Below are 126,408 nucleotides of genomic sequence, written 5' to 3'. Positions count from 1 at the left end.
TTGCATTTCCATCTCCATGTAAATTGTCTCCCCCTCTGAAATCCCAAATCACTACCCGCAACATCCTCCTTGTCTGTAGCTGAAGATATTTTAAACAGGCAGCCTCAGCCAGATGGCTCAGTTGCTCAGTTTTTCCTGAGTTTCTCCCATGTATACATGTTATTAAACTTTGTTTGATTTTCTCCTGTGTTGACGAAAATAATCCATAACCAATCTATAAATGAAAATTTGGGTGAGTTTATTCTGAGGCAAAATGTGATGACCATGACCTGGGGACCCGAAGGAAGGAAGGGCACCCAAGAAGCGGGGTGCACAGAGTGGTTATATACCTTCAAAGAGGATGTTTCACATAGGATTGAAATGTCCTTTTTACAGTAGCCACAAGACTGCTCTGTCAGCACAGCGATTGGTGGACACAGCAGATACGTCTGCTGTCTCGGTGCACACAGCAGGGTGGCAGGTCTGCTGTCTCAAGCTGGGTGGTCACAGGTGGGCACAGAAATCAGTTCCTAGCCTAGGGAGAGATGCTTATCATTAAGGAAATGCCAATGTGGGGGTGTTGATGAAAATAATCCATAACCAATCTATAAATGAAAATTTGGGAGAGTTTATTCTGAGCTAAAATCTGAGGACCATGGCCTGGGGCCTTTCCTCCCGAAGGAAGAAAGGGCACCAAAGAAGTGGAGTGCACAGAGTGGTTATATCCCCCCAAACAGGATGTTTCACATAGGATTGAAATGTCCCTTTTACAATAGTCACAAGATTGCCCTGTCGGCACAGCGCTTGATGGACACAGCAGGTAGTGGGTCTGCTGTCTCGGAGGGCGCAGCAGGAGGCAAGTCTGTTGTCTCAAGCTGGGCGGTCACAGGTGAGCGCAGCAGTCAGTTCCTAGCCTAAGGAAAGGTGCTTAATCCTTAAAGAAATGCCAACGTTGGGAGGGGGAGGGAAGTTGCACCTTTATCTTAAGGGCCATTTGTTCTTACCATAGGAAATGTTTCAAAGCAGATATGCAATGCATGCTCAACGGCCACAGTCAGGCCTTTTGGAAAACACAAAGTCAGGCCAAATTAGGTTTACACCAAATGTCTTCCTCATATACTCCATTGTATCCTATTGCTTGCCATTTCTATTTGTCAAGGTGAACAATCTGGTGTGTTTTGGATTCCTTCAGCATGCCTTCAGCATCTGAGCCCACTTGATCCTTGAGGAGAAAGTATTCACCTTAATGTACCCTGGATGTGAAGCAGGCTCAGCGAGCCTAGGAGTTGAAAGAAAGATTTCTTTGACTCTCAAGGTCTGTTGGTTGTGCTCTTTTATTCAGAGAATAGCATGGAGTAGCATGGGGACGGGACCCATGGGCAGTGAAGAGCTGCAATGGGCTGAGGGCAGGGCTAAATTTACAAGGCATAGGTATGTGAACTATTTTTACTAAACAAGGAAAGATCATGTAAAAAAAAAGTTGTTAAAGTGATATCAGTGCAGGTGGGGTCTGGTTATGGGGTGGTCCTATAACTTTGGAGACGAATCAGGTCAGATCATGTCAGGATGCCCTATGCTTCCTGGAGGATGATAGAGATTGGTATGTAGGCCAGGACGCCTTAGGCTTCTCTCCCTGGGGCAGCCTTGATCCTCATCAGATTGTTGATGCAAATAACCCATAACCAACCTATAAATCAAAACTGGAATGAGTTTATTATGAGCCAAGTTGAGGATTATAACCCGGGAAGGCCTCAGAAGGTGTTCCAGAGAAGTGGGGGTTTCACTATAGTCTTATATCTTTTTAGAACAAAGAAGATACCCTATGGGAGACTGGAATTGGCCACCCCAAGATATGTCTCTTTGGCATGAGGCTGGTTACTTTTGAAAACTGCAGACAGGAAAGGGACTCTGAAAAGCAGAGTTTACTTACACTTTGTTAAGAGACATTTACATTTGTAAAGGAAATCTCCATCCGTAAAGGTGTCTCCCTCTCTGTACCAGGAAGAAGGGAGGATGACCTTATCTCTAGAAACTCTTAATGTGGAAGGCAAGGACTTAAATCTGCATAATAATCTTATTCCTGTTTACTGTGCTTGTCTGGTAACCTCCTGTAACTGACTCCCCCACCCCCAACATCCTCCTTTGTCTTTAGCTGAAGATGATATTTAAGGTGGTGGCTTTGGCCATTTTGGCTACTTGCTCAGCTTGCCTGAGCCTCTCCCATGTATACATGTTCTAAAGTTTTGTTTAATTTTCTCCTGTTATTCTGTCTCATGTGAATTTAATTCGTTCTTTGGCCAGAAGAACCCACAGCAGGTAGAGGAAATGTCTTCCTCCCCTACAACACTCAGGACACATTTTCAAAGAGGTATTCAGCTGCAAATTAGCAGGTCAACAGTGACCATGATGCCAGGAAAGGGACTAATCCAGGCATCACCAATAGGGTGTTGCCACCATTAGGGTGCAGGAGGGGAAGTATGCATTCTTTATCTCGAGAGATTCCTTTAATGGATAAGCAGATGTACAATGTATGTTTGATAGGCCATAAGTCAGGCTTTCTGATTCAAGCTGAATCAGTTTTTTAAGTTGTTGTTGCTTTGTTTTGGTTTGGTTTTTTTGAGGAAGATTAGCCCTGAGCTAACATCTGTGCCCATCTTCCTCCACTTTATGTGTGGGACGCCGACCACAGCGTGGCTTGACAAGCGGTGCCAAGTCCGCACCCGGGATCTGAACTGGGGAAGCCCAGGCCACCGAAGCAGAACGTGCAAACTTAACCACTGCACCACCAGGCCGCCCCAATGAAAATATATTTTTCACTGATGCTTCTTGTCACACCAATCAGAGCTGACTCCCCACACTGTTCAGCACCTCGCTCCCTCCACGTAAGAGCAGATCTTGAGGTCTACCCCTCGCTTCCATCGGCTCTCGCTCCCTCCCAGCTACTGTGGATTTACGCCGCTCTAAGTGCCCACATCTTTTGTCTTCAGTGCCTTGCTGTAACACACATGCGTGTAAGGACATATGTGTCCTTACACATATGAACAGAAGCTGTCTGAAGAAAAGTTTCAGCAAAGAGACTGTTAGATGTTTGGATACATGCATCGAGTTCAAGTCTGTGCGTCTTCCTGCGGTGCCCAAAAAGGGCTGGAAGCCTGTTCTCCAGGCCAGGAGGTCACGTTTGGGAGAGTCTGACTGAAAATAGCGGTCTTGGTTGGCTGGGGCTACTGTAAAAATTCCCCAGACTAGGGGTTTAAACAACAGACACTTATCTCTCAGAGTTCTCACACACATTTTGTAATTGTTGCAAGTAAATAGCTGAAGAATTTGCCTATATTCCCTGAAAGAACTTCTCCAGATGTCAAAAACTATGAGGAGGTGGGCAGGGCCCGGCCTCAGAAGCAGAGAAGTTGGCCCTGTGTGACCCTTTGGAAATGAGCAGCCTGCCCAGTGGCCAGGGAGGGCATCTGACCAGCGCCTGCCACGCCAGGTGGTCAAAGATATGCCCAGCTGCATTTGTGTAGACCCTCCTGCCCGGCTGGGAGCACGACCAGTGGAACTTCCCGGAGGAGTGAGTGTCGGCCCAACAGGTGGGCTTTCTGGAGTGTGCAGAAGGCGATGCCCATCACCAGTCGTGTCCCCACCCATCCGGTGGCATGTGCTTCTTTAAGGGGGTGTCATGCAGCGTTGTAAGGGAAGCCTGGTTCTCTGGTTCTGCACCACAGCACAGGTCCACAGCTGTCCCACGATTTAAGGAGAATGCAGAGTAATCACTGTTCCATAAATGTGATGCCGGGGCGAGCTAACTGGTGAGAGCCCGCAGGCACAAAGAGAATGCTCAGGGGGCATCAAGGAACATCCCCCTGGCAGCCTGTGCAGAGACACTAGGGAACATTCCAGACGCTGCTCTGTTTAGAGAGCCCCAGCATGGCCGATGTGATCTTTAACACATTTGTATCCAGCCAGCCACATTCCGGAGCTGTCTGCGGCAGGAGACCCCGTCTAGGCTCCTGGACACGGAACTCGCTCCCCTGCCTGACCCAGCCCAGGATCTCAGCTCCTGGCCAGCTCCAGACTCCTGCAGGACAGCCTCGATTCCAGGGTGCTGTTTGCCTCTTCTGTGCCATCCACGCTTTCTCAGTACACGGTGGGGTGTCCAACTGCTGCAAAATGCATCTGTTGGAGTGGTTGAAAGTCCTGGGCCCCCTGCTCTCTCTGTCTGGCCTGACATCCCCTTGGGTGACCTCCAGTCCAGAGCTTTCCATGCCACACCCGGCTACCCTGACATCTGCATCTGCAGCCAGATCTCTCTCCTTCTCCACGGAAAGTTTAGTGGAAATCTCAAAGGAATTCTTGGCTCCCATCGCAATCTGTCCCCACTGCCCAGCGGGATGTTCCCTTTCAGTAAATAGGGCACCATCACCGCGCAGCTGCCCAAGCCCCAAACCCAGCTGTCATCTTCCCCAGCCTCCCCTGCCTGTCACCAGGCTGGTGGAGCCAGTCAATTCTTTGGTGCTTTCTTGCACTCAATCTTTGGTCGCCCGAGGGCGCTCGCGAACCAGCAGGGCGCACCCTTCCCCTGGGGTCCGAGGGTGGAGCTGCGGGCGCCCCGAGCACAGAGATGCGCGCTGTGCGGGGAATCCCAGCACGGAGTGGCTTCCCCCAGAGTTCCAGGCCCTTCCGCCTCCGCAGGGCGCGGACCACGCAGGAGCCGCGTCCCCCGAAGCCCTCCGCGCCAGGGTCTGGGGTCCCAGGCAGTCGCGAAGGATGGCGGCCGGGACGCGCCATCCCTGCCGCACCGCGGTACAACAGCCCCGCTCGTAACTGTCCACCTGGTCACTGGGGGCCGCGAAGGGCTTCCTAGTGAAGGACCAGGCTCCGCTCTCGGGGCTCCCAGTCCCACCAGGCTGCGCGTTAGGGCCCAAGGCCACCTGCGAACAGCGGGGCTGCTGGGGCTCCACCGCTCCTCCCAGTGTCCCCGCCTCCCTGCAGCGTGGACGCCGCCTGAGGCCAATGGTACTCCTGGACGCAGGGCTGCGGGGCGGCTGCGTCCCGGCCCTGCCTGGCCCTGGGCCAATGCTCTAATCCCGCAGGTCTGCGTGCGCCCAGTGTCAGGATGTCCCTCCTGGGGGGTCATGGGGGTCATGGAGCCACCAGCCTCGACCCCCCCAGGTACAGCGCCCAGCCCGGTGAATCCGGCTCCAGATGAGCCTTCCTCAGTCTCCTCACCCCTAGGAACGCGTCTTATCAGCCCCTGTGGGGGCACGCTCTTGTCTCCACAGTCCTGTCTGGCCTGAATCCGGATCTTCGGTTCCCCCAGGCCTCTCCCCCCGAGGGGAGGCCCCTTCACGCCCCCCAGGGAGGCGGCTGAGCTTGGTGGTGACTAGGGAAAGGTGGGAACATCTGAGCCTCAGTTTTCCCATCTCTACAGTGAGGTTGCCCTGAGGGTTCTCTGAGGACCAAGGGGTAAGGCTCCAGGAAGCTCCTGCAGGGAGCACACCCTCGGTACGTTCCAGTGGCCCTGGAGTCCGTAGGGAGCAAACGCGATGGAGTCTGCACCGCAGGGTTGAGATGTCACGGTGGGCACCGGGCAGTGCGTCCTGCAAATGCCAGAGCCGGGGAGGGGCAGAGTCCTGAGTCTGACCCCAGCCTTCTGGAGTCCCCCTGCCCCGGGGGGCAATGGGGAGGGGAGGCGGCTTCCCGGCTCCCTGCTTCTTCGGGACCCTCCCAAGATCTCAAAGGAGGAAATTCTGGAAGGAGGCGCCCTGCTCCAGGGCCAGCGGCTGAGACCTGCCCCAGCCTGCGCGAGCAGTGGGCTCCCTCCGTCTACCGCCTACAGATCGGGAGACTGAGGCAGGTGCACAGTCCTGCCGTCGGCACCAGGTCTGGTTCCGCAGGGGTGCCCAGGCCAGGCCCGGGCAGCTTCTCCGAGACCAAGTGAGTGAGCAGGTGAGTGGCCCGCTGGGGGAAGGGGGTCGCTGGCGCCGCGTGGACAAGGTGGCTCCTGGGCGCATCTGCCTCTCAGTCGCACTGCCCAATGGAGGCGACTCCGTCCTGGTGACACCGGGCCCTGGTGGTCGGGGGCCTGGCATGCTGGGCCCAGAGGAGACAGCTGGGTTCGTGGTGGTCTCCAACCCCATGGCCTCGGCTTTGGTTCAAGGAAGTCTGGGGTTGAAGACAGTCGGTTTGGGTCTCTGCTGGGAGGTTTGCAGTCTGAGCACATCCATAAGGACGAATTTCCAGGACCTGGGCTCGCAGACCTCCCTCTTGGCTCCTAGGGCAGCTTGGCCAGTGCCGGACCTGTGCACCTCTGCGCACAGCGACTGCAGGGTCAGACATACTGTCCACACCCAGGAATGCCCAGAAGTTCAGAGGCAAACAGTTTAGGCTGGGAAGTGCTCGCCTTTGAGAACTTGTGTGGGTAAAAATAATGCGTCCCCAGGTGACCCCGTGGCCTAGAGGTTAAGTTCTGTGCTCCACTGAGGCCCGTTTGCTGTTTGGGATCCTGGGCACCGGCCTGCTCCACGCAGCAGCAATGCTGTGGTGGCATCCGACATATGCAACAGAGGAAGATTGGCACAGATGTTAGCTCAGGGACAATCTTCCTCACTGACACAAAGATATATATATATGGTGTTGACTCCAGCTGTGATGGCTGGGGGGCGATTCGGAGGAAGTGGTGAGGGAGGCAGGAGGAAGAGGCCCGGGATGAGGTTGCCCAAGTCGAGATTTCCACAGGGGTGCTCTGCCCTGGGGTAATGGATGGTGATGCCGACTCTGATAGCAGTTTCCTCACATTAAACCCAGCATATATAGGGTCAAAACCAAAACACTCTTTCCCTGCTTACTCCCTGGCTTCCTGGCTCCAGAATCCACTGTCCTCTGTGGAGACAGATACTGCCAAGGACAAGCACCTGGATTCATTATCTCCGCCCCACTAAGAGATGCAGGCTGGTGGGAAAGTTCAGACCAGCAAGGCCATATGCTCCCCCCTCCCCTACCTAAAATCCCAAATAAAAACCCTTCCTTTCAGCTTTTCGGGGAGTTTGGGATTTCAGCGTTGCTGCCCTCTCTCCTTGCTCAGTGCTGTGCAATAATAAAATTCCTACTTTCTTCCACTGCACCCGGTGTCAGAGATTGGCTTGCTTCACAACGGGTGAGCGAACTCACTTCAGGTTCCATATCAATGGGCCAGCCCTCCACGGAGCCCCTGTGCGTGCCTGACCGCATGCCCTTCAAGGGGCGGCCCACAGCCGACGCCCCTCCTTCCTGTTTGGTTACTATACTCGTTTATAGTAATGTCTTTTTCTGATTATAAAATTAGTATGTGGCTATGGTAGACAACTTGGGAAATACAGAAAACTCTTTTTGTGTGTGAGGAAGATTGTCACTGAGCTAATATCTGTGCCAAGCTTCCTCTATTTTGTATGTGGGATGCCCCTCAGCATGGCTTGATGAGCGGTATGCAGGTCTCTGCCCAGGATCCCAACCAAACCCGGAAGCACTCCATCCGCCCAGGTGGAAGCAGAGCCTGAGAACTTAGCCACTTCCCCTGAGGCCGCCCCCAGGAAACTGTTTTGAAAGTTCACGTCTCTTGGATCCGGTCACCCAGAGATGCCCACAGTGCACAGTGGCCAGTCCTTTCCAGCATCTTTCTTCTCTCCTGGGTGTGGTGCAGCCCCTTTAGCTGGGAATTTTCATTGTTGCCAAAGTGTGGAAAGGGTTAAGTGTTTCTGGGCCCACCCAGCCCACAGCCCAGGGCCTCAGTTCCCTCAGCCCAGCCCAGCCTCCCACGCATGTGTGACCTTCCGTGCCTCATGCCCTGCGTGGATGGGGTCACAGTCAGAGTAGGGCAAATGCTCCCTGCCCCGCTCAACCTCAGCCTCACCCCAGCTCAGCCAGCCTCCCGGGTCCTAGTGGTCAGGGTGGAACCCTCCCCCAGTGTCCTCGCCTCTGCTGGCCTTGTTCACCAGCCCTGCTGGGCTGGGCCCTATACACTTGGCCCCGACCCTGCTCCGTGTTTCCGGGCTCTGCTGAGAACTCATGCATTTCATCTCAGGTCCCGAGAGGCAGACCCCTCACCCGCATTTTCAGGACTGGCCCCAGGCCATGCAGACGCCGGCCCAGCGGGTGTCCGAGACTGCAGTCCAGGCTTCCGGAGCCCAGCCACGTGGGCCCCCACTGCCACCTGCCAGCTCTTCTGTGTGCCAGAAGCAAGACTGACCCACAGGGCCACACTGGAGGTGCCACTATTTCCTTGAGAGAGAAAACACAAGAGAGAGAGGGAAGACAGACACTGCCCCCCTACGCCCCCCAGTCCACAGGGGCTTCTGGGGAAGGAGGGGAGATCTTTCTGGATTGGTCCTTCTGGGCTGACAGGCCAGCTCTGCTCTGGGACCCAGAACCAGTGTCTGGGAGAGGGAGAGAGGGGAGGGGAAGTGGGTGTGCAGAGTGGAGCAGCCACAGGAGGGGCAGAGGGAGGGAGACAGCCAGGATGCCTGCAGGGGTGCCAGGGGGACCCAGTGGGGCAGGCACTGGCACACCCACCGTTAGGGTTTGGTGGGAACTGGGGAGCAAGGTGAGGTCCTTCAGTCCCCTCTACGGATGAGGAGGAGCCTTGAAACTGGCAGGAGAGGTAGGAAGAGAAGGTTTCAGAGAGAGACAGAGAAGACCCTCGGGGGCGGCTTCAGCGTGAGGTGCCCCCTGGTTCTGTTCTGGCCTCTGCCGTCCCCCTCTCCTTCCTCCCCAGCGCCGTGTGCCTTCCAGGTCAGGCCCGGGGGGCCCGGGGCTCAGGGTGTGGTCTGTGGCTTTGTGGCCCAGCTGACGGTCAGACCTTCCCCCCACCGTCCAGAGTGTGTTAGACAGACACCTGGGCCAGATGTGGGTCTAGTGAGTTGGGCATGGACCAGCAAATCTGAAATTCTGGAGGAGCCGTGAGCAGGGGTTTCCAGGATCAGGTGTGTGGCTCCCCTCCCCCCACTGTCCTCACTCCCCGAGAATCACTGGCCCACGGTGGTGAGAATTTTTAGGCCGCTTAATTTTAAAACGGTTTATGACGAGGATTTTTAGGCTGGTTACTTTTAAAACTACAGATAAGAAGGAGGCTCCGAGGAGTGAAATTTGCTTGCCCTTTGATCAGAGACAGTTGCATTTGTGAAGGAAACCTCCATGCCTCCCTCTCTGCGCCAGGAGGAAGGGGGGATGGCCTTATCTCTGGAAACTCTTAATGGGGAAGGCAAGGACTTAAGTTGTTTACAGTCTGGCAACCTCATGTAACTGACACCCCCCCCCCCCAATCCTCCTTTGTCTTTAGCTGAGGATAATATTTAAGCGGTGACTTCTGCCATTTACTCAATCCAGTTTGATTCTTATCTAAAAGTTGGGGGACCACCCAATGGCTGGACCCTACCGGCACTGCTACCATTTTAACTTTTTTTTTGTCTTGTAAAGAGATAATTCACATACCTACGCCTTAAATTTAGCCTTACTCTCCACTCAACTTTGCAGCAGAAGTGGCAGCAACAAGAGCAACATGCCAGCAGCAGCTCTGCCTGCCCGTGGGTCCTGTCCCCAGGCCAGCGGCGGCATCAGCAGCTCCCCATGCCAGCAGCATCTCTGACTGTCCGTGGGCGCTGTCCCCACGCAGCAGAAGCTCTGACTGCCCATGGGTCCTGTCCCCATGCTATTCTATACTATTCTCTAAATAAAAGAGCACTACTGCCAGATCTTAAGAGTGTAAGAAATCTTTCTTTTGACTCCTCAGCTCACCGACCCCGCATCACACGGCAGGGCCTGTGCACCTCTTGTCTTACTTATACCTCCACCCACTCTCCCCCCAGCACACCCCGCCCCTGATTATTTGGAGGCAGATCTGACACATCATGTCATCTCTGAATATTTCAACATATGACTCTAAAGTACGAAGACTCTTTAACATAATCACAAAACCTTTATGAAACCTAAAAAAATTAACAGTAATTTCTTAATATCATATGGTGCATGCACTGAGGTTGGTTGCTATGTCTCTCAGTGTTGGGTTGCCCAGGCCATGTCTCCTTTCTCTCTCTCTCTCTCTCTCAGAACTTGCATATCTTCTTGCCATCTTTTAAGTTCTGTGATAGCATCACAAGGTAGCTAGTGTGGGGACCTTTCCTCTTCCTCCCTCGGGCATGCGGTGGCCTCTTAATCTGGGTCCTTCTCTCGGATCTGGAGCTTTTCTTCTGTTGTTTGAGTGGCTCCTCCTCTCGCTTCACTCTTCTCTCCTCCTGGAAGTCCTGTGGTTGATGGATGTTGGCATCCAGGCATCTGGATGTGTCTTCCTCATTCCCACCTCTCTGTGCCCTGAGCTGATCCTCGTCGTCTCTCTGATTTGCTCTTGGCTTTTATCATTCTGCTCTTTAGTCCGGGTAATTCTTTTTTATTTCCGCCATCAGAGTCTGCATCCCTAATGCCTGGTGCGTCTCCTTTGGGGGTGCACTCTCCTCTCCTGGGTGCCAGTCTGCAGGCTGGTCCCCTCTCCTGGGGTGTGAGTCACCCCTCTGGGCACTGCCCTCCGTGGTTCTCTGTGCCCTGTGGGGCCAGCCCCCACGTGGCCTGTGAGTGAGCCCCTCGGGGCTGCCACAGGCCTCTGCTCCCATTAGTTATTCCTCTCTTCACACGGTTGTGCTTCTCCCTGTGAAGGTGGGTGATGAATAGTGTGTCCCCTTCTCAGGTGTGTGGTTGCTCCTCTGATGTCCCTCCCTCGGGAGCCATGGCGGGGGGCAGAGGGGCTGGGGCTCATGGACCACATTTGGTGCAATCAGCCACACGTAACTGCTTCCTCCGAATTGCTGGCTTACAACAGGAAGTAGTGTGCCTTCAGCATCGGCGTCTCTGGCTGGCTGGTGTCTTCCCAGACCTGCCGCAGCAGCCTGGTAAAGAGCAGAGCCGAAGCCCATCCCAGCCCAGCCGGGACGCCCCTGCCGAGGTCTCCGGGGCATCAAGCGGGGTGAGTGGACAGAGGCTCCTCTGTGTCCGGGCTCGTTGTTCTCAAGGGGAAGAGTTCAGCCCTGCAGCTCTTCCCCCAGGGAGTGGCTGCTGCCTCTCCCAAGGGAAGCAGCTCCAAGTGGCCCGGCCATGAAGGGGGCCCTGGTGGCCCTGGTCCATGTCACCTGCCCTCGGATTGTCCACTCCAGGCCTCCTTTTACCGAGGTCTAGCGAGGGGAAGTGCTGTGCTTACCGTGGGCAGAACCACGCAGAGCCCTGGGTGCCTTTGTAACAGAAGGGGATGGGACCCATCATGGTGGGAGGACATGGCACAGACCCCAGACCTTGGCTCCTGGGTCTGGGGTATGCTGACAAGCCACAGACAGTTGCTGAGCTGGTGATGTGGGGGCTTCGAGGGCCCACAGAGCCAGGAGGAGGCTGCAGGTGCCAGAAGGGACCCCCTGGCTGGTGGGTGCAGGGCCGGGAGTGGCCAGGGCTGTGCAGGATGGCTCCTGGGGCCTCCCCAGCTGCACCTTCCTCTTCCTTTCTGGGTCAGTCCCTTCCTGTCTTCATGCCCCCAAGGTCAGCTGTGCTGGTCTGTCCTCCAGCAGAGTTTGTGTGTATGTGTGTGTATGAGAGCATTCAGGTGCATTTGTGTGTGGGGGGTGTGTGTGTGTGTGTGGGAGGGTGCACGGTGTATGTGAGTACGTGTTGCGTGAACGTGGACGTGGTGCATTTTCCTGATGGTGGTCTGTTGCCTCTCTTGGATTCTGGAAGGTACACCAGTTGAGTTTTAGGTGGACAGGCATTAGGTGTGTGACCTAAACCTCCCATAACCAGGCTCCCAGGGGCCTGTCTCAAGGTATTCTGGGAGTGAGGAGACTGGAGCCACAACCCTGGACCCTGGGGTCCACCTGGATCCCACTGGACACTGCTACACCCACCTCCATTCCCTGTCTCCACCTCACCCTGGCACCCAACCCCTGCCTTCTTCCATTGACCAGGGGCTGGGATCCCACACTGCTGAGCCTGGCCAGAGTCCCTGAACCCACTTGACGAGGCTGTCCCCAGAGATCCCCTTCTCTGAGGCACCTGGGACCCCAGGGTGGGAGGAGGAGGGGCAGCTGTGATGGGGGAGGGAGAGCGAGCCCTCCCTTCACCGAGGGCACAGCATCTGTGGGAATCGGCAGAGAAGAGCTGCTGAGAAACCTCTGGGAGCTCATCAGTGCCCCAGTCGGTCTATACTGAAGGGACCCCCGCTTCTACCAGCGTCTGCAGTCTGCCACTGCTGAGTCTCGAGGACCTGTCAGCGGGCACCCCACCCACACCCCTGCACACCCTGCATTCCTGTAAGAACACTGGAGTCCCTCTCCTGCATGAGGTCCCGAGACAAGGGCCGACCATGACAGTGGCCAAGCCCACAGCTCGGTACCGCATCCTGAGCAGGGCCACAGGGCCTTAGTCTGTGGATGCCTGACCTCCAGGTGACCTGGGGCGGGTGACCGAGGGCTGGGCCAGCTCAGTGGAGCCCATTTCGGGTTTCTGTGAGGTTACAGTTTCAAGTTAAAAAGCAAATTGACCTGCTGTTTGAGCCACAAAATGACTTATTCAGGACTAGCCAGAGGAAGCAGGACCTGGGATAGCATGCTCTGGGGACCACAGGCCAATGTGGAGAACAAAGTGGGGGAGCTGCTTTCATAGGGAGTGGAGGAGTTGGGAGGGGCGGCAACAAACAAAGGGTCCATTGGGGGAAACTGGGAGTCCAAGGTGTAGAGGCTTCTCATTGGCGGGATTTTACAGCCTCCCATTGGCTGGACCATTGCCAGGTGAGGAGAGAACTCTTCCCTCCTCCTGCTGGGCAGGTCGGTGGTGGACACCATCGTGGGAGATGCCAGCCCCGGTCTCTTCCTGTTTGGTGTAACTGACAATGTGACAGTGTGAGAGCGCCCGAGTCCAGTTTAATTGAGATTTCTCATCAATTTTCAGTTTTTCCCTTTCGATCAAGGCTTTTCTCCAAAAGCATCACTGACCAACAGTCAAGCTCTCTGCGCCTAGCGGTTTCTCCCTCGGTGCCTGGAAGGACCTTTCCTCCTTGGCGTGTCCCACGTTGGAGGGAAAGTGCACAGTGGTTGGAAACCATTTAGGCCACAGGAGTAACAGGGAACGTTAAGAGGAGAACACCCAGGCACTTCCCATCTCAAGTCTACGTTTCGTCAAGTTTGTAAGTGTTGAAAGCATCCCCGAGCACTGAGCTAGCATCGCCTTCTTGGCACGTCGTTTTACAGAGTAGGATTAGGAGCAATACTATAGGGGCAGTTTGCAGGACGGTTCCAAACCAGGAGCCCAGACCCGAAGGTAACCAGCTGGACAAATCAAACACGGTGGGTTGTTAGGTGACATTTGTTGCAGCCAATGTGCCTGCTCTCTCATGTTATGCAATTGTGTCTCCACTTCCCCAGAGGCGTTTATCCATGTGCAACAGGAGGTGTTTGCTATTGCACAGATGGCTCCTTGCACAGCAAGTACATAATCGAGGGCTATACAATTATCCAAAACCGCCTTGGCCAATGAGTTAGGTGAACATTGCTGAGCTGAAACCGTTTGTCTGTGGAGTCGGCCAACTCTTCCAGAGTCCGGGAGAGAATCCTGACCATTTGTTCACGGGACTCACTCTGACCCGTGGAAAAAAGCTCTTCCCATGGGGCAAAGCCAGAGTCACACAGGCCTCCTGGGAGTTCTCATTTCAGGTGCTTATAGAGGTTTCATGGGACAGACCAGTGAGAGGCCTCTGTTTGGTTATGTAGAGAATATAGGACAGTGAATACAGCAAAGCCACACTGTCTATGTATTCTCCCGTTGTCAAGGCATAAAGCATAATGGCCATTTCCAAAACTTCCACACATGCAGGTGTACCCAGGGGGTGGACGTAAGTCTCCCGCTAAGTGATAGTATCTACACACCCATTTGTTGGTATAGAGGCGTTAGCTTATGTCACCAAGGCTCAGACATTATGTGGTGACACACTGAGAGTCTGCCTGAATATATGGGTATATCAAGAAATTTACAAATGGCTGGGGTTACATAGGCAGTCCCACCGAATGTTTTACACAAATATTCAAAGATTCTTCTTTTCCCCTCCCAAGCCTGGGTTAAGTTAAAGCGACGAACAAGTTTAGGTGGGTTTAGGACCCTGTTTCTCTAAAATGGGCCTGTGGAACATTTTAAACAGACAATGGCATTTGGAATCCCAGTGAACTGCTCACAGGGTGAACTAAGGGGTCGTTATTGTCTTGGGCAGACCGAGGTTTCTGGTGGCCAATCCAGCAGCCAAGCAGGTTTCCCCCTTTCGCAAGGAATTGGGAAATGCAGGCAAGAGCCTTGTCCTTCCAGGAAAGAGAAGGAGAAAATAAAGTCAGAAACACAGTGGGAAGAGTGTGTGCAGGCCTGGTCCCGTCATCCTGGGAACGCTGTCTGCCCGGATGTCGGCTGCTCGTCTTCCTGGTCCATTTGACTTGGAGGTCTCCAGTGTTTGTACAGGACTAGGTGTCAGGTGGAGCCTCCCTTAGCTGTGAGATGTGCACCCAAGGCTCGAGTCCCTGAGGTTTGGCTGCCATCTGGGTAGTGAGGAGCGCCTAGTATAGTCCCTTCCAAGGAGCTTTCAAGGGCAGGAAAATTGGAAACATCAGTTTGGAGGATCACAGCCAGACATGTAAGGAAACCGGCAGAATTTAGGATCCAGTCCAGCTTACAGGTATACAACTAAACCTTAAAGACAATTAATGGGACTACAATTTAATATCTACAAAGGCCCAAACATAATTTCTCTGGCCACAATTACTCCCATTTTTATTATCATAGTAAAATTAATTTTTTATATTAAACATGGCCTCATTATTTATATAAATGCACTAAGAATAGTGCCTGACCCTATAATCTGTTTTTTTTTTTTTTAAGATTGCTTTGCTGGAACCTTGTAAGCAAGCTACTAGGCTGATTTTTTCAACAGTTCCCCATCTCTGGATCTGTGTACGTCTCTCTTGCACATGATAATCTAGTCAAAGACCTGGAAATATTAGCCAGCATTTCCTGTTGTGTCCTGTCTTGAGGAGAAACAATTCTCACTGAATTTATGCCAATACTTATATTGTCATGAAAAGAATATCTAAGAGTTTCTGAATTCTGGAGGGGTCAGGCAGGGAGGAAAAGATAAATGTTTCAGCCTTTGTTGTGAAGACACACTGTACCCAATTGCTGTAAGTTATAGCTAGCTTAGAGGAGAGGAGGAAAAGGGGTCCTTTACATCTGGGAAACAAAATGTTAAAGCAACCAGTATGCCATTAGAGTTTTAGAAATTCTTGCCCAGTTCACTGTTAGGATCTTGAAACTATCAAAAGTCTGTATTCCAGAGTACTTGTCAAAGTCGTTTTCCTGAATCTCTTTGGAGATGAAATATATTTGAAAAGGCATCAGGATAGAAAAAAAGCTGTCTATAACTGACAAAAGACTTCAGAAAAAAGGCAATGAGTAAGCATCAGATGAGGGTTCGTTATAATGCAATTGACCAGGAAATTTGGGTATTTTTGTGACATACATTTGTAGATAGTAGCTAGAATTACAAGTGATAACATTCTATCTATTGACCATAGAAAAGATTTCAAAGGCAAATTACAAAGGTTACATAGTTATAAGCAAAACCAAACCCCTTTAATATGAAGGCTTAGCTTTCCTAAGTAATTAAAGACCTGATAACAAAAACAGAGGGAATTATTTTGATAAAAACCAAAATCTCTGTTTTCTAGGCGTGTTACTTAAAAGGTAAAGAAGCTTTCACAATCTGTTATCAAAAACAAATAGCCCAAGAAAACTTTGTCTTTTTGACAGAGAAGAAAGCCAAATTGTAATTTTGCATCAACTTATTTTTGATATGAAAACTCATTCATTCCGATCTTAGCCAGTACTGACCATGCGTAAAACTCTTCTCCCAAGATTCCTTCCCATAAAGCTTCTACAACTTTCTTCCTACATTCAGATTTTGTCCTTTGTTTTCCTCTTTCCCAGCCTGAAATAACTGGCTGCTCTTTATGACGACATTATTTTCTTTTCCCTCAACGAAATGTATTTCCATTCCTCACACCTTCTTTTACCAAAGCACAGATCTGACTTTGCTTGCTTATGGAGATGTTCGGTTTATCATTATATATCTTGGGTAGAATTCTTGGCCCTTAGAAACTTTCACTAAGAAGTAAGCATTCATAAACGGCCTGTTATTCCAGCATTCTTTAGATTGGAAAATTTAGAATGGATTTCTTAATTCCTAGAAATATATTTTCTCATAGTACAATCTTTTAATGTGGCATAAGACATCTTTACTAATAGGCCTAGTTTTATCTTTAGTTTTCCTTCAATAGGAAGCCAAAAGTAGATAAACCTATGTTCGGTAATTAATGTTGTAGTATTTTATTTTGTTTGGAACACGACCCAGATATTCAATGCAGTTCCATCATTTAATTTAACTTAGCAAAACTCTAAAGTTTCAAGTTACCAAAAAGATTTTGGGAGCTATACTTTCAAGCGTACATACCATAAAACATACTTATTGCACCAAAATACTCTTACTCGTGTTCGTCTGTCTAAGTCACTTGTTCCCAACAATTATGTTTAGATTACTCACAAAAACTTCACGTGACTTTGAAGCATTCAGCTATCATCTTATCTTATCTTTTTTCTCACTGACAAAGTTTGTAACAGAGATACATGAACTTAATAAACCCAGGTAGAATGAAAGTTGCACCTCTGCATTATATTCAGCACTGATAACTCTGAAGACGTGTGTTTCAATAAACCTACAACCTTAAGCTAGCTTTTATTTAGTAAGGATTAAGCCCAGATCATGTAAATCTGAAATGCATGTGGATTAGTTTCTATTATATTTCAGTCTTATAAGCACTTTTGTACTATCGAGCCTATTAAATAGAGGTCTTTGACAAACCACTTTTAGCAATACCATCCAGAGGTGGAGAAATAGCACCTCTCTATAACGTGCATACGTAGACACACGTAACCTACAGGCAGGCGCAGAGCGGGATCTCATAGCCTTCACTTAAAACAGTTTTAGCCACGTACAAAGCTCAAAGGAATAGTTGGATCCAAATTGTTCTTCTGACAGATGGACTAAGTTAAGGTTACTTGTTCGGATGGCCAAAGACATCTGCTAATGACTTTTATTTGCATGCTGTAAGGATCCTTTCAGGGCTGTTTCTGGGGTCACTTTGTCTTTTAGAAACTCCTGCGTACCAATCAAAGAAGGCATTCCATTGTCTCCCTAGAGGTTCAGAATCCTCTCCTTCAAGGGTGCTGCCTAAGATGGACTTAGATCAAATGACATTTCCCCAGGAAAACCATTACAATGCCCGGGCACACTGAGAACCCTCAACTCTAGGCGCTCTCCCCAGGGTGCTGGGCAATCTCTTGGTGATGTCAGGGGACGCCCACCAGGTGGGCCAAAACCAGGATGTTGACTATCATCACTGTCCATTTTTCTTTCCACGAACTGGATTTCAGACAGGAGTGTTGATTTTCTCATCATCTCACCCCAGACCCTGCCTGACTGGGGAGCTGAGGCCCCGATCACGGGCCTCTGCTGACCCCCCATGGAATGGAAGCAAGCAGCTGGGCAGGAGCAGGGAGCCTGAGTCTCAGGGGGCCCTGTGATCTTGAGACCCTGCTGGTCCCAGCAATGCTGGCTGCCCCTCACCTGCCCTGGGCGCTAGGACCAGGCCTCGACTTCCCACATGGTCTTCACACAAAGTCAGCCTTGCGGGAGCTGGTGTTCAGCCACAGCCAGAGCCCCACCAGGCTGGGCCAGGGGCCAGAAGACGAGGGCCGGGCTGCTCTGTGTGCCTCAGGCCAGGAAAGAGCCCCTGCAGCCCCCCTTTCTCCAGGGCCTTCTCCTAGCAGGGCAGCCTGTCGGTGGAGTGGGAGTCCTTGGCAGGACTGGTGGTTTCCAGTCACTTCCGCCATTGGGGAGTGGGCATCGTGGTGACATGGCAGGCACAGTTGTGGTGAGGCAGCCAAGTCCTGGAGCTGCCCATCCTGTGACCGGGCAGGCCTCCCTGTTGGCCCAGAGTTACCTCCTCTGAAGCCTGAGGGTGTCCAGGCCGCCCACCCTCCCAGCAGTCAAGTAGCAGGGCCTGGGGAGTCAAGGAGCCAGCAGGCCCTGGCTTCTGCATGAGCCTTCGCGTGGGTCCCCTGCTCAGCACAGATGTCCACACGTGCCTCAGCTCTGAGAGGGACGACATGTGGGCTCGGGAGGGAGTGTGAGGCCCCCACCACAAGGCTCTGATGCGGGGAGTTGAGAAACTGGTACAGAAGTTCCCTCGATGCCCCCGGAATATGTGGATCAGGAAACCAGGGCTCTGCCCACACACCTGGGCTCCAAGGTGTTAAAAACCCCTCTCAGGGCTGGCCTGGTGGCCGAGTGATTAAGTTCAGGTGCTCTGCTTCAGCAGCCCAGGTTCGCAGGTTTGGATCCCAGGCACGGACGTACACACCACTCACCAAGCCACGCTGTGGCGGCATTGCACATACAGTAGAGGAAGATTGGCATGGATTTTAGCTCAGCAACAATCTTCCTCAAGCAAAAAGAGGAAGATCGGCAACAGATGTTAGCTCAGGGACAATCTTCCTCAGCAGAAAACAAGAACAAAAACAAAAAAACATCTCTAGCAGCTTTCCCTGGACCTGGGGCACCTATCTTAGGATCTTTACTAGTCAGGCTTCTCCAGAGAAACAGAACCAATAAGACGTGTGTGTGTGTGTGCGTGTGTGTGCACGAGTTTGTGATGTGTGTGGGAGTGTGGTGCGTGTGTATGTGTCTGGTGTATGCATGTTTGTGGGATCTGTGTGTGCAGTGTGCATGTATGAGCACACACGTGTGTCACTGGCAGGAGGCCCACTCCCTGCTCCTCCCTGGAGGCCTGTGGGCTCGGCAGGCATGAGTTGTGCGCCCACGCTGCCCCGCAGCCCTGGTGCAGGGCTGTCAGAGACACTGACCCGTGCCGGCCTCACCCGGTGCTGAACGCCCCCTGGCAGCAGGGACAGCGCCCTCCCGGCTCTGCGTCTCCAGGCTGCCGTGGAGGAGTTCAGCACCATGGACGATCCGTCCAAAAAGCCTGGGGTCCGAGGCCCTGTCACCAAGACCCCTTCCCTCCACAGGACATGCTGCGCCAGCGCTCCCTGCTGCTCACCCTGCTGGGTCTGCTCTCCCTCGGGTCCGGTGAGTTCTGAAGAACATTCGGGTCTGAAGAAAGGGGCCTGCCCTCCCATTCTCCTGAGGATCCTTTCTGATCCTGGGGGCAGATTAGGAAACACTGTGCCTCGGGCGCCGGTCCCAGATGCAGGCCTGTCTCCCCACACTCTGCCCCTCTGTGTGGGGCTGACGTGGAGGCCTCCACAGGGAGCAGCCTGGAGGGGACATGCTCCCTGGCTTCCTCCCATCCTTCCTTGTCCTGATGCTGACTCTCCTTCTCCACCCACCCTGCATGCGGGCCTCAATGTCCATTCACCCCCCATCCATGTCTCAGGCCCCCCAGTGCCTGCAGGCTCTCTGCGTGGGGAGGGCCAGTGCTGTAGGCCACGGCTCACAGGGCCCGTCTTGTCTCACTCCCAGCCCTCTCCCAGGAATGCATCGGATACAAGGTCAGCACCTGCCGGGACTGCATCAAGTCAGGGCCTGGCTGCACCTGGTGTCAGAAGCTGGTAAGAGCCAGGGTGGATGGCATCAGCTAGCCCAGGGTCCTCACACTTGGCCTGCCCTTCCCACCTTCCCACCTCCTGGACTGGACCCCTGTTCTCTGCCTCTGGAACGAGGTTTTTCCTTACCCCCATCAATCTCTCTCTCTCTCCAGCATGGACGCACGGATTTCTATTTTATTTGCTAGTGTATAATCTGTCACTAGCATCTTGTCACTTTCATGCTCAAATTGTTCCAGACTTGGCCACAGGGAGGCCTCCAGACTGGTGCTGGGGCCTGTTGGCACACCCCATCATAATTTGGCGGGCACTCTCTTACTCTCTGCAATAGTGGGATGCACCAGGCCCGTCAGCACATTCCTGTCCCCAGCCATGGAATCAGACATTTCCCTGAGGGCTCCTGGTTCTCCTTGCTGAGAAGCCTGGCTCCCAACATCCGCATACATTTCCTCATGTTCAAACCCACACCCACAAAGTGGTTTCAGAGTCCAGAGCCGCTGGATGCCAGGAGTGGGTGCGGTCTGTGTCCTCTCTCCTTTGATGGGGGTTCATCAAGCCCGGGGTGGAAATGTCGGGTTGGAGTCCTCACTCCCCTGCGTGAGCTCATCACATTCATCTGAAACACGGTGGCTCGTTTGTTTCTCTGTGACTACAGTGTAGGGTCGTCCTTCTCCATTCCGCTGACTTAGTTTTGTTTCTTGAGCACGTACAGCACTCACAGGGTTCCAAAGTGAAGACAAGCAGAGGCAGCTCAGGAAGTGCGCCCCCTCTCCCGGCGCCTCGCGGGCCCCACTTCCCCGGCACCGGCACCGGCACCGAGCTAGCCTCGCGTGTCTGCGCTGCTCTTCCTGAGTCCCCGTCTGTGAAAGGAAGCAGAGATGTAGCTGTGCCTTTCAGCCACCATAGTGTTAGCTCGCCCTCCCTGGGACACAGCAGCCTTTGGCCAGGAGGGGGCCCCTTCTCTGTCCCTGCCACGTCAGAATCCGGGGGCCTCCATGGGGGCAGAGGGGTCACAAGGAAAGCGCCCCGGACCCAGGACCCCCATGCTCCTCTCTGGGCCAGCTCCCTCTGAACTGCCAGGAGCTTGGCCCAGAGCCCTGGCCTGTGATCCAGGATTCCTGGGGGCCCCAGGGTACCTCGGGGCTACCACGCAGGCTGAGAGGGGACGCACAGGTTCCCTTGGGGGAGAGAACTGCTCCCTCCAACAAAGGTTCTGCTGATGAAGGGCTTGAAAAGTGCAGGCCAGATGCCAGGTGATGCCCAGGCTGATCCAGGCTCGGGGGCCAGCTGAGGGTTCCATCCCCTCTGGCGGTCAGCCTGGGGCTGCAGATGTTGCTTCTTGAGTCGTTCCTGCTGCTGGAGGCTGTGGGGAGGAACCTGCCCTCTCCCAAGGCTCTGCTGTGATCTGGGAGCCCTCATGGGGGCAGGTCCCCCTCCTGGGAGGCAGGGTTCATCCTGGCTGGCTGTCCAGCGTCCAGGCCCGTCTCCCACAGGGAGCTCTGTCTTGAGTCCTGGGTGCAAATGAGGAGGCTCAGCCTCACTCAGCACCCACAGTGGGCCCCTGGTATTTTCTCTGTGCTCCTCCTGACCCCTGACTCCCTCTGGCCCCAGAACTTCACCCGTCAAGGGGAGCCCGACTCCCATCGCTGTGACACACGGGAGCAGTTGCTACAGAAGGGCTGTGTAGCTGACGACATCATGGACCCCAGGAGCATTGCCGAGACCCAGCAGGACCAGAAGGGAGGCCAGAAGCAGCTGTCCCCACAGAAAGTGACCGTCTACCTGAGACCAGGTAGGCTTGGCCTCGGCTGGGGGTGAGCCGGCACCTGTGTGTCCGTTGTTCCGGGTGGGGGTCCAGCCAGGAGCACAGCCCTGCTCTGGGGCGCCAGGGATAACCGATGGGCATGTGTCCATGTGTCCAGGTCAGACAGCAAGGTAGGCCAGGTGAGGCCCAGGACTGCTGGGAACCTCGAGACCAAAGTCTGAGCTCCCCCACGGCCCTCTCCTCTCCGACCCAGGAGGATGCCGCCATACCCGCTGTCCTGGCTGGGTGCCTGGTCTCTCTTTTTCCTTATGTTCTCTGTGTCCTTCTTTAAAAGGGAGAACAAACCATGTGGAAAACACTATTCCACCCCCTCTCAGAAGGCCAGGTACTCTTGGCAGAGTAAAGGCTCTGAGAAGTCCTCCAGCCAAGCAAGCTGCGTAATTGTTTAAATCCGCATTGCCCCAACTGGCTTGACCACAGAAGCCTGCTTCAGGACACAGCTCCCTGTGAGGGCTCCCAGAAACACCCTTCAGGAAGGCACGTGTGGGAAGCAAGCAGCACAATGTGGTTGCCTGGCTTGATCAGCACTGGGCTGGGCCTCCCACAGCCGGGCCTGCCCTGCAACACCGTCCCGTGAAGGGCAGCCCAGGGGGAACTGAAGGCTGGAGGGTGGGCCCAGCAGGAGGGCCTGGATTCGCCCCTCCCTCCCTGGCTCGTCCATCTTCTTGTCACCTGTCTACTGACCACCTACTCTGTGCCAGGCCCCGTCCTGGGGCTGGGACATGGGCCATTTGTACTGACACAGGAACAGGTAACCACATGACTGCAGGTTGTGATTCAAATGATAACAACCAGAAAGCGAGGGGAGGCGGGGAGAACGGGGGCCCTTTGGCGCCAAGGCCAGGGGAGGCCTCTCTGGGACAGGTCGATTTGCTTGGTGGCTGCTGAGGGAGACGGGCTTGCGGGTAGATCCAGGTAGACGTGAATGTCAACCATGCCTCATAAGCCAGGAATACACCTTGATGGAAGTACGTCCCCACCTTCTTCTACTTGGGAAAGGGTTCTCGATCAGATGTTCAGATCTAACTGGGCGCCCTGTGTCTTACCCGCAGGCCTCGGAGAATGCGGGAGCCATGAGGACTTCGGGACCTGTGGAGGGGTGTCCGTGCCCCCAGACACCCTCACTCTCTGCCCTCTCTGCCGGCAGGTCAGGCAGCAGCATTCAACGTGAACTTCCAGCGGGCCGAGGGCTACCCCATCGACCTGTACTACCTCACGGACCAGTCCAACCCCCTGCTCAATGACCTCATCCACGTCAAGAAGCTGGCAGGCAACCTAGTGCAGGCCCTTAAGGGAATCACCGAGTCAGGCCACATCGGTGAGGCCAAGCTCCTCAGTCCCGCCCACAATCCCTGCCACCCTGCTACCCACACCTCCACCCCCTCACGTCCCAGGGGCGGGCGCTGGGAACTCCAGACACATTGTCCCTGGGGACATCCTCACTGGGGCCACACCTGCTCACACACACCCCACAAGCCATCCTGCTTTCTCCCATGGCTGGCTCAAGGTAGGGAAACCGAGGTTCTGCCCTTGGTGGCCCCCACAAGGCTCATGGGCACCCCCCACCAGAAGCCTCTCCCACTCATCCTGCCCCCGCCTCAGGCTTAGGGTCCCTCGTCAACACGCACCCTGAGAAGATGCAGAACCCGTGCCCCGACCAGGAGAAGGCGTGCCAGCCCCCACTCGCCTTCAGGCACGTGGTGAAGCTCACCGACTCCAACCAGTTCCAGACAGAGGTCGGGAAGCAGCTGATTTCTGGACACCGGGATGCCCCCCAGGACGGGCTACACGCCCTGATGCAAGTGGCTGCATGCCCGGTATGGCCCCGGCCGCCTTGGTCCCCATGCTGAGCTCAATCCCCATGCCAAGCTGCACCTCTTCTCATCTGCTCCTTGTGGGGGCCCCATGGGGGAAACGGAGGAAGGTAACCCCGCTGTCTTCTGCTCAGGAGGAAATCGGCTGGCGCAATGTCACGCGGCTGCTGGTGTTCGCCACGGACAATGGCCTCCCTTTTGCGGGCTCCGGGAAGCTAGGCACCATCCTGACCCCCAATGGCAGTCGCTGCCACCTGGAGGACACCACGTACAAACGCAGCAACGAATTCGTGAGTGCCACATCCCTGGTGTCCTGGGAGGGAGTGGACACAGCACAGGGGGAAACGGGCCATGGGGGGAATCCCGGGGCTGTCTGTGGCTCTGCCCCGGGGAGCCGGGAGGCCAGGGTCCTTACAGCCACCTTGCTATAATCCGGGGCTCCCTCCTTCGATCTAAACAGCAGATCTGTGTGGGAACCGGCGGAGCCCCCAGCGGGGCAGTGTTAGGTCTCTCAAGCCCCACGTGGGCTGGCCGCCCGCTGAGCCGCCCACCCTCCTCAGACTGGACACAGGCCCTGTGGACGCTGGCTGGAGCCGCTCCCCTGCTCTGGGCCTGTGAAGTAGCCGCTGCCCCCAGGCTGCAGCCCGGGCCTCCCCTGCCCTCCCCAAACTCACCATGGGCTTGGGGTCCCCACCCCTGGGGCATCACCCTGCCCTCTCAACCCCGTCTCATCTCCGAGATTCCCCAGGCACAGGGGCCGGGATGGAGGCACCCCCGGGTCCTCCACCTCCCCCAGCTCCCTCCTATGTGGTGCCTCCCAGCCGGCAGAGGGAGCACAGTTGGGAGTCCAGGGGTGAGGGGAGGTGCCAAGGGCTGGGGGCGAGGACAGGCTTGTTGTGCTGGGGTCTCCTCCCCTGGGCAGAGGCGCTGTATTAATGGCACCGGGCAGGCACACACCACCTGTCACGGGAGTTTGCCCTCCCCCCTGTGAAATGATGTCTGCATCCTGGAATTGTAAACTGTGGGGGCCGCAAAGGACTTTAGAGATAGGACCCCTCAGGGGTTCTCACCCGGAGCCCACAGACTCTTGGGGTGTGGGTGGATAACAGGAGGGATCTATGACCTGGACAGGAAATGTGACACCTGAGGTTCTGGTGAACCTCTGCCTGCAGTCGAGCGTGTGCTTCCAATAGGAAAATAGAGTGGGTGCTGGGGCCGTATCTGAGGTCTGCCCCCAGTAGGAGGAGGGGTATCTGCCCAGCACCCCTCAAGTGGGGACACCTCACAGTCTGTTTACTGTCCTCTCCACCTGGACGTCTGGGAGCGGTTCCTGGCCGCTCGATCTCCCTTTCAGTGCAGCGATCAAGAAGCACAACACTACCTCTAATACTTTCCTGTTTATTTGTTTATTTCTTGCTGTGGAAGATTGGCCCTGAGCTAACATCTGGCCCATCTTCCTCTATTTTGTGTGTGGGAGACCAGCACTGTATGGCTTGATGAGTGGTGTGTGGGTCCCCACCCATGATCCGAACCCGTGAACCCAGGGCGGCTGAAGCAGACCACGTGGACTTAACCACTGTGTAACCAGACAGGCCCCTCTAATACTTTCTTAACTGTACTTCAGTCTCGTCGGTTTCCCTTATAATCTCATTGTTTTATGCACTGGGAACATCATTCGAATGGCCCTATGGGTGGCACTGGGCCTTGGGCAGTTGCTGCTGTCGGGCAGTAGTGGATCAGTAGCCTTGATGGCTTGTCCCCAACCTCCGGGGCCATCTGACCTGTGTCTCCTCTCAGGACCACCCATCGGTGCGCCAGCTGGCCCATAAACTGGCTGAAAACCACATCCGGCTCATCTTTGCTGTGACCGAGAGAATGGTGAAAACCTATGAGGTAAGTGGAGTCGGGGTCTTGAGCAACATGGGGGAGAGGGCATTTCAGCTGAATGAGGATGAAACCCAACGTTGCCACAGGCTGAGCTCTGCTTCCACAGTCTGGGCGCTGGGCAGTGGGTCCACCACCTGGGCCACCACGGGTTTCGGGAGTGAACAATGCAGAGGAGGAGCCCGAGGCCTCTTTGGGCCACGTGACCTTTACGTGGGAATAAAAGAAGGAACGTTTCTGTCCGTGACATTCAGTGTTAGCCAGGATCTTTCTGCTTTTGCCGCAACACAGCACGTCCTTCGGGTCAGCAGAAGCCGCTGTGCGCTTTAGGGCAACTTTCTCCTCTTACATCCTGTGCGTCTGAGTGCGACGCTCCTCATGATGCCCAAGGTCACACAGGAGGGCTCCCAGCCTTAAGCGGATATTGGTGCGCTTCTCGAGCAGCACACCCACATCACAGGAGCCCTGGGCCCTGCAGCAGCTGTCTCCCTGCGGAAACCAACACTTTTACAGCAGACACTTCCTCCTTCTCTGCCTCAGGGGCCCGGCTCTGTCCCGATGTACCGAATCACTGTTCTTACCAAATTCTTCTGTAGTGTGAAACTCGGGAGGGGAACGTTCTGTTCCTAGGGCGGTGTCGCCTCCCTCCTTCCTTCTCTTCAGTAACTCTTGTGTTGGTGTGAGATGTGCTGTGTTTGCGTGTTTTCGCTTGCTGCAGTGTGGCGTGCCGGTCTCCTGTTTGCTCTGATGGGCTGTGAGTCTCCGGGCCCTCACTCTCCCTAAGTCCTGTGCACCTCTCTGCTGCAGGCTGGGGGCTGCTGCTGCCGCTGCCCATGGGGCGGGGGGCGCTTGGTGAGGGCCAATGGTGAGACCAGGGGTTCCCCCTGTTGATTTTCCCACCCTCCAGAGTGGGGACAAGACACTGTGCGGGGACACAGAGGAGGAGGCGGAGGCCGGTGTCTGGGAGAACCCCTTGGGTGGGCAGTGGGAGCTTGCCAGGCCCCGGGGACAGTGGCTCCACTCAGCCCCTGCTGGGTGCAGCAGGCAGAAAGACCACCCGCCCACGTTAGTTTCATGAGCACAAGCAGGTGAGGGCTTCACAGCCACTGTGTCCTCGGCTCTATTACAGGACATGGCGGTCCCCTCCTCCCCGGATCATAGGTCCCAGTAATTTGCTATCAGCAGCAGGATTTGTGTTCCAGAAGACGGTATGGTGCTGGGGTGGAAGCTGCAGACAGGAGACTTGAACCCCAAACCCTGCCCCCGTTAGCGCAGATGGACGGTGTCCTGGGCAGGTCACAGGCTTTTCTGAGCCTTAGTTCCCTGACTTCCACTCACGGGGCTCCTGGGAGATGGGAGTCAAGGAGACCCATAGCCTGTAGGGACAGCAGACAGTAGACCCTCCTTGGAATGGGTATCTGCACCGAGTGGAGAGCAGATGGACAGGACAGGACGTGGAGGAGCCCAGCCTCCCCGAGTCACAGGGCCTGTCCCCAGGCTGGGACCAAGGGGAGTGGGCAGTGAAGGCTGCAGGGGACTGGTGGCCAGGCTGTGACCGTCCCCATGAGCTCTATGGGGGCAACTGGGCCCCCTTCAGGGGAGTCACGGAAGGACTTTGGGGCAGGACAGCACCCGACCATCAGCTCCATAAGACAAAGTAACGCTGCAGTCTTTTGGAAAAGATGGCGTGACCCTTGAGCTCAGCTAAGGCAGGTGTGGGGGAGAATGGGCACAATTGTTCCCGCAGGCTGCCCCAGGCCTGTCTGCATTGCAGGTGCTCCGGCCTGCCCACCCGCGGCATCCCTGGACCACTGGCCCTGGCCTGCCAGAGCCGATTGTCCCGTTGCTGCTTAGCACGGTCGTTACTGAAATTCAGTTATATCAACTGCTTGAAGCGCTCAGAGCTTCTCCGTTCCTGACAGCTTTGGCACATTTTTTGATTACCTATGCCCCAGGGTGGTTTGTGCCTCTCACCTCTCCATGGTGGGGACACTGTTGAACGGTGTCGAGGCACATCTTCCCAGCTCTGCCTTCAGTGAGGTCACTGCTCGAAATACACGAAGGTGGAGTATTTAACCAAGGAAATGAGCAAACCCTGCAACTCAGGGCTTTCTTCCTCCCAAGAACTGGTTGTTAAGCATTACCAGCACACCACTGACCTCGTGCTCACTTAACTAAACACAGTCAGAGGTCTGGTGGGGGCTGTGTGAGCCACGTGCAAGCAGAAGGAAACCCCCCGGGGCGCTACAAACTGAGGGGAAGCTCAGCTTTCTGTGGCCGCGGATCCAGCCATGACCACCTGGTCTTCCCTGGCAGAAGCTCACTGAGATCATCCCCAAGTCTGCAGTCGGGACGCTGTCGGAAGACTCCAGCAACGTTGTCCAGCTCATTAAGGCCGCCTACGAAGTGAGTGCCCCGGGGGACTCGGCAGGGGCCCTGGGCGGACAGCAGAGACGCCCTCCCCGCTGCAGGTCAACAGAAGGGTGGTCTGGAGAGCAGAGCCCCTGCCTCCTGTGCCGCCCTCAGGCTTTCTGGACACACTGACCCTGGCACTTCCCGCAGGCCAGCTGTGCCCTCTCTCTGGTTGATGGCGTGGTATGTGACACCCCAGACCCTCACCTGTGCGTGCCTTCCCCGAACCACGAGCGCCAGGCCCCCTTCTAGGCCAAGGGTCCTGGTAGCCTCACCAGGCACAGCTGGGGGTCCTGGGTAAACGCTGACACCGCTGAATTAAGTTAGAGCCTGTTGAGGAAGCTCCCTGTGCTTCTGCACCCACTCAGAGCCCCCAGCCCCAAAGCAGGCCTCCTGGCCTCCAGCCGCTGCGTGGGGGGTTTCCGTCTCTGCTCGATGGTGCCACCATCATTGGCTCCTTCACCTCTCTGTCTCTCTCTCTATATATCTCTGTCTCTCCATCTTTTGTTTTCTCTATCTCTGTCTCTCCATATCTCTCTCTTCCTCTGTCTCTTTCTGTCTCTGTCTCTGTCTCTCTGTCCCTCTCTCTCAGTCTGTCTCCCCCTCTTTCTCTATCTCTCTGTCTCTCCCTCTCTGTGTCTCTATATCTGTCTGTCTCTTTGTGTCCCTGTCACTACCTGTCTGTCTCACTCTCTCTCATTCACTTATAGTTTTTCCTGCTCCTGCTCTGTGTCAGGCACTGGGGAGCCAGTGGTGAGGGGAGAGTCAAGCCCCTCCTTGGGGTAGGGCCTATGATCTGTCTCCATGTCAGTCTCCTCGGGGGCCTGTCTTGGGGGGTGGCGTTGGTAACCCCACCACTGCATACACCGAGCACAGGACCTGGCACCTACCCAGCTCTCAGTGGGCGTGTGGGTGAAGGGAGGGAGATGACAGGTGTGCAAGCCATCGGCTGGGAAGGGCCAGGGGACAGCGGGAGGTCCTCCCTAATCGTGGCAGCTGCTCTTTGCCCACAGAAACTCTCCTCCAGAGTCTTTCTGGAGCACGGCACCCTCCCTGACACCCTGAGAGTCACCTACGACTCCTTCTGCAGTAACGGGGTGTCGAATGTGAACCAGCCCAGAGGGGACTGCGACAATGTCCGGATCGGCATCCCGGTGAGGTTCCAACCCGACCTTCTGGAAGGTTCTCTCCCAGTGATACCTAGAAGGAAGTGCACCCAGACAGACGGGCTTGCACGGGGACAAGCAAGGGGCAAGAGCCAATGTCCATCGTTGGTCCAGTTTCCTTGCTTTCAAATCCTCTCGGAGGCGGCCATGGTCGCTGAGTGAGCTGTTGTCTTCCTGTCGAGGAAGGAGTAGACAGCGCCCACACTCCTTGGCACAGGGCATCCTAGTCGTCAGCACAGACTCCCCTGGTGCAGAGGGAACCACCTCGGGGACGGCAGTGCGCCCTGGGGGCAGACGCTGGACACAGCCCATCTCGTCAAAGAAGGGCCTGCTTCCACACACTACACACTGGTTTGGGTTGGTTTCCCTGAGTTTTACGGTTTTTTTTAGGATTGGCGCCTAACATCTGTTGCCGATCTTCTTCTTTTTTGTTTTCTCCCCAAAAGCCCCCAGTACATAGTTGTATATTCTAGCTGCAGGTCCTTCTGGTTCTGCCATGTGGGATGCTGCCTCAGCATGGCCTGATGAGCGGTGCTAGGTTCACGCTCAGGATCTGAACCAGCGAAGCCCTGGGCCGCCACAGTGGAGCACGCGAACTTGACCACTCAGCCACGGGTCTGCCCCTCTGTTATGTTTTTGACATTAAACATGGCATTAAAGCATGGGCGCCACAGATGATTACAAATATGCAAAGTTATCTCCATAATAGTTTAAATTCATTATGACCAAAACAATTGATTTTTTCTGTCACTGGCTGTGAACTCATATTCAGCAAAATACTTGCTTTCGGGGCTGGCACTGTGGCCGAGTGGTTAAGATCGCGCTACTGCTGCAGGCGGCCCAGTGTTTCGTTGGTTCGAATCCTAGGCGCGGACATGGCACTGCTCATCAAACCACGCTGAGGCAGCGTCCCACATGCGACAACTAGAAGGACCCACAATGAAGAATATACAGCTATGTACCAGGGAGCTTTGGGGAGAAAAAGGGGAAAAAAATGGTGAAAAAAAAAAACTTGCTTTCATTGCATTTAAAGATTTTATTTTTCCTTCTATTCTCAAAGCTCCCCAGTACATAGTTGTATAGATTTGAGTTGTGGGTCCTTCTAGTTGTGCTCTGTGGGATGCCGCCTCAGCATGGCCTGATGCGCCGGGCGAGGTCCGCGCCCAGGAGCCGAAGTGGCGAAACCCCAGGCTGCCACAGCAGAGTGCGCGAACCCAACCACTCAGACACAGGGCCGGCCCCATCGCTGCATTTCATAATACGACATTGGAATTCCTTCAGAAACGTTACTCACTAAATGTTGCATGTGAACTTCTACCAACATACCCCCCTCATACTGGGTGATGCACACGGGAATCCATTTGATCTTGTGATTGGCTGACTGCCTCTTACACACTTTCCTGACGTCTCTGGTCCTTCGCTCAGCACCTGTGGAGGTTCACCTACAGTGACTCGGGGTCTGCTTTGCTCTTGAGACCACGCTCCCTGAGGCTCTGTGCTGGCAGCTGCTTCCAGTGTGCAGGGGAGGCGGGGACTCTGCTCTGTCGCACTTGATTCCTCTTGGCAGGATCTTGACCCTCTCATTCAGGGTCAGGACACAACTCCAGATCCAGATCCTAGGACTTCCCGTGGCATTCTGGCATCTAACAGCCAGACTTAAGGACGAAGTGTATGTCCTTTACAAAGTCACTGTAAAATCCATTTTAATGAATGTGTGATAAAGGTACTCTAAAGACCGCCCAGCCTGGAGATGGCGGTGTGTGGGCACAAGGGGCTCCACCGGGCCTGCTGCCGCCTGTTCTGACATCGCGGCCTCTGAGTTTCCAGCTCTCTCTCATTCTCTCTTCTGTCATCTCATGTCCCAAGTCCTGGGGAATCCTGGAGTGTCCGTGCTCTTCCCATCCCCACACCTCAATCCACTGCCATCTGGGGCCCCTGCAGAGGCTGGCGCCCTCCATGCCTCGGGGCCAAGGACCCCACCCTCACCACGATACCCCCAGGGCATCCGAGTCCAGACTGCTGGTTGAGGAGATGGGAGCAGGGTGACCCCAGTGTCCCAGCCTCGCCTGAGCCATGCTGTTCTCCGTGACAGATCACCTTCCAGGTGAAGGTCACAGCCACCGAGTGCGTCCAGGTGCAGTCGTTTGTCATCCGGGCCCTGGGCTTCTCGGACACGGTGACCATGCAGGTCCTGCCCCAGTGCGAGTGTCAGTGCCGCGACATGAGCCGGGACCGCAGCCTGTGCCGGGACAAGGGCTCCGTGGAGTGCGGCATCTGCAGGTGAGTCGGGCGCAGGGTGCACCCCACCCCAGGGGCAGTGAGATGTGCAGCAGCAGTTGTTTCCAGCCCAGGGCCGGGGGTCCTATAGGAAGGAGCAGCGTCCGGCACCGTCATGGGGAGGGGCCCTGACCTTGCGTCCCTCCCACCCCAGGTGTGACGCTGGCTACATTGGGAAGAACTGTGAGTGCCAGACGCAGGGCCGGAGCAGCCAGGAGCTGGAAGGAAGCTGCCGCAAGGACAGCAACTCCCTCGTCTGCTCGGGGCTGGGGGACTGCGTGTGCGGGCAGTGCATTTGCCACAAGAGTGACGTGCCCAACAAGGAGATCTTCGGGCAGTTCTGCGAGTGCGACAACGTCAACTGCGAACGCTACGACGGCCAAGTCTGTGGGGGCGAGAGTGAGTGCGAGGGGACAGACAGCAGACGTTGGGGTCAGATGGGCAGAGAGACAGACCCTCGGGGTTCTCCTTCAGCCGCACGAGAGCAGCAGCATGTCTAGGCTGTGGTTCTGGCGGGCGGATGGCCAGGTCACTGGTCTGGGGGGACGAGGGCGAGTCTGCAGCGACCCCCTGTCTTCCAGAGCGGGGAACCTGCAACTGCGGCAAGTGCCAGTGCAAGGAGGGCTTCGAGGGCTCGGCGTGCCAGTGCCCACGGTCCACTGATGGCTGCCTGAACCAGCGCGGGATAGAGTGCAGTGGTCGTGGCCGGTGCCGCTGCAACGTGTGCGAGTGCGACGATGGCTACCAGCCGCCCCTGTGCCAGGACTGCCCGGGCTGCCCGTCACCTTGTGGCAGCTACATGTGAGTGCTCAGCTCACTACAGCGTAGCTGTCACCCCAGGAGGACCAGAGCCTGGGCAAGGGGCCCTCTTCCATTTGCACCCCTGCGGCCTCCTTCAGTGCCAGGTGTCATGGGCCAATCCACCCTTCCTCACTCCCTTGGGTACCTGCCCCCCGTCCCCATCCCTGTCCCCCGGCCCGCCCCGACCACTCCTGTCCCAGCAGCACGGAAGCCCACATGGCTCCCAGTCACCTTGCAACACCAACCCTCTCACATCTCCTCATACTTCCTCCAATACACCCTCACACCTCCCCAACCCCATCACACCCCCTCTCACACCCTGACGCCTCACACCCTCTCACACCCTCTCACACCCCCTCACTTCCTTCTGCTCCCTCACCCCTCACTCCTCTCACAGCACCAGATCCTCTCACACACCTGTTCGCCCCCTCAGGTACTCTCACAGCCTCGCCCCCTCCTGCATGTGTGTGCACACCCTCTTGCACACACGCTCATGTGGTTGCTCCTCCGCAGCTCCTGTGCCGAGTGCCTGAAATTCAAGAAGGGCCCCTACGAGAAGACCTGCAGTGTGGAGTGTAAGAACCTGACGCTGCTGCAGGAAGCCCCTTCGGTGAATCGGCAATGCAAAGAGCGGGACTCGGAGGGTTGCTGGATGACGTACACCCTGCGTCAGCGGGACGGGATGCACAGCTATGACATCCACGTGGAGGATACGCGAGGTGAGACCCCGCGAGGCGGGATATGGCCGCCAGGGCTCCAGTCATGAGGCCGCCAGAGGTGGCAAGGGTCTCTGTCCACTCAGGAGGGCCGGCCGGGCAGGGTCAGGTGAGCGTCCAGGACATGGTCCTCCCACCCCCAGGCCTCTCCCTCATGGCTGTGACCTCACATTGGGGTGCTGAGGGGCAGGGATGGCTTGTCCCCTTGCAGTAGAGCTGCGCCAATCAGGGGACGGACCCAACTGCGTGCCTACGGGTACCATGCTGGTTATCTCCCCATGACGGTTGACTGAGGCTTAAAGCCTGTCAACTTTAAAAGCAAATAAAGAAAATGACTTTATCTAGGAACAGCCCAAGGCACTGCAATTTGACACATGCACACTATGCTGAACCACAGACAAATCCAGGGAAGAATGGAGGGGACTGATTTTATAGAGAGAGAAAGGGGGAGAGGGCAGGGCTGTTCTAAAGGAAAGTCATTGGGGGAAAGTAGCAATTGAGGGCAGCAATGGCTTCTCATAGGCTGAGCTGTGGCATTTCTCATTGGCTGAGCTGTTGCCTGGTTGGGAAAGAAATCTTCCGTAATAAAGTAGCTGTACTTCCTATCCAAGAAGCAAAGTTATGTCTCCTCCCGTTTGGTGTAACTGCCCATGAGTCACAAGGGTGAGAGCTCCCCCTGCAGGATTTCCAGACTCCAATTTAGTTGAGGTTTCTCTTATTCACTTCATAAGCCACAGGTCCCAAGGGCTGGTCCACTAATGGCTGCACCAGGATCACCCGTGGGTGTGAGAATCCTCCTGCTCAGAACTCAGCCCTGGGGAGGGGATCCAGGGACCCGGGAAGCCCAGGCACTGGGGTTTCCCAAACGCTGTTAGCCCGTCCGTCACCTGGATTCCAGGGCTATATGTGGCCCCGTAATGGTCGAGGACACGGAGATGCCAACCCTGTCTTCACAGGGTTCACGTTCCAAGGTGGGGGGCACCCTTCCCCAACATGTCAGAACACCAGTGCCCCAGACGGCAGGAGGATGTGGCTGGGGTCATGAGGTACAAAGATGACTGCAGGTTGGGGTGTTCCCCGAGGTCAGAGGTCAGAAGGTCTCTTGGAGGAGGAGACATTGCAGCTGAGACCAGAGAACAAGGGTGTCCAGACAGACGGGACACAGGGTGTGCAGTCGGAGGCACCCAGTGCTGGTCATTACGGGGGTCAGTGAGTCCTGGGAGGCGTTTGGGTCTCTTTTGAAACATACAAGGAACTGTTAGCAGGGTTTCAGAAGAGCAAGCCGCACAGCTGAACTGTGTTTTCAAAAGCCAGATGCAGAGCCCTGAGGGGCCGGGTGGACGCAGACCTATGAGGGGCTGCTTCGAGGTCCAGGCACTGAAGAGTGGAGATGGGTGGGGGTGGGCTGGGTTGGGGTCGTGGGGGTGGTGTGGGCAGAGCCTGCCCTTGGATGGAACATGGGGAGGGGATCAGGAGGAATGGGGACAGGTGGTGGATCCATAGGTCCCCAACAGGTAGGGAGGGTTGGGTGGGTCGAGGTTCACTGGGTGACAATGACAAAGCATGTGTGGGTCTCTGGGACTTAGTGGAAATAGACCCACGACAAGAGCGGACTAAGGGCTTTAGACAAGTAGTGCCCAGGGGTGTGTGCAGCACACGAACTCTCTGCACCCCCACCCCTTCCCATCACAGAGGCTGAGGGATCGGATCACAGGGCTGGGAGGCCTGGCCACACACCAGGGGTGGGCCAGCAGTCCACCAGGGCCCTTGCAGGACTGAGACCTGCTCCTAGCTCCCCCGCCTGGCGATGGGAACCCCAGGGGGCAGATGGGGCACAGGCCCTCCATGTGGCCTGAGCTCACGGCCTGGTCACAGCCAGTTCTCCTCCAGGCTCTGCCATGGTAGGCTGGCAACCTGGGCCTCATTTTCTCTGTAAACAAGGGACCGAATTTCATTTGAAACCACAAGGTCTGGCCTTGTCCCTAGCTCTGCCCCAATCCTGGCCATTTTGCTCACCTACCTGTCACCATGAGTCCAGCAGTTGGACCCTGAGCACTGCAGCGACCTGGGACGGGGCACACATGGGGCTGAGTGAGCCGGGGAGGGCCTGACGCTTGGTATGCGTGTGCTTCCTCCTTACCCCAGAGTGCGTGGAGAGCCCCAACATCGCTGCCATCGTCGGGGGCACTGTGGGGGGAGTTGTGCTCATTGGCCTCCTCCTGCTGATCATTGGGATATCCCTGATCTACCTGAGCAAGTTGAGGAAGTAGCCGTTTCAAGACGGAGCAGCTCAAGTCCCAGTAGGACAAAGTGAGTGGCCGTCCCCAGGGGCGAAGTAACTGGTCCCATCCAGAGGGGCGCATCTTCCCAGCCATGGGTAACCTCTCCCCCAGGAGGCGGTGGACATCAACTCAAGGCTGCATACCTGTCCCCCTCCCCACCCTGGAGCTCATCCTCAGAGCACATGCTGCTGAGGGCAAGCTCTGCCAATGGGGCCAGACCCGAGGGAAGGTGACCCCGCTCCCAGCTCCTCCTCCCCTGCACTGACAGTCATGTTTGCTTTTCTCACCAGGACGATGCCCTTTTCAAGAGCACCACCATGACAGTCATGAACCCTAAGTTTGCTGAGAGTTAGGATGCTTGGTGAACAAGGCCACCTGAACCACTCAGATGGGACCACCCCACACCACACCCCTCCATCAGGCCGGATGTGACCTGCCTCCTGACGTGGCTTATGACACTTTGACAGTTTCATCCATTAACCAAAAATCCACTATGCTTTTCTCTGCCCTCAAATGACTGATATGGCCAGGTGAATACATGGACTCATAAGAAGGGACAGCCTCCCCTCCTGATACGTACGACCTTTTCAGAGAGACTTCAAAAAGGAATTGCTTGAGTCTTATAAGGTTAAATATGTGTTTTCCTGTGTGAAAATCAGGACGGTGTCTGATTAAAGGTGGTGCAATTTTATTTCTATTTGAACCTATCACGGTGTAAGATTACATCCCATTGTTTATAGTGTTCCTCAATCAAGTGTATAGAAAAAGATCAATAAAACTCTCATGGAAGCTGTCCACGGAGTCTGGGCTCTGCCCCCTCCCCACGCTCTACACACTCGCAGGGTCAACTGCGGATGCTGGTTCGGGCTCTCCTCTCTCCTTCCTCCTCTGTTGGCTGTGCGTCATAGCCCTCTCTGGCCCAGTCCCTGCCCCTGCTCCTTGGCAGTTGTCACAAGATATGGGGCAGCCCCAAGAAGGGGGGCCCACTGTGGAGCGGGAACAGGGCAGAGGCAAGCTGGGAAACGGGCGCCTCTCCCGCCGTCTACACAGCTCTTGGGGGAATGGGGCAGTGGAACACAAGCCAAGCAAGAGTTTTAAAGTGTGCTCCTCATGGGCTGTCTCATCGGGTGACCTGGAAGTCACGGTTGATCCAGGGCCACACGGCCGAGGGAACCAGCCCGTGTCTCGTGTAACGATGGTATGTTACGGTATCCAAGTGTGATAATCCAGACTCACGAGGACCCACCATTGGGACCGTCTCAGCAGGCATGGTGTGCGCCAGGGCCAGGGGTGGTCAGTGAGAGCCCTGCAGGGTGAGGAGGTCCTGAGGAACCCAGGGAAAGGCTGGATTCCAATATTTCAACATCCTCGGCACCCACCACAGCGCTCGCTCTTTCCCTCGTCTCCATATCACACAGACTGAGCGAGGAGGGGAGAGGTAGACGCAGGGCGCAAGTTTGGGCGTCTTGTTCATGTAAGGAAACACACTTCCAGATGATGTTTGCCCTTATTTCTCCCTAAAAGTCTTAAATTCTTTATTAACAGCCCAGCATGACTCTTGATTAGGAAGCATCCGTTCCTTCAGAAAGCACTCATGGAGTGCAGACCTGCTCCCTGCCACTCACTGTGAAGCAGACCCGGACAGAAACAGACCCGTCCCTGCCCTCCGGGAGGGACACAGAGGGACCCCTCGGCCAGTGTGAAATCGTAACTGATACGAGTTGGGAAGGAAAAGCACGTGGCACAGAACTTAGAGCAAAGTTCAAAGAAACAAAACTGAGTACCTTGCCCACGACAATTCCACAGCTCATAAGCCTCACGCTGGATGTCCCTTCTGCCCTCCTCCTTCCAGAGAGAGGAAGCTCTTTCTGTCCCACACGGGGGGGCCGACCTCAGCCTGTGGGGCTCCCGCCTGGCCCAGCTCCCAGATGCTCCACCATCACCACCCTTTCCTCCCTCACTACGTGTCTCAGGGGGCTCAGTGCCTCTCCTCATCCCACCTAAGGCCAAGAGTCATCCTCTTCCCGGGCCTCATGCCTGTCCCTCGCCAAGCCGCAGTGTGGCCAGGGCCCACGTGCACGCTCCCGCCTTGGGCCCATCACGCTGCAGGCACCTAGCATCACTCCTTCCTCACTCCCGGGACTCGCCCGACTCCTAAACAAGCGTATTCGAAACAGCACGGCCAAAGGGCAACCTTTTACCCTATCATGGTGCCACAGCCTCCATGCCTGGGAAGAGAATCAGGCTGTAATTGTCTATCCACAGTGTGGAAACCCGACTGAACAAAATGGAACGGCTCTCAGACAGTGTTGGGTGTGGGCCATCCTCGTTCCTACCCTGTAAATGGTGGTGGCTCTGCATGTTCCTAGTCTCGACCCTTCCCTCTATAACCCCCTGGCAGACGAGCCCATCCTCACACGTGGTCTGCCTGCCATAGGTTCCCACTCCAGTCCCAAGCCCCTGCAGACACCTCCACGTGGTGTCACACGGGCATGTCCGAGGCAAGTCCAGCATCTTCCCCCGAACTGCTCTCCTTCCTTTGGGTCCCCTCAGTGGGTGCCCTCCAGTCCCTTTCCTATGCATCCATGTCTACACAGATACTCAGTGGAATCACAGTTCCCTTTCTTACAGCCGCGGGTGGGATTCTCTCATGATGCTCTGCACGCCCTCCGGCCCTAAACCTCCAGTCTTAGTGCCTCCCTCACTGTTTAACCACTCAGGCCTGTCGACCAAAAACACACCCTCCAGCTTCCTGATTTAAAGACAGGTTGGGAGACTCAAGTAGGACCAAAATCTTACACCATATATCTAAGTAACCCAACGTTGGCCTTTGGAATCTTTCAGTGAACTAACCTTTAGTGGGTTTTGTTTTATCTGTTTTTAATGAAACCTGCATCGTGTACCATCAGTGTGTTTCAGCAGTTTCTCGTCACCAGGTCAGTCACGCGTCCACAAGACCTGTCCGGGAACTGGGACGCTGCTGACCCCACAGATCAGGTGGGACCTAACCCTCCCTCTACCTCCTGCGGGGGCATCTCAGAGCGGGGGAGCGAGGGTTGCTTTCAGGGGTTTGTGTGCTAAACCACACTGAGCTGGGCCACAGCAAGCACAGCCCAGAGCCAGAATTCAGTACCGAGCTCCCGACACAAGCAGGTCACTGACCCAGGGCAGCAGGTGGATAACATCAGGTGGGGAGGGATGGGAGGGCATCAGAATGACCTGGGAGAAGCTTTGCAGCCTGGCCCCAGTGACCAGCTATCCTGGTTTGTCTCGGATGTTGCAGTGTTAACCCTGAAAGTCACTGACGCCGGGAAATGATGCAAGCTGGAGAAAGCCAGACGGCTGGCCACTCCAATGTGTGTGTTTTTTCCACACCACCAAGCAGTTAACTCAGTTCTCCGAGGACACTGACTGGGGGTCCCACAAATTTAACTCAGTTCTGACTCTGCCTACCTGGAGATGCTGTTGGATCCCACGGGTGAAGTGCTCAGTCCTACAAGACTGCCCCTGTCCCCTTCAGATGCCAGTTGCAAGTCCCGGTTGTCCCCGGTGCTTCTGAGGATAGGCTGTAGATCGGAGATGCCACTAATTTCCTAGAGCGGCTCACAGAACTCAGGAAACCCGTTCACTCACTAGGTTACCCGTTCATTACAAAGGACGTACATGAGCAGCCAGATGAAGTGAGGCCCAGGGCAAGGCTCAGGAGGGGCTCGGAGCTTCCACGCTGAGCACACCACCCTCCCAGCACCTCCACGTGCTCACCCACCCGGAAGCTCTGAGCCCCGTCCTCCTGGATTTTCATGGAGGTTCCACGACGTAGGCATGACTGACTAAATCCCTGACCCTTGGTGACCGATTCAACCTCCAGTCCCTCAACCCTCCCTGGAGGTTGGACGGTGGGACCGAAGTGCCAACTCTCCAATCACATAGGGGGTTCCCCTGGCGGCCAGCCCCACCCTTAGGTGTTCTCCCAGTGTCCTCATCCACAGAAACTCAGACGTGGTTGAGACGGGTTTGCTATCAAGATCAAGATACCTCTATCACTCTTACCACTCAGGAAATTCCAAGGGTTTTCTGTGCCAGAGACCAGTGAAGACCAATTACATCTTCTTATTACATCACAGTATCACCCACCCTACAGCCCCCACCCCCACTCCCACCACAAACCTGCCAATGGGCACAGGTGGGAAAGCACCTGGCTTTGGCTCTCCTTTTATTTCAAATTCTAACTGCATCAGGGCCTCTGACTGGATGTCACCTGGGACCCTTCACCCGGGCAGGTGAGGGAAGCAGACTAGCCCGAGGCCCCATCGCTGCCCCCTCAGCAGCTCTTCCCAGCTCAGGGGTCTCAGCCCCCCGAGTCTGGAGCTTTAAACAGCATGGCCCCGAGAGCTCTGACTTCATGGCGGGGTGGGGGTGGGGGGCGGCTGGCATCACTGCTTTTAAAGGTTCCTCAGGTGATGTCTGCACCCTGGTGGGTTGAGACCCGCTGACTGCTGCATGTGGAGTCCTCCGAGATCGCTAGCCGTGGTAACAGCCACAGGCGGCCTCTCAACCTCTGTTTCATGGTTCCCAAGAGCCGGGACCAGGGCCCAGCACCGGGGCCAGTTTTTTCTCAGCTCATCTGAGCCCAGGCTTTGTCAACTTGTGTAGCACAGCCCAGCCCCTTTCCTCTCGGTGACCCTGTTGGACGTTTATCCCAGGGCAGGGCTGGTTGAGTGTCCTCCAGTCCATCTCCAGGTGTGCATATGTGTGTGTCTGGGACGTTCGCGATGCGGCCGTCCTGACGGGGGCTGCTGAAGCGGTCGGGTTGCACCGTATATGGAAACTCTTGGTCCAAACTGAGTTCTAAGCTCAAGTGTGGAATGAAGTTTTTACCAAACAGAATGGATATCTGCTAGGAGTCCATGATTGAAGAGGAAGCTCTTTATTGTCAATGGCTCACAGGCGGGGGTAGTGGGGGCTAAGTTACCAGAGTGGGCGTCTCCTGACACGTCCTGTTTGGCTGCTCTGCCCTCCATGCTGCCCTGGACTTCTGAAGCTGCGACACCCCGTGTGAGAGGAGGGATGTCATGTGACAGTGTGGGAGTTAAACCAGACTGTCACCCCAGCATTCCCCGTGAAAGCAGCTCCTTCTCCAGCCACGTGGCATTCCACTTCTGCCAACCCACCCGGAGGCTGCTCTCATTTGCTTCGGCTGACAGGGACTCCCGTGTCTCCTGGGTACCCCCAAGTCCGCGGTGGCTGGGGGCGGACTATTTTTTCTCTTGTCAGCAATACTTTCAAACAGGAACAATGGTGTCCTGTGGGACGCTGTGTCCACCCTGGGGCCCTGGGGTCTGCGTTCGCCTTTCCTTGGACAGAGGCACTGTTCCAGCACAGACGTGCCCCACCCACACAGTATGCGCTCCGTGTGAGATTTTTACTGCTTGTCATCCTAGAGGAATGTGATTACACTATCTGAAACATTTTGCGGGCCGGCCCGGTGGTGCAGCAGTGTTCACATGCTCTGCTTCGACAGCCCAGGGTTCGCCGGTTCAGATCCCAGGTGTGGACATGGCACCGCTTGTCAAGCCATGCTGTGGCATCCCACATATAAACTAGAGGAAAATGGGCACGGATGTTAGCTCAGGGCCAGTCTTCCTCAACAAAAAGAGGAAGATTGGCTGCAGATGTTAGCTCAGGGCTAATCTTCCTAAAAAAAACAAAAAAACAAAGAAAAAAATCCTTTCGTCTTCCCTGTAAGGATGCTGTATGTATTAGTCAGGGCTCTCCAGAGAAACAGAAGCAATACGATAAGCACAGCTAGAGAGAAAGAGAGTTATTACGAGGGATTGGCTCACGTGACTGTGGAGGCTGAGAAGTCCCATGCTCTCCCGTCTGTAAGCTGGAGACCCGGGAGAGCTGGCGGTGTGGCCCCAGTCCAAATCGGAAGGCTGAGAACCAGGAGCACTGAAGTTCGAGGACAGGGAATATGGCGTCGCAGCTCAAGCAAAAACACTGAATCCGCCCTCCTCTGCTGTTGTCCTATGGGAGCCCCTCAATGGATGCGCTGATGCCCACGCACATTGGTGAGGGCGATCTTCTTTACCCAGCTCCTGGAAACACACCAAGTCAGGAGCCGAGGCATCAAGCCCATCTCTGCAGAAGCAGGGTCGTCCCTCACTCCTCCTCCCTGACCTCACCCCTCTTTGTGCCAGCGGGGGTCACCTGAGCAAAGAGCTCCAGGAGGGAGGTTCAGGTGGAACATCTCCCCACCCATCAGGGTCCCTGAAGAAGGGGCCCTCGGGTGAACCAGGGAGACGGGCATTGCAGCCAGGGGCACGGGAGGGGGCATCGGGCAGAGGTCAGCGCCTTCGATCAAATTCTCTTATTACATGATATGAGTGAGTGAGTAAAACAAGTGAACTCAAAATAGTAATCCATCCTGCGGTCCCAGCCGCCATAAGAAACCTTTCCAGCGGGGAGAAACGTCAGGTTAGAGGACGCAGGACACACGAACACAGGATGTTCCTGTGGCTGCTGGAACACACACACTTGGTGGCTTAAGAGAACGGGAATTTATTGTCTCACACTTCTGAGGCTACAAGTCCAAAAGCATGGTGTCCCCAGGGCCACATCCCTTCCCAGGTTCTAGGGGAAAGCTGTTCCTTGCCTCTTTCAGCTCCTGGCGGCCGCCGGCATTCCTGTGCTCGTGGCTGCCTCACTTCGACCTTCGGGACCAGCATCTCCAGCTCTCTCCCTGCTCTGTGTTCACAAGGCCTCCTCCTCTGCCTGTCAATCAACTCTCTCTGCCTCTCTCTTGTATTTAGGGCCCACCCAGATAATGCAGGGTAATCCCTTCATTTTGAAATCCTTATTTAATCAATCTTTTGTCATAGAAGATAACATTCACACACTTCAGAAATTAGGAAGTGAATTCATCTTTGGGGGCACTTCTCAGCCTAATACACAGGCTTTTATAACATATTTTCTAAATGGATGACTTCTGCAATGTAGACAAGATAGGGATTTTTAAAACTTTTGTAGTAAGACATCTTACGGGTCTTTCCCATTAGTTCTTATGTCTTTTCAGCCAGTTCTCTTGGGCACTTTAAGTAAGCAAGGATACAGCCTGCAGGAGTGATTCACTGGGTGTCTGTTCTTGGCTCTCTGAACCAGCTGGAACCCTGAACAATGCAAAGTAATGAACCGCGGGCCTCCTGGCCTGTGTCTGCCTCGCTGTTGGGTAGGATGTGGGCTGACAGTTCATGGGGGATTTTCAGACTTCCTTGAAGGGGGCCTCCCAATGCCTCATTTTCTAAAATTGTTTTTTAGGCAGAATTAAATGACCAGGGCAGGAAGTCTCTCTGTGTGGGGAAGATCGCCAGAATGAGCCCTTTATTTGCACAAACATGAACTGATACCCACTGAGTTTCTCCTGGAGAGAACTGTTAAATCCCCACTAGCCTGACTACGGACGTTCTACACCAGTGCGGCCCAACTCCTCTGTCACATTTGGGGAACCACAGATCTGGAAGCCAGCCTTCACGTGGGGAGGCTTCTGCAGAGGCAGATCTGGTGGCTCCTGGGGCATGGGGGTCGGCCAGGAGGAGGAACATGCAGCCACAGGGCTGACCAACTGGTGAACGAGCCCACGTGGGGACACTGGAGGGGGCAAGGAGGCAGGGACCAGGCCCAGTGGGCAGTCCAGCCTGCTGGCCACAAGCCACCTTCACCTCACCTTACAGGTGGGCAGTGGTGAGGCTGCATCTAGCTTACAATTCTGCCTTTCCCACAAAGAACTCAAGAGAAGGATGGGCACACATTCCCAGAACCAGGGCCTGTGACATCTGCTGTGGCCATGCTGTGCTCGGCCAGGAGCCCCAGGGCCCGCCTGGTCACACCACTGCCCGCACGACTAGGGCCGAGTGAGCAAGGCAGGCAGAGGTCCCCTGTTCTCGTGGCAGCACTGCAGGAAGCAGTGAGGGCTGCTTGAAAAGAGAGCGGCACAGCCGAGATCTGCCTACGAGCCAGAGCCTGTGAACATCACACAACAACCGGAAACAACCCTGGCCTGGAAAACATTTCACACAGCCGATCCTCTAGCCACCAGCTTTTGGAGAGAAGACAGAGGAAAGTCCAGGCCGTGCTCATCCACAGATCCTCAGACCCAAGAGGGAGATCTCGTCTCATTTTGCTTCAGGTTTGAAAACAGGTGCCTCTGGGTCACCGTCCCTCAGGCAGGAGCCATGCCTCACCGCCTTCCTGATTCCCGATGGCCTCCTGCGTCAGTCACAGTGGGCTGGGCCACATTGCAAAACAAACAGCCCCCAGATCTCACAAGGGCTCCTTTCTCATTCGAGCTCCCTGCCTGCACGGGCTGCCTGGTGAGTCACTGTAGGCCCAGGTGGTCAGAGCAGGACTGCCTGAGACATTCCCAGGCTGCAGGAGCAGAAACCTGGCAGAGAACACAAGGGTCGTATCGCCTCTGCCCAGAAGGGACACACTTCCTTCCCTCATGACCTTCCCCCAAAGCAGGTCCAAGGCCACGCCAGGGCAGACAGGACGCACCTGGAAGGAGGAAGCACTGGGTATCGGTCAACAGCCCTCCTTTCCCCAGGCTGAGACCTCCGGGACTCCTGCTGCCCGGGGGAGAGAGGCAAGTACAGCAGGGTCTGGATCTGTCCACTGGGACCGGAGAGAGTGGCAGGGGCGGGGGGCTCCTGGGATCTGAGCAGCTCATTGAGAGGGCCAGAGCACCACCTGAGAACCGTCCAGAGGGTCAGGGCCACAGTGGACCCAGGAAGGGGGATCAGGCTGGTTGGCAGTGAACGCAAATCCAGGGATGCTGGAGGGCCTCCTGTGTAAGGTGAGAGGAGGTGTGGCTAGGGTGCAGGTTGTGAGGGAGGAGGGCCCCACCCACCTGGGTCTCTGATCTAGGGCACCTGCACTGCAGCAGACACCCAAAAAGAGGACGGCAAGGGGCAGGGGCAGAGAGGGCCCTGGAAGCTACCACATGGTCAGCCCACGTCACTCAAGACGTGACCGGCCCAGACCCTCCCCCTACAGTGGGACATCCGAAGGGTGGGGCCCACATTCCCCAAGCCCCACTTCCACAGGCTCTGAGCCCCACGTCTGCAGAGAGTTCAGCTTAGGGACCGTGTCCATGGGCAGCATGAACCGCCCCAGTTCCACAGGAATCCCACCCTGGAGACCACGTGGGTCCCTCTCTCCCCTAAGACCCTGCATCAGAGGTGAGAAAACAGAACAAAACATAAAACAGCCCCGATTTGCAGCTTTTGCCCCTGCCTTTGGTGTAAATACTCCTGCTCTGGCCAACTTGGAAGCAAGGCTCCCGGAGCACAGAGCCGGGAAGAGATGCCCCTAGCGGCTCCCTCGAGCTGTACACGCGGGTCCAGCACCCTGTGTGTCACGGACTTTCCTGGGGTGAGGAGCGGCTGTGGGAAGGGGGTGCAGAAGCAGCTGTGAAGTCCCGGAGTGTTCTCCGCACCCACAGCCCAGCTTCTCCTTCCCGGTTGCTCCCCCAGGACCCTCCTCCATAACTGCACTGAACCGTCTGGTGAGCTTGTCTAAAGTCGCCCCCTCCAGCCGGGCTTTGAGCCTCCAGCCCCAACCCCACACTCTATCCTTTATTTGGGGGGGTTTTTTAATGTATTAATAAGTATATTTTTAATTTTTCTTGAGTTCATAATAGTTTACACCATTGTGAAATTTCAGTTGTACATTATTTCTTGACTGTCACTGCATAAGTGCTCCCCTTGACCCCCTGTGCCCACCCCCCACTCCCCTTCCCCTGGTAACCACTGAACTGTTTTCTTTGTCCATGTGCTTCTTTATATTCCAAATATGAGTGAAATCATCTGGTGTTTGTCTTTCTCAGTCTGGCTTATTTCGCTGAGCGTAATTCCCTGCAGGTCCATCCATGTTGTTGCAAATGGGATGATCTTCTCTTCTTTATGGCTGAGTAGTATTCCATTGTGTACATACCACATCTTCTTTATCCAGTCACCTGTAGAAGGGCACTTGGACTGTTTCCATATCTTGGCTATTGTGAATAGTGCTGCAATGAACACAGGAGTACACAGATCACTTTGGATTGCATATTTCAAGTTCTTTGGGTAGATACCCAGTAGCGGGATGGCTGGGTCGTACGGTATTTCTCTTTTTAGTTTTTGAGGAATCTCCATACTGTTTTCCATAGTGGCTGTACCAGTGCGCATTCCCACCAGCAGTTTGTGAGATACACTCCGTCCCTTATGAAAGTCCTCGTACAATAGCCTCCTCTGGGTGTCCTATGCAGAGTGTACAGGCAACAAACACCTGCAGCTCTGCCTGTCCCTGCTACACCCACTGGCCCCCGTCAGCTGGAAAGGGTCACCATGCATGAGGACACAAGACTGACAGCATTCCAGAAACGCCCACAGATCAACGGGAAGGAATCTCAGAAGACACTTTAGATGCAGCTCTGCAGAACCACGGACGCTGCTCGCCTCCTGGTTTCCTCTGTTCATTCATCCAACAAGCCCGTCATGGGGCCTCGCTGCCCCACGCAGCGCAGGCCCAGGAGGGGCAAAGGGGTCAGGGAACCGGCACAGGGACCACAGGGTAGGAGAGCGAGCGGCACTGTCTGTCCAGGGGCTCCCACCCCTGGGCCCTGTCCTGGCCTTGCCACAGCCCCGGGAAGCCCTGGCCTCTCCAGCTGCCCACACAGCAGGGCGCCTGGACGGTCTGGTCACCGTGGACCCAGAGTGACAGGGTTGCCCCACTCTTTTTACCTCTCACTGTCTGCAGCTTCAAGGCCAAACAGAGACAAGCCTGGCCTGCCTCCAGCCAGCAAGGACAGTGGCGCCGGTCGGAACTGCTTCCCTCCCAGGTGAGTCAGGACTGAAACGGTCCTGGCTCTCAAGACTCGCTGGGCACAGCCAAGCCTCAGCGCCAACACCGGCCAATGTCCCAGAGACCCTCCCGGTTCACTGGCCTGAAAAGGCCCCCCACGGGGACCCCTACAATCACTCACCAGGTAACCTCGGGGTGTGAGGACGGGAATCTGGAAAGCCAAACACAGTGAAGAGATCGAGGTCCAAGGTCAGCTCTGCACGCAGGCCTGTCCCACCCACTCTCCTGCCCACAGCCAGCAGCCTGCAACCACAGACACGGCCAGCTCTCCCGGGCGGGCAACACACACCACGCCAAAGAAAGAGGTCTCGGCTCCCAAACAGGGTAAGTGTCACTGGCCATGGAAGCCCCACCAGAGCCCCAGGCCAGCTGTCCTCAGGGAGGCAGGAAGGCCAGGAGGAACCGAAACAGCCCCAAGGCCAAAGCCCCCACATGCAGCTGCAGAGAAGGAGGGACCCTGAGCTGGGACTGGCCCCTGGGAGCAGGAACGCCCCCACACACAACTACAGACAAGGAGGGACCCTGAGCTGGGACTGGCCCCTGGGAGCAGGAACGCCCTCTCCAGGTCACTCACACTTCCTCTGTTCCTGTTTTACACGGAGGGGTGGGGTGGAGAAAAGAAGGCTTCTCAGTGGGTTCTGTTCGACCCCCGACCTCACAGCTGCAGAAAAGTGGGGACAGTCTTGAAGGGGGAGCTTCACAAGCAGTCCCTGAAGACAGCCCCTGGAAAGCGCTCGGTTCTGTCCCCGTATCCTCATGTCCCTGTGTCCTGAGGCAGGCCTGAGGGCTGGCCTGGCCTCTGCAAATCCGGGCTCGGCATGAAGAGCATGCAGCTCTGCCGCCCTCTGCTGAGCAGCCCCCACGTCTGCAACGATCCGGATGCCAGACTCAGAGGAGAGCTGGTTCAGAGGAAACCGCGGAGGTCTGCACAGAGGGATGATCCCGCCACAGAGAAACCCCAGTCACAGCTCTGCGGCTGTGCCACGTCGAGGCACAGGGCTCCCTCTGCTGGGGGCAGGGGCTCAGCAGCACAGTCCCCAGAGACAGGGTGGACTACGTGCTCCGGGTGCCCCTGCTCCAGGGTCTCTCTGCCATGGCGTCAGGCACGTATGTCCCCTCACCACCTCCACCTCCCCATGCCCCTGCCCCAGAGCCCCTGCAGACACGCTCCCACCTCCGCCTCAGGGTGGCCTCCGCGCAGTCCGGCTGAGCTCTCTGGCCATGTGATACTCCTCCCCTGCATCCCTCAGCAGGCCTGTCCTCCTCCAGGCCCACCCCACCCACCCACCTCTCTGGACCTGAGTCTGCGGCCTGACACGCAAGGCGCCCATCTGAGAACAGAGGGGACTCGTTTTCTGCAACTTTCCAGCACGAAGGAGGAGAGAAGGAGACACAGAATGGGCAGGGCGGCGCCCTGTGCAGGGGACGGACACAGGAGCCAGAGTGCTCACGCTGGACCGGCCACGCCCTCAAGACCCCACCCAGAGAGTGGACGCAGTGGGGCCCCACCGCCCATGGCCACAGAGCCCACGGGGCCCCCCTGGAAGCCCAGAGCACCTGTCTGGAATCAGAAGGCTGGCCCAAGGGGCAGGACGGAACCCAGGGGCAGACTGGCTCCTAGGCCAGCGGGGCTCCCTAAGGCTCCAAGTAGGAGCTCTGTGTAGAAACACAGCACCCAGAGGGTCCAACAGGCCCCACTGTGTCCAGGGGCTGCAGGAGAGGGGAGAGCACGTCTGCACGAGCGAAGGGGAGCACACAGTATGCACAAAGTGGGATGCAGAACGGACACTCGTCCACCCCGGGTGATGGGCCCACAACCAGGCCAGGGCTCCTCTCTGAGCGGGTTCTGTCTCCTCCGGACACAGCAGCTACATGGCAGGGGCACAGCAGCCAGACCTGCTAGGAGAAGTTCCATCAGTGACTCAGCCCAGAGCAAGGACATGTGGGAAGGACGTGTCCCCAGTAATCCAGGCAGACAGGCACCCTCACCTTCATAGCCCAGCGGGTCACAGGCATCGGCTCAGTCACAGGATGACACTTTCCACACGACCTACACCAAGAAAAGACTGCCCGCCCCAGCTCAAGCCCAGGGAAGCCACAAGGCCCATGGATCCCCTGCGGGCTCCAGGCTCCTGGCTGATCAGGAGTCAAGGCTGATGAACCCAGACAGAAGAAGAGCTGCTGGAAAAGAGGGAGACGGGGCTTGGGAGAGGCCGAGACACACACCTGCCCCGGGACACCTCGGGCCAGCAGAGAAGGGGCCTCCCTCAACCGGACACACGACACGGCCAGTCACTCTGCAGCATCAACTGAGCTCTTTCTAATGCCAAGCCGCCCGTCAAACATCTCTCATCTGCTAACTCATCCTGACCCCAAAGGAAACAAAACTTAGGAGGCAAACACTGTTAATACGTCCCTTCTACAGATGAGCGGCTGAGGCCCAGGGCCACCCAGTGTCCTGCCCCAGAGCCAGCAGCCGAGGAGGCACAGAGCCCCACGTGCTCCCGAGCACTTGCTGTGCATGCTCTTACCACCGTCAGCGCCTCGGCCTCAGGCTGCCTGCCCATTTCCCAGGGTCCCCGGGACCCGGGCCTCTTCTCCAGGCCCTCAGGGCTCTGCCGAGTGCCAGGCCAGAGCTCACCAGGCCGCTGCTCTGAGCTCTGCACCCAGTAGGCCAGGCCCTCTTCTTCTGTAAATATTCCTCAGCTTTCTTTATGACGTTTTGACATCCTAAAAAAACCTTTCCAGTGGGGACAGACTCCCTTCTGGGGGCTAGTCAATTCCCGTCTTCTGCCTCCTCACTGCCCTGGGCCTCCCCTCGTGGTCCTGCCTGCTGGGCCTCCTTCTGCAGGACTTGTGCGTATGGTACACCGTGTTTGTGTCCTGAGCTCCTCGTGTCTCCTCCTGTGGCCACACCTGACTGACCAGTCTTCTACCAACTTCCTTCCTTTCCTCGTGCCCTCCCCACCCCTGCTTTTCAGGCCCAGGCCTCCAGGCTGTCACAGACTTTGAAAGTGTCCCCTCTGCCAGGAAGTGACCTCATGCTCTTTCCGGTTGGCCATGCTCCCTGGGCAGTCAACAACACGCCTGTCTTGGCAGTGGCGGCCTGGAATTTTCTCAAACGCCTCAGACTCGGTATGAAGGCGCAGGAGTAGCTGAGTTCTGCCCGCGGAGCACGGAGCCACCCCCATGAATGTAAGCCCTGGATCTGCTGGTCAGCCCGCCGACAAAGTGGCACTGCCCCCTCGGGGGCCCCCTCTGGAGCCACAGAAGCTGCAGCTTCCCGATCAAGGGATGAGGAAGGACTTGGCCGTGCTCGGCTCAGAACCAAGGACCCGTCCAGGCTCCCGGATCTTCACACACAGAGGAGAGGAGACAGGAGGGGCTCCTGTGCTCCTGCCTGTGAGGCGGGACCATGAGCCTCTGGGCCAGTGTCCTGAACGTGGCAGGATCAGAGACCCCAGACGGTGTGTGAAAACAAGGGTCAGCAGTTGGGCTGGGGCCCCAGCGATGCTCGTGCTGGCCCGGGGCCTCCTCGAGGTGTGTGCACAGCCTCAGCCCCTCTCTCTGCACATGTGCTGGGTGGAGGGGAGCAGAGGACTGTGGGGGTGGGGGAGCTGTGAGGATGGCCCACAGGGAACCATCCCAGTGGTGCCAGAGGGAGGCCCTGACTCCCTTCCATTCCACGTGGAGCCTCACGGCTCTGAGCCCGGCAAAGGGAGGGACCAGCCCCTACACTGTCACCTCACCTCCCCTGCACCTCGTCCTCGTCTGTGAAAGGGGACAGGTGTGCCAGCCCCTCATGACACGGATGCGTCACCTGGCCTCATGGCTGAAGGAGCCCTGGACTCCCAGGCAGGCCCACCTGGCACACCTGCCCAGCAGATGCCAGCTCACCTGGAGGACGAGGAAATAAGAGCTGTGGGGACTGAAACAGATGCTCCGAAACGAAGCAGCCAAGACAGCATCCTGCTCCAAAGAAGGTCCTGTGAGTCCAACTGATGCTCTGTCCCGTCCACTCCCTCAAACTGCTCAGGGACATTGGCTGTAGCACAGATGGCTTCTCCCGCTCTCCCCGGGTCCTCCCCTGGAACTGCCCCTCATGGAGACGCCGCTACAGGCAGGCAAGAGGCAGGTGCAGGGCTGGGGGCCCAGGGTGACCCGGGCTGGCCCCTCCTCGTCAGGGCCCTCCCCTGCAGGGCCCACCCACCTGGGAAAGGGGGAATCCCTGTGTCCTGCACCTCAGTGGACCCAGCTCAGACCCAAGGGACACTTATCACCACCACAGGATCGAATGCCATGCGCCGGACAGCATGACTCCCGTGCCAGGGAACCAAAGGGGGCCACACTGAACGACAAGAGCCCAGCGCTTCCCCAGACGATGGGTTCCGGTCAGGCTTGGCCACTCCAGGCCGAGTGACCCCGGGCCCTCGGAGCTGCATTTCTCCATCTGTTCACCCACAAACGTGACACTCACGGAGAAAGATGTCGTGAGGACACAGAAGAAGGTGCAAGCGCTCCGGAACCCACAGGTGCGTCTCCACCCGGCTGCCCTCCCAGCCCGCGGTGTGCTCAGCCTGCGCGGAGAGGGGACGGACACTCTCCAGGGTGGGCACACGCCGACAGGCAGGGCCCGGCCCCGCGACCCCCAGGGAGGCGGGAGGGAGAGAGAGGCCGCAGGGGCCCACGCGGGACGCTGTCGCAGGAGGGCACGGGCCGGCTCTCACTCGGCAACTCGAAAAGTCCCAGGACAGCTCTGTGCGGACCACTCAGAGCTACACCTACCACACGCAAAGCGCTCCACCGAGTGCCAGGGGCGATCCCCACGGCCCCAGACACACAGACGAACCCCCAGAGAACCCGCCGACACACAGAGGACCCCGACCGCGCTGGTCACCAGGGAGACCCGGGGCCTGCCGCTGGGCTCCGGGGACCCCCGCCCACACCCTGGCGGGACGCGCGGCACCCTTGACCCCCGCCCCACCCGAGGCAGCGCGTCCCTGCGCACGACCCACTCTGCAGGACGCGTCCCAGGAAACAGGCAGCGGGACGACCGTGAGGCACGAGGACGCGCGGCCCCAAACACGCCGCTGGGCTCGCGGACGACGTGAGCCGGACGCAAACGGAACCCACAGACGCAGGAAGACGCCCTCCCAGAATCCCCCGTCCAACCCAAACCAGCACTTCCTCCAAGGAGGGACGGCCACGAACCGCTTCTCCAGGGGAGTCCCACCGCCGTGAGGAGGATGAAGAGCCAGCGCCAAGACGTCCCGCGCACACACACCTGCCCTTCAGTTCCCCCAGGCGCCTCCACGGCCGTGCGCTGGAAGCCTAAAAATCGTTCACTATCAGACGCCTCAGAACAGCCGGAAATAGGTAACAGAAACCGGAAGTAACTGGATGCGGAAGACTTGCAGGGGGAGCTCTCTCTCCATCCCGCGGCCTCTCTTACTCCAAACAGGAAGTGGGGCGCTCTCATCTCCCGCAGGAAGCACAGCCACTCTACTACTCAGGAAGACTTCTCTCCCACCTAGCAACAGCCCAGCCAATGGGAAGCACCACAGCTCAGCCAATGAGAAATGCCATGGCCCAGCCAATGAGAAATGCCATGACCCAGCCATTGAGAAACGCCGCAGCTCAGCCAATGAGACACAGGGCAGCTCAGCCAATGAGAAACACCAGAGCTCAGCCAATGAGAAACTCCCTAGTTCAGCCAATGAGAAGCCCCACAGCTCTGCCAATGAGAAATGCCACAGCTCAGCCTATGACAAACACCAGAGCTCAGCCAAAGAGAAACGCCACTGCTCAGCCAATGAGAAGCCCCACAGCTCTGCCAATGAGAGGCATTTTCCTCCCGAACTGCTGCTTTCCCCCAATGGATTTTCTTTTAGAACAGCCCCGCCCTTCCCCTTTCCCTATAAAAGCAGTTTCTCCGGGGTTCTCGGCCTTTCCCATGGTTCACAGCAGTTCCCAGGTTCCGTGTTGTAATTCTCTAGGCAAATCGTGAATCAACTCCTCGTGAGATAAAATAACGGCAGCGTTTTTTTTTCAAGCTGACACGGTGCCCCCCTCGCCAGGTCTCCGAAGCCCCAGCCCTGCTTGGGGGAGAAGACCGATAGCTGGTGCAGCAGCCACAAAAGCTGGGGGGATGGGGTCAGGGGGACTAGGCAGGGAGAGGGGCGGGGAAGGAGGTCCTGGGCGGAGGCGTCACCGGGGCCCGCTGAGCACAGGCCGGAGCCGCCGACCCGGAGGGAGCGCAGAGCGGCTCCGCCACCCCGGCCCTCCACGGCCGCGCCCCCACCGCCGGGCCGCCCGCTGTGCCCCAACTATACCTTCCCCGACTCCAGCGGCCGAGGCCTGCGGAGGGGCCGCCTCTCGGGCCGGGGGCGCGGGGCCCACCGCCGCCTCCCCGCGGGCCTCACCGCAGCCTGGCGCGCCTGGGCCCGCAGCCCCCGCACTTTCCCCGCGGCCTCGGCGAGGACCCGTGGGCGGCCGGAAGCAGCGGCACATGCGGCAGAGCGGAAGCTGGTCCCGCGTTCCGGGGGCTCGGCGGGGACAGGAATCCCCACCGCTGGCGTCCGCGCTGTCCCGAGCCCAGTGCGCACGCGCGGGGAAGAAGCACGGTGAGGGCGGGGGTCGCGCCTCCTGGCCCCGCCCCCGGGCAGGAGCCGGCTCGTCCCTGGGATCACCGAAGCCCCTCGCGACTTTCGGAACGAGGGGCCACTTCTCCGGACGTCGAGAACTGCGAGGAGGTGGGCGAGCCCGGCCTCAGCAGCGGAGAAGTCCCTGTGCGACCCCCGGAGACGAGCAGGGTCCCTCCGGCAGCTGACGCCGTCCTCGCTGCTCTGGACCGACAGCGCCGCAGTCTCGCCTCGTGCCTCTGCCTGCCAGATGGGAGTGATCGAGATGCTCCAGCACAAAAGCACGCCTGCTTCCTGGAAGCACCCAGTCGAGAGCACCCCCACTTCCTTGAGCCGTCCTCAAAACACCGAACAGCAGCCCAGCTCCGCGAGAGCCCTCCTGCTCCTAAGACGCCCGCCGCGCCCTGGGGTGCGGTCTCCACCGCAGCAAGTCGGTACTTCCCACTTCGGTTGTGCCGGGTCTGTTCAGGGTGGTCTCTGGCCACGCTGTGCAGCAGCCACCTGTCCGGGTTCAGAATGTCCAACAGTGGACGAGACCGTTTGTAGATGACGAAGGCACTTCAGAGACATCAGGCCAGAACATACCGGGACAGTCCACAGCATGGATCCAGGCTGAGGCCAGAGACAAATGCCCCTGGAAGAAACCGCAGGAGTCAGCTCTTGGGTGTGGCTCCCCACTCTGGAAGGACCACCCCACTGTCAGCGCCTGCCCAGTGGCCAGGGTGGGCATCTGAACAGCGCCTGCCACGCTGGTGGTCAAAGATAAACGCCCAGCTGCCATTGTGTAGACCCTCCTGCCCGGCTGGGAGCACGACCAGTGGAACTTCCGGGAGGAGTGAGTGTCGGCCCAACAGGAGACTTCTGGAGTGTGCAGAAGGCCGTGCCCATCCCCAGCCATGTCCCCACCCATCCGGTGGCATGTGCTTCTTTAAGGGGGTGTCATGCAGCGTTGTAAGGGAAGCCTGGTTCTCTGGTTCTGCACCACAGCGCAGGTCCACAGCTGTGCCGCGATTTAAAGAGAATGCAGAGTAATCACTGTTCCATAAATGTGATGCAGGGGCGAGCTAATTGGTGAGAGCCCGCAGGCACAGAGAGAATGCTCAGCTGGCATCAAGGAACATCCCCCTGGCAGCCTGTGCAGAGACACTAGGAAGCATTCCAGACGCTGCTCTGTTTAGAGAGCCCCAGCATGGCCGATGTGATCTTTAATACACTTGTATCCAGCCAGCCACATTCCGGAGCTGTCTACGGCGGGAGACCCCGTCTAGGCTCCTGGACACGGGACTCGCTCCCCTGCCTGACCCAGCCCAGGATCTCAGCTCCTGGCCAGCTCCAGACTCCTGCAGGACAGCCTCGATTCCAGGGTGCTGTTTGCCTCTTCTGTGCCATCCACGCTTTCTCAGTACACGGTGGGGTGTCCAACTACTGCAAAATGCATCTGTCGGAGTGGTTGAAAGTCCTGGGCCCCCTGCTCTCTCCATCTGACCCGACGTGCCCCTGGGTGATCTCCAGTCCAGAGCTTTCCATGCCACACCTGGCTTACCCTGACATCTGCACCTGCAGCCAGATCTCTCTCCTTCTCCACGGAAAATTTAGTGGAAATCTCAAAGGAGCTCTTGGCTCCCATCGCAATCTGCCCCCAGTGCCCAGCGGGATGTTCCCTTTCAGTAAATAGGGCACCATCATCGCGCAGCTGCCCAAGCCCCAAACCCAGCTGTCATCTTCCCCAGCCCCCCCTCCCTGTCACCAGGCTGGCCCGGCCAGTCAATTCTTTGGTGCTTTCTTGCACTGAATCTTTGGTCGCCCGAGGGCGCTCGCGAACCAGCAGGGCGCACCCTTCCTCTGGGTTCCGAGGGTGGAGCTGCGGGCGCCCCGAGCACAGAGATGCGCGCTGTGCGGGGAATCCCAGCACGGAGTGGCTTCCCCCAGAGTTCCAGGCCCTTCCGCCTCCGCAGGGCGCGGACCACGCAGGAGCCGCGTCCCCCGAAGCCCTCCGCGCCAGGGTCTGGGGTCCCAGGCAGTCGCGAAGGATGGCTGCCGGGACGCGCCATCCCTGCCGCACCGCGGTACAACAGCCCCGCTCGTCACTGTCCACCCGGTCACTGGGGGCCCGCGAGGGACTTCCTAGTGAAGGACCAGGCTCCGCTCTCGGAGTTCCCAGTCCCACCAGGCTGCGCGTTAGGGCCCAAGGCCACCTGCAAACAGCGGGGCTGCTGGGGCTCCACCGCTCCTCGCAGTGTCCCCGCCTCCCTGCAGCGTGGACGCCGCCTGAGGCCAATGGTACTCCTGGACGCAGGGCTCCGGGGCGGCTGCGTCCCGGCCCTGCCTGGCCCTGGGCCAATGCTCTAATCTCGCAGGTCTGCGTGCGCCCAGTGTCAGGATGTCCCTCCTGGGTGGTCATGGGGGTCATGGAGCCACCAGCCTCGACCCCGCTGGGTACAGCGCCCAGCCCGGTGAATCCGGCCCCAGATGAGCCTTCCTCAGTCTCCTCACCCCTAGGAACGCGTCTTATCAGCCCCTGTGCGGGCACACTCCTGTCCCCGCAGTCCTGTCTGGCCCGAATCCGGATCTTCGGTGCCCCCGGGCCTCTCCCCAGAGTGGAGGCCCCTTCACGCCCCCAGGGAGGCGGCTGAGCTTGGTGGTGACTAGGGAAAGGTGGGAACATCTGAGCCTCAGTTTTCCCATCTCTACAGTGAGGTTGCCCTGAGGGTTCTCTGAGGACCAAGGGGTAAGGCTCCAGGAAGCTCCTGCAGGGAGCACACCCTCAGTACGTTCCAGTGGCCCTGGAGTCGGTAGGGAGCAAACGCAGTGGAGTCTGCACCGCAGGGTTGAGATGTCATGGTGGGCACTGGGCAGTGCGTCCTATAAATGCCAGAACCGGGGAGGGGCAGAGTCCTGAGTCTGACCCCAGCCTTCTGGAGCCCCCCTGCCCCGGGGGCGATGGGGAGGGGAGGCGGCTTCCCCCCTCCCTGCTTCTTTGGGACCCTCCCAAGATCTCAAAGGAGGAAATTCTGGAAGGAGGCACCCCGCTCCAGGACCCACGGCTGAGACCTGCCCCAGCCTCGGCACGCTGTGGGCTCCGTCCACTGCCTACGGATCGGGAGACTGAGGCCGATGCACAGTCCCACTGTCCCCCGCCAGGTCTGGTTCCTCGAGGGGTGCCCAGGCCGGGCCCAGGCAACTTCTCTGAGACCCACCGGGCAGAGCGGGTGAGCGGCTGCCAGCCGGGGGAAGGGGGTCACAGGCCCCACGCGGTTGCAGTGACTCCTGGGTGCATCTGCCTCTTGGTCCCACTGCCCGACGGAGGCGACTTGCTCCTGGTGACACCGGGCCCCAGTGGGCAGGGGCCTGACACGCTGGGCACAGAGGACACAACTGGGTTCGTGGTGGTCTCCAGTCCCGTGGCCTCGGCTTTGGTTGAGGAAAGTCTGAGGTTGAAGACGGTCAGTTTGGGTCTCTGCGGGGCTGTTTGTGGTCTGAGCATGTCCATAAGGACGAATTTCCGGGACTGGGGCTTGCACGCCTCACTTTTGGCTCCTGGTTCAGCGCAGCCGGTGCCAGACCTGTGCACCTCTGCACGCGCTGCAACCGTGGGGTTGCCCGGACCCGTCCACACCCAGGAAAGCCCAGAAGTTCAGAGACAAATGGTTTGGGCTGGGGAGTGCCTGCCTCTGGAAACTCGTGGGGCAGAAATAACGTGTCCGACTGGAGGTGTGATGGTTGGGGGGATTCGGGAGGAAGTGGAGAGGGAGGCAGGAGGAAGAGGCCCAGAAGAGGTTGCCCAAGGAGGTGGAAGCAGAGCCAGGGAACTTAGCCACTTCCCCTGAGGCCGCCCCCAGGAAACTGTTTTGAAAGTTCACGTCTCTTGGATCCGGTCACCCAGAGATGCCCACAGTGCACAGTGGCCAGTCCTTTCCAGCATCTTTCTTCTCTCCTGGGGTGGTGCAGCCCCTTTAACTGGGAATTTTCATTGCTGCTAAAGTGTGGAAAGGGTTAAGTGTTTCTGGGCCCACCCAGCCCACAGCCCAGGGCCTCAGTTCCCTCAGCCCAGCCCAGCCTCCCACGCATGTGTGACCTTCCGTGCCTCATGCCCTGCGTGGATGGGGTCACAGTCAGAGTAGGGGAAATGCTCCCTGCCCCGCTCAACCTCAGCCTCACCCCAGCTCAGCCAGCCTCCCGGGTCCTGGTGGTCAGGGTGAAACCCTCCCCCAGCATCCTCACCTCTGCTGGCCTTGTTCACCAGCCCTGCTGGGCTGGGCCCCAGGCACTTGGCCCCGACCCCGCTCCGTGTTTCCAGGCTCTGCTGAGAACTCATGCATTTCATCTCAGGTCCCGAGAGTCAGACCCCTCACCCGCATTTTCAGGACCTGCCCCAGGTCATGCGGCCGCCGGCCCAGTGGGTGCTCAGGACTGCAGTCCAGGCTTCTGGAGTCCAGCCACATGGGCCCCCACTGCCACCTGCCTGCTCCTCTGTGTGCCAGAAGCAAGACTGACCCACAGGGCTACACTGGAGGTGCCGCTATTTCCTTGAGAGAGAAAACAGAAGAGAGAGAGGGAAGACAGACACTTCCTCCCTACCCCAGTCCACAGCGGCTTCTGGGGAAGGAGGGGAGATCTTTCTGGATTGGTCCTTCTGGGCTGAGAGGCCAGCTCAGCACTAGGACCCAGAACCAGAGTGTGGGGGAGGGAGAGAGGGGAGGGGAAGCGGATGTGCAGAGTGGAGCAGCCACAGGAGGGGCAGAGGGAGGGAGACAGCCAGGATGCCTGCAGGGGTGCCAGGGGGACCCAGTGGGGCAGGCACTGGCACACCCACCGTTAGGGTTTGGTGGGAACTGGGGAGCTAGGTGAGGTCCTTCAGTCCCCTCTACGGAGGAGGAGGAGCCTTGAAACTGGCAGGAGAGGTAGGAAGAGAAGGTTTCAGAGAGAGACAGAGAAGACCCTCGGGGGCGGCTTCAGCGTGAGGTGACCCCTGGTTCTGTTCTGGCCTCTGCCGTCCCCCTCTCCTTCCTCCCCAGCGCCGTGTGCCTTCCAGGTCAGGCCCGGGGGGCCCGGGGCTCAGGGTGTGGTCTGTGGCTTTGTGGCCCAGCTGATGGTCAGACCTCCCTCCCTGCCCCCACCAGAGTGTGTTAAACAGACACCTGGGCCAGATGTGGGTCCAGTGGGTTGGGTGTAGACCAGCAAATCTGCTTTCTGGAGAAGCCTTGAGCAGGGGATTTCCAGGATCAGGTGTGTGGCTCCCCTCCCCCCACTGTCCTCACTCCCCGAGAATCACTGGTTTGGGGCTGTGTCCTGTGAACCTTGACCCACGAGCTGACCCTCTGCCTGTTTCTGAACACAGCCGAGCTCATTCATTTGCAGATGTCCTGTAGCTGCTCTGGTGCCACAAGGCGGAGTGGAGTAGTGGCAGCAGGGGTCATATGACCATCAAACCCAAAAACGTGTACCCTCTGCCCTTTCCAGAAAAAGTTCACCTGCCCCCTGCAGCGGACCCCGCATGCCTAAGGTCTGTTGAGTGCTTTGTGCAGGGCGCTGTTCTGTGTCTCATAATCTTACACCGGTGACATCAGCACAGAGAAAGTGGTCCTCACTGGGCAGGAGAGGACTCAGGCCTGACGGAGCTGCGTGTCATTGCGGCCACGCGTCTAGGGAGCACTCAGGCCTCCGTGCTTCACCTCTACACAACTGACATGACACATTTCTGTGCAAAGTGCCACCCTGGGGCCAGAGGCAGGAGCGGCTCCTTACCAGTTAGGGCTGCAGCAGAGAGGAGAGGGCCCACAGGCGGTGGCATTTGGGTCAGACCCTTCAGGATGGGAAATGTGAGAGTGGGCGGGACAGCACAGGTGAGTTCAGGAACGAGGCAGGTAATTAGACTTGGCTGCGGCTTGGGGTCCCCGGTCGGTGGGGAGGCTGCACTGGGGACTTTCTGTAGACCTTTCCAGGGGTCCTGGTCGGGGAGTGGTATGAGAAAGAGTTTCTCAGGCATTCCTCCAAAATCTCAACCCGCCATGAAACCCCCTTCTCCTGGGGATGGCCAGGGTCCATGCTGCCGTGCTCGCCCACCCGGGAAGGCCTCGGCTGCCACACTTTTCTCTGCATCCTTTTTTTTTTTTTTTCAAAGATTGGCACCTGAGCTAACATCTGTTGCCAATCTTCTTTTTCTTTCTTTCTTTTTTCTCCTTCTTCCTCCCAAAGCTCCCTGGTACATAGCTGCGTATTCTAGTTGTAGGCCCCTCTGGTTCTGCTATGTGGGGCACCAGCTCAGCTTGCCTGGCGAGCGGTGCCATGTCTGTGCCCAGGCTCTGAACCAGCGAAACCCCGGGCCGCTGAAGCAGAGCGCACAAACCCAACTGCTCGGCTCCGGGCCGGCCCCCCTCTGCGTCCTTCTGACTTCGTCCTCTCAAGGCTCAGGGAAGGGTTTCTATCTGCACTGCCTTTCAGGAGGGGAGGGGGAAAGAATTTGATTTCTATGCATTACATGCAAAGAGACCAAGGCAGAAAACTTAAATTGTCCCCCCAGTTTCCAAAGTTAAAATTTAGAAGAAGAAAATTCCATGAGAAGAAATTTCTCTGTCAATCCAGATTTAGACCCTTCCCTCAAAAAAAAAAAAACTGCCATAATTTCATCAAAAGGTCCACAAGTGCTGGGACCTCATCTCATTAGTCTTTTTACGATTTGCATCTTTACATTTATTGGGCAAGTGTGTGTCAAGCCCTTTGTGGGAACCTTTCACATGTCCTCATTTGTCTTCACAACACGGGAGAGTGAGGGAAACTGAGGCCCACGGGTGAAGAGGGGCTGAGTGTCTTGAGGGCACCACGACTACTGGTGGGCCCAGCAGTGGAACCCAAATGCAAGCTCCATCTCTAGCCTCAGCCTCCACGCTCCCCAGGCAGGCCCCTGGGGCGAGAGGAACTGAGAAAGCACCGTGGAAACTGAGTCTCATCGTCCAGGGTTGGAAGGTGCAAACTTACTTTGGCAAAGGCACGCATCCCCAAAGACGGCCTCGCACGGCTCCTCACTCAGCATTCGCAGAAACCACAAATTGAACAGGAAATGGCAATTTGATAAGGACTGTGAAGGAAAGGAGTGACCTGGAGCCTGGGTTAGGGTTAGGTGGCCCCCCTGGACTGCCGGAGCTCCACAGGTCAGCCTGGCCTTCTTGGGGAAGGAGGAGTTAGATTCGAGGGGTCGGGAGGGCGTTCTGCCCTTCCTGTTCTGGTGCATGAGGGTGTTAGTTCCTCACACCCCACCCATCCCTTCCTCTTTGTAGAGCCGTGTTGTGGTTTTGTTGTCAATCTGGCTCAGTGCTTTCGTTCTCCTACCTGTGTAAATGTGCACCACTGAGCCAAGTAGACATACTATGATTGCATTTTCTTCCTTGTACAACTTTCTGGTTTCCCCCCCGGAGTTGACCATTGCTTACACTTTTGCTGGCTCAATCTCCTTTGAATTTAGAGCCAAGTCTTCCATCCTCCAACAGGTCTGTAAGCCGCTTCTCAGTGCAACCTTCCACAGGGTCAAGCCTATCGCTTGGTTGGGCAGCCCCTGCTCCCGCCTAAGGCCAGCCCCGCCCCAGCCTCCCTGGGGTGCTCTAACGCCCTCCTCTGGGTGAGTCAGAAGCCGGAATCTTCCTGCTCAGCTCTGTCCCACTGAGGGAGGCCAGTAGGAGGAAGGCTAAGAAGAAAAGGCCCTCTGCATGATGTGGGGGTGGTGGCTGGCTGGGGTGTGGGGCTGGGGATGCCCAGGCCAGTTTTCGGGACAGCAGGTGGCTGGAAATGGCCCCTGGCCTCTTGAATCTCTTCCTTCCTTTCTAAGCTCACCTGCTGCCCCCTGCACCTACGTGGCCTGTGTTACAGTAAGGAACTCCATTGCCCTGGCTGGGTGACTTTCTGCCTGTTTGTTTGGGTTTGTTGGGGATCGAGTGAGAAAGAACTATCTGGAGCACCCACCACAGAAGCAGTGTTTCCTGCTCTGAGCCCCCACCTCCCCTGGTGCACCTGCCCCTTCCTCTGCAGCTGCCTCTGCCAGCTCCTCCCACCTCCTGCCTGCTGCCAACGGAGCAAACGCTACATTGCAGAAGGAAGTCACTGGTAGGAAAAAATTAAAAAGGGAAAAAAAGCAAAGATGGGGGAAGGATCAGGAGGGGTTGCAGGCCAGCTGGGAGGGAGGTGGTCAAAGGGATGCAAGATAGTGAAGATGTGAGAGCCAGGAGCTGAGCGCTGAGCAAGGGCTGCCGCAGGCTTGAGGTTCATCTGAACACCAGCAGGCAAGTGGGCGCCTTCTCAAGGGAGGAGACTGCTTCCTGACCTTCGGCTGACGGGTGACGGGTGATGGGTTGTTCTTTCTGCAGGCATCTCCTTTATGGGGCAGACCTCCGGCTCTCCAGCCTCACTCAGTCACACCCACAGGGCAGCAGCATCGTGGGCCACAGTGCCTGACTCTCCACCTTTCCCCAACTTCCACTAAAATACCGCAGCCCCGCCTGGGAATCTCTGTAAAGCGAGCCTGGAACCCCTCGCCTCACATTCTCCATCACTAGACTATTTCTTAATCTTCACACTGTTGCAAAGGAGCCCCCTTCTCGTGCTCTCCGGGCTGTGTGTTGGGGGGACGTGGCTAGGTGGGAAGTAGGACTGGGGGTGCCCAGGCTGGCATTCAGGACAGCAGAGGGATGGAAATGGGCCACCTCTCACACCTCTTCCTCCTTTCTACACTCACGTGGCTGCTCCTGCCCATCCCCCTGCCCACGCCCCCAACACCTGGAACATTTGCAGGATCCCCTCTCATTCTGCCTCATATCACGGTGATATGCTTGTCTCCTGAACTAGCCCCTGGTATTCTGGAGGGCTTGTGCACCCTCTGGGCATCTCATTGTTGGGCTCAGGGACAGGTGTCCTCAATGAATAGCTGATGAAATACGGTCCATTTTATGGAAGATGTGGGTGAAAGTGACTGCAAAATGGAATTTCCTGGCTGACTTAGGGGAAAAGATTATTCCCAGAATCCTGCTCCAAAAATTCACTCAGTCCTGGCTTCAGTTTCCTTCTAAATGCAAAAGCTTGTCTCTCGCAATCACTCCCCACCAAGGCCTGAGGATGGTGTGGTCACCATTTCTCTGTTTCACATTCCTATTCCGGAATCTCCTGGAGAAATCCCTTCAGCAGGCATCCCAACCTCCCTGTCCGCCTCCTTGCTTGCACCGCAGGCTCCACCCCTTCTTTGCAGTTACTCCACCGCATTCCCCAGAACGATGCCCCATTGTTCATCTAGCCTTTTCTCTGTTGCCAGATGTAATTTAGTTACATTTTGTACAAATAATGTCCTGATAAAGACACAAACACTTCAGTAGTCCTGGTGGCAGATGTCAGGAAAGGGAACTGCTGAGCAGAACAGTGTGCACATTAACACTTAAAGACATATGCCAATGGCCCTTTCGGTTTCCTTGCAATCTTTAATTAGGCTTTTAGAATTTGTCCCTATGTTGGTTGGGAAACGGTACCTCGTTGTGGTTTGATGCTTATCTCCCCAGTGTCTACTGAGTTTCTGTTTTTGTTTTTTTAAGATTTTATTTTTTCCTTTTTCTCCCCAAAGCCCCCCGGTACATAGTTGTGTATTCTTCGTTGTGGGTCCTTCTAGTTGTGGCATGTGGGACGCTGCCTCAGCGTGGTCTGACGAGCAGTGCCATGTCCGCGCCCAGGATTCAAACTGACGAAACACTGGGCCGCCTGCAGCGGAGCGCGCGAACTTAACCACTCGGCCACGGGGCCAGCCCTACTGAGTTTCTGTTTTGCTGGCCTTCTGTATTTCCCCATGGCTCTCTTCACTTAGTGTAATGCTTGAGATTTATTCACATTGCTGGGTTTCTGATGTGTTCATTGAATGCCATAAATTTCCCTCTAGGCACTGCTTTAGTTACATCCTACAGTTACGATGTGTTGAATTTTATTTCATTCCATTCAGCATATTTTCTCATTTCCCTTGAGGCTTCCATTGACCCATGGATTAATTAGAAGTGTGTCGTTTCTTTGGAGATTTCCCTGCATCTTTCTGTTGCTTATTTTCTGGTTTAACTCCATTATGGCTAGAGAACATATTGTGCATGTTCAATTCTCTTAAATGTATTCAGGTTTGTTTTATGGCCCAGGATACAGTCTACCACCTTGGTGACTGTGTTGTGTGCACATTCTGCTGCTGCTGGGTGGAATGTCCTTCAGAGTCTGTTGGTTGATGGTGTTTGCTTTTTTTTTTCCCAAAGATTGGCACCTGACCTAACAACTGTTCTTTTTAGAGCTGATCTGCTGGGGACTACTTTTCTTATTTTCCCTTCATCTGAGAATGTCTTTATTTCTTGTTTTTTTTAAGATTGGCACCTGAGCTAAGAACTGTTGCCAATCTTTTTTTTTTTTTTCTGCTTTATCTCCCCAAATCCTCCCAGTACACAATTGTATATCTTAGTTGCAGCTCCTTCTACTTGTGGCATGTGGGACACCGCCTCAATGTGGCCTGACGAGCGGTGCCATGTCCGTGCCCAGGATCCAAACCAGCAAAACCCTGGGCCGCCACAGTGGAGTGCACGAACTTAACCACTTGGCCACAGGGCTGGCCCGCCTGTCTTTATTTCTCCTTCAATTGTGAGGAATAATTTTGAAGAAATAGAATTCAGGGTTGACAGTTCTTTTCTTTGAGCACTTTATTTATTTATTTATTTATTTTTGAGGAAGATTACCCTGAGCTAACATCTGCCTCCAGTCCTCCTCTTTTTGCTGAGGATGACTGGCCCTGAGCTAACATCCATGCTCATCTTCCTCTACTTTGTATGTGGGACGCCTACCACAGCATGGCTTGACAAGTGGTGCCATGTCCTCACCAGCGATCCAAATCAGCGAACCCTGGGCTGCCGAAGCGGAACATGAGAACTTAACAGCTGCACCACCGGGCCAGCCCCTCAGCTGAAAATTTTTACCTTTGCATTTGTTTCAAGAGCATTTTCCTTACTTAAGGGAGCATATTTATAATAGATGATTTAAGTGCTTTATGTGATGATTTCAACATTTGGATCATCGCAGAGTTGGCATTTGTTAATTATTTTTTCTGTTCGAGTTCTTGAGATTTTCTTTGTTGTTGTTATTGTTTGAGTAGTTTTGGCTTGTATTTTGGATATTATTTAATGAGACTGTGGGTCCTATCAAAATCTTCTCTAATGTTCTCTAAGATTGCTCATTTTGATTTTGTTGGAATTGGCCTGGTTAGGGTCAGACCACAAGTCCTGACCTGCCTCCTGTGGGCTGCGATTCCAATGTGAGTTCTGTTTTCAAAGTCTTTGCAGTGGTATTTGGATCCATCTCACACTCGAATCCCCTGGGTCCAGTTTTTGACCTTGGTAGTGGTCTATACCATGATTCAATTCCCAAAGACATTGACATGCTCTTTTGGGTCATTTCCACACACGTCCAGCTCAAGGGTAAGTCTAGAACTTCATACAAAGCTTTATGGGATCTCTTTCTTGATCTCCTTTTTATTGATTTCTCCCATATTGTCTGGCTTCCAGAGGCCTCCTTCCCTGGTCCTCTGGTTATAAAGCAGAAGTTTTAGCCTCCTTGCACTGTCACCTACTTCTTATGACTGGATCTGCCTCTGGGTCAAAGTGACAATTGCAATAGCTTCTGCTGCTACCCCATCCTGGGAGTGGAGCTTTGGGACAGGAATTTGCCTCTGAGGCAAGACAGGAGAAAGAAAATAAAACAGGGCACTCCTCCCACTATCTCTATCTTTCAGAACATCCCCCTTCCCAGCCTACTGACCAGGAAGGAGGGTTCCTCTTGACCGTACCCACTGTGCTGTCCTGGGGTTCAGGCTACCTCGAATCTAAGGCGGGGGGAGGGGGGTGAGGACAGAATACTTGCCACGATATCAGCCTGTCATAAGATTTTGATTTCTCACCCCAATCTGTCTGAAAGCTGCTTTGTTTTATTCTGTGTGGTGTTTTTCTTTGTGATCAGCGGTCGAGGTAGAGTGGAGTGTCTTAGCTGGCAGTGGAAGTTACTGATGTTTTTCTTCTTCTGAATATTCTTAATTCCTTTCATTTGTTACAGTCTTAGCAAGGTAGAATTTACATGTCAATATTTACTCATTTTAAGTGTACAGTTTAATGATTTTTAGCTAAATTTACAGAGTTGTGCAATCATCACCACAGTCCAATTTTAGAACATTTTCATTACCCCAAAAAGATCCTCATACTCATTTAGAGTCACTCTGTTAGTTCCTTTTTTAAAAAATAAAGTATTTCAAGACTACAGAAAAGTATGGGGATCAACGTCACCAACACCCGTGTACCCACTATCCAACTTTATCAAATCTTAACATTTTGCCTTCTTTTGCCCAGGATTCTTCTTCTTTCTTCTTAATAAATAAAACTTACAAATATAAAATTGAAGTCCTTTGAATACCTCTCCCAGGACTGTTGCCTTCTCCACCTTCAGAGGTGACCGCTATCCTGAACCTGAGGTTCGTGAATAGAAGGCTGCTTTCCTGTAGCCGTGCAGGATATGTGTGCTGCCATATGCTGGATCCTTTTGCAACTTGCTTTTAAAAAGAACCTCAATGTTATGGTTTTGAGCTGTGTCACATGGATACATACAGCTTCAGATCAATATTTTAATTGCTACTTATTATCCCATTTTGTGAATGTGCCAAATGTATCTATGCATTCTATGTCGGTTTGTTTCCAGTTTTTTGGGGGGCTGGGTGTTTTTTTCCAATCTATCCTTTGGTCAGCATCTAATTTGATTATATTGTGAGCATGAATTTGGCCTCCTTATGATTCCTATGCTTTAGATATGTTGAGTTTTCCTTTGTGGGTTTGTAAATGATCTGTTCATTATGGTCCTGTGTGTTTTAACTTAACTGCATACAAGTTAGAGAGAAAAGATTATATGTATTCCTCAAATTCTCCGTAGGTCTAATTTTCTACTTGATCTGTTCCTTTCTGAGAGGTGTGTGAAAGACTTTTGCTGTTTGTGGCTCTGTCAGTTTGCTTACGTATTTGTCAGTTTTGTTTTGTAATTCTGTAGTTATTTTGTTCAGTACATAGAGATTTATGACTCTTAAACATTCTTTGTGGATTGTAACTTTCATTACCTCCATCTTTCTTTATCTATTTAATGCTTTTTGCCTTGAATTATATCTTTGATATTATTTCTATATGTTTGTTAGTATTTTTTAGCACATAATATGTACATCTTCCATTCCTTTATTTTCAGCTTTCAGTATCTCTTTTACCAGTTTATCTGATAGACAGCATTTCTTACACTTCTTTTTTTCTTTTTAGTTGTGGTAAAATACACATGACACAAATTGAACCATTTAACTCTCCTTACCATTTTTACGTACGCAGGTCAGCGTTGTTAAGTATATTCACATTATGTGCAACCAACTTCTGAATTTTTTCATCTTGTAAAACTGAAACTCTATCCCCATTAAACAACTTTACACTTCTTTTTAGAGTTAAAAAATTTTTTTACTACAGAATACTTCACACACATACTAAAGTAGAAGGAATAATTTAATGACCCCATATCTCCCCAATATCTGCTTCAGCAGTGATCAACTCATGGCCAATCTTGTTTTATTTATAGCTAGACCCACTCTCCCCCACCCCACCCCACCTCTGATTATTTGGAAGCAAATCTGAAACATCATATAATGTCGTCTGTAAATATTTCAATGTATAGCTCTAAAGGATGGCGGCTCTTTAACATAATCACAAAAGCTTTATCTCATCTAAAAAAAATTAACAGTAATTTCTTAATATCCCACAGTCCATGCATTGTGGTTGGTTGATGTGTCCCTTAAATCTCTTAATCTGTGGGTTCCTGGGCCACGTCTCCTCTCTCCCTCCTTCTCTCTTGTCTTTGTCTTGTGGGGTTCTCTGCAGCCTGGATTCTGTGATTGCATCCCTTCGATGTCATTTAACACATCCACCTCTGCCCTGTTTTTCCTGTAAACTGGTAGTTAGAGCTAAAGTCTTGATCTGATTCAGGTTCAATAGCAATAACTGTTATTTTTATTTTATTTATTTTATTGTCTTGATTTTTATTGCTGTTTCATCCAGACTCCTTCATAAACATGGGTGCGGTGTGTAATGTGTGCTGTGTGTCTGTGGTGTTGTAACCAGTGACATCATTGCTTTATCTCGTGAGTCACCAGTGAGTCTGACATGGTGACAATCTATCCTTCCTTCTTGGTTGTTTTCTGGAATAGTTCTCTTGATAGAGAACATTTAATTGGAACTTTTTCTGTCTCTTTATTTTTAAAACTGAATTCAACTATCTATTTATTTGAAGAGAGAGAATGTAACCCGTTCAGAGGTGCTGTGATTCCTGAGATTCTGGAATATTCTGGAACATTTGAAATTATTCCTATCTTATCTTTTTTATTTACAATCCTTTTGTTTGTTCAATTTCTCTTCCCTTTATAAAAAAAGAGTATTCATATTTCCTTTTTTTCAGATGTATATATTCTATTTATATTCTTCAGGGGACTTTTTAGTTGTTGTCACATATTAAGCTAAATATTTCCTACCAGAATGTCCTTTGATGAGTATCAGAAACAGCAGCATACTGCCCTGACCTCCTGCTCTGATGCTCTAGGATTTTTGTTTCAGATTGTTAATACGTTTACCACTATTTTTAAATCAACAGTTACTTAGGCTCAATAGTTTCTATTTATTCCTTGGCTCACCCGACCCTTGTATTCTTCTTGGATTTTTTGCTCTGTGTTTCTGTTTATTTCTGGGGTGCACCTTTCAAATAGAGTTTAAGGTCGCTGTGTGTTGGGTCCTGGTCCATCTGAGATGTCCGGGTTTCGTTCTTTGTGGAGATAATCAGTCTATGTCTTTGCTGCTGCTGCTTCCTTCATCTTCATCTTCTTCATCTTCTTCCCCATCCTAATCCTCCTCTTCCTCCCACTCCTCCGCTAGTATTTTTTTGCTATCTTTTATGTTCTGTGATAGCATCACAAGGTAGCTAGTGTGGGGACCTTTCGTCTTCCTCCCTAGGGCATGCGGTGGCCTCTTAATCTGGGTCCTTCTCTCGGATCTGGAGCTTTTCTTCTGTTGTTTGAGTGGCTCCTCCTCTCGCTTCACTCTTCTCTCCTCCTGGAAGTCCTGTGGTTGATGGATGTTGGCATCCAGGCATCTGGATGTGTCTTCCTCGTTCCCACCTCTCTGTGCCCTGAGCTGATCCTCGTCCTCTCTCTGATTTGCTCTTGGCTTTTATCATTCTGCTCTTTAGTCCGGGTAATTCTTTTTTATTTCCACCATCAGAGTCTGCATCCCTAATGCCTGGTGCGTCTCCTTTGGGGGTGCACTCTCCTCTCCTGGGTGCCAGTCTGCAGGCTGGTCCCCTCTCCTGGGGTGTGAGTCACCCCTCTGGGCACTGCCCTCCGTGGTTCTCTGTGCCCTGTGGGACCAGCCCCCACTTGGCGTGTGAGTGAGCCCCTCGGGGCTGCCACAGGCCTCTGCTCCCATTAGTTATTCCTCTCTTCACACGGTTGTGCTTCTCCCTGTGAAGGTGGGTGATGAATAGTGTGTCCCCTTCTCAGGTGTGTGGTTGCTCCTCTGATGTCCCTCCCTTGGGAGCCATGGCGGGGGGAAGAGGGGCTGGGGTTCATGGACCATATTTGTCAATCAGACACACGTAACTACTTCCTCCGAATTGCTGGCTTAGAACAGGAAGTAGTGTGCCTTCAGCATCGGCGTCTCTGGCTGGCCGGTGTCTCCCCAGACCTGCCGCAGCAGCCTGGTAAAGAGCAGAGCCAAAGCCCATCCCAGCCCAGCCGGGACGCCCCTGCCGAGGTCTCCGGGGCATCAAACGGGGTGAGTGGACAGAGGCTCCTCTGTGTCCGGGCTCGTTGTTCTCAAGGGGAAGAGTTCAGCCCTGCAGCTCTTCCCCCAGGGAGTGGCTGCTGCCTCTCCCAAGGGAAGCAGCTCCAAGTGGCCCGGCCATGAAGGGGGCCCTGGTGGCCCTGGTCCATGTCACCTGCCCTCGGATTGTCCACTCCAGGCCTCCTTTTACTGAGGTCTAGCGAGGGGAAGTGCTGTGCTTACCGTGGGCAGAACCACGCAGAGCCCTGGGTGCCTCTGTAACTGAGGGGGATGGGACCCATCATGGTGAGAGGACATGGCACAGACCCCAGACCTTGGCTCCTGGGTCTAGGGTATGCTGACAAGCCACAGACAGTTGCTGAGCTGGTGATGTTGGGGCTTCGAGGCCCACAGAGCCAGGAGGAGGCTGGGGGTGCCAGGAAGGACCCCCTGGCAGGTGGGTGTGGGGCCGGGAGCAGCCAGGGCTATACAGAATGGCTTGTGGGGCCTCCCCAGCTGCACCTTCCTCTTCCTGCCTGGGTCAGTCCCCTCCTGTCTTCATGCCCCCAGCGTCGGCTGTGCTGGTCTGTCCTCCAGCAGAGTTTGTGCGTGTGCATGTGTGTGTGTGTGTGTGAGTGTGCACGGTGTGTGTGAGTGTGCACGGTGTGTGTGAGTACGTGTTGTGTGAATGTGGATGTGGTACATTTTCCTGATAATGGGTCTGTCACTTCCCTCAGCTTCTAGAAGGTGCACCAGTTCTGGTCTAATGATGTGAAAGTGCTGGGTTACAGTTGAGTTTTAGGGGGACAGGCATTAGGTGTGTGACCTAAACCTTCCATAACCAGGCTCCTGGAGGCCTGTCTCAAGGCCCTCTGGGAGTGAGGAGACTGGAGCCACACCCCTGGACCCAGGGGTCTACCTGGATCCCATTGGACACTGACACAGCCTCCTGCATCCCCTGTCTCCACCTCCCCGTGGCACCCAACCCCTGCCTTCTTCCCTGGAGCAGGGGCTAGGATCCCACTCTGCTGACCCTGGGAAGGGTCCCTGCACCCACTGGTGGAGGCTGTGCCCAGAGCTCCCCTTCTTTGAGGGCACCTGGCACCCCAAGGTGAGAGAAGGAGAAGCAGCTGTGATGGGGGAGGGAGAATGAGCCCTCCTCTCACCGAGGGCACAGCATCTGTGTGAGCAGGAGGCCAGATGCTGGGGAATCAGCAGAGAAGGGCTGCTAAGAAAACTCTGGGAGGTGGATCAGTGTCTGGGTCGGTCTACACTGAAGGGACCCCTGCTTCCACCAGTGTCTGCAGTCCGCCACTGCTGAATCTCCAGGACCTGTGCCAACAGGCACCCCCACCCCACCCACACCCTGTAGCATTCATGGAAGAATGAGGGAGTCCCTCTCCTGCATGAGGCCTCGAGGCAAGGGCCCACCATGACAGTGGCCAAGTCCACACCTTGGTACCACATCCTGAGCAGGGCCACAGGCCCTACCTCTGTGGACGCCTGACCTCCAGGTGACCTGGGGCAGGTGACCGAGGGCTGGGCTAGCTCTGCAGGCCTGGGGTGGGGATGGGGGAATGGAACAGTGTGGTTCTGGGAGGTTAGCGTTCAGGTCCGTGGCGTGTCACTGCAGCTTGGCCTGCGCCGTTTCTCTTTCTAGCCAGTAAGGGAATAGATGAGTGATTGATGGAGGTGCCTGTGGACAAGCCTTTCGAGAGGGGCTCCTGGCCACCCTGGTGCTCAGCCCCTGTGGGAGTAAATTGAGACATTTCCCGAGGGGCTGGGCAGGGCAGCTGACACCTGTCCACCAGCCTCAGGGGTCTCCCAGCTGGAATCTGGCTGGGTTTAGCTGCCTCACAGTTGTCAGCTCTCACCACACGGGCACATAGTAGGCCCCGGGGCAGTTACAGTGATTACCGGGAGATTTCCTTGGGGGAGAAGCCCAGAGACAGCCAAGTGCCTTTCAGAACATTCTGCAGAGGAGGCCACCTGCTGTCTAGGGGATGGGAGGGGACTGTCTGCACCCTGCCCCAAAGGGTATGAGAGGAGCAGGCTGCTTGGCCTCCCATCTATGAAATGAGAAGGCAGGGCTGGGCTCGCCAGTATTTTAAACTCCAAATGACTCTGTAATCAAATGTATAATTCAAAACTCACCCACCTGGGGGTGGAGGTGTAGGGGGTCACATGGATATGGTGTGCCTGTGTCCAGAGGGGTCCCGCAGGTTCAGCTCAGGCCCAGGCCACGCTCTGCAGGTAACAGGGCTGTCCAGAGGTGTTTGCCCCTGTGGCTGGGGCAGCACGGAGCCTGTGGTGGCACTGCATGACTCAGGCCACCACCAGCTCTGTGGAACAGAGTCCTGGGAGGGCCTGACCTTTCTGCACACCTCTCACTTTATGAGTGTCAAACCATCCTGCCTGAGGCAGTGTCGTGGGGTGGCCTGCTCCATTTCACGGATGAGGACACTGGGTGCGAGGGGTTAACAACAGTTGTGTTCACCCAGTGTGTGTGGGACCGGGCCACACTGAGAATCCCCAATTCCAGGTGCCCTCCCCAGGGTGCTGGGCAATCTCTTGGTGATGTCGTGGGATGCCCACCAGGCGGACCAAAGCCAAGATGCTCACCGTGGTCAGTCTCCATTTCCTTTGCACAAACCGGACCTAAGACAGGAGTGTCCTCCTAAGACAGGAGGACAGGAGCTGAGCCGCCATCGAGGGCCTCTGCTGAACCCCCCATGGAATGCAAGCAAGCAGCTGGGCAGGAGCAGGGAGCCTGAGTCTCAGGGGGCCCTGTGATCTTGAGACCCTGCTGGTCCCAGCAATGCTGGCTGCCCCTCACCTGCCCTGGGCGCTAGGACCAGGCCTCGACTTCCCACATGGTCTTCACACAAAGTCAGCCTTGCGGGAGCTGGTGTTCAGCCACAGCCAGAGCCCCACCAGGCTGGGCCAGGGGCCAGAAGACGAGGGCCGGGCTGCTCTGTGTGCCTCAGGCCAGGAAAGAGCCCCTGCAGCCCCCTTTCTCCAGGGCCTTCTCCCAGCAGGGCAGCCTGTCGGTGGAGTGGGAGTCCTTGGCAGGACTGGTGATTTCCAGTCACTTCCACCATTGGGGAGTGGGCATCACGGTGACATGGCAGGCACAGTTGTGCTGAGGCAGCCAAGTCCTGGAGCTGCCCAGCCTGTGACTGGGCAGGCCTCCCTGTTGGCCCAGAGTTGCCTCCTCTGAAGGCTGAGGGTGTCCAGGCCGCCCACCCTCCCAGCAGTCAAGTAGCAGGGCCTGGGGAGTCAAGGAGCCAGCAGGCCCTGGCTTCTGCATGAGACTTCGCGTGGGTCCCCTGCTCAGCACAGACGTCCACACGTGCCTCAGCTCTGAGAGGGGCAACATGTGGGCTCGGGAGGGAGTGTGAGGCCCCCACCACACGGCTCTGATGTGGGGGGTTGAGAAACAGGTGCAGAAGTGCCCTCGCTGCCCCCGGAATAGGAGGATCAGGAAACCAGGGCTCTGCCCACACACCTGGGCTCTGAGGTGTTGTTAAAGAAATACCTCTGGCAGCTTTCCCTGGACCTGGGGCCCCTCTCTTAGGATCTGTAGTCGTCAGCCTTCTCCAGAGAAACAGGACCAAGAAGATGTGTGTGTGTGTGTGCGCACGCACATGCGTGTGTGTGTGTGTGTGTGTAGAGAGAGAAACTTATTTTAAGGAATTGGTTCATGGAATTTGGGGGCCTGGCAAGTTCAAATCTGCAGGGCAGGCTGGAGACCCAGGAAAGAGCTGATGCTGCAGCTCGAGTCGGAGGGCCGTCTGGAGGCAGAATTCCACCTCCTCAGGGGACCTCAGGCTTTTTCTTAAGGCTTTCAACTGATTGGATGAGGCCCTCGCACGTTAGGGAGAGCAATCTGCTTTACTCAGAGTCCACTGATTTGGTGTTAATCTCATCTAAGAAATATTTTTGCAGTGGCTTCTAGATCAGAGTTTGAGCAAATATCTGGGTGCCGTGGCCCAGTGAAGCTGGCACATGAAAATCACCGTCACAGCATCCTTGGCACTCTGTCACAAGGCTCGGAAGGCTGAAATGACCTGTCACTTGGCAGCTGGGTGTAGGTTTGAGAGCGTCCGTCCCAGGGTCACACTGACAGAGGCTCCAGTCCCAGCATCTGTTCTGGCTGTGTGCCTTGAGCCAGGGACAGACCCTCTCAGAGCCATCCCCTGCAATGGTGAGCAGGCACGGTCCACCCCAGGGTAGATGCAGGGTGAATTGAGGCTTTGTGTGCACAGTGTAGCCAGGCGAGCAGAGTGGCTGCCATGGGCAATGCCCAGTCCTATTCCTATGGGACCTAGAGTCTTGAGTGGCAGTCCAGGCAGGGCCCAATGCCCACTGGCTGAAGCTCCCCCTGAAGGCTAGCCCTGTCTGCTGTGATCCTCATGGCTATGGCCCAGACCTTCCACAGCCACAGCCCTCCACCCAGGAATTGTCACAAAGCGAGTCACGGCCTATTTCCCACTGGCAGGAGATATGGGGTCGGTGGGGGTCAGGCTCCTTGGATGCTCAGATCTGGCCAGTCGAGATGCAGAGACCTCTGCACCCATGTGGCCTGATTCCACGGCACTGGAAGCTTCTGGGGAGAGGGTCATCTGGGGGGTTGCACCCTGGGCTGCAGCTGTAAGTAGTCTGAGGGGTTCCCTGGCTGGCTGAGGAGGTTAGCCAGGGGCTGAGGCCAGCCTCCTTGACTGGGGAGACCTCACCAAGCCAGGGCCCCTGCCTGGGGGGCCTTGGGGAGAGCAAGCCACGCTGAGGCCTCTCTGAGCGTCAGGCCACCCTGGGCACCACCTGGACCGGACCATGGGGGCACGCGTTCTCTCCCAGTGCTCCAGGGGCTAGAGGTACAGAGAGTCAGCCCCAGGGGGACTATTTAGACCTCAAATGGGTTTAAATAGCAGGGCTTGTAGGCATGCTTTGGCTTTTGGGGTGGTGGAGTTTTCTGGTGTGATGGAAATTCAGTAGAAGTAGGGGCGTTTGGGGAGTGCTGCAGGGTCTCAGCAAAGGCCAGAGTCCTGGGAGAGCAGAGCCCAGAGAAGAGACCGCCAAGCTCTTGTTCAGTGAGTGAATGAATGAGTGCATGCATGAATGAATGATTTATGAGCAGATGTCCCAGCACGGAGGTCCCCGAAGTCAGCTGTCTCAGCTCTTCCCACCACCATGGAGTCCTGTCCTCAGAAACGTCAGCAGCAGGAACAGAAAAACTAACCACTTTGGGAATCCAGAGAAGAAATTTCAAGGCAATTCATCAACTACCATGGAATTTAGATTTTTTAAATGTATGAATTTTTAAAAATCATTGTATAAGTTTATTGTGGAAGGTTTGAAAAATATAAACAAGAATAATGAAGAAAATTGAAGATAGTTATAATGCCACCCCCCAGAGAGAAATATGGACTATTTTAGTATATTTATTTTTACTGGTTTCCCATACATTCACTGTTTACCATGAAAATCGAGTTGCCCTGAGCAGGTGTTCACACATTTTCACTGCTGTGTGGATTCCCCTGGGAGGGTGTTATAAACGTTGTAAACATTGTCCAGTTCAATAGCTAGACAAGAAATCTAGTAATTTTGATTGTTACGCCTGATTGCCAGCCACAGTGACTTTTTCAAGGGTTTATTAACCACTGGCACATCTTCCTTTGTGAATTACCTATTCAGGCCCACAGCCTTTTCCATGGGGTTTTGCTATTGATTTTTAAGAGCTCCTTGGAGAGGAAGATTACTATTGCATTAGACAGATATTAAATATTTTCGTCTATTTAGTTTTTATGTACAAAATATGTTGTTTAGAGTCCATCTATCTTCTTGATATTTTCTCCCTTGGTTTTTATGCTTAGAAGATTTCCTTACTCGGAGATACACCTACTTCTATTTCTTTTATCATTTTATTTCCTGAAACTGAATTTACGTGGCCTGCAGTGTGCCGGGGGCTGACCTGCGTTTCCCAGATGGCGAGTTGTGTGCCATGGCGCGTGTGTGAGCATCCTGTCTTCCCGGGAAACATGCACTTCTGCTTGCCACCTTCGAAGGCCGGTGTCCAGCTGCTCCATCTTCTCTCACTGGGCCAAGGGTCACACTGGCTCAAGTTCCAAGGCTTCCTAATGCGTTTACAACCCCGTAAATAACACAAACCACTGTCTTGACTCCCTTTCCAAAGCCCCTTGGAGACAGTCATACGTTTTCTCTTCCAGATGTCCGATTGTATTGCTCTTTCCAAGGGAACGCGTTTCGACGTATTTATCAATTTTAGCTTTTGTGTTTGTTTTCTGATTCATCGACGCCTGCCCTGGTCTGCATATTTCCGGCCTCCCTTAGCAAAGCTTTATCACTCTTTTTCTCACTTCTGAGTCCTCTGTCCCTGTGCATTTATCGTCATTCATTTGCATCCACAACAAAAGCATTTAGGGCGTTGCCTTCGTGTCTCCACTGGGACAGAGGGTTTTCATTGCATCGGACGGAGCATGCTTGCATTGTCCCCTTTTCTAGAGGGTCTGTAAATACAATTTTGATTTCCTCTTTGACTTAAGAGATATTTAACAGAGTGTTTAAAACTTTCTAATTAATGTGTAGGGTGGAGGTATCTTGTTTTGTCTCATTTGGTCAGAAGCTGTGGTCCTTAGAATTTCTGCTCAGACTCCACGATGGTAAAATGAACAGTTGTGACTGTGTCTCATAGACCCTGCAAAGTGTCTTTTTGTGGGGCTGGAGGTTCGGGGAACATGTAGGTTGTGTCCTCAGTCCTCTCTACCCTTCTGGTCCCCCAGATCTCTCTGGAACCTCTGTGATCTGCTGGTGTGTTCTGGCCCCCGCTGGAATCAAGCTTCTGTCCGATTCCTATTTGTATTCATATAAAACAAATAAAAAAGCTCACATCTTGATACTCTGTGTTTCGGTTAAAAAGGCTGATACCTATTTTAGATCTGTTGTAAACATTTGCGTTTCTCTGCCTGAAACAGCCTTGACTCCCCCAGCTCCAGGAGGGCTGTGGGGACCCCCGCCTTCTCTTCTTTTTAACCTTTCCCCCCGGAGAGCTCGTCTGCCAGCACTTGTGCTCACGGCTCCGTGCTGCCTGATTCAGGCGTGCTCTCGTAAGCCAGCCCCCAGGTGGGTTTCTTCTCTGACCGGGTGGTCTGGGCCGTCTCCAAGGCACAGCGCTCGTGCCCAGTGAGGCCTGGGACCTCGAGCGGCCTCGTCGAGGGTTTGCACTCTGCTGAGAAGCCTGATCTGACACCAACTTATCACCCTGACTCAGATGCTGGCCCACCCTCTGCTTCTTGCTCAAAGTTTCCTTCTTTTTCAATGTTTCCTCTTTGTCTTCTGGGTTTTTGCCAAATAAGGATGATATTTTGTGCATGTGGGTGTGTGTGCTTTGGAAAGAATACATTCTACTTTTCTTCTAAGGCTCCTTCCGCATCTGAGAATGGGGCTGTTAAGAGCTTTATTCATCACAAGGTGTGATCCTGTCAGTGGAGGGGAGGGCGCCGGCCAGGTCTCGGGGAAGCTGGCCAGGGAGGTGGCGACGCGCCACTTCCTGCAGCAGTGGATTGCGCCAGCTCTCCCCTGGTGGGCAGGGCCGGGGTGAAGGGTGGCTCTGCCCAAAGTCCTCACAGGCGGTGGGGCCTGGGTTTCCTAAGCTGCCTGATTCAGGGTTTTGTCACTTGAGTCCTGGTGAGGGCCCGCCCTTAGGTCCCCACAATTGCTGCCTTGGGGCTGGTGGGGGAGGGCGCCTGCGCCTCAGGTCGTGGGGTGGCAGGGCAGGCCGTGGGGAGACGGCCGCTGGCCACAGCTCCACAGGGCAGGTCCATGGGCTGGACATGCCCTGTCTACTCTCCTCGGCTCAGCCCGGGGTCTCCCTCATGCCCGCCTGCCCAGCTGCCCTGGCTGAGTCGAGGGCCCACAGGGGCAGGTGCTGCAGTGCTCACTCTAGACACGAGTGTGACCCAAGCCTGTCCTCCCTGGGGGCTAGGAGCAGCCCCTCCAGTCACACAGAGGAAACTGAGGCAGGCTGCACCGCTGAGGCAGACCTGCCACATGGGCCTGGGCACTGCCCTGTCTGTCCCCGGGGCTGGCTCCAGGACAATGTCCAGAGGGTGCCTTGGTCTGTGTGGCTCCACGATGCTGGTTTCAGGCAAGGCGCTGGGCTTCTGAGGGCTCCTCCTAGCTGCCGGGCACATCCACTATGGCTCCCAACCACCAAGGCCCTGCTTGCCTGTGGCTGAGAAACCTGGCTGCTGGGCTCTGGGAGTGGCCATCTGTCCAAGCATCCTGCCCAGCTCGGCTGTGGGTACAGGGCCTGGGATGGGACCCTCCGCTGTGGCCATCCCAGCAAACAAGGTGAGGAGCAACAGATGACAAGAAGGCAGCCCACCTCCCCTGCACCTTGCTCTGCTTCCGGTGGTCAGGGTCAGGACCTGCAACCTGTGGGCCCTGCCTTAACCAAGTGCAATCGCCTCTCTGTGGCTGGGGTGCCCTGGAGGTAATTGGGGCCAGGTCCACATCCTGCTGCTGCCCACAGCCTCAGGCTCCCCCTGTGGGGTCCCAAGGGGTTTATGTACTGGTTTTTCTGGTTCCTGTGAATGTCTCGGGGAGCAGGTCCGGCCTGTCAGCACAGGAGAGAGGGCAGAGCTGCCTTTGCAGGCCCTGCCCCAGAACCGGTGGGGCCGCTCACCCTGACCGACCACCGCATGGCTGGGGTGCTCCAGGAGAGGATGCCCAGCCTGCTACTTGGGGCAGCCTCCACCTCAGAAGTGGGGCAGAGCTATCCTGAGGCCAACTGGACCTTGCACCCTGGGCAGTGCCCAGCTCAGCTGAGGGGGTCAGTGGGCACACTCAGGGCCCCACGGGCAGAACCCTGGGGGACCCAGATGGAGAGCTGGGAATGACCACGGCCAGCCTTGGCCTGAGCCCCAGGCCCCCACGATGGTTAGACATGGAGCTTTCACAATGGAGTGGGCCTGGAGTGAGCTGAAACCACCTCCCCTGCTGGCCACTGCTGTGAGCCCGGAAGCCCAAGCAGGACGTGAGTTCTGCTTTCGTCCCAAACAGGAAGAATCAAGGGTTCTCTTTTGAAATCTCTGGATCCTGATTATAATCTTCATGGGGACTTCCAGGGAGAAGGGTCACCTCCAAAAAGAAAGGAGCTTGGGGCTGGTGGGGCCTCTAAGTGGTGAGACCCCCTCGAGAGCTCCTGACTGGTCCTCCTTGGCCCAGGGGTCCTGATGCAGATGCAGGGGTTACGGGACAGCAAAGATGAGGGCAGGGCCCACCCACAGGTTGCACCCAGAACCCCACAGGGGACCACAGGCACCCACAGGCCATGGCAGGGACCGTGCCATCTCAAAACAGACGGGTTCTGGCTTAGGGCCTCTGCTGGCCCCGTCTGCCTTCCCAGACTTGGGGCTCTGACCCACCCTGCTGGCCCACCACCATTAGGCAGTGTGTTGTGGGGCAGGGGGCCCCAGGAGCCTCAGAGGCTCACCCTGGGTGAGCCATGTTGATCTTTGTTTCTGATAAAACACAGCCCCCTTCCTGCCTGCCACGTCCTGGCCGCCGGCTTCTTAGCACCCTCTCTGCTTTCTTGGTGTCAGATAAAATGTCACAGTCAGCTGCAGGGTTCTCAGACCTGGGGGCCCACCTGCCCCGGCAGCCCTGCCACCCCTCCCAGGAACTGACCTGGAGGGGGTGTCACTCTTGCTGGCCCCTGCCCAGCGGGTGGTAGGTTTGAAGGCCCTGCCTCTGCCTCAAAGAACCAGAACCAGAACCAGAGCCAGAACGCCAGGCCTCCTGCTCCCCCGGCCATGACTGTGCTTCTGGAGCATCAGCACCAGTCGGTGATGACTGAGTCAGCCACTGTAGCAAACGCCCTGTCCACACCTTGCCCCAGGTGCTGGGTGTTAAAGGACAGCTGGTGTGGATCAAGAAAAACAAAACAATGGTCACCTAGAGCTGGTGGCCTCGGACAAGGCAGGTGATGGCTCTGCACAGTCCTTCCTCAGCCTGGGGAGGCAGCTGGCACAGTCCTGGCGCCCATGGCTGCTCAGGGTTTTCTTCTCTTCCTAGTCCTCATTCCGCCACCCACCAGGAGGCCTGGGCCAACGACGTCTCTGCTCTGAGCTCAAGCCTCACACCACCGAGGACTTGGGGAGCACGAAGGCCACACAGGGCCCTGATCCTGACAGTGTGTGATGCCCTGTGTGTGGGTGTGTGTCTGGTTTATATGTATATGCATGTGTACACATGCATGTGTTTATGATGTGTGTGGTGTGTGTGTGTGTGCGCAAGAGTTTGTGATGTGCGTGGGAGTGTGGTGTGTGTGTATGTGTATGGTGTATGCATGTGTGTGTGATGTGTGTGCGTATGTGTGTGGTGTGTGCATACACGTGTACACACCTGTGTCACAGGCAGGAAGCCCACTCCCTGTTCGTCCCTGGAGGCCTGGTGGGCTCAGCAGCTGTGGCAGGCCACATTGCCCCACTCAGGCCTCCTTTCCTGCTGGCAGCACTGCCCTGGTGCAGGGCTGTCAGAGACACTGACCCGTGCCGGCCTCACCCCGGTGCTGAACGCCCCCTGGCAGCAGGGACAGGGCCCTCCCGGCTCTGCGTCTCCAGGCTGCCGTGGAGGAGTTCAGCACCGTGGACGATCCGCCCCAAGAGCCTGGGGTCCGAGGCCCTGTCACCACGTCCCCTTCCCTCCACAGGACATGCTGCGCCAGCGCTCCCTGCTGCTCACCCTGCTGGGTCTGCTCTCCCTCGGGTCTGGTGAGTTTTGAAGAACATTCTGGGTCTGAAGAAAGGGGCCTGCCCTCCCATTCTCCTGAGGATTCTTTCTGATCCTGGGGGCAGATTAGGAAACACTGTGCCCGGGCAGCCGGTCCCAGACGCAGGTCTGTCTCCTTACACTCTGCCCCTCTGTGTGGGGCTGACGTGCAGGCCTCCACAGGGAGCAGCCTGGTGGAGACATGCTCCCTGGCTTCCTCCCATCCTTCCTGGTCCTGATGCTGACTCTCCTTCTCCACCCACCCTGCATGCGGGCCTCATCGTCCATTCACCCCCCATCCATGTCTCAGGCCCCCCAGTGCCTGCAGGCTCTCTGCGTGGGGAGGGCCAGTGCTGTAGGCCACGGCTCACAGGGCCCATCTTGTCTCGCCCCCAGCCCTTTCCCAGGAATGCATCGGATACAAGGTCAGCACCTGCCGGGACTGCATCAAGTCAGGGCCTGGCTGCACCTGGTGTCAGAAGCTGGTAAGAGCCAGGGTGGATGGCATCAGCTACCCAAGGGTCCTCACACTTGGCCTGCCCTTCCCACCTCCCCACCTTCCCACTTCCTGGGCTGGACCCCTTTTCTCTGCCTCTGGAACTGCTGGCACCAGGAGGGTCACTGCTCCATTTTCTAGTGGGGCAGGAGCAGCCGGAGGGCACAGGACATCTGACACGCAGACACACATGGCCCAGCCAGGGCAGCCTGGTGGAGGCAGACCCACGTGTGGCTGTACTGAGTCGGGCCAGGCACTGAGGCCCCGGGCCCCTGGAGGCAGGAGGCAGGAGCCCTGAGCAGAGAGGCAGGAACGGTCGCTGTGGGAAGGCCAGCCGCACGCCCCTGTGTCCCACAGCCCGAGGCCTGTAGGGAAGTGAGAGCGAGTCCAGCTCTCATGGTAGGAGAAGGTGGAGAAGGTCCCTACTGGGCCCTGGCTCCGGGCGGCCTTCAGTTTCTTTGTGCTTTCCTAGAGGCCCTCGGGGGAGAGGCCAAGGCCCAAGACAGCCGGGGCACAGGGGACTCCTGTGTCCCCGAGTCACAGCCTCTGTCTGAGGACACCCTCCTCCTGGAGAAGCCCCTCTCCTCTGGGCCCCAGATCCCAACCATGCCCCCCTCTCATGGAGAGCCCAGATCCTGACCACACCCCCATCCCATGGGCAACCATCAGATCCTGACCATACCGCCCACCCCTGGAGACCCCCAGACCATGACCACACCCTCCTCCCTTGAGAGACCCCCAGATCCTAACCACACTGCCCTCCCTTGGGGACCCCGGATCCTGACTGCACCCTCCTCCCGTGAGTGACCCCAGATCCTGACCACACCCCATCCCCTGGGTGACCCTCAGACCCAGACCAAGCTCTCTCCCTTGGGGACCCCTTGATCCTGACCACATGCGCTTCTCCTGGAGAGCCTCCAGATCCTGACCACGCCCCCTTCCCCTGGAGCACTTAGATCCTGGGCACACCCCCTTCCCCTGGGGACCCCCAGATCATCATCCTACCCCCTCCCCTGGGGGATCCTAAGGTTCTGACACTGCAGGTCTTTTTGGAAAGACACCCCCACATACATTATTATTTTTTCTCAACCATTTGAGAGTAGGTTGCAGACATGAAGCTCATTTGTCCCTCAATATTTCAAGCATTTTTGTTAAGAACAAGATACTCATTTAAAAATCACAGTACATTTATCAAACTCTGGAAATTCAACATTGGTACCTGACTCTGATCGAATCCATACACCTTATGCAAAATTTGCCAATTGTCCCAGTAATGTCTTTCATAGCATTTTTTCCCCTGGTTGATATTATAATCCAGGATCACACATTGCATTCAAATGTCACATCTCTTTAGTCTCTGTGAATCTGGAACATTCCTCAGCTTTCCTTGTCTTTCTGAAGGATCCAGGACAGCAGTGTAGTAGAATGCCCCTCAGTGTGGGTGGCCTGGTGTTCCGTCTGACTCCATCCAGGTGTGTTTAGGTGGGAGCCCTGTGCAGGGCTGATGCTGTCACTGTGCCCAAGGGTGGCAATGTTAGCTTGGTGGCGTCTGCCAGGCTTCTCCACCATGAAGCCACTCTTTCCCTTTTGCAGCCGATAGGTAATTTGTGGGGAGACACTCTGAGACTGGGAAACATTCTGCTTCCCATCAAGCTTACACCCACCAACTTCAGGATCCATCGATGACTGGGGCCCGAACAGCCATCACTGGAAAGCTTGCAAAATGGGGATGTCCCGGCTCCTTAACCCCGTCTAGTGGTTTCTAACGTAAGGAAGGGTTTTCCTTCCCCCAGTCTCTCTCTCTCTTCAGCATGGACGCACAGATTTCTATTTTATTTGGTAGTATATAATCTGTCACTACCATCTTGTCATTTTCATGCTCAAATTGTTCCAGACTTGGCCACTGGGAGCCTCCAGGCTGGCACTGGGGCCTGTTGGCACGCCCCATCATAATGTGGGGGGCACTCTCTTACTCTCTGCAATAGCAGGATGCACCAGGCCAGTGAGCACTTTCCTGTCCCCAGCCATAGAATCAGACATTTCCCTGAGGGCTCCTGGTTCTCTTTCCTAAGAAGCCTTGCTCCCAACATCCGAAAACATTTCCTCATTTTCAAACCCACACCCACAAAGTGATTTCAGAGTCCAGAGCCGCTCGATGCCAGAAGTGGGTGCGGTCTGTGTCCTCTCTCCTTTGATGGGGGTTCGTCAAGCCCGGGGTGGAAATGTCGGGTTGGACTCCTCACTCCCCTGTGTGAGCTCATCACATTCATCTGAAACACGGTGGCTCGTTTGTTTCTCTGTGACTACAGTGTAGGGTCGTCCTTCTCCATTCCGCTGACTTAGTTTTGTTTCTTGAGCACGTACAGCACTCACAGGGTTCCAAAGTGAAGACAAGCAGAGGCAGCTCAGGAAGTGCGCCCCCTCTCCCGGCGCCTCGCGGGCCCCACTTCCCCGGCACCGGCACCGAGCTAGCCTCGCGTGTCTGCGCTGCTCTTCCTGAGTCTCCCTCTGTGAAAGGAAGCAGAGATGTAGCTGTGCCTTTCAGCCTCCGTAGTGTTAGCTCGCCCTCCCTGGGACACAGCAGCCTCTGGCCAGGAGGGGGCCCCTTCTCTGTCCCTGCCACGTCAGAATCCGGGGGCCTCCATGGGGGCAGAGGGGTCACGAGGAAAGCGCCCCGGACCCAGGACCCCCATGCTCCTCTCTGGGCCGGCTCCCTCTGAACTGCCAGGAGCTTGGCCCAGAGCCCTGGCCTGTGATCCAGGATTCCTGGGGGCCCCAGGGTACCTCGGGGCTACCACGCAGGCTGAGAGGGGACACACAGGTTCCCTTGGGGGAGAGAGCTGCTCCCTCCAACAAAGGTTCTGCTGATGAAGGGCTTGAAAAGTGCGGGCCAGATGCCAGGTGATGCCCAGGCTGATCCAGGCTCGGGGGCCAGCTGAGGGTTCCATCCCCTCTGGCGGTCAGCCTGGGGCTGCAGATGTTGCTTCTGGCGTCGTTTCTGCTGCTGGAGGGTGTGAGGAGGAACCTGCTCTCTCCCAAGGCTCTGCTGTGATCTGGGAGCCCTCATGGGGGCAGGTCCCCCTCCTGGGAGGCAGGTGTCATCCTGGCTGGCTGTCCAGCGCCCAGGCCCATCCCCCACAGGGAGTTCTGTCTTGAGTCCTGGGTGCAAATGAGGAGGCTCAGCCTCACTCAGCACCCACAGTGGGGCCCTGGTATTTTCTCTGTGCTCCTCCTGACCCCTGACTCCCTCTGGCCCCAGAACTTCACTGGTCAAGGGGAGCCTGACTCCCATCGCTGTGACACACGGGAGCAGCTGCTACAGAAGGGCTGTGCAGCTGACGACATCATGGACCCCAGGAGCTTTGCTGAGACCCAGGAGGACCAGAAGCGGGGCCAGAAGCAGCTGTCCCCACAGAAAGTGACCATCCACCTGAGACCAGGTAGGCTTGGCTTCGGCTGGGGGTGAGCCGGCACCTGTGATCTCTTGTTCCGGGTGGGGGTCCAGCCAGGAGCACAGCTCTGCTCTGGGGCACCAGGGACAACCGATGGGCATGTGTCCATGTGTCCAGGTCAGACAGCAAGGTAGGCCAGGTGAGGCCCAGGACTGCTGGGAACCTCAAGACCAAAGTCTGAGCTCCCCCACGGCCCTCTCCTCTCCGACCCAGGAGGATGCTGCCATACCCGCTGTCCTGGCTGGGTGCCTGGTCTCTCTTTTTCCTTGTGTTCTCTGTGTCCTTCTTTAAAAGGGAGAACAAACCATGTGGAAAACACTATTCCATCCCCTCTCAGAAGGCCAGGTACTCTTGGCAGAGTAAAGGCTCTGAGAAGTCCTCCAACCAAGCAAGCTGCGTAATTGTTTAAATCAGCGTTGCCTAAATTGGCTTGACCACTCACTCTCTCCCATCTCTGTTGGCAGGTCAGGCAGCGGCATTCAATGTGACCTTCCAGCGGGCCGAGGGCTACCCCATCGACCTGTACTACCTCATGGACCTGTCCTACTCCATGCTCGATGACCTCAAAAATGTGAAGAAGCTGGGGGGCGACCTGCTCCAGGCCCTCAATGAAATCACCAAGTCGGGCCGCATCGGTGAGGCCGACCCGTCAGTCCTGCCCTGAATCCCAGCGGCCTTGCTGCCCATACACCTCCACCATCCAACGTCCCAGGGGCGGCGCACTGGAGGCTCCAGACACAGTGTCCCCCGGACAGCCTTGCCAGGGCCACTTCTGGGCACTGGTCCCCTGGCACTGTGGAAACCATCTAGCCCCTCCACTTCCTCTCCTTTCCTTTCTTCTCCTTCTTTTGTTCTCTGCTTCCTGCTGAGCTGTTGTCTCTATGTGCAGGCAGGCATGCACACACACGCAGACCCCTGAGCATGTGCTCACACCCTTTGTGCACACACTCACACGCATACATGATCACAGATGTGCATACGCTTGGATGCACACATGTGCACACACACACTGTCCACCTGGCTTGCTCCCCTGCCCTGGTATGAAGGAGGGAAACCAAGGCCTGTCCCTCTCATCCCGCCCGCCCCTCAGGCTTCGGGTCCTTTGTGGACAAGACGGTGCTCCCCTTCGTCAACACACACCCTGAGAAGCTGAGGAACCCGTGCCCCAACAAGGAGAAGGAGTGCCAGCCCCCGTTTGCCTTCAGGCACGTGCTAAAGCTCACCGACAACTCCAACCAGTTCCAGACAGAGGTCGGGAAGCAGCTGATTTCTGGAAACCTGGATGCCCCCGAGGGCGGGCTGGACGCCATGATGCAAGTGGCTGCGTGCCCGGTAAGGCCCCGGCCTGGCTCTGGTCCCCGGATTTCCCCAAACGTGGGGGTCTCCATCCTGCAGCTGCGGGGCCACCTTCACTGGTGACAGATGCCCTTCAGGACTTGAACGGGGCCCCCACCAGCCTGGGCCTGGGCGAGCAGCCCCCCTGGCCCTGCCAATCACCCACAGATTTCACCCAAAGCTTGTGACTCTGGGCAAATATTTTCAAGCCTAAATCATAAGTAAATGATCTTGTAAAGCTAGACCACTGAGCAGCCTGATCCTGGCAGTTCCTAGAGCAGAATCACCCCTACCTCTGGGGCCTCTCAGGGAAGAGGGTGTCCTCGCCAGGCTCCCTCACATTATGTGATTAAGTGATGGTGTTCAGCCTGCCCCTCGTCCCAGTGGCCATCCCCCCGCCCCCTTGCTGACCCCTCGCCCACGTGGTCCAGTCGGGTCCTGTCTCACCATCTGTATTTATGATGGAAGTGCTACAATACCATCTACCCCCATGTGTGAAACCACACAGTCCTGCCACCTTCAGGAACTGGATGCCAATCTTCCAGCTTCTCTGTGGGTCCAGGGGCAGGTTGTCTTTATATCACAGATGCACACTTTCACTTTCATGTGACATCACAGATTGTGACATGCGTGTTGCTAACGTGTCCTGGTACACTCATCTCCCCGGTGATGGTGTCCCTTAGGCTCTGTCCTCTTTTGTGTTTGCGGTATATTTACGGTGTAATAAACATTTCCATGAGTGTGTTCTTTTCTTCTTTGGGAATATGTCCTTAGGATTTAGTCCCAGGTCTGAAGTCATCGGGCCACAGAGGATGTATGTTTTGAATTGAAACAGGCATTTCAACTCCTCGCAGCATCCCAGCATTCACTGGGGTCTTGGGCAGCTGTCGTCCAACAGACATTTCTCGAGCACGCCCTGGGCTCTGGAATCTGGACTGGACATGGGGACCTCGAGTCCAGAAGCTGGTCCCAGCTTGGGTCCTGCTCCCTGCAAAATGCAGTCTGGGGCGGGAACAGCGCCAACTTGAGGCTGCCATGCCAAGCTCAGCCTCGTCTCCTCTCCGCTCTGCAAGGGCCCCCAGGGACAAACCGAGGCAGGTAACCCTGCCGTCTTCTTCTCAGGAGGAAATCGGCTGGCGCAATGTCACGCGGCTGCTGGTGTTCGCCACAGATGATGGCTTCCACTTTGCCGGCGACGGGAAGCTAGGTGCCATCCTGACGCCCAACGACGGCCGCTGCCACCTGGAGGACAACGTGTACAAACGCAGCAACGAATTCGTGAGTGCCACATCCCTGGTGTCTGGGGAGGGAGTGGACACAGCATAAGGGACTTGGGGGGAAACACCTGGGCTGCGGATGGTGCCCTGGGGGTGTCTGCGGCTCTGCCCTGGGGGTGCAGGGAGGCCAGGGTGGGTCCCAGCTGGCAGAGAGAGCATAGCTGGGAGTCCAGGGGTGCGGGGAGGGGCCCAGGGCTGGGGGCGAGGACAGGCTTGCTGTGCAGGGGTCTCCTCCCCCGGGCAGCAGCACTGTATTAGTGGCACGGGGAGGGCAGACACCACCTTTCATGGGAGTTTGCCCTCCCCTGCCGTGAAATGATGTCTGCGCCCTGGAATTGTAAACTGTGGGGGCCGCAAAGGACTTTAGAGACGGGACCCCTCAGGGGTTCTCACCCGGAGCCCACAGACTCTGGGGGTGTGGGTGGATAACAGGACGGATCCAAGACCTGGACAGGAGATGTGACACCTGAGGTTCTGGTGAACCTCTGCCTGCAGTCGAGCGTGTGCTTCCAATAGGAAAATAGAGTGGGTGCTGGGGCCGTATCTGAGGTCCGCGCCCGGGAGGAGTCAGGGGTATCTCCCCAGTGCCCCTCAAGTGGGGACACCTCACAGTCTGTTTACTGTCCTCTCCAGCTGGATGTCCAGGAGCGGTTCCTGGCCGCTCAATCTCCCTTTCAGCTCAGAGATCAAGAAGCACATCACTACGTTTAACACTTTTCTAACTGTGTTTCAGTATCATGAGTTTCCCTGGTAATCCTGTTATTTTATGCATTTGTAAACATCATCCGAAGGGCCCCGTGGATGGCACTGGGAGGTGGGCAGTCGCTTCTGCCGGGTGGGAGACCAGGCTGTCTGACCCAGTGTCTCCTCTCAGGACTACCCGTCGGTGGGCCAGCTGGCCCACAAACTAGCTGAAAGCAACATCCAGCCCATCTTTGCTGTGACTGAGAGAATGGTGAAAACCTATGAGGTAAGTAGAGTCGGGGTCTTGAGCAACATGGGGGACAGGGCATTTCAGCTGAATAATGACAAAACCCAGTGTCGCCACAGGCTGAGTTCTGCTTCCATGGGCTGGGCGCTGGGCAGCGGGTCCGCCACGTGGGCCAGCACGGGTTTCGGGCGTGAACACTGCAGATGAGGAGGTCGAGGTCTCTTTGGGCCACATGACCTTTACGTGGGGATGAAAGAAGGAACGTTTCTGTCCGTGACATTCAGTCACGGTAACAGCGTGTGTCGCGGTGTTAGCCGGGATCTTTCTGCTTTTGCTGCAACACAGCGGGTCCTTCGGGTCGGCAGAAGCTGCTGTGCGCTTTAGGGCAACTTTCCCTTCTTACATCCTGTGCGTCTGAGTGCGACGCTGCTCATGAAGTCCAAGGACCCACAGGAGGGCTCCCAGCCTTAAGCGGATATTGGTGCGCTTCTCGAGCAGCACACCCACATCACAGGAGCCTTGGGCCCTGCAGCGGCTGTCTCCCCGCGGAAACCAACACTTTTACAGCAGACACTTCCTCCTTCTCTGCCTCAGGGGCCCGGCTCTGTCCCGCTGTACTGAATCACTGTTCTTACCAAATTCTTCTGTAGTGTGAAACTCGGGAGGGGAACGTTCTGTTCCTAGGGCGGTGTCTCTCCCTCCTTCCTTCTCATCAGTCACTCCTGTGTTGGTGTGAGACGTGCTGTGTTTCCGTCTGCTGCAGTGTGGCGTGCCGGTCTCCTGTTTGCTCTGATGGGCTGTGAGTCTCTGGGCCCTCACCCTCCCTAAATCCTGTGCACCTCTCTGCTGCAGGCTGGGGGCTGCTGCTGCCGCTGCCCATGGGGCCGGAGGCGCTTGCTGAGGGCCAACTGTGAGACCAGCGGTTCCTGCAGTCGGTTTTCCTGCCCTCCAGAGTGGGGACAAGACACTGTGGGGGGACACAGAGGAGGGGGCAGAGGCAGGTGTCTGGGAGACCCCCTTGGGTGGGCAGTGGGAGCTTGCCAGGCCCCCGGGACAGTGGCTCCACTCAGCCCCTGCTGGGTGCAGCAGGCAGAAAGACCACCTGCCCACATTAGCTTCGTGAGCACCAGCAGGTGAGGGCCTCACAGCCACCTTGTCCTCGGCTCTGTTACAGGACATGGCAGTCCCCTCCTCACGTAGTCATAGGTCCCAGTAATTTGCTATCAGCAGCAGGATTTGTATTCCAGAAGATGGCGTGGTGCTGGGGAGGAAGCCGCAGACAGGAGACTTGAACCCCAAACCCTGCCCCCACTAGCGCAGATGGACGGTGTCCTGGGCATGTCACAGGCCTTTCTGAGCCTTAGTTCCCTGACTTTCCACTCACGGGGCTCCTGGGAGATGGGAGTCAAGGAGACCCATAGCCTGTAGGGACAGCAGACAGTGGACCCTCCTTGGAATGGGTATCTGCACCGAGTGGAGAGCAGATGGACAGGACAGGACGTAGAGGACCCCAGCCTCCCCGAGTCACAGGGCCTATCCCCAGGCTGGGACCAAGGGGAGTGGGCAGCGGAGGCTGCAGGCGGCTGGTGGCCAGGCTGTGACCGTTCCCATGAGCTCTGTGGGGGCAAATGGACACCATTCAGGGGAGTCACAGAAGGGCTTTGGGGCAGGACAGGACCCGACCATCAGCTCCAGAAGACAAAGTGATGGTGCAGTCTTTCAGAAAAGATGGCATGACCCTTGAGCTCAGCTAAGGCGGGTGTGGGGGAGGATGGGCACAAATGTTCCCGCAGGCTGCCCCAGGCCTGTCTGCATTGCAGGTGCTCCGGCCTGCCCACCCGCGGCATCCCTGGACCACTGGCCCTGGCCTGCCAGAGCCGATTGTCTGATTGCTGCTTAGCACGGTCTTTACTGAAATTCAGTTATATCAACTGCTTGAAGCGCTCACAGCTCCTCTCTTCCTGACGGCTTTGGCACATTTTTCGATTACCTATGCCCCAGGGTGGTCTGTGCCTGTCACCTCTGCGTGGTGGGGACGCTGTCGAACGTTGTCGAGGCACATCTTCCCAGCTCTGCCTTCAGTGAGGTCACTGCTCGAAATCCACGAAGGTGGAGTATTTAACCAAGGAAACGAGAAACCCTGCAACTCAGGGCTTGCTTCCTCCCGAGAGCCGGTCGTTAAGCATTACCAGCACACCACTGACCTCGTGCTGAGTTAACTAAACACAGTCAGAGGTCTGGTGGGGGCTGTGTGAGCCACGTGCAAGCAGAAGGAAACCCCCAGGGCGTTAGAAACTGAGGGGAAGCTGAGCTTTCTGTGGTCGTGGGTCCAGCCGTGACCACCTGGTCTTCTTCCCTGGCAGAAGCTCACCGAGATCATCCCCAAGTCTGCAGTCGGGACGCTGTCGGACGACTCCAGCAACGTGGTCCAGCTCATTAAGGCCGCCTACGAGGTGAGTGCCCCGGGGGACTCGGCAGGGGCCCTGGGCGGACAGCAGAGACGCCCTCCCCACTGCAGGTCAACAGAAGGGTGGTCTGGAGAGCAGAGCCCCTGCCTCCTGTGCCGCCCTCAGGCCTTCTGGACACACTGACCCTGGCACTTCCCGAAGGCCAGCTGTGTCCTCTCTCTGGTTGATGGCGTGGTATGTGACACCCCAGACCCTCACCTGTGCGTGCCTTCCCCGAACCACGGGCGCCAGGCCCCCTTCTAGGCCAAGGGTCCTGCTAGCCTCACCAGGCACAGCTGGGGGTCCTGGGTAAACACTGACACCGCTGAATTAAGTTAGAGCCTGTTGAGGAAGCTCCCTGTGCTTCTGCACCCACTCAGAGCCCCCAGCCCCAAAGCAGGCCTCCTGGCCTCCAGCCGCTGCCTGGGGGGTTTCCGTCTCTGCCCAGTGGTGCCACCATCATTGGCTCCTTCACCTCTCTGTCTCTCTCTCTCTATCTCTGTCTCTCCATCTTTTGTTTTCTCTATCTCTGTCTCTCCATATCTCTCTCTTCCTCTGTCTCTGTGTATGTCTTTTTCTGTCTCTGTCTCTCTGTCTCACTCTGTCTCTCCCTCTTTCTCTATCTCTCTGTCTCTCCCTCTCTGTGTCTCTATATCTGTCTGTCACTTTGTGTCCCTGTCTCGACCTGTCTCTCTCACTCTCTCTCATTCACTTACACAGTTTTTCCTGCTCCTGCTCTGTGTCAGGCACTGGGGAATCAGTGGTGAGGGGAGGGTCAAGGCCCCCCTTGGGGTAGGGGCTGTGATCTTTCTCCATGTCAGTCTCCTTGGGGGCCTGTCTTGGGGGGTGGCGTTGGTAACCCCACCACCGCCTACACCGAGCACAGGACCTGGCACCTACCCAGCTCTCAGTGGGCGTGTGGGTGAAGGGAGGGAGATGACAGGTGTGCAAGCCATCGGCTGGGAAGGGCCAGGGAACAGCAGAAGGTCCTTCCTAATCGTGGCGGCTGCTCTTTGCCCACAGAAACTCTCCTCCAGAGTCTTTCTGGAGCACGGCACCCTACCTGACACCCTGAGGGTCACCTACGACTCCTTCTGCAGTAACAGGGTGTCGAATGTGAACCAGCCCAGAGGGGACTGCGACAATGTCCGGATCGGCATGCCGGTGAGGTTCCATCCCGACCTTCTGGAAGGTTCTCTCCCAGTGACAGCTAGAAGGAAGTGCACCCAGGTAGACGGGCTTGCATGGGGACAAGCAAGGGGCAGGAGCCAATGTCCATCGTTGGTCCAGTTTCCTTGCTTTCAAATCCTCTCGGAGGCAGCCACGGTCCCTGTGTGAGCTGTTGTCTTCCTGTTGAGGAAGGTGCAGGCAGCGCCCACACTCCTTGGCACAGGGCGTCCTAGTCGTCAGCACAGACTCCCCTGGTGCAGACAGAAGCACTGTGGAGACGGCAGTGCCTCCTGGGGGCAGATGCTGGACACAGCCCATCGCGGCAAAGAAGGGCCTGCTTCCACACACTACACACTGGTTTGGGTTGGTTTCCCTGAGTTTTGTATTTTGTTATGTTTTTTGACAAAGATATTAAAGAATGGGCCACAGAGATGAATAGAAATAGGCACAGTTATTTCCCTAATATTTTAAATTGATTATGACTACAACAATTAAATTTTTCTTTTTGCTGGCTGTGACCTCATATTCAGCAAAATACTTGCTTTCATTGCATTTCATAATACGATATTGGAATTCCTTCAGAAACATTACTCACTAAATGTTGCATGTGAACTTTTACCAACATACCCCCCCTCATACTGGGTGATGCACACGGGAATCCATTTGATCTTGCGATTGGCTGACTGCCTCTTACACACTTTCCTGACATCTCTGGTCCTTCACTCAGCACCTGTGGAGGTTCACCTACAGTGACTCGGGGTCTGCTTTGCTCTTGAGACCGCGCTCCCTGGAGCTCAGTGCTGGCAGCTGCTTCCAGTGTGCAGGGGAGGCGGGGACTCTGCTCTGTCGCACTTGATTCCTCTTGGCAGGATCTTGACCCTCTCATTCAGGGTCAGGACACAACTCCAGATCCAGATCCTAGGACTTCCTGTGGCATTCTGGCATCTAACAGCCAGACTTAAGGACGAAGTGTATGTCCTTTACAAAGTCACTGTAAAATCCCTTTTAACGCATGTGTGATAAAGGTACTCTAAAGACCCCCCAGCCTGGAGATGGCGGTGTGGGGGCACCACGGGCTCCGCCGGGCCTGCTGCCGCCTGTTCCCACATCATGCCTCTGAGTTTCCAGCTCTCTCTCGTTCTCTCCTCTCTCATCTCAAGTCCCAAGTCCTGGGGAATCCTGGAGTGTCCGTGCTCTTTCCCTCCCCCCACCTCAATCCACTCCCATCTGGGGTCCCTGCAGAAGCTGGCGCCCTCCATGCCTGGGGGCCAAGGACCCCACCCTCACCCCGCTAGCCCCAAGGCATCCGTGTCCAGACTGCTGGTTGAGGAGATGGGAGCGGGGTGACCCCGGTGTCCCAGCCTCGCCTGAGCCCTGCTGTTCTCCCTGACAGATCACCTTCCAGGTGAAGGTCACAGCCACCGAGTGCGTCCAGGAGCAGTCGTTTGTCATCCGGGCCCTGGGCTTCTCGGACACGGTGACTGTGCAGGTCCTGCCCCAGTGTGAGTGTCAGTGCCGCGACACAAGCCCGGGCCGCAGCCTGTGCCGGGACAAAGGCTTCATGGAGTGCGGCATCTGCAGGTGAGGCGGGCGCAGGGTACACGCTACCCCAGGGGCAGCGAGACGTGCAGGAGCAGCTGTTTCCAGCCCAGGGTCTGGGGTCCTAGAGGAAGGGGCGGCGTCCCGCACCATCATCAGGAGGGGCCCTGCCCTTGCATCCCTCCCACCCCAGGTGTGACACTGGCTACATTGGGAAGAACTGTGAGTGCCAGACGCAGGGCCGGAGCAGCCAGGAGCTGGAAGGAAGCTGCCGCAAGGACAACAACTCCCTCGTCTGCTCGGGGCTGGGGGACTGCGTGTGCGGGCAGTGCATTTGCCACAAGAGCGACGTGCCCAACAAGGAGATCTTCGGGCAGTTCTGCGAGTGCGACAACGTCAACTGCGAACGCTACGACGGCCAAGTCTGTGGGGGCGAGAGTGAGTGCGAGGGGACAGACAGCAGATGTTGGGGGTCAGATGGGCAGACAGACAGACGCTCGGGGTTCTCCTTCAGCCCCACAAAAGCAGCAGCAGGTCTGGGCAGGCAGAGGGCCAGGTCACTGGTCTAGGGGGACGAGGGCGAGTCTGCAGCGATCCCCTGTCTTACAGAGCGGGGAACCTGCAACTGCGGCAAGTGCCAGTGCAAGGAGGGCTTCGAGGGCTCGGCGTGCCAGTGCCCACGGTCCACCGATGGCTGCCTGAACCAGCGCGGGACAGAGTGCAGTGGCCGGGGCCGGTGCCGCTGCAACGTGTGCGAGTGCGACGATGGCTACCAGCCGCCCCTGTGCCAGGACTGCCCAGGCTGCCCGTCGCCCTGTGGCAGCTACATGTGAGTGCTCAGCTCACTACAGCGTAGCTGTCACCCCAGGAGGACCAGAGCCTGGGCAAGGGGCCCTCTTCCATTTGCACCCCTGCGGCCTCCTTCAGAGCCAGGTGTCATGGGCCAGCCTAGGGCCACCCTCTGGCTTCCAGGTCCCAGCGAATCTGCCCTTCCTCACTCCCTTGGGTACCTGCCCCCCGTCCCCATCCCTGTCCCCCGGCCCGCCCCGACCACTCCTGTCCCAGCAGCACGGAAGCCCACATGGCTCCCAGTCACCTTGCAACACCACCCCTTCTCACATCTCCTCATATTTCCTCCAATACACCCTCACACCTCCCCAACCCCATCACACCCCCTCTCACACCCTGACACCTCACACCCTCTCACACCCCCTCACACCCCCTCACTTCCTCCTGCTCCCTCACCCCTCACTTGTACACCCCCTCTCACAGCACCAGATCCTCTCACACACCTGTTCGCCCCCTCAGGTACTCTCACAGCCTCGCCCCCTCCTGCATGTGTGTGCACACCCTCTTGCACACACGCTCATGTGGTTGCTCCTCCGCAGCTCCTGTGCCGAGTGCCTGAAATTCAAGAAGGGCCCCTACGAGAAGACCTGCAGTGTGGAGTGTAAGAACCTGACGCTGCTGCAGGAAGCCCCTTCGGTGAATCGGCAATGCAAAGAGCGGGACTCGGAGGGTTGCTGGATGACGTACACCCTGCGTCAGCGGGACGGGATGCACAGCTATGACATCCACGTGGAGGATACGCGAGGTGAGACCCCACGCCAGGCAGGACATGGCGGTCAGGGCTCCAGTCAGGAGGCCTCCAGAGGTGGCGAGGGTCTCTGTCCACTCAGGAGGGCCAGCCGGGCAGGGTCAGGCAAGCGTGCAGGACATGGTCCTCCCACCCCCAGGCCTCTCCCTCATGGCTGTGACCTCACATTGGGGTGCTGAGGGGCAGGGATGGCTTGTCCCCTTGCAGTAGAGCTGCGCCAATCAGGGGACGGACCCAACTGCGTGCCTACGGGTACCATGCTGGTTATCTCCTCCTGATGGTTGACTGAGGCTTGAAGCCTGTCAACTTTAAAAGCAAATAAAGCAAATGACTTTATCTAGGAATACCCCAAGGAACTGCAATTTGACACGTGCACACTATGGTGAACCCCAGACAAATCCAGGGAACAACTGGAGGGGACTGATTTTATAGAGAAAGGGGGAGAGGGTGGGGCTGTTCTAAAGGAAAGCCATTGGGGGAAAGTAGCAGTTAAGGCATCAGCAGCTTCTCATTGGCTGAGCTGTGGCACTTCTCATTGGCTGGGCTATGGTGTTTCTGATTGGCTGAGCTGTGGCCTGGTTGGGAAAGAAACCTTTCATAATAAAGTAGCTGTACTTCCTGCCCAAGAAGCAAAGTTATGTCTCCTCCCGTTTGGTGTAAGTGCCCATGTGTCATAGGGGTGAGAGCTCCCCCTGCAGGATTTCCAGACTCCAATTTAGTTGAGGTTTCTCTTATTCACTTCATAAGCCACAGGTCCCAAGGGCTGGTCCACCGATGGCTGCACCAGGATCACCCGAGGGCGTGAGAACCCTTCTGCTCAGAACTCAGCCCTGGGGAGGGGATCCAGGGACCCGGGAAGCCCAGGCACTGGGGTTTCCCAAACGCTGTTAGCCTGTCTGTCCCCTGGATTCCAGGGCTATATGAGGCCCCGTAATGGTCGAGGACACGGAGATGCCAAGCCTGTCTTCACAGGGTTCACGTTCCAAGGTGGGGGGCACCCTTCCCCAACATGTCAGAACACCAGTGCCCCAGATGGCAGGAGGCTGTGGCTGGGGTCATGAGGTACAAAGATGACTGCAGGTTGGGGTATTCCCCAAGGTCAGAGGTCAGAAGGTCTCTTGGAGGAGGAGACATTGCAGCTGAGACCAGAGAACAAGCGTCCAGACAGACGGGACACAGGGTGTGCAGTCAGAGGCACCCAGCGCTGGTCATCACGGGGCTCAGTGAGTCCCGGGAGGCATTTGCGTCTCTTTCCAAACATACCAGGACTGTTAGCAGGGTTTCAGAAGAGCAAGCCGCACAGCTGAACTGTGTTTTCAAAAGCCGGATGCAGAGCCCTGAGGGGCCAGGTGGAGGCAGACCTATGAGGGGCTGCTTCGAGGTCCAGGCACTGAAGAGTGGAGATGGGTGGGGGTGGGCTGGTTTGGGGTCGTGGGGGTGGTGTGGGCAGAGCCTGCCCTTGGATGGAACATGGGGAGGGGATCAGGAGGAATGGGGACAGGCAGAGGATCCAAAGGTCCGCAACAGGTAGGTAGGGTTGGGTGGGTCGAGGTTCACTGGGTGACAATGACAAAGCATGTGTGGGTCTCTGGGACTTAAGGGAAACAGACCCACGACGAGAGTGGACTAACAAGCAGCACCCAGGGGTGTATGCGGCACACGAACTCTCCACACCCCCACCCTTTCCCATCACAGAGGCTGAGGGGTCGGATCACAGGGCTGGGAGGCCTGGCCACTGGGGTGACTGCACCAGGCGTGGGCCAGCAGTCCACCAGGGCCCTTGCAGGACTGAGACCTGCTCCTAGCTCCCCCGCCTGGCGATGGGAACCCCAGGAGGGCAAGTGGGGCACAGGCCCTCCAGGGGGCCTGAGCTCACGGCCTGGTCACAGCCAGTTCTCCTCCAGGCTCTGCCATGGTAGGCTGGCAACCTGGGCCTCATTTTCTCTGTAAACAAGGGGCCAAATTTCATTTGAAACCACAAGGTCTGGCCTTCTCCCTAGCTCTGCCCCATCCCTGGCCATTTTGCTCACCTACCTGTCACCATGAGTCCAGCAGTTGGATCCTGAGCACTGCAGCGACCTGGGACAGGGCACACATGGGGCTGAGTGAGGCGGGAAGGGCCTGACGCTTGGTATGTGTGTGCTTCCTCCTTACCTCAGAATGCGTGGAGGGCCCCAACATCGCCGCCATCGTCGGGGGTACTGTGGCGGGAGTTGTGCTCATTGGCCTTCTCCTGCTGATCGTCTGGAAAGCCCTGACCCACCTGAGCGACCTCAGGGAGTACAAGCGCTTTGAGAAGGAGAAGCTCAAGTCCCAATGGAACAACGTGAGTGGCCGTCTTGGGGGCGAGGCAAGCAGTCCCACACAGAGGGTCACATTATCCCCGCCCTCGGTAACCTCTCCCCCAGGAGGTGGTGGACATGCACCCAAGGCTGCATACCTGTCCCACTCCCCACCCTGGAGCTCATCCTCAAAGTGCACGCTGCTGTGGGCAAGCTCTGCCAATGGGGCCAGAACCCGAGGGAAGGGCACTTGGCTCCCAGCTCCTCCTCCCCTGCACTGACAGTCATGTTTGCTTTTCTCAACAGGACAACCCCCTTTTCAAGAGCGCCACTACGACAGTCATGAACCCTAAGTTTGCTGAGAGTTAGGATGCTTGGTGAACAAGGCCATCTGAACCCCTAAGTGGGACCACCCCACACCACACTCCTCCATCACACCGGATGTGACCTGCCTCCTGACGTGGCTTATGATGCTTGGCAGTTTCATCCATTAACCAAGAATCCACTATGCTTTTCTCTGCCCTCAAAATGACTGATATGGCCAGGTGACTACATGGGCTCATAAGAAGGGACAGCCTCCCCTTCTGATACATACGACCTTTTCATAGAGACTTCAAAAAGGAATTGCTTGAGTCTTACAAGGTTAAATAGGTGTTTTCTTATGTAAAAATCAGGATGGTGTCTGTTTAAAGGCGGTGCAATTTTATTTCTATTTGAACCTATCATGGTGTAAGATTACATCCCATTGTTTATAGTGTTCCCCAATCAAGTGTATAGAAAAAGATCAATAAAACTCTGGTGGAAGCTGTCCACGGAGGCTGGGCTCTGCCCCCTCCCCACTCTCTACACACTCGCAGGGTCAACTGCAGATGCTGGTTCGGGCTCTCTTCTCTCCTTCCTCCTCTGTTGGCTGTGCGTCATAGCCCTCTCTGCTCAGTCCCTGCCCCGCTCCTCGGTGGCTGTCAGAAGACGTGGGGCAGCCCTGTGAAGGGGCGCCCGCTGTGGAGTGGGAACAGGGCAGAGGCAAGCCGGGAAACGGGTGCCTCTCCCGCCGTCTACACAGCTCTTGGGGGAATGGGGCGGTGGAACACAAGCTGAGGGAGAGTTTTAAAGTGTGCTCCTCATGGACTGTCTCATCGGGTGACCTGGAAGTCACGGTTGATCCAGGGCCACATGGCTGAGGGAATCAGGCCGTGTCTCGTGTAACGACAGTATGTCACGGTATCCAAGTGTGATAATCCAGTCGCACAAGGGCCCACCAGTGGGCACCGTCTTAGCAGGCACAGTGTGGGCCAGGGCCGGGGCGGCCAGTGAGAGCCCTGCAGGGTGAGGAGGTCCTGAGGAACCCAGGGAAAGGCTGGATTCTGATATTTCAACATCCTCAGCACCCACAGCAGTGCTCGCTCGTCTCCATATCACACAGACTGAGCGAGGAGGGAAGAGGTGGACGCAGGGTGCAAGTTTGGGCGTCTTGTTCATTTAAGGAAACATACTTCCAGATGATGTTTGCCCTTATTTCTCCCTAAAAGTTTTAAATTCTTTATTAACATCCCAGCATGACTCTTGATTAGGAAGCATCCGTTCCTTCAGAAAGCACTCATGGAGTGCAGACCTGCTCCCTGCCACTCTCTGCAAAGCAGACCCAGGCAGGAACAGACCTGTCCCTGCCCTCCGGGAGGGACACAGAGGGACCCCTCGGCCAGTGTGAAATCGTAACTGATACGAGTTGGGAAGGAAAAGCACGTGGCACAGAACTTAGAGCAAAGTTCAAAGAAACAAAACTGAGTACCTCGCCCATGACACTTCCACAGCTCATAAGCCTCACGCTGGATGTCCCTTCTGCCCTCCTCCTTCCAGAGAGAGGAAGCTCTTTCTGTCCCACCGGGGGGCCGACCTCAGCCTGTGTGGCTCCCGCCTGGCCCAGCTCCCAGCTGCTCCACCATCACCACCCTTTCCTCCCTCACTACGTGTCTCGGGGGCCTCAGTGCCTCTCCTCATCCCACCTAAGGCCACGAGTCATCCTCTTCCCGGGCCTCATGCCTGTCCCTCGCCAAGCCGCAGTGTGGCCAGGGCCCACGTGCACGCTTCCGCCTTGGGCCCATCACGCTGCAGGCACCTAGCATCACTCCTTCCTCACTCCCGGGACTCGCCCGACTCCTAAACAAGCGTATTTGAAACAGCACGGCCAAAGGGCAACCTTTTACCCTATCATGGTGCCACAGCCTCCATGCCTGGGAAGAGAATCAGGCTGTAATTGTCTATCCACAGTGTGGAAACCCAACTGAACAAAATGGAACGGCTCTCAGACAGTGTTGGGTGTGGGCCATCCTCGTTCCTACCCTGTAAATGGTGGGGGCTCTGCACGTTCCTAGTCTCGACCCTTCCCTCTATAACCCCCTGGCAGACGAGCCCATCCTCACACGTGGTCTGCCTGCCAAAGGTCCCCACTCCAGTCCCAAGCCCCTGCAGACACCTCCACGTGGTGTCACACGGGCATGTCCGAGGCAAGTCCAGCATCTTCCCCCGAACTGCTCTCCTTCCTTTGGGTCCCCTCGGTGGGCGCCCTCCAGCCCCTTTCCTATGCATCCATGTCTACACAGATACTCAGTGGAATCACAGTTCCCTTTCTTACAGCCGCGGGTGGGATTCTCTCATGATGCTCTGCACGCCCTCCGGCCCTAAACCTCCAGTCTTAGTGCCTCCCTCACTGTTTAACCACTCAGGCCTGTCGACCAAAAACACACCCTCCAGCTTCCTGATTTAAAGACAGGTTGGGAGACTCAAGTAGGTTCAAAATCTCACATCATTTACTAACCAACCTAATGTCTCCCTTTACAATATGGGTGCACGTCAATGAACTAAGAACTAGTGGGTTTTGTTTTATCCGTTTTTAGTGAAACCTGCATCGTGTACCATCAGTGTGTTTCAGCAGTTTCTCGTCACCAGGTCAGTCACGCATCCACACGACCTGTCTGGGAACTGGGATGCTGCTGACCCCACAGATCAGGGGGGATCTAACCCTCCCTCTACCTCCCGTGGGGGCGGCTCAGAGCGGGGGAGCGAGCGCTGCTTTCAGGGGTTTGTGTGCTAAACCACACTGAGCTGGGCCGCAGCAAGCACACAGCCCAGAGCCAGAATTTGCTACCGAGCTCCCGACACAAGCAGGTCACTGACCCAGGGCAGCAGGTGGCAAACATAGGGTGGGGAGGGATGGGAGGGCGTCAGAATGACCTGGGAGAAGCTTTGCAGCCTGGCCCCAGTGACCAGCTATCCCGGTTTGTCTGGGACGTCCTGGTGTTAACCCTGAAAGTCACTTATGCCAGAAAATGATGCAAGCTGGAGAAATCCAGACGGCTGGCCACTCCAACGTGTGTGTTTTTTCCACACCACCAAGCAGTTAACTCAGTTCTCCAAGGACACTGACCGGGGGCCCCACAAATTTAACTCAGTTCTGACTCTGCCTACCCGGAGACGCTGTTGGATCCCACAGGTGAAGGGCTCAGTCCTACAAGACTGCCGCTGTCCCCTTCAGATGCCAGTTGCAAGTCCCGGTTGTCCCCAGTGCTTCTGAGGATAGGCTGCAGATCAGAGATGCCACTAATTTCCTAGAGCAACTCACAGAACTCAGGAAACCCGTTCACTCACTAGGTTACCCGTTTATTACAAAGGACGTAAATGAGCAGCCAGATGAAGTGAGGCCCAGGGCAAGGCTCAGGAGGGGCTCGGAGCTTCCACGCTGAGCACACCACCCTCCCAGCACCTCCACGTGCTCACCCACCCGGAAGCTCTGAGCCCCGTCCTGCTGGGTTTTCATGGAGGTTCCACGACGTAGGCATGACTGACTAAATCCCTGACCCTTGGTGACCGATTCAACCTCCAGTCCCTCAACCCTCCCTGGAGGTTAGATGGTGGGACCGAAGGTGCCAACCCTGCAGTCACATAGGGGGTTCCCCTGGCGGCCAGCCCCACCCTTAGGTGTTCTCCCAGTGTCCTCATCCACAGAAACTCAGACGTGGTTGAGACGGGTTTGCTATCAAGATCAAGATACCTCTATCACTCTTACCACTCAGGAAATTCCAAGGGCTTTCTGTGCCAGAAACCAGTGAAGACCAATTACATTTCTTATTACATCACAGTATCACCCACCCTACGGCCCCCTCCTCCCACCACAAACCTGCCAATGGGCATAGGTGGGAAAGCACCTGGCTTTGGCTCTCCTTTTATTTCAAATTCTAACTGCATCAGGGCCTCTTACTGGATGTCACCTGGGACCCTTCACCTGGGCAGGTAAGGGAAGCAGACTGGCCCGAGGCCCCATCGCTGCCCCCGCAGCAGCTCTTCCCAGCTCAGGGGTCTCAGCCCCCCGAGTCTGGGAGCTTTAAACAGCATGGCACCCGAGACCTCTGACTTCATTGCGGGGTGGGGGAGGGGGAGGCTGGCATCACTGCTTTTAAAGGTTTCTTGGGTGATGTCTGTGCCCAGCCAGGGTTGAGACTCACTCACCCCTCTGTCCTCTCTGCCTCTGTCCATCCCTGCTTCCACCCTTGAGCCCCACCGACCCCTGCCTAAGAGCTCTTACAAACCTTTCCAGACCTCTCCAAGGCAAGGACAAAGTCCAAGGCCCTCAAGAGCTCCTTTTGTCTTCAGCTGAGCTGAAAATGAGATCTCCCAGAGTTAATGATCTTGGTGGTTTAATGTGTCCTGCCCGGGTGGCCATTCCACTCTTTTAAATGGCCTTTCATGGCCTTACTTCATGTAAAGAAGCAATTCTTTAACTTACTAAGGAATGTACTCATAATGATACAAAAACTAGATGGCACACTGACCACGAATAAAATCTCTGGTCAAAATACCCAGCATGTGACTCCAATTTGCAGAATTCCAGGGTGGAGGCCCTGGTATTTCAGAACCACCAAGGCTTTGACCTCAGCCCACCAGGCTAGTCTGCGTCCATGGACAGCTCTTCCCATTGCACTCTGCTTGATGACTATTTCTCCTAAACTGACACCATTGTGAAGGTGTCACTGTAATTTCTTATCCATCTTTCTTCGTGGAAAAACCATACGCTCTTTCAATTCCTGACTGCAAACAGAGTGATCATTCTGTTTCTCTGGACATTCACTGTAGTTTGTACTTTCTCATAATGTGTCATTTGAATGTTTCCTACAAGCCTGAAGATCTTGACAACCAAATGTGTTAAGTTAAACGATGCCTTCCCCTCCTCCCCTGTTTTAAAACAGGAACTTGGGCTTAGTTACCAAAAATGTTTTGAACTTTTGCATGTCGTACTGTCCAAAAACTCGACTGTTTTAAAATGCCATTGCTGATGACACTGTTTCAAATGCAGTGGTGTTCACTGTTTCCTGCTTAATGCTTACAAAAGTCCCATGTCCTTCAACTATCATTAAATTAGTGTTGTGTGGTTGTGCTATTCGGACGAAAAAAATGTTGGTTTCCAAGGCTGTAGTTCTAAACTCAGGCTGGTGTTTACTCCGTTTCTAATGGCAAATGAGCTTTTAAACATCTCTTTATGTAGCAGAGGATCCAAACAGCGCTGTGAAGTATTTGAACTGGAAGAGGAGGATCGGCCCCAGTTTACCGCAGTCGCGGGTCCTTGCTGCCTCGCATGGACAGGAAGGAACTTTGTCACTTTATGAGGAGCCAGAGCAAAGCTGAAGCTATGCTCTTTAAAACATTTGACATTGGCACTGACTCAATGTCACGGGCCTGTGGTCTTTCTGTGCAAGGGGGCCAGTCTTCTTTCTGTGCACCACAGACCAGCACCGTGGACTTGGGCTAGCTCGGGTCTGCCCTAAAGGGGAAGATCAGGCAAGCTCACTCTGGGCTGTGACCTGCTGGTACTCTCTGTGCGATTCCGTGCTGTGGCCACTGACACTCACAGAGACTGAGTAGCTTGGCGCAGGCTGAGGAGGTAGGAATTGGTGGGGTTGGGATGCCAGCCTCACGGTCCTGCTGCACCACTCTTCTGGCCCTGTGACCTTCAGTGGACACCCACCCCTCTGGGTTCAGTTTACTGTAACTGAGTCACAGGGTGGGGATCAGGTGCGCTGTCCTTGCACATTGAAGAAGTCACAAACACACAGTGACCAACCATGCCCTCCTGGCCGAGAACAGACTTTCCACAATGGCTCTGGGGGTTGAGAGCAAGTTAAATTCTGAGCACTTTGGGACCCTCTCAGGGAGAGGAAGTACGGAGGATGTTATGGGCGTGCTGGAAGAGAGGAATGGATGCTCTGCTCAGTCTGGATCGTGCCTGCCTTCCCAGGTGTATAGATTCTCAGATTAGACTGCAGCCCACTGCCCAGAGTTCACCACAGTGCTTCCCTTGAGGGTTGAGGTAGCTGTGGGACAGTGGAGAAACATGACCCAGTAAACGATGTGGGGGCCCTGAAGAACATCAAAGATGGCAGACACCTCCCCCGTGTCAAACACTCCAAACCCCAACAGTCACACAGCAGACATCAGCAGCTGATCCCAGTACTGCTCCTACCAAGCCAGGGGAGGGCTCTTACCACTATGGTGCATCTAGCCATACTGACCAGCGAAGCTTAGGAGCGGGATCTCTTGCTTCCTTGAACAATTCCCAAATCCACTCAACAGATCCACTGAACGATTCTCAAATCCTCACTCTACTTTGGCTAGAGGAACATAGTCTTAAAAAGAAAGCAACTGGATTCTCGCGTTATATATTTTTATCATTTCTTGTGCACTCTTAAAAAGAAGCCAGCCTTTTGACGACTGAACTTAAAGACAATAAACAACAAGGTCCAATTCCACAGGGAGGGCACTACGTCACGGGGTGAAAAATGCCATGGCATGGGGAGCTCTCCGAAGGATTGTCAACTCAAGCAAATTTGCTGGTTATCTGATCTCAAAATGAGTGTATTCGAAAATAGCCAAAAGAACCGCAGTTCAGCACGTGAACGCTATGGCTAACCAGAGGCAAATCCAGAGAACACAGAACGGGAGCTGCTTTTACAGTGAAAAGGTGGGGCGAGGGACAGGCCGGTGTAAAGGAACATCCATTGGGGGAGAGGAACAGCTCAGGGCAGCAACGGCTCCTCTTTGGCGGCGCCGTGGCCTTTCCCACCGGCCGAGCTGCCGCGGGTGGCGCGGGAGAAAGCTTCCTCCAGCAGTAAATTAGTTGCGCTTCCCGTCTGAGATGCAAACATCCCCACTTCCTCTTTGGTGTAATGGACGATGTCATAGGGCGAGACAGCTCCCCCTGCAGGCCTTCCCCATCCAGTTTAGTGAAGGTTTCCCTTATCATTTTCCACAGGATCAAAGATGGGTCCTCGCAGGAGGGACCACTCAATCCCAGTGAGTTTGGGTTCGTGGTGTCCGTGGGAAAACGAGAGCAAGAAACGCAGCTCCTCTCAGGACTTAAATGAAAGTTCCAATAAGAAAAGTCTAAGCAAAGTTTGAGGTTGTTGGGGGCTGGCCCCGTGGCTGAGGGGTTAAGTTCGCGCGCTCCGCTGCAGGCGGCCCAGTGTTTCGTTAGTTCGAATCCTGGGCGCGGACATGGCATTGCTCAACAGACCACGCTGAGGCAGCGTCCCACATGCCACAACTAGAAGAACCCGCAACGAAGAATACACAACTATGTACCGGGGGGCTTTGGGGAGAAAAAGGAAAAAATAAAATCTTTAAAAAAAAAAAAAAAGTTTGAGGTTGTTGTTAATGTTTTTTGAGTACATTAATAACGAAATCCTCAAATATTCCTATTTGAAGGCCGACAAGGTTTAGTATTAAGGGCCCGTTTCCGAGGCAGCGGGAGGATGCCCCGGCGGGGGCCCGGCCGGGGCGCGGAAGGCGGGGCGGGCGGGCTCCTGGGAGGTGGGCGTCCCCAGGGGCTTCCGAGGACCAAGGAGCCGGGGGCGGCGGTCTCCCGGGCGGGGGCCGGGCCGAGCGCAGTGGCTCTGCAGGGACTGCAGGACCAACCCAGGAGAGGCGGCGACATCACCAGTCCCTGGAGCCACCTCCCAGAGTTCCTCTCAAGTTTAGCGTCGAAGCCATGGCGCGCCCCCGTCCCAACAACCCGCCCCAGCCGCGCATGCGCACTGAGCCGCAGCGAGCCGCGCGCAGCCCGCCCGCTTTCAGCTGCGCAGGCGTACTGAGCGGCGCTGGGATGAGGGGAGAGCGAGCCGCGGGGGAGGAGGGCTGGGGGCGGGGGGAGGGCGAGAGGCGGGGCGAGCAAGGGCCTGCGGCTGCGCACTCGCGTCGCCGCCCCGCCCACTTCCGGCGCGCGGCGCTGCGGGGCAGAGGCTGCCTGGCCGGCGTCCGAGATAGGGCGTGTTCGGTCGACGACCACAAACACACCGACCGACCAGCAGGGCCGCAGCCACCATGGCGTCCGACGGGGCCCGCGGGCCGAAGCCGCGCTGGGGACTGTCCCTCGGCGGCGCCGCGCTGCTCCTGCTGCTCCTCCCGGCGGCCGCGGCGCAGGGGCCGCCCGGAGTGGGTGAGGACGGCCGAGGCGACGTAGGGACGGAGGGTCACGCAGTCATCGGGGCGGGCCGAGGGGGCGCGGGCTCACGGGGTCATGGGGTCGGGCGGGGGGCGGGCTTGGGGACGCGGGGTGCTGGGGTCGGCGGCGAGGCTCGGGGTCGCAGGGTCGTGGGGTAGAGGCGGAGGGCAGAGGGGGCGCGGGGCTGGGGGCGCGCGGTCACGGGGTCCGGCGGAGGGGGCGCGCCCTCACAGCCTCGCCCGCTCGCTGCACCCCCGCGCGCCACGGACCGCGGTGACGGCCGGAAGGACCACCCAGGGGCCCCGTCGGGCGGATGGAGCCGCAGCGGGAGGTGCCCGCGGGGAAGGAAGGGGCCGAGCGGCCTTTTGTCTTGGCTGAGCCGCCGTGGCCGCCCCACGCGTGGCCGTGCCAGGGGGTCCAGGTGCCTGGCTGGCGGCCGGCCGTGCGGCGCGTTTCCGCGGGCCCGCGGGTTGGCCTGGCTTAGCACGCAGCCCTCTCGCTGAAGCTCACTGCGACCCGCGGAAAGACTGGGTAGCCGGTGTCCAGGCCGGGCCCCTCGAGGGCTGGGAGGGCCGGGGCTCGTGTCGCGGGGCCCTGCTCCACGCGGGGCGCCTGGGAGCGGCCCTTGCGTCCACCCGCACCGCGCACCTGAAGACCCCTCCAAGAATCTCCAGGTACAGCAGCCGGTTCCTGGCCTCATGTGAAGACAGGAAATAACAGATGTCCTCGAGGAGGACAGCTGATCGTGTCTACACTCCCCAATCCTGCGGTGCGCGTTCTTCATGCGTTTATCCCACCTGCTCTTGTTAACCACCTGTGCTAGGTGCAGGGACCACGGTTCGTCTCTGTCCTTGAGGAGCTGAGTTCCTGTGGAGACTGACCAGGGAGCAAGCCATTAGAGTGCTGGGTGGGTGAGGGGAGCGTGTGGAGGAAAGTGCACGACCTGAGGGCCAAGGAGTTCCAGAACCTGTGTATTGCTGGAGGGTGGCTTCCAGTGGGCGGGGCGGAGCCTGAGGGACTGCCTGGAGGCTGGTGGAGATCTGGGAAGCGTTTAAGCTGGGGACTGTTGTGGTTGGACCTGTTTCAGAAATACCGTGTTTACTGATGTGTGTGCGGTCCCCACGCGATCGCTAGCCGTGGTAACAGCTGCAGGCGGCCTCTCAACCTCTGTTTCATGGTTCCCAAGAGCGGGGACCAGGGCCCAGCACCGGGGCCAGTTTTTTCTCAGCTCATCTGATCCCAGGCTTTGCCAACTTGTGTAGCACAGCCCAGCGCCTTTCCTCTCGGTGACCCTGTTGGACGTTTATCCCAGGGCAGGACTGGTTGAGTGTCCTCCAGTCCACCTCCAGGTGTGCATGGGTCTGTGTCTGGGACACTCGCGATGCGGCCGTCCTGACGGGTGCTGCTGAAGCGGTCGGGTTGCACTGTATACGGAACTCTTGGTCCAAACTGAGTTTTAAGCTCAAATGTGGAATGAACTTTTTACCAAACAGAATGGATATCTGCCAGGAGTCCATGATTGCACAAGAAGCTCTTTATTGTCAGTGGCTCACAGGGGTGTGTGCCTGAGTTACCACAGTGGTCATGTCAGGAGACACCCTGAAGTGGACTTCTGAAACTGCAGAGACCCCATGTGAGATGAGCGGGAATGTCCTGTGACAGTTTGGGAGTTAAACCAGACTGTCACTAGTATTCACGTGAAAAGCAACTCCTTCTCCAGCCACACTGAGCACAGAGGCCCCTCCCACAGCATGGGCTCCCGTGAGACTCTTAGTGCTTGTCATCCCGGAGGAATGTGACTACACTATTTAAACCCTTTTGTCTTCCTTGTAAGGATGCTGTATGTATTAGTCAGGGCTCTCCAGAGAAACAGAAGCAATACGATAAGCACAGCTATAGAGAAAGAGAGTTAGTATGAGGGATTGGCTCACGTGACTGTGGAGGCTGAGAAGTCCCATGCTCTCCCGTCTGTAAGCTGGAGACCCGGGAGAGCTGGCGGTGTGGCCCCAGTCCAAATCGGAAGGCTGAGAACCAGGAGCACCGAAGTTCGAGGACAGGGGAAGATGGCGTCCCAGCTCAAGCAAAAACACTGAATTCACCCCTTTGCTTTTTTGTTCTATGGGAGCCCCTCAATGGATGGCATGATGCCCACCTGCATTGGTGAGGGCATCTTTACTCAGTCTTCCAATTTAGATGCTCGTCTCTTCTGAAACACCCCCACAGACACGTCCAGAAACAGTGTTTTACCAGCTATCTGGGCATCCTTTAGTCCAGTCAAGTTAACACATAAAATTAACCATCACAGGTGTGTAAATTCAAAGAATACATTGCACCAATCCAAAATCAGCAATTTCTAATGTCTTCTTGTGTGCTTTGGTGAGGAGGAGACATTAGGAACCTGTGAGATATTGAAGATATTTGGAGCAAAATTCTTTAAAGAAGCCGCCTTTGTGGGCTTTGGACCCCACTAATTGTGAATGGGGTCAGACTGGATCCCAGAGTTTCATCTTTACATCTAGGGGGAAGACAGCCCCTCGAAGGACCTCAATCTGTTGTCCTAAAGAGGGATCCAAAGGGGCTCGGGGGTGGAGGGCCTACCTTGACTGCTCCTTGCAGCCGTGCTGGATTTGGGGTGTGGGGTGGGGTCTGCATTCCTTCTCCTGCCCACTTCCCTCCGAGAGCCAGGGCAGGTTGTCCAGGATGGTACGGTACGTATACACACAGTGTATATTTTTGTTCTGTAGTACACTCTCCACATCTTTCTTTTCTACTGAGATGGTAGGATGACCAGCACTCTCCCTGTCTCTGTCACTATGCAGTGTAGGCACAGTGCCCGATTTAAGGACTTGTTCTGCTGAGGGACATGGCCAGCTGCAGCCCTCCGTCTTGTGTGACATGTGTGATAAATAATATATTTATTAATTTCTTTATTTTTAAAAAACATTGGTCTTTACACATGCTAGTAGGTGTCTTTTTGTACTTAATCAGTTGACTCACCTGAAACTTTAGGAAAGAACTCAAAAATGAATCATGGGTTAGTGTATCTTAACAGAAGAACCTGTTTTTCTTTTCATTTAATTTCCAAAGTGAGACTGAAAGCTCCCTAATCATTGATGAATAGGCTCCAAGTTGAGGATTTTCCGCCCTAGGGCTTCAGCGGTCAGGACGCTCACTTTCAGCATTAGACTTACCAAACACAAGGGCGTTTTGTGCCTCTCGGCTTTGAGCACATGGTTTTCTCCGTCCGTGACGAGGTAAGATACGTGCACCGTTGGCGGAGTAGAGGAGTCAAGCTCCCTGTCTTTGGGGCAGTAGCAAATGGTTAATGTATTTTCCTTTCTAACTGCAAGACGATGTAGTGTTTTCAAGGGAGAATGACTTTTCCTGGCTTTGAGCTTGTTTTCTTGAGGACTGGATGTTTCTCCCCGTGGGGAAAACCTGCCCTGTTCTTGGCTTGCTGGGAGCAGGAGGAGGGGGCGGTTCCTTGGCCTTCTCCTCCCTCGCCTCTCTGTTGACTCATACTGACCTGTAATCCAGAGGCCCTGGGGGGACTGGGTTTATGATGTGTATCTTGGAGCTGAGTTCTTTTAGTTCACACAAGACCAGTTATCAAAAAGACTTTAAAAATGGAAATCCCCATGAAAAAGTTCCTGTACCTTGTCACGCCTGCTCCCTGTGGCCACTCTGTTAAGAGTGATGAGAAGGAAGTGCGTTCTTTCCTGTAGAATTTTTCAAAAAAGACTTGGAGTGGGTTTGTGCGGGTTGCACCGTGCCTCCCTGCCTGTGTAGGAAAATTCCAGAGCTGCAGAGGAGCTGACGGAATAAACACTGCAGTGAACTCCTGACCCTTTCTGTTCTCAGCCTTTGCCAGCTTTACTTTGCCGCTCCCTCTCTGTCTGCATGTTGCGTTTTTAACCAAACCATTTGAGAGTAATTGGTGTGGCCCCTTACCCCTAAATTCTTCAGGGTGTGTCCCCTGAGAATAAGGACATTCTTTTACATAACTGGAAACTAATGATCAAAATCTGGACTTTTACCATTGGTACGATATGTCCGTGTACAGTTTACCAGTTATCCTGGTAATGTCCCTCTGTCCCCCATCAAGGCTCACGTGGTGCTCTTCTTTGTGATGTCTCTTCATCTCCATTCACCTGGGTTAGCTGCTCAGTTTGTCTTTGTTTTCAGAAAGCCGCTGTGGAAGGACCCTCAATTTAGTCTTGCCTGGTTTCCTGTGATTCGATTTAGGCCTGTTTTGGAGGATTCAACAGCTCGGTAACTGTCCTCTCACCTCCCCAGGAGGCACCTGCTGTCACTTGTCCCATTGTCATGCAGTCACAGCTTACCATGCTGGTACTTTGGTCACTTCTAAGGAGCTATTTTCTCTTCATAAGTGATTACTAAGCTGAGGAGGTGCTTGGAAACCAAATATGCTGTCACTCCACCGCTGGGCATAGTGACCTTGCCGCCTGTGTGGACTGATGGTTGTGGAATGGGGCCTCTTCAACTCACACCTTCTACCTTTGCTCGTTGGCCTTTTCTGCATTTATTTCATGTCAGTGTGAAGTCGTGGACTACTCAAGAGGTTAGAGTCTATTACTGTCACTCACTCTGGTGTTTAAATTGTCCCGGTGTGGCATGGAGGACCTCCCTGCAAGCTGGCTTCTGGGCCCTGTTGCCATTTACCCATAAGTTGGTGCCACTTTCTGGCACAGCAAGCTGTCCCAGCTCCTTTCTATGCCCTGGTTCTGGAATCAGCCGTTTCTCCGAGGAGCCCTGGTTCCTTTTAGTGGGGAACAGTGTCTAGAAACCAAGACCTGGGCACCATATGTGCCCTCTGCTGTCGATGTCGTCCTTTCTAGATCCTTTTGGTGGAAGAGCTAGGAACCGAGTTTCTCAGTGAGGACTTGGTCACCAAGTATCACAGGGGTCTTCACCTTCGCTCTACACTCGCTTCTCCCTCCCACAGTGCCAGGGCACCGGGGACTGAAACGTCAAGAGTGCAGTTCTCATCAAAGTGCCACTGTCACCTCTCAGCAGTGCTTTGAGAAGTCAGGGTATTTCAGGGGTTGTCAATCTTCTTTACCTTCTTAGGGCTAAATAAAACCTATCGTTCTGATGAAGCAGCTTAAAATCAGCTTCAGCATAAACGTAATCCCAGCCACTAGTCTCTGAAAAGATTGCTGTTAATACTGATTGTTGTAGAATCATGTGTGGCAAAATGGGCTTTCATTTCAAATAAAATAGGACTTTATTTAGAAACATGGAATGTGGAGGGACTGGACTGTTGACTCAGGCAACCCCACCCATTTCAGAGTAAGCACCAGTGTGTCTGTGGGTTAGTCCCTCCAGGAAACAGTGAGTACAGTGGGGGCTTAAAGTTCACGCTCCCCTACGTTTTGTTATGAAAGTCTTCACTCACACAGCAGAGCTGGGAGAATGGTGCAGTCAACACTCACACTCGACACTTGGGTTTTATCGTTCACGTTTTGCTGAACTCACCTGTCCACGTGTCATCCTGCATCCTTCCCCTAACATGTTGTAAAGTGAGTGACGTGCATCGTGCACTCCCCGCATGCCTGGCTGCATGCGTCATCTACACTAGAGTGCAGCATTTGTCTTTTCTCTTGAGACAGGTTTTGTAGACAGTGGAGTGCAGGGGTCTCACATGTGCCATTGGGTGAGTTGCACCCATGTGACCCTGATCCCATCAAGCGCCAGAACACCGCCTTCTCTCCAGAAGGTTCAGGCCTCTCCCACCCATTGTTGCCCAGGCTGCCACTGCCCTTTTTCCCCTGAGTTCACCTACTCCCAGACTGCATATCCATGGCATTGTGCGATGTGGTCTTTGTGGAAGGCTTCTTTTAGTCCATGCAATGTTGTCAAGACCCATCCGTGTTTTATGTATACAGTGCACTACTTTTTATGACTGCATAGTGTTCCACTGTTGACTCTACCACTTTTTGCGTCCTCCTGGACGTGGACATCTAGGCTGTTTGCAGCCTTTGACTATTGTTATGAAGTAAGTTGCTGTGAACACTCCTGTACAAGTCTTCCTGTGGGCGTGTGTGCTAATGTTTCTTGGGTGAAATACGTAAGCATGGAGTTGTGAGTCATGGGGTGGACATGCATCTGTCTAATGAGCAAGTGCCACACCTTTCCTTCACGTGGTTGAACCATTTGCACTCCCATCAACACCGGGTGAGAGTTCCCGTTTGCTCTGCATCCTCACATGCTCGCCACCATTTAGCATTGGCAGTCTCTTTAATTTTAGCCATTCTGGTGGGTGAGAAGTGGTATTGCATGATTTTAATCTGCGATTCCTGGTGACTAATGAGGTTGCACACAGAGCTCTTTTCAAAATGTGTTTGTTTTAAGGAGTGGTGTGGGGTAAATAGCAGCTACTTGATGGGGTACTGGAAATTCTTCATTCGTTCACTAGGTCTTCTGATTAGCTTGAGTTTCAGAGCTGTCAGCTGTGTGGGTTGTGACCCCCTTCCTGTATCAACCATCCTGTGAAGAACAGTGAGAGCCTCGGGGTGCTCCACAGGATTGGAACCCTCTGGTCCCGGGAGCATGTCCCTGCCTGGGGGGCATCGATCAGGGAGCTGGGGCCTGGCCTTGCTGGGGACTCAGTTTCCAAAGAGTGTCTCTCATGAGATGGGAGGCCTCGGGTTAGTGGTGGTGGTTCCCACAGCAGCTCGCCGCCTGAGGGCGGGACGGAGAAAGCGTTGCCTTTGTGTGCTGAGTCGTCTTTCCTGGAAGACCCTTGTGGGCAGGAACCCTGTGCGTGCTGTCTCTTGTCCTCCTTGGGGTGGGGAGGGGATGTTGGTCTCCGAGGTTGTAAGCAGTCCACCCTCCTGGCTGCGGCTCCCACGACATGGTCCTCACTGGTTGGTTTGTTCTTCTCCCCGCAGCTTGTTCTCAGAACACCAACAAGACCTGTGAAGAGTGCCTGAAAAACGTCTCTGTAAGTAGCCCCGGGGTCTGCCCAGGTCCTAGAGCAGCCCCCTTCCTCTCACTCCGGAGGGTCTCGTGGGTGCCAGGGGTTCTGCTCTTTGGGGTTTGTGGAGGTATTTTTTGTGATGGGCATTAAATACTGTTTTAGCCTTTCTTGGGCATATTAAACATCTCATGGACGCTGCAGATGCCACCTGAGTGTCATCAGTACACGTTATTGAACTGAAGCAGTGTTCGGGATGTTAAGATCTGTCAGTTGGGGCAGTGTAGCTGGCAACACGTGTGAGCTGGTTGGGAAGCCTCAGGCCTCGCTGAAGCCGGTGGGCTTGGTGTTGGGTGAGCATGGTGTTCAGAAGCAGGAGGGGGCCGGGGAGAGGGGGACAGGAGGACGCGCGCTGGGCTGAGGGGTTGTGCGCGGCCTCTCTTCTATGACTGTTAACCTGTGACCAGGGCTTTCCTGCAGGCGTCATTAGACCTTAGAGGCTCTAGGGGCAGGGGCTGCAGCTCCATTTTGCAGCTGGGCCCCCGAGACTTAGTGGGGAGTGCCCAGAGCCCTGCTCATCTGCCGCTGTTTGGACAAGTGTGTAATGACGTGTATCCCTCATTATAATATCACACAGTATTTTCACTGCCCTGAGCAGTGCCGAGGGTTCAGCTTTCCCAAGAGCCCTTCCGAGAGGAACATGGGCTGTCCGTAACGTTGACCCAGAGTCTTAAGCCTGTCCCGTGTTCTGCATCAGTTGTCAGGGGTGGGGGTAGGTGCTTCTCTCTCAGCTCTTCATACAGGAAGGGAGAAAGGGGGCGAGAGCAAGGAGAGACCCAGGCCGTCAGATCTGTGAGGGTCTTAGAGGGCATGTAGTCAGTGGGGTCAGACTCTGTCCATAGCTCACCAGAGTTGTGAGGGAAGACTCGGAGCTGGCTGTTCAGATGTTGTCCCCAGTTCTGTTGAGTCCCTGTGTGACCTTGAGCAAGAGGGTAGCTGCTGTGGAGCACAAGCCTAAGGCTCGTGGAGGTCATGTCTAGCTGGGCCATCCTGGGATCTGACAGGTAGGTGTGTGCAGCTGGCCGTCAGGAGAAGTGCAGAGTAACCTTGGGGAAACTTGCCCCCTGGGCTTGTCAGAGGACTTGTGGGAACAGCTGCTTTGTTAGGGTCCTGCTGCTGCTCCCCTTGGTGGGCACCACTGCCCGACAGCTCCCGATTCAGCAGCACCTCGCCACGAGTCTCCAGCCCTGTTTCACCGCAGCCCTGTGTGGTCAGCATGGAGAACGCAAGGCCTGGGGCGGAGATGGCTGGGAGAGAAAACAGCCTTCTGTGGGGCCTATGCCTGGGGACTCTGGGGGAGGGTGCCCCCCTCCCACCAGTCGGGTTTTAGAACTAACCACGTAACCTGGGTTTTTCTTTCCCTGGCAGTGGGACTTGATGAACGAGACAGGAGAGATATATCAGATGATTTCTGCTCTAAGATGTTAGCCATGTCTTTAAAAAAGAACTCTCATCCCACATGGCAGTGTTGTAGGTTCCAGACATCGTGTCAGGACATAGCACTTCAGTGCACACTTGCATTTGCTGAGTAAAAATTGAAAGAAGCTGTTACTGCAGTTTCTGATCTTGCCATTGATAGCACTGAATATGCTCATGTGGGTCTGGTCCTTACAGGTGGTGGGTTTTTTTTTTTTGTTTCTTGGTGAGGAAGATTGGCCCTGAGCTAACATCCGTTGCCAATCTGCCTCCTTTTGCTTGAGAAAGGGTGGCCCTGAGCTAACATCTCTGCCAGTCTTCCTCTATTTTGTATGTGGGACACCACCACAGCATGGCTTGAGCCGTGTGTGTGTCCACACCTGGGATCTGAACCCTTGGACCCCACGCCACCAAAGCGGAGTGCGTGAACTTAACCACTACACCACCGGGATGGCCCCAGCTGGTGTTTTTTTGATGGTGCTTCTTTACAGTCTGCGAATTTTTCTGTTGGAAGTCATTTCTGCCGTAAAAACAGCCCGGTGCTCTGCTTTGCTTTGCAGTGTTGAGAGCACTTCTGCGGCCTTGTCTCACTTGACTTGCCTTTCCTGGAGGGAGGTTTGATGGGGACGGCAGTATGATCGAGGCTCGTGCAGTACGATGTCTGAGGCTCGGTGCAGCTGAAGGGCGTGCCCAGACCACAGTGGGGTGGACACTTCCTCTGGAGGCCTGACCCCCACTCTGAACTCTGACAGATCAAGTCAGAAATGCAGGGAGCAGAGGCGCACACGAACGTGGGGGTGAACGCCAGGGCAAGGGATAGACCAGCCTGTGCCCAACCTCGAATCACACAGGTTTCTGGAAGGAGGTGCAGGTGCCTGGGAGGCCTGACGAGGAGCCTGAGCAGGCTGGAAGGGAGGCCGAGAGCACACTGTCCTGTTGGTGCCACCTGAGTTGCTCACATTTGCATATTACTTCATTAATCTAAAACAGAGAAATTAACAGCCACAGCAAAACCACAAGAGAGAGTTTGTCCTAGTGAACTCCTATGGCTTTTGGTGAAACTGTCATATAAAAATGGAAAATTAGGTATTTAAAACTTGAGCTATTTGAAAATGGAGGATTTACCAAAAATTGTTAAACCAGAACAGAACTGCTAAGATAGAAGATGGTCTCCAATGGCCACAATGAAGGTGTTTTCCTGCTCTTTATTTAGTGCGCGCCGGGCCTTGTTAAACACGAGGCCCTAAGGGGCCCAGGCCGGGGCTCCACTCCCTACTCTGTGACGGACTCTCCCCTCACTGGGACAGAGACACCATGAATTCTGTCCTGCTGAAAACTCAGAAAAACCCCATCAAACTGTTACCTGCAAGATTGAAAATCCCAGCGAAGTCCTGCCGGGGCAGCGTGTCAGGTGCGGCCTGTCCCGTGCCACCCTGGCTGCCAGCGTCCGCCTGGTTTGGAGCGGCGTCATGGCTGCAGCTCTGGACTCGCGCGCACTCGTGCGACAGCACTGTCTCTGCACCTTGCCCACCTCACCCCTCACGTCTTAGGGACTCAGACGGAGCGTCTGCAAGGTCCCCTCCAGCTCTCAAGTTCTGAGCAGGTGCCTTTGAGCCTTAGTTGCACTGTCTTTAAGACGACCAGTGATGACACCAGTAAAACCGCCCACTCAGTGCAGTCAAAGGTCAAAGGTAGGATCTTTACATAGTGATTACCACGGTCGCAGAAGTCCACAAAACAGATCCTTAATGAGCTCTGCCAGGCTCTGTCCCGCCTGCCCAGGGTACTTCAGTAAGCACACAAATGCCTGCACTCCTGTAAGAACCAAGAGGGGCCTGGTACCATTGTGCATGGTGTGTCAGCACGTGGTGCTGTGGAAGGGGCAGAGGTCAGGGAAGCGGGGGGCAGTTTTAATGCAGGTTGCTCAGGGTAGGCCTCCTGGAGGACGTGAGGGAGCCACGTGTGTTTGGGGAGGAGCCTTCCGAGCAGAAAGAGCAGGCTGTGCAAAGGCCCTGGGCCAGGAGCCGCCTGGTAGCTTTCAGGACCAGCATGGAGGCCGCATGGCCAGGGAGGGTGCCTGGTGAAAGAGGTTTGAATAACACGACCTTGTTGAGCAGGATGGTGTTGGAGTGGGGGCCAAGGCCACTGCAGCCACCCACAGGGGAGCAGACAGTGTGGCTGGTGGTAGAGGTGGTGGAAGGGGTCGGATCCTGGGCAGTCTGGTCCTTTGGTGTTGATGTTGCATTTCTGACGTTATCGATCATCCATCTCTTTCAGTGTCTTTGGTGTAACACTAATAAGGCATGCTTGGACTACCCAGTGACAAAGATCCTGCCTCCTGGTTCTCTTTGTAAGCTGAGTTCTGCACGCTGGGGTGTTTGCTGGGGTAAGTCATTGTTTTCATTGGCTTCTTGCAAGATCAGTGCTATTTTGAAAATTCTGGTTGTGCTCTATTAACATAAGCTGCCAAAAAACACACTCCCGGTAGTTCTGTGATGCTCACACTGGGAAGGTGGAAAGCCAGTGAGAGCTTGTAGTGTCTGAGAAAGCAGCAGGGTCCCCGGGGTCTGGCGGCCCACTGTCAAGGCCATCAGCCTTGCTTCTGCGCTGAGTCTCTGCACGTCCTGGGACGGTGGAGAGGGAGAGGCGAGTTTGGAGACTTTTGGATGTCTCAGCACATTATGTCTCGGTGGTGTTCATGCGCCTCCTTGACACCTGCAGGTTCCCATAGGCGCTCCGACTTCCCTGAGTGAGGAGTCCCTGCCCAGAATGGGCACGGCCCTGCCTTTGTCTCGGGTGTCCCTTTCCGACCACGTGTGGTTGACTTTACAGGCATTCTTTCATCAGGGAAATCAGCCCTTTATGAGATCCAAATTCTTTCCTAATTTGCCTTTTAAATTAGTTTGTGGTGTGCTTTGCTATATGGAACTTATTTTTATGTAGTTGGGTTTATTAATCTTTTCTTTTATAGCCTCAGGTTTTGAGGTCATGCAGAGCCCGCTGGCCTCCTGGTTGTAAAGGAGCCATGTTGTCTTCGAGTACTTCGGTGATTGGTTCTGTGTGTTTGCATCTTGGATCCGTCTGCGGCTTATTCCTTATTTGTCTGTCTTTTTTCTAATTGATTTCCATCTCAGAATCCTTCAACTTCCATCTGAAACAGCTCACTTCCAGGGTCGAGGACCCAGGGATTCCAGAAGTTTGTGTGTGTGGTTTTGGGATGCCTGGTGTGTGTGTGTGTGCACACACTCCATCACATCCACCCTGCTGGCCATCCTCTCTGCTGTCCTCAGACAAGAAAGGCTTCGCTGGGCCCGGCTGCCCTCTGCTTCCATCTAGATGGCTGTCTTCTCCATGGAACCTTCCTTACCGACAGTTCCACAGAGACAACGCCTAGACCAGGGAACCCTTGGCATTTTGAGCATTAACTATTAAGATATTTTTAAATTGGAGCGTAACTTCTTTTTTTCTCCCCTAAAGATTTTATTTTTCCTTTTTCTCCCCAAAGCCCCCAGATACATAGTTGTATATTTTAGTTGTGGGTCCTTCTAGTTGTGGCATGTGGGATGCTGCCTCAGTGTGGCTTGATGAGCGGTGCCATGTCCGCACCCAGGATCCAAACCAGCAAAACCCTGGGCCACCACAGCAGAGCGCGTGAACTTTACCACTCGGGCACGGGGCCGGCCCCTAAATCGGAGCGTAACTTCTGATGAAGTGCGCGTATCTTAAGTCGCCCTCCCGCTCTATAGACTGCCGTCTGTAGAACATAAACGCACGTGTGTACACATACATACAGTCGATGAGGCAGACTGGTAATCGCCACTGAGCAAAACATGCAGACCTTTCCCAGCACTCACAGCCTGTGCCTCTCAGGACCCGGGGGTATCCGCTGCACTGATGTTCCGTCACAGTAGATTCACGCTGCCTGTTCCCACCGTCCCTGTGAGGAACCCGCGTGCTGCTTTGTCTGACTTCTTCAGCAGTAGTCTGAGATGGGTGGTGTCGAGTGCCCCGGTTTGTCTCGTTGCTGTTCAGTGTTCCGCAGGAGTCTGTCCTTTCTGCTGCTGGTGGACATCGGGGCTGTTTACAGCAGTGCTGGAACTCCTGTGTGGGGTGAGCGCCAGCCCTCTCTTCCACTGGACATGTCCTTAGGAGCGGAATTGCTGGGTCCCTGCATGCATTTTTGTTTAGCCTTATTAAGTCTGCCAAACATTTTTCTAGAGTGGCTGTACCAATTTACACTCCTCCAAGCAGTGTGCGAGTTCCAGTTGTTCCATATCCCTGTCAACACTTGGGATGATCAGTCATCTTCATTTTAGCCCCTCTGGTGGGTGGGAGGTGGTATCTCATTATGGTTTTAATGTGCATGTCTCTGATGACTCATGTTGAGCACCTTTTCAAATGGCAGGCTTTTTTTTTTTTTTTTTTGGTGAGGAAAATTCACCCTGAGCTAAACACCTGTTGCCAATCCTCTTCTTTTTTGAGGAAGATTAGCCTTGAGCTAACATCCACCACCAGTCGTCCTCTTTTTGCTGAGGAAGATTAGCTAACATCTGTGCCCATCTTCCTTTACTTTGTATGGGAGACGCCTCATAGCGTGGCTTCATAAGCGGTGCGTAGGTCTGTGCCTGGGATCCAAACTGGTGAACCCTGGGCCACCAAAGCAGAGCACGCAAACTTAACTACTACACCACTGGGTGGGTCTCCCCCTTTCTTCTTTTTAGCTCGAGGAAGATTAGCCCTGAGCTAACATCCGTGCCCATCTTCTTCTGCTTTGTACACAGGATGCCTCCACAGCATGGCTGACAAGTGGAGTAGGTCTGTACCCAAGATCTAAAACCGTAAACCCAGGCTGCCAAAGGGAGCACATAGAACTTTAACCACTCAGCCACAGGGCCAGCCCCCAAATGGCAGGTATTTTTTGATAACTCTCCTGTGAAATGAAATTCCTGCCCTAGGGCTACAGGGGTGGCTGAACACATGACACCCCACACTGGACAGATGGGATCCCTAGCAATTTATTAGTGATAGTCACAGCCCAAAGGAGGGGGACACTGCATACCACACAGGGGAAGGACCCAGGGCTGTGGGAGGCAGGCTCTGTAGTAACAAGAGGGTGGGTTGCCCCCTGGTTCCTGAGATAAGATATGATGGGCGTGTTTGCTTAATTCCGCAGGCTGCATGTCATTGAACCCTGCTGCTTGGAGATAAGGAGGCACTGCTCCTGGTCCCCATGGCGGGGAGTGTTGTTTGGCTAGGGCCGTACCTGCGGGAGCAGAGTGGGGAGGCGAACTGTGGTTGGGCCATTGGAGGCCCTCCTGGCTTCCCCCACTGTCAAGGCAGCACTTAATGCTCATTTCAGGCCTCACAACACAGGTGTCTTTTATTCTTACAAATAACGTAGAATCATTTTATCTAATTCTAGGCAACTTGTTCTGGGGTTTTAGTTGTAATAACCTTAAATATATATGCTCATTGGGATCTTTACAGTTTCGAACCTTTGTGCAGAAGCAGGATGTCATGGCCCTCCTTCTGGTCGTCTTTCACATCTTTAGTAGAATTCAGGGTTAACAGGGAAAGGAGCCCAGAGGTTGGTTTCCCATTATAATGGGACTTTATATATTTCATAGCTGATGTTTCATAGCTGGTTTCGCCTGCTAATCAGAAAAGCTATTTTGGAGTAAATAAATTTTAGAGCCTGTTATCTTATTGATCTCATTGGTTTTTAAAGTTGATTATTCTAGAGTTCTGTAGTCAAAAAACTATACCATCTGCTAGTGTGAAGGTCTCCTTTCTAATTATACCTTTTACTACTAGTTCTTGCAGTTCTGGCACTTCCGGAAGAGGTCAAAGGAAAAAAAACATGCTCAGAAGCTCAGAGGGCATTTGACCAGATGTAAGACCTGTTCCTGATTGTTAAAGTAGTCGAGTAGATGACGGAGGAGTGCTGTGCCGCCGGCAGCCGCCCTGAAGTGTGTCTCAGGGGCCATTCTGGGACAGGGGGATTTGGGGGCTACCAGGGCACCACTGTCGGCCTCTCTCCTCCAGGCAGAGCTCTCACCTTCTGGGCCCTGCCCCACCACAGCCAAGGGGCCCGTGGGGCAGAGCTGTTAGCTCTGTTTGGGGCACAGTTGTAGCTCCGGTTTCAGGAAGCAGTGGAACTGCTGTAGCATGTGCACAGTAAGGTGGCGCCGCTGTCCGGGCGGCCTCTGCCCCCGAAGGCCTGCAGTGGCTGTTTGAACTGCGTGCTTGGAAGCATATCTGCAAAAGCAGCGTCAGAGGGCTCTTTGATCTGCTCTGGCTTGAGTGGAATAGAAAAATACTGACTGGTTTTCATTTGTGAATCCTTAAGAGAAATTGAAAAGAATTATATATAGAACCTGTTTTAAGTTTGTATTTGTGTCTGAAGTTTGGTCTGGACGGGAAATAAGAAGGTCATTTGATGCTGGTTGGTCAGCCGTTCTCAGCCCCCAGCGTGGAAGATGATAGCCCTTCTGTCCTGCGCTGGGCCTGCCCCGGGGCCCTTCCTTCTGCAGGCCGAGGTCGGAAGTTTGTTCCTGCTGGAAACGCATGTTTGACTTGACTTTGATCTAAATAACCAAATAAGCCCATTGGGCTTGACTTTGTTTCTGTGAGTTTCATGAAATTCAGAGTTTAAATGTCTTAGGGGTGTCTCAATACACAGCTGAGTATTTTCTTCTTTCTGGTTTATTAACTTTTCTCAGGCTCGAAACATCTTTTCAGTGTCAGGTGACTACCCTGTGGCTCCCATCCGTTGCTTAGTTGATCGATTGTTAGTAAGGCAGGAACCTGCGGCTGAGAGAAGACTCGGGAAGGCCTTCCCGCTCCCCTCCTTGTGGGGGCCGGCCTTAGGCTCTCTGAGCCCAGCCGCTTGGGCTTGCGGCAGCTGAGGTGCAAGCCGCTTGTGCTCCCCTGTTCTCACACAGCTCGCTACGCGGAGGCAGCGGTGCCTTTAGTGGTGCGTTCCCTGCTCGAAGCGCTTCTAACCACACGTCTGAATTTCCAGTGAACTTCGAGGCGTTGATTATCACCATGTCGGTGTTGGGGGGAGCCGTCCTCCTTGGCGTCGCTGTCTGCTGCTGCTGCTGCTGCCGGAGGAAGAAGAGCCGGAAGCCCGACAAAAGTGAGGAGAAGGCCATGAGGGAGCGAGAGGAGAGGAGGATACGGCAGGAGGAAAGGTGAGCCACATGCCGTCCCTTTTGGGGCAGGTTCATTTCAAGGGAGCTCAGATCTGGAAGGCAGTGGAAAGTGACCTTTAGAAGTCACCATTTTTCTCCATTTTTACAAGTTAAGAAGGTGCTGAGTGTCTGTGGGGTTTCCTGGGTTGTGCTATACAGGGTGAGAAACTGGGGGGGCCGTGGCATGTAGCCACTACCTTGTCATCACAGGCTTCCTGTCTGTTCCTGCCAGTCAGTTAAATAAGGGCTGTAGCTGGCAGAACGTCCTGTTGACGATTTGGTGGCTGGTGGGTCTCAGTGCTGCCGGGGTGGGGGTTTAAAGGCAGTTGGTCCAGCCGTCCGTTTGTGACAAGCAGGTGGAGGCTCAGAGAGGGAGGAAAGCACTTGGTCCGGGTTGCCTGTCTGCCTGTGGCCAGACTGGCTTTCGTGTGTCGCCAGCACTCTGAGGAGCAGCACTCTGCTGGTGACAGCACTTTGGCGAGTGTGTGATGGGGCCGTGGGACAGCACTCGGCGGCAGCAGGGCAGGTCACTATTCCCTGCCTGACAAGGGACAGGGTCGTGGCTCAGCAAGGTGCTGACCGTGAGACTGACAGCTGGTAAGGCTTGAGACTGTACGGGTTCCCGTGCTGTCACCCTGAGGCCATATGCCCCTAAATAAAAACTAACAATCACGTGTTCCTGACTGTCTTCAGAACCCAGCATGAGGTTTTACTGATCTGTACGTTTTCTTCATATGAAAGAAGAATTTTTTAAAAATCACCTTATTGGGCACTTGAATTGCTTTTATTGAAATAAAGAATTGAATGACACAATATTGGAGCAGCCTCAGAAAACTGGTCATTGTCACCCTGCCTGTCCTGATGGGAGTGTGGCCTGATGGCCCAGCTCATCCCTGCCTGCTCTCGTTCTGGGGACGAAAGTAAACCCGCAGCCTCTCTGCTCAAGGGAGTAAAAGGTACATCTTTTCAAGTTACATTGTCTTTTGGTGCTAAACGAGATTTCTTTGTTTTTTAGGAGAGCAGAGATGAAGTCAAGACATGATGAAATCAGAAAAAAATATGGTAAGAGTGGATGGAATCTGTGCTGTAATTGGTTAGGAATCGATGCCAGGCCTCTCGTCGTTGGTGAAGCCCCGTGGGATCTGGCTGTAGGATTTGGGCTGTGGCCTCCTCCTCTGGGTTCATCCTCTGTAACAGAAAGACACCTCTGCTGGGAAGGCAGCTGGCTTTCAGTCCCAGTGGGACGGTAATGAATAATTCCACTGTGTGTCTGGAAGGACGGAGCCATAGACAGTTGTTTCTCAGCCAGTCTTCCTCCCGGCTGCTGGTGTGCTTGTGAAGTGCTGCAACTCGCTGAGGCCCTTCTGTTCTGTTGTCATCTCCCCTGAGGTGGAGTGGGCCCTCGGACTGTGGGGCTAGCTCTCTGTGTCCCCTGCAGGCCCTTCACCCTATGTTTCTCCTGCTCTTTCCCCGCCTCTGGGTGTGGCGGGCACATTCCTTTTTGAAAGCCTTGGCCAAAACGGAGGCCCTGCCGCCACTTTCCCGGTTTCCTAGGTGTTTTGTGCTGGTTTGGTTTTGATTTCTGTGTGGCGAGTTTTGGGAGGGTGACTATTTTTTAGTGTTTGAGAGCATTAAATCTGCTCCTGTGTTGAGTGGGTTCTGTACTGATTGCCAAATCCATGGCTGACGTGAGAGTGTTTCTGCTCCTGCTCATGACCCCTCGGCCCTGTTGACTCCCCTGGTCCACCCGGAGGCACAGCACCTCGGGCTGGCTGATGACAGCCGGCCTGAGCCACTCTGCGTCCCTTGACCCCATGATCTGTCACCATAACCTGTCACTGTGTGTCACGTGTTAAGTAGTCCAGGCAGCTGTGCTAACAGCAGAATCGATCAGGAAAATGTCAAAATCTTTTCCGACTGATGCACTTACTTTGAAGTCTTCTATTTGCATAAGGAAATACATCTTTTACGGTCCTGCCCACTAAGGTGGTCAATCCCAAGGGCTAGGTTCCTTCTGTGAAGCTTCTGGGGCCCTGGGCTGTGCACGCTGATTCAGGCCAGCCCGCTGGCTGCACGTCCTTCTCCCCGTCTGTACAGGCCGCCTCTGAAGGTCATGTCCTTGTGCTGTGAACCCAGTCTCCGCCTCAGGCCTGGGTTGACCCTACCGCCTCCAGGTGTGGGTTCCGGCATGAGGCTGCCCCTGCTGCCTCTCTTCCTGCCTCTGGGTCTCCTCTGTTGAAGGCAGGTTGTCCAATGGCTGATGGAGCCTTCCTTGTGTGTCCCTGCCCGCAGCACCAACCCCAGTGTCCCATCCTCGCCTGCCCCCATTTCCCGGGTCCCTGGCTTGGGGGCTGATGGGCTCCCAGGTGAAATTCCCTTGTCAAGTAGCCTCAGCATGTTGCCTTTCCCCATCCCTGGCCCCTCTGCCTGCGTGCACGCTGGTGCCCACTGAGCAGCGGTGTGACTCCCCTGGGCTGGGGGAAGCTTGGTTTCCACAAAACTCAAAAGTGTCAGAAGGGGCTTTTGGCATCTGATTAACACTAATGCAAATAAAAGACAAGATGAATGGGTGCACGCACACAACAAAGTGCTTTTTACTGCCAAACTCAGGCAGCATCTGAGGTCTCCGACCTTTGCTGTGCCCCATGCCTGGGCCAGGGCTCTCAGTGGAGGTGGCATTTTCTGTAACAGTGCACCAATTGGCTTCATTCCTACTGTTTGGGTGGTTAATTTGGCCTTTAATTGCACTGGTGAAATGGACTTGTCGAGCCAGTTTATAATACAGCCCACTGAACGGCCTGGACTTTGGAAAGCCCAGCTACAAGGAAGACTTTTGGGAACCCCCTTGGAGAGGGGAAGAAGGCACGTGAACATGCTGGGTTCAGTTAACACCCTAAATACCGCACCCACGACAGCCTTCTCTGTGTTAGAAGGCGTGTGATTTCCTTATCAGAGCAGTTTACCTCTGTTGTTCCCTCTGGACTAGAAGGAGAGCTAGGAGCTGTTTGTTTTTTCAACCAGACCTGAACAAGACTGCTGTGCTAGGCATTTGGCACATGAGCGCTCTGTACCAAAGTGGGCTGTGCGCTTCCCCCCAGGCCCAGGGCCGCTGGTGCCCTCGAGAGAGGAGAGAGGCAGCAGACCGCGCAGCCCCTGCCTCCCGGTTCCTGCTCTGCTCTGCCCCTCCCCTCCCCCAAAGAACCTGCAGTAAGGAGATTTGTGGCACTGGCTCCAGATAAGTTTGGCACGCGATACAGATTTTTCTGCGTGTGTACTTCCTCAATGCAAAGAGAAAAGCACATGGATTTATTTTCATGGTTAAATACATCATCACACTTATGTCATAACACTTGACAGTTAAATTGACAGTCTCCTTAGTTCTTTCTGAAGACTTAATTCTAAAAGTTAATCACCATTTGTAAGGACATTTAAAGACAGGTGGTTTTGTTTTGTGTTTTTCTGTGTAGTATTAGCCGCCCACTGTGGGAAGAAATTTTGACTTATTTGCTGATTCTCTCAAAGAGACATTAAGAAATTTAAAGTCTTTTTTTTTTAGGATCTGTTTTTCTTAGAATCATTGTTTCCAGTAAATTTTATTTCAATTTTAAGGTCACCTGTGGTTTGACCTTCAAAAGAGGTTAAGCGTAGTATTTGAACCTGCTTATATTCGAACAGCATTTTTCTCATGGTGTCAATAAATCTTCACGTAAAAATTATATTGCTTTCTTGAGTTTTGTTTGCCATTGGCTGAACGCGTTTATAATCAATTCTCTTTCATTTTCAGGTTTGTTTAAAGAAGAAAACCCATACGCCAGATTTGAGAACAACTAGAGCGCACTCCGCGGCACGCCGAGCGCTCCGAAGCCGCGGTCGGGGCGGCGGGCCTGGCGGAAGCAGCCCAAAGCAGCGTCCTGCTCAGTCTCTCGGCCCCGAGCTTCTGCCCCTGTCCTCTCTGGTTCTCGATTTAGTCACTGAGACACGGAGCCTGTCGGGGTTTCGGTTTTTGTTTCTGTTTTTAATTTGAGGAGGAAACGTGCACATTCCGCTACCCTGCTCTGGTGGTGAGCTAGCGACAGCCTGACAGTGCCGGTGCCCAGCCGGCCCCTTCTCCGTCCTCCTGTTGCAGCCGCGGAAGCCTGCCTTCCTCTCAGCCCGCCGCATGCTTCACCAGCAGTGACGGAAGGTCGTCTTTACTTTTGTCAGAGCACGGACCAGCCCCTCGTCACCTCCCATAGAACCACGGGCAGCCTCTGTGCATAGCCTCCCGCGAGTTAGTTCAGCCAGCCCCGTCGAGCACGTGTCCAGACGGTCTGAGCAGGTTTCCTTCCTGACCTTGGGTGCACCGAGTAGCACTGTAGAGTAGTTAAAGTCACCTTAAATCTTTTTTTTCCTTGTAATAATTCTTTGACTTTATTCCCCCACCTAAAAGATTTCACCAAAAAGCTTTACTGTCAAATTTCAGACCACTTGCTGGATGATTTTTTAATTTGTATGTTTATTAGAATGTCAATATTTTTTCCCAGCGGAAACTTGAATGATAGATGAAGTTGTACAGCAGCGTCCCTCAGGCGTGGTTGGTGGCAGCGTGTGCCGGCGGTGGGCTGGGGAGGCTGTGGCTACCCTGCTCGTTCTGCTCAGCCCCTTTGACAGTCGCTGTTGGGGCCCAGGTTGCGGTCACACAGCCTCTGGAGTGCTCTCCTGAGTCTGAGACTCTCCCTGCCTGTCAGGCTGTCTGCTAGGTGGTCATTTAGGAGTTGAGGGTGACCACAGGTCTGCCCTCAGGAAGCAGAAGGGACCGTGTGCTGGCCAGCGTCCCTGCGGGGCTCCGCACTCAGGAGGCTGAAGGGGTTTCCCCACGCCACACGGAGCCCCGGCGGTCCTGCTTGGGAGCCGACTCCCAGCCCCCAGCCACGCCGCTTTGGCTCGGGCCTGTTGTGAGGATTCCCTCCAGGGCGGCTTCTCACACGGTGGTCCGGGGCCTCCAGGAGCTCTGTGGTGCCATATGTGGTGGTTCCATTTCTTCTCGATCAAAATATGTGCTCAGGAAACAGACCGAGCATCTCCTGGCAGGGGCAGCAGCAGACAATGAAGTAATTGTGTCATAGCCTTTCTTGCATCTGAAAATAGTTCCAGTGGCCAGATTGCTTTGGATCAGAACCACATTTAGCTTGGGGAAGGTAGGTCAGCAGGCACATAAAGCGAGTGACGTCCATTCCGTTTTCTCCTCGTACACCTCACTGTGGAGACAGTGCTCTTAAGATCAAAGTTTACGTGCAGATCAACGTCATCAAGACGCCTTGATGCACCTTTTTACCCACGTGATCTGTGCTGTGAATTAACATTTCTACCCTGAAATTTTCACTAATTAAGAAACTAATCTTGAGCACGTTGTTTAGTCTTATTCTCTGACTTCTTGGGCATTTGATGGCAAAGTATTATGAACCCTTCTCGGTATTTTCTAGCAGCCTGCACGTTCTGACTTTCTACTGTTGATTCAGAAAAGCAGCTTTGTCCTGGACTTCAGCGAGCTTTGTATTAATACGGTAGGTAGTGTGGGTGTGAAATCACACTGCTGCTGGAATCGAGGTTGCTGAGCTGGAAGTGGGGCGAGGACGCGTTAGATAGGAGCCTTCAGCCCTGTCACACAGTCTAGAGCCCAAGCCGGGGCGTCCGCAGGGCCATCTCAGGCCAGTTGCTTTTTCCTGAAATAGTACTAAGAACAGCCAAAAATTGTAGCCTCAAGGAAACCATGAAGTTTCGAGTGCCTTACTTTTTAACCAGTTTCCAATAAATGGTTTAATACTTGCTTTGTTGAATACTCTGTGTTGCGTGTTTCATTTCTTGGTGGTGGTGATGGTGGTGACACCGTTACATGGAGAGGGAGGGCAGTCAGATTTCTAGATCAACATAGACTTCTGGACCCGTCATGGAATGTGTGCACTGTCTCCAAGTCTAATACCCGTGACGACAGAGTGGGCTGCGCCACGTGCTGAAGTCATCCTCCCTGCCATAGGTTCTCCTGCCGGTGCACCCTGAAGACAGGCTGTCCTGCTGCAGCTGAAGGCGTGACTGTCAGCACCCGGGGTCTGCCTGCCCCACCGGGTTGTCCTTGTGCTTGGCTGGAATCAGATACGAAGAACCCGGGAGAGAGCAGTTCTGCCTTTGAGGTTTGCGCTTGGCGCCCCTGTTTGACGTGTCGCTGTGCACGGACACCTTCCTCCCCCGGGGCCTTCAGGGCCTGGTTTGTGGGGAGGGCCTGTCTCTCCTCTCAGTCACTGCCAAGTTGTTTTTGCCATCACGTCAGTCGCTGGGACTCCAGACTTGATCTGTGCTGCAAGGGTTGGTGTTCATAGACATTCGCCAGCCTGTCGGTGCTGTGGTCCCTGTGCGATGTGGGAGCCCACCCCCGCGACCCAGCTGCAGTATAGTGGCTGCATCAGCCCACTTCCAGGTCAAAGCACACGGACCGGTCACCGCCGCTGCTTCCTTCTCGAATGTCTGAAGGTTACAGGCCTACATCTGGAACCGGGGAGGCGTGAGGTTGCAACTGCACAGTCGTGCAGGTGGCCTCGTGCCTGGTGCATCTGAAGAGTCTTCAGTTTACATGAGAAACTTGCATTCGCCTTAGACTCATTGGAGAAGTGTGACGTCTTCTGATTGTGGGGAGATCTCTGCTTTGAAAGGAAGGGATGATCAACGAAGCACTTCCTTTATGA

General features: G+C 55.3%; 3 protein-coding genes, 4 long non-coding RNA genes and 2 other non-coding genes across 11 annotated transcripts; 4 read left to right on the top strand and 5 right to left on the bottom strand.

Annotated features, from left to right (window-relative positions):
* Positions 1-10,799: 10,799 nt before the first annotated feature.
* LOC100056049 (integrin beta-2) lies at positions 10,800-35,664 on the top strand. The gene is made up of 16 exons (XM_014736433.3): positions 10,800-10,963; positions 19,156-19,216; positions 19,610-19,698; positions 21,304-21,484; positions 22,665-22,835; positions 23,120-23,334; positions 23,466-23,621; positions 25,129-25,224; positions 27,532-27,621; positions 28,641-28,781; positions 30,886-31,073; positions 31,225-31,469; positions 31,652-31,871; positions 32,385-32,590; positions 34,733-34,897; positions 35,160-35,664. The coding sequence occupies exons 2-15, from the start codon at positions 19,159-19,161 to the stop codon at positions 34,855-34,857; spliced, it is 2,181 nt and encodes a 726-aa protein (XP_014591919.3). The 5' UTR covers positions 10,800-10,963; positions 19,156-19,158; the 3' UTR covers positions 34,858-34,897; positions 35,160-35,664.
* A 4,109-nt stretch (positions 35,665-39,773) lies between these two features.
* On the bottom strand, positions 39,774-41,422 carry LOC138920951 (uncharacterized). Its single transcript, XR_011433035.1, has 2 exons — positions 40,713-41,422; positions 39,774-40,469 (listed from the first exon to the last, which is right to left on the bottom strand). It is a non-coding gene; the product is annotated as an uncharacterized lncRNA (long non-coding RNA).
* A 3,092-nt stretch (positions 41,423-44,514) lies between these two features.
* Positions 44,515-46,275, bottom strand: LOC106782620 (uncharacterized). Its single transcript, XR_011433033.1, has 2 exons — positions 45,890-46,275; positions 44,515-44,932 (listed from the first exon to the last, which is right to left on the bottom strand). It is a non-coding gene; the product is annotated as an uncharacterized lncRNA (long non-coding RNA).
* Positions 46,276-46,528: 253 nt separating this feature from the next.
* Positions 46,529-47,889, bottom strand: LOC111770842 (uncharacterized). The gene is made up of 3 exons (XR_011433034.1): positions 47,758-47,889; positions 47,556-47,664; positions 46,529-46,667 (listed from the first exon to the last, which is right to left on the bottom strand). It is a non-coding gene; the product is annotated as an uncharacterized lncRNA (long non-coding RNA).
* A 12,139-nt stretch (positions 47,890-60,028) lies between these two features.
* ITGB2 (integrin subunit beta 2) lies at positions 60,029-96,438 on the top strand. 3 transcript variants are annotated; one of them, XM_005606183.4, is made up of 17 exons: positions 60,029-60,503; positions 68,139-68,287; positions 79,008-79,068; positions 79,463-79,551; positions 82,822-83,002; positions 83,479-83,649; positions 84,105-84,346; positions 85,472-85,627; positions 86,501-86,596; positions 88,921-89,010; positions 90,028-90,168; positions 91,568-91,755; positions 91,907-92,151; positions 92,323-92,542; positions 93,102-93,307; positions 95,470-95,636; positions 95,899-96,438. In XM_005606183.4, exons 3-17 carry the CDS (start codon positions 79,011-79,013, stop codon positions 95,959-95,961), a joined length of 2,313 nt encoding a protein of 770 aa, XP_005606240.2. In that variant the 5' UTR covers positions 60,029-60,503; positions 68,139-68,287; positions 79,008-79,010; the 3' UTR covers positions 95,962-96,438. The 3 variants fall into 3 exon arrangements, with proteins under 3 accessions (XP_005606240.2, XP_001490052.2, XP_005606241.1); XM_001490002.6 differs by lacking the exon at positions 68,139-68,287; XM_005606184.4 differs by lacking the exon at positions 68,139-68,287 and having other exon boundaries at positions 60,445-60,679.
* LOC138920950 (uncharacterized) lies at positions 80,732-84,915 on the bottom strand. The gene is made up of 2 exons (XR_011433032.1): positions 84,797-84,915; positions 80,732-82,070 (listed from the first exon to the last, which is right to left on the bottom strand). It is a non-coding gene; the product is annotated as an uncharacterized lncRNA (long non-coding RNA).
* A 5,567-nt stretch (positions 96,439-102,005) lies between the features above and the next one.
* MIR9025 (microRNA mir-9025) lies at positions 102,006-102,150 on the bottom strand. Its single transcript, NR_128039.1, is given in 1 exon segment — positions 102,006-102,150. It is a non-coding gene; the product is annotated as a microRNA mir-9025 (primary transcript).
* A 1,642-nt stretch (positions 102,151-103,792) lies between these two features.
* On the top strand, positions 103,793-125,508 carry PTTG1IP (PTTG1 interacting protein). The gene is made up of 6 exons (XM_070252592.1): positions 103,793-104,074; positions 110,995-111,047; positions 114,774-114,882; positions 119,521-119,692; positions 120,708-120,754; positions 123,477-125,508. The coding sequence occupies exons 1-6, from the start codon at positions 103,960-103,962 to the stop codon at positions 123,521-123,523; spliced, it is 543 nt and encodes a 180-aa protein (XP_070108693.1). The 5' UTR covers positions 103,793-103,959; the 3' UTR covers positions 123,524-125,508.
* Positions 125,193-125,313, top strand: MIR9023 (microRNA mir-9023). Its single transcript, NR_128037.1, has one exon. It is a non-coding gene; the product is annotated as a microRNA mir-9023 (primary transcript).
* Positions 125,509-126,408: the final 900 nt, after the last annotated feature.

Source organism: Equus caballus, chromosome 26, assembly GCF_041296265.1.
Source record: "Equus caballus isolate H_3958 breed thoroughbred chromosome 26, TB-T2T, whole genome shotgun sequence".
Taxonomy (NCBI): Eukaryota; Metazoa; Chordata; class Mammalia; order Perissodactyla; family Equidae; genus Equus; species Equus caballus.
The sequence above is the reverse complement of the archived record's forward strand: the minus strand, read 5'-3'. Positions and strand labels throughout refer to the sequence as shown.

Bases quoted from the DNA above. Each gene is read 5' to 3' on its own strand.
- LOC100056049 (XM_014736433.3), top strand. From the start codon at position 19,159: ATGCTGCGCCAGCGCTCCCTGCTGCTCACCCTGCTGGGTCTGCTCTCC. The intron at 19,699-21,303 runs GTAAGAGCCAGG...CTCTGGCCCCAG, and splicing joins GCACCTGGTGTCAGAAGCTG to AACTTCACCCGTCAAGGGGA. The intron at 28,782-30,885 runs GTGAGGTTCCAA...TCTCCGTGACAG, and splicing joins ATGTCCGGATCGGCATCCCG to ATCACCTTCCAGGTGAAGGT.
- ITGB2 (XM_001490002.6), top strand. From the start codon at position 79,011: ATGCTGCGCCAGCGCTCCCTGCTGCTCACCCTGCTGGGTCTGCTCTCC. The intron at 79,069-79,462 runs GTGAGTTTTGAA...TCTCGCCCCCAG, and splicing joins TCTGCTCTCCCTCGGGTCTG to CCCTTTCCCAGGAATGCATC. The intron at 92,152-92,322 runs GTGAGTGCGAGG...CCTGTCTTACAG, and splicing joins CCAAGTCTGTGGGGGCGAGA to AGCGGGGAACCTGCAACTGC.
- PTTG1IP (XM_070252592.1), top strand. From the start codon at position 103,960: ATGGCGTCCGACGGGGCCCGCGGGCCGAAGCCGCGCTGGGGACTGTCC. The intron at 104,075-110,994 runs GTGAGGACGGCC...TTCTCCCCGCAG, and splicing joins GCAGGGGCCGCCCGGAGTGG to CTTGTTCTCAGAACACCAAC. The intron at 114,883-119,520 runs GTAAGTCATTGT...CTGAATTTCCAG, and splicing joins ACGCTGGGGTGTTTGCTGGG to TGAACTTCGAGGCGTTGATT.